General features: G+C 31.6%; 1 protein-coding gene across 1 annotated transcript; it reads right to left on the bottom strand.

Annotated features, from left to right (window-relative positions):
* Nucleotides 1-2567: 2567 nt before the first annotated feature.
* Nucleotides 2568-71091, bottom strand: LOC121125620 (homeobox protein Meis3). Its single transcript, XM_040720807.2, has 6 exons — nucleotides 70965-71091; nucleotides 22329-22506; nucleotides 11753-11924; nucleotides 10698-10970; nucleotides 8614-8788; nucleotides 2568-2729 (listed from the first exon to the last, which is right to left on the bottom strand). Exons 2-6 carry the CDS (start codon nucleotides 22496-22498, stop codon nucleotides 2713-2715), a joined length of 807 nt encoding a protein of 268 aa, XP_040576741.1. The 5' UTR covers nucleotides 22499-22506; nucleotides 70965-71091; the 3' UTR covers nucleotides 2568-2712.
* Between the last annotated feature and the right edge of the window lie 50805 nt (nucleotides 71092-121896).

The raw sequence follows: 121896 nt of genomic DNA, 5'->3' as shown, positions 1-121896 counted from the left end.
CTTATTAATTGGATTATATACAAATATATATTTCTATATTCTAAGAAGGGCTTTATTTTTTGAGACATACTCCAATTTCATTTGTTGTTGCAGACAAAATCAAAATCAAGTTGTTAACAGCCACTGAGTCAGCCATGTAACATGATCCAGAGGAGTCCGAAAAGGGTTGGGATGGAGGGGCTGTAGAAATTAAGAATTTGTTTCCTTTTTACTAGAAAATTTATATAAGAAATTTACTTTAATTTTCGAAATTATTTTTCCAAAAAAATTGGTTTTTTAATATTTTTTTTTTCAATAATTGACTATTTTGTGAACAACTGGGAATTTTCAATTTTCTTTTCCAATAAATTAATTTTTTGAAGAACTGCCATAGGTTTTTGAGATTTTTTCAAAAAATTAAATTTTTTCTTGATAGCTATCTATTTTTTTTGAAAAATCGAAAAAAATTTAATATTTGAAATATATTTTAATTTTTAAAATTTATTTCCCAAAAACCATATTTTTTCAAAAGTTTTTCCAAAAAAAAATTTTTTTTTGTTGTAAATAGCATGACTTTTTGAAATTTGTCATCAAAAAAATTAATCTTTTATTTGTATCTTTAAATTTATTTACAATAAATTTGATTTTTGGAGAACAACTATAGATCTTTTTTCGAAAAAATTATTTTTTTGTAGATAGCTATGGATCTAAAAAAATTAATTTTTCAAATTTTTTATCCAAAAGAAATATTTTTCCAAAAACAAATATTTTTTTGTAAATAGCATAGATTTTTGAAATTTGTCATTAAAAAAATTAATTTTTTAAAAATTTTTTGGATTGTTTTTCAAAAAAAATTCCAAATAATAAGCCACCTTCAAAATATAATTTTGCGGACGCCCTATGATCTTGTGTGACTTGTTAGATCTTCTTATTTGCTAGCCAAACAAGTTCCAATGTCTCCATAGGACTGGGGCACTTGTTATAGCAGCAACCACTTCTATAGTTTTTATTTATTTACAACTAGCGGTGGTACCCGGCATTGGCCAGAATTATAAGTCGTGGAAGAACATACACATTTTGCAAAATAATATAGAAGATAACTTCCAAATAAATCCATGGTTTTACCCTCCATTTTTATGAGTACACTCACCCGTAGATACATAAACACTAACAATAACTAGTGATATGCTGTGAGTTGATTTTTGGTGCTCGAATATTTTCGAGTTTCTTAAATACAACTCGAGGAATTACGAGCTATACTCATTACTCGTTTGAATACTCTTTACTCGAAATTTAAAAAGAAAATAATGTTGTTTTTTTTAATTCCGTCAAAATTAAATTTTTTTAATTATTTTAAAATGAAATTTTGGAATTTTTTGTTTAAAAAAAATTGAGAATTTTTGGAAATTCAAAGTAACTGTTAGACTATTCGTCCTGATATTTATCTTAAAATAATGAATTAATTTCTCCATCAATATATAACATATCTCAAATTAGATTAGTATTTTTTTCCAAAAAACACTTAGTTTTAGCACCTTTTTGATGAGGACCGACAGAACACAATCTCTGTTTTATAACATAAATACTGTGAAATTGTGTGGACAATTCCAGGTGTACCAAATACATTTTCAGGGATCCAGAAGATGTGTTAGATATATATGGGAAGGTCTATTAGCCATGATATTGAGAGTTATTGGAAGTGATGTAAAAGCCTTTCCTCTAGTCTGGGTAAATGACAAAATTGTTAACATTCTATACAAAAGTTTTTTTGTCCCCAATATTTTTTTTTCTGTTCTCAATAGCTCCTTTGGGGTTGGAAATTGGGAATTAATTCAAAATAGGCTTCATGCCCCACATCAAAGGTCACTCAACCCTATATAAAAAGAAAATTAAAGTTAGGGGAATTTCGGTCAAAGGAACTTTGGCTTATATATTTAAATACACTTCTTGGCTGTATGAGGCTGTAATGGATTTCTTGAAGTCTTAGGCAGTCCAGATGGAGATGCCAGCAGTCTTTTCAGCCTTCTCAGCGCTGAAACCGGCGTGGAGGAGATGGCAAACGCGTAATTTTTTTGATGGTGCTCCAACCTTTGTACAATTAGAGACATGGTTTAAACAAGAAACTTGTTTATTTTGTTTCCTCTGTCGTTTGGTTACGTAATGAAACCTTGCAATCAAAATAGAGGTGATAAAATCCTATTTATGACACGTTTTGGGTCCCACTCTGTGGTCAAGTTATTTTTATCGAGTTCAAGTAAAATAATTGAATCCAACACTATTAAAAATGTAAAATATAATTTTATAAAAAACAAGAACATTTTTTTCACTCATAAAAACACTTTTCAAAAATAGTATATAAATATTTTACCATTGTTTGTACTATTTTTTTCAAATTCATTCACCTAATATGTCGACACACGGAACACTCCATAAAATGTGTTTAATTACTATATTAATTTTTTGCATGTTGCATGTTATTTGTCGCTTTAATTCTACTCATTAAAAATTGTTTTTCCCCCGTTCATTACCTACTCCCCTATTTCATTGTTCATGGCCCAAAAACAATAACAAAAAAAAAATGCTAGGTGTAATGTTAATCACTGACGTAATTTATTTCATTGCTTCACAGATAATAATATTTAATATGTACATTGTACATATGAGTATATTATAGGTTCATATATTGTAAATGTGTGTTCTGCTTTGTATTTCTTTAGCATTGGATGATGAGCCTCATTCTGGAGATGAATCTATAAATTAATTAGAAAAAAATATATATAATGGTATACATTAAAAAAGTTTTTTAAAAGAAAAATAAATCGAAAAATAATATGTTAATTAGTTATGGGTCGATTAATCGGAATCAGGGGCTTTTTCCGGAATCGGGTTCGGGAAAATAATGTTGGTTTTGTGATTCCCATTCTTATTAATCTTTTATTACTTTTATAAGTGATGAAAAAAGATAGAAATAGAGACTATGAATATATACGAAATGAATATAGACACAATATATTAAAAATGCCATAAAAAAATAACCCTCATTCAATAAATATACAAAAAATTTATTAATGAAGGTCATTCGTAACAGAAATAGAAGAAAGAACCTGTATTTTTTTTCTAAAAATGTGAAACATTTAATTTCTTTTTGGGCCCTGTACAGTCATTTTTTGTAAAGAGCTACGTAACAGCTATTGCCAGCCCTACGGAGTCTCATGCAGTGTTAAGCTCTGTCATTCATGTGCACACAAATACTTTATTAATACTTGTATGTTCTCTCCTCAAGGATAACAAAGTTTAAAAAAAAAAACACTGTTCAGATCACCAATTGATTTTTTAACAGACGAGTAAAAGGTTGGATTGGTTACAAAAGTGAATTATACAAAAAAATAGGTATTATCAACTATGGATTGATATTATCATTTTATTACTTCGTTTTTATGTATTAAAAAAATATAAGCGTGGACATTTGAACTTTATAATGTGTCAGAGAATACTCAAAAATTAATTAGTCAAATGAATGATAAATGAAATATTGCTGGTTGTGTGCATGTATAATAAGAGCACTGTGTGTGTCTTTTTTTGGTATTGATGTCTTATGTATGTAGCATGTGTATCATAATTCATGTGCATTTTCAGTATATATACTGTTAAGATAGGAAAGAAAGATAAACTCTGATATGTTAAAATTAATTTTCTTTGTTTTTATTAGTAAGCACTCTTAAGACTAAAGTACTCATGAGTCATTATTCTTCTTTCATTCTTGAGGAGAGAACACATATGAAGTGATATAAGTATAGAGTAGTTACGTGTAAGTGTGCTTATGAAAAACAGAGAGTCAGACTGAGGATTTCTCTAAGGGTCATCTTCTACCTATATTATCAAAGGAAAATGGTCGTTAAGTTGGTCCTTCATTACTCCGGGCAATCCCCGGTACTACCGCTAGTTTTTTAGTAATTTCATGTACTCTAAATTACTCATCTTCTTTTTTATTGTAAATTCTACACAACATATATAACTTCAAGAAGTAGGAAGTCCCAGTGCTCCGGAAATTGACCAGGGAGGGGTCCATCGTATTCCAGCAGGACGGGTGCCCTGTGCAAAACGCCAAACCAGTCCGAAACTTCCTCGGCAAGAATCTCCCCAAGAACGTTGCTTACCGGCCTAAGGATTTTTGGCCCCCCAGGCTCCTGAACTCAACCCACTTGACTACAGCATAAAGGTGCATATTGAGGTCAAAGCCTGTACAGTTCGCCACCCAATGTGAAGCCCATCATGGCCGCAGTGGATAAGGCCTGGGCTCAATGACCGCCAAGTACCTACGGAAAAACCGCCTTCCGACCTCGTCTTGAGCTCTGCATCACCGCTGAGGGCGGCTATATTCATTGAAAATGGTAATCATAAGAGTATAAATGTATTCCATATAAATAATTTTTTTGAGGACCCGGTAGATGGATTTTGTATTTTCACTGACGTCATATATTCTATCATACACTGGAACAAGGGCATATTTTGGGGTCATAGAGTTAATATATCTATTGAATAAAATGGACAAATTTTCAAAAAAAAAAAAAAATCTTTGAAAAAACTTCATAAAATGTCTATAAAATAAAATAAAGGACTTAAGATCTGTATCGAATACTACTGAATGCTAATGATAAAGACTGATATTGGAATGAAATCAAATATCTTTATAAGGAAAATTCCTATGAAAGGGCTTGAATTGTACAACTAATTTTGTTTTGTATCAATTAGGAAAGTAATAAAGGTGGATAATTAGAGATAAGTTATCCTTTCAAATGGTATAGGTAATTTATTGTCTACACTACGTAAAAATATCATTTAATAATGGAATGACATATCTTTAAAAATTAGATTTTTGATATACAGATAACCTTAAAGTTCTCTTATTAGTCGGTCACAATATGACCTCTCAGTACAATGTAATAGTTTGACATTTTCCATAATATTAAGAAGAAAATCGGGGTTATTCTTATAAACCTAGAGATTAATGCCTAGAGTTGTAGAAAATATGAACGGCTGGTATGCTAAAAAAATCGAAAATGATGTGATAATTCGCAAAGTTTCAAAAATGTTTGGAACTAGAGCAGTATAGTTGGCCTGAAGTTTTATTGAATTAGCTCGTAGGTATAAGGAATAATAAAGAAACTTTGATTTAAAAAAAAAAATGTTTCAAAAGGTTACTATTTTAAATTTCTTTCCTACTAATGTAATTATTAGCAGTGGATTTTTGAATTTTTTTTTCGAAAAAATTTAATAATTGAAATTTAACTTTCTAAAAATTAAAAAAAGAGAGTAATTTCTATCGGTTAAGCCGAATTTGTCTGAGCATACGGGGATCCCTTTAAAAAAATCTAAACTTACAATTCATACTATTAAGTATGTTTCTATATCATAATTTAAAAAAAATGGTTTCTATTCATATACAGCTTGCTTGTTTATTGAGTCTCTATAAATGGCTGACGTACACTCCAATGCAGACGTCATCTGAAAACTCTTTATAGCTTGTTATGTATAAACTATACTACCCCTATTTTTTTTGCAAAGTCATCTAAGATTTTATTTTATTTCAGTGTGTGTGAATTTTGAAGCTATCAATTAAGTTTGAGTATAGAACGACCTATATTTTTTTTTGCACATGATATTTGTCTTTTGTGTAAATGTAATATGTATTCACTTATTAATGATGTTCTCTAGCCCGGTACAACTATATTGGTACCGGATACTGACGGGGTTGAAAGTGAAATATACTAAACAAGTATTGAAACTAGAGTTTATGGATATATATATTTTTTTTGACAGAAATAAAACATATTTTCCCTTCTCTCTTTCAATGTATATTTCTCTCTTTATCCCTTCTGTCTCTTTTCTTCTACCTTCATTCTTTGTTTCTATTCCACTTAATTCACCCTACAATGTCAGAAAGGTACCAAAATACTAAAACTAGGGATATTTGCAGGACTATATTTGGGAGGAGGGAAGGGTGGATTTTACTTTCAAAAGATGCCATTTTTTTGCCAAAATTTTTTAAAAATGGATTAATCTTTTTGGAAAAAATCAAATTTTCTAGTAAAAAGCAAAAATTCAATAATTGGGAGGGTGCTATAGCCCTCCAGCCAACCACCTGCGGCTCCATTGAACACAATTTTTTGGTACTCCTGTACTATAAAACTGTAGTTTCGTGACTACACTCATTTGAAACCGTTCGTGCAATACGATTAGGTCATATAATATTCATCTACCAATGACATAATCTTCTCTTTTTAAAAGTACTAAAAAATGGAGTGTGAATATTGTCTTAGATAAAAAATATTCATCAAACTTTTGAGCTGAGCTGTAGAAGCCCCCCGTGGCCGCCCTTTTAATTTAGTGCAAGATAATTACTATTAACAACATTTTTGTTGTATTTTTTTAGCCAAAGAAAGACAGAAAACAATGGAAACATCGATACTATTTTGACACTTAATCAAAATCATAATCAAAGGTGAAAATCCTCTATGGAATGGGCATGTTAAAAAAAGAAACTGAAAATCAACATGATAACCCTAACAATTTGAAGAATATATTGGAGGAGACAAAGAATAATGCCCATGACGTTTCATTAGATCAGCTGTGGCAAGAGAGGAAAGAGAATAGTATATAAAAATTATATTTGCTAGAATTACTCAAATGTCGATTCCCAATTCTCCTCTGAGTTCAACAAGGACTGTCAATTATAGATTGACAACAAATCTTCAGGCTCTTTTATCAGGACATACGAACGTTCAAGCAGGTTTTGAATATAATTGAATCTATTTAGGAAAGGATGTTCACTAACTCAGGAATGAAATAATAATGACAACTGCTAAGGAAAATACCCCCCCAAAAAAAAAAAAAAAAATATCATATATGTTTATAACATATGGGTTGAAAAGTCCTAGGCTTAAGAAAGAAAACAAGTTTTTTTTAGTTCAAAATTGTTTTTTTTAAATTATGAGTCTTTTTTTTTAAATTTTAATTTACTTTATGGAGCGGAGTCCCCATAACAATTTTCAAGTTTAAACCCTTAGCTTGATCGGTATTTTTCCCATCAAAAGCACGTAAAATTAAAACCAAAATTGTTTTTGATCATTTGTTTAGGAAATAACAAAAGTAACGTCAACCTTAGCACAACAACACAAAGGACATTGTTTTTATTTAAAAAAAAGCGTCATCCATGGGTAAAGCCTGGGACTTTTCAGACCAATCGTAAGATATAATAAACTTATTGACATATATAAGTAATTATATTAGAGTGTTGATAATTTTTGGGGCTAAGGCCCCATTCCCCTCCCCCGCCTCCAGAAGATGAAAGCTAACAATGCCCCAGCTAGAGAAAAATTGAAAAACTTAGTTTGATAAAGTTTAATGCCTCTCAAGCCACTTTTAGCGTAGTAAAGGACCTTTTGATCTTAAAAAATGGGATTTTCCCATCGAAATCGACCATTTTTAATCCTCTTGGACAACCGTTCTAAATATGATTCGATCCTCTGAGTCAAAAATTGTCCCTTCTATACATTATAGTATTTGGTTTGTTAGTAAAAAAATACTTTGTAGATCTTGTTTTTCATCATTTCAGGGACGTGTACGAGGTCCACAATGATTTATTGTTTCCCTGTTTTATCCAACATGACACAACAAAATTTAATCTTAGTTGAATAAGTGATAGCTGTTGATCAAGAAGGAGGAACCTTTATCTTGGATAAAACATACACTATGTTCCGTCAAAAAAAGTTAGATTAATTCAAAAACCGGACAATTTAATCATGTGCATGAAATCATTTTAGCTGATCATCGATTGATTTCATTTTTATTGATCTATGTTTGTTTGCACTTATGATTATATGGGTGTTGAATGATCCACTAATGAAAAATCTTCATATTCAATATAAAAAAAAAACTCATGAAAAAACAATTAGAACAATCTTTGGACTCTTTTGTGCCTCAGATTCATTTATGACGGAGTCTTCAAGGTACGTACTGGGATTTCTTGTGTCCCCCCGGGAAATTGTCCTTAAGAAAGATCCCAGGAAACAATTTATTTAATGTTCCTTTAATTGATGAGATGGAGTTGCGTCGAAACAAATTTTTAAACTTCGGGATCCCGTCAGTGAATAATGAATACTCTGAAATTAAGCATTTCTTCAAAAATAAAGTGTAGTTCTTTAAACGTCAGCTGCTCATTATACTCTATTACAACACCATCCAGTCAATTACACTCCCAGTCTCGTCTGGGATTACACTGATTACCTCCGAACAAGACCCTCATTGTTACTTTTCCTTTTCATGAGCACACGCACTGGGCATTACTTTATATTTTGATATTCCCTCGTCAAGAATAAAATAATAATCACAACAGCTATATAAAATAATAAACCTGTTCAGAGGGCCAATTAGAAAAAACCGCTCCCACTTTTTGGGATATATTTTATACAGCTTGACAAATATATAATTATTTTTCTACGTTTCCTTTCATATTCCCTTTGCGATATAGGCTATATCGGAAAAATAAAACTTTATCGAATTGGAGTATAGATATCCACTCGTAGATATATAGACATAAGAAGAGTAAATGTCATGACATAAATATCATCTTACCTTCTTGGAAGAAAGTATCATCAAATGAAGAAATGACATCTGCTTCGGAAGGCTGAACGAATTTGGGATAGTATTTGACTCTGTTCTGCATGAAATGAGTGCTGTCGTTATGTAGAGGCGAAATGAGTACGGGAAAGGGAAGGAGTCCATCCGAGCTTGGGGACATTTCTTCTATCTATGTAATGATTAATATTAAATATAAATAAATACAGCTGATTTTCATAGTAGTTTTTAAAGAAAGTCTAAGGAAAAAGACAACAAGTGTTGTGTCATTACTAGGGATGGTATTTTGAGTCTACACATTCTCGCAATCTACAAAAGTTCCATCCCCAGTTTGTTATTTATTCCTTTGATTGAGGTTGCGTGCATAGGTGAACTTATTTAAGTACATGGGTTTTTTTGTTCTGTTATAATTTCAACAATTTTATTTTCTCTTTCCTCTAAGGATCATGAGTACGCACGAGTTGGAATCAAAGTCAAAGTGAAATTCAATTTTTGCATAATTAAAACATTTATGGGTTTGTGATAAAAAACATTTTTCTGTAGTCCTTTTTTTATCCATTCCATGCTGCCAATGAATTTTTTTTTGTCCAAGAACATCAATGTCACGCTGTAGCATGCTTCCATATGTGAAAATTGTCGAAATCTTCTTGAGCATACGTTAAAAAGAAGTATAGGTTGCTAAACTGCAAGATATTAATGGTATCCATGATTTAAACATTCAACTTATCATAGAGCAAGGAGCAAAATTGGGATCTCTATCTGAGGATATGTCTCAATGTTACCATTTTTATGACACTTTTGAAGGCGTGGCTTGTAAATTCCATTCGATTTTGACAATTTTCAATCAGTAAGAATGTATTTTACTTTATTGGTCACTGCTGACTTTTCCTTGCTTCCCAAGGAAGCTCTAACAGGCCAGCTCATCGTCCGTCTGGACCAAAGCTATAAAACGAAGTATGTATGTTAGCTTGAAGTGATTTCCTCCAGTAAGAATCAGTATTTGAGAACTAACACAGCTCATGTTACTTTCTAATCTTCCCTCATGAATTAAAGCTTGTTTAATTCAATTAAAAGGGGGAATTTATAGAGCTCATGTTGATATTTATGAAGTAATATTCATGGGATCCTCAGTACCTCCTAGCGGACAAAAAACTATTCTCGTAGTCAACTTAATTGAGGCAAAAATTCACAACATGACCTTAGCTTAGCAACTTGGTTAATTTTTTTTTTAAGAACTTCCTATACTATCTTGGAACGGATTGTGGAAGACATCTTTCAGGGGCTTCCGCTAGATCATATATATATATTTTTTTAGGGGGGAGTAGATTTTGAAATAAATTTTGATAAGAAATCCAAAAATTAAATTTTCTAGAAAGAAAAAAAAACGAGGTAAAAGATATTAAGTTTTTTGGGAAAGAATTTCAAAAATTCTTAGCTATTCACAGAAAATTAATAATTTTCAAATTAAAAAATATTAAATTTAAAAAAAAAATAAGAGAAATTATATAATTTGGGAAAAAATTTGAAAAATTATATTATTTGGAAGAAACTTTTCAAGTTAAAAAATGTAATCTTTTTGGAAAAAAATTAAAAAAAACCCAGAGCTCACAAAAAATATATTTCAAATACAAAAAATTTTGAAAAAAATTTCAAATTTTTTTTTTTGTAGAAAAATTTCAAAATCAATTGTAATTAACAGTTTCTGCCTTTTTTTCTAATAATTTGAAAAATTATTTATTTTTTGAGTAAAATAAGAAAAAATTAAATTTCAATTATTTAGAATTTTTTTTTCAAATATTAAATTTTTCGGGTAAAAAGCGAAAATTCCTTTATTTGGGTTGAGGGAGCTACATCCCCATCAGCTCACACCTTGCAGACGGCCCTGTCTTCTCCAAGGCCTGACGTTAAAGTTATTTGTAATACATTTCATTTTGATTCTGTTTTCAACTCGTACATAAATCAGGGCCGTCGGAAGCTCTCATTTTTTTTTTGGGGGGGGAGGGGGATAAAAGACAAGTTAACTATTTGCAAATGTACCCCAACCCTTCCGACGGCACTGTACATATTATAAGCTGTCTTACTCCTCCACCAGGATGTTGCAGATTGGGATGATGAAACTGGAACTTATGTATGAGAGGATTGTTGTTATTGTTATTGGCTTGTACCCGGGATGGGTATGAGGAGGGATTGCTGTCATCCGACTCATATCCATTATAGTCACTTCGAAGAAGATTTTCACTCTGCATTTTTCCTTTGAGACATGTAATATAGCGATTGCAAAAGTCCTTACAGAGTTCTTGCACTTTTTCCAGCTCTAACAAATGGATGCGTAGTACTTGAATGGCCTTTATCATCTGAAAAAGAAGCGGGAAAATTAAGATTGATAGTAAATGAATTTATGCAGTTAGCTTTTTGTCAGTTCTTATGTATTAGGTTCAAACCAGTAGGAAGACTTCGGACTGTCTGTACTAGAACTGATTTAAAAAGGAAGAAGTACAGTTGAGTGACGTCATCAAGGACCGAAATTTGACTGATATGCAGGACTGAACTAGACTTGCCCAAGACTGAACTGGACATGAGTACATAATTTTGTAATTTTTGGGAATTATAATCCTTGATCAGTTCTAAAAATTATACAAAATTCTTCAATTTTAACAACAACAGTCAAAATCAAAGATTTTCGAGATTTTGCCTTGTAATTGAGGAAGTCATATTCATTCAAAATAACTAATTGACTGTTTTTGCTGAAGTGTATTGAAAAAGTAAGAATTATTTTCCCTCATTTAACAGCTGTAAAATTAGGTTTGTAATTAAAAAAAACACTTTATGGTGCTAGCAATTTTTCAATGAGGCAATACACTTGTAGCACTGAAAGGTCATGTAAGAAATAATGTTTTTGAGCCACAAAAATTGCTAAATTGATATTCGAGGATTCCAAAATTCATTTGTAGGTCAATTAGTTAGGGCGTTATAGGATTAAAATAATAATATGTAGGACAATTATCTCACAATTCTGCAGTTTTAGTCGAATAAAATTTGATTTATGTACAATTTTATTTGAGTGTGGAGAAGGGGCGGCCTCCTAGGCCTTTACTTTAGTTACGGGACTGCATGAGTAGGTAGTTTTATTTCTTACCAATTCATTTGTTTCTTCATTCTCAGTTAGAAAAGAAGTCTTATCCTGGTTGTGTTGGTGAATGAAGAGGCGAACATCTGAGTTAAAGCTATCAATGGACGGAGAGTCCATGGATCTGGTGGACAACTCACATTTTTCAAACAGAAGTACTAGTAATGGAAAGAGTGGATGTCTGAAATAGCAAATTATTATTTTATTATTTGTTAATGAGTAATTGATATACATATTATTTCGATCAGAAAATGTTTTTACAGTGTGGTCCTCTAAGAATCCCATTAACATTAACGTCACTAAATTAGGAATATTATGTCTACAAGTTTCTTTCAAAATATTGCAACAGGAAGATAGGGCCCCAGGCTACACTTCATATGAAGTGCAAGAATGATATAAAGATAACTTTAAGCACTTTTGGGGCATAACCATTTTGTCGCACTCTTCTCCTGATCTTAAAGCCCCTGACTTTAAAATGTAAGGTATGAGTCAAGTTGTTCCAAACAAGTGGAAGCACATAGAATTTGATATTGGTTAATTAAGTAGCACCAAATAAAACCAGTCAAAAAGTATTAATACATTTTTTAATACAAACCCTCATCGTTGGGTAATTTAACTTTTTTTATAAGACTCTAATATCGAACCACCCTGAAAGTTAGGATGGAAATATATATGCAGCTTGTTAACATTAAAACCAGCTGGTATGATTTTTCACAAAGTAAGTCTGGATCACATTTGTATTCCCAATCTAATTGACTCCCATTTATATAAATAAATTATTATGATACATCTTTCGGAAGGTCTACAAATTGTACACAAAGGTCGTAAAAGTTCCATGAACAGTTATAAGAAAAATAATATTGTATTTGAAAGGTGTAATATTAGACATATTCAAATTTTCACACATCAAATGAAAGTTGCAGGTTTTGTTAATCCATCTTAAAAAATAAATCTATTAAATTTGGATCCCTTTATATTTTAGATGTAGAAAAATAAAATGATAATTTGTGTTTAATATTGCGTTTGTCCTGACGTAACAAATATATGTTAAGTCAACACACAAAAAATCTTGAACAAAGATAGAAAAATGAGAACATGATCAATCATTTTTTTACATCATGATACTAATATTTCATAAACATATTTGAGTCAATTATAGGCTTATAATTCAAATTTGTGGGATGAGTTAAGAACTACTAATAATTTTATTAGTTTAGAAGCTTTATTTAAATTCAGGGACTCATATCGTCTCCGATATGGACCTTTCAAATAAAAGGGCTCAACTTTTTCATTATTTTAATGTTGACGTTCAATTTTCACTATAGTTTAGAGCCTTATTTGCATTATGAGACTTATGGATATGACCTCTTTCATATATAATCTATCATTTTAAAATTAATTCCTTCGGAAGACGCACATTGGCAACTTTAAAGCTGTATTTGAATTTGTAGCACTTCCAAAAAATTAATCAGAACGATTTGTTCATAGAAATTGACCATATTTATTCATCGAAGAATACTAAAGTACATAATCCAGACTTAATTTCGAGAGTAATCATTCTAGCTTGCATTTGTTTTCACAGGTCACATATATATTATTATAAATACACACCAGGGAGAAAGAAACACATAGAGATGACAAAGAGAATTAGATAGGCAGTTCGGCATAGTAAGGCGGAAGTTGATTAACTTTTTTCGTTTGTAGATATGAACATCATTTATGACCAGAGGTGTATAAAATATGTCTTAGAAAGTTTGAGTAACTTTTTTAGTTAGCAATCGGAAGAGGTGTGAATTTTCCAAAGCTGTTACATTTATTATTTAATTTTTGAAGACAAAACATGTGTGCTCATAAAGGAGGGAGAAAAATCGTAGGGGTTTGTTAGGGAGTTTTAAGCGTTATCCCTTGTAGAACTTGGAATAGAAATGAGGATCGACATCGAAGTCATTCCTGCCTATGGCCTTTCTAGATATGGAGTAAGATTACAGGTGCCTGTATCTAATTTTGCGCCAGTCCTTAATTATTCGGTCCAGTCCATTCTTAGGAGCAGCCTTATCAGCCCTTGGGATCAGTTTTTAAGACTGCCAGCCCTTCGGACTCTCAGTAACAGAACTGATGATTAAAAGAAGAAGACGTAAAGTTGAGTGACGTCACCAAAGGCTGAATTTATAAGTTTTAGGACTGATATGCAGGACTGAACTGGAACAGACCCAGACTGAACTGGACAGGAAGGAATGCAGTCTTCATACTACATAAGGATCGACACAACACTACTTGTATCTCTATTTGTAGAGGTGAGTCAAATATGCCCTAGAGAGTGCTGGAACTTTTTGGTCCTTGCAACGTTACATGAATTTATTATTTTCTAAAGCTGGTATCATTATTTTGGTAATTATTGGAAAAGGAATAGTAAGAGTTTGCTCAGGGGTTATAAGTAGGGTATTTTTAGACTCAGAGTAGAATGAAGGATCGATATATTTGTCTTTGATATATACGTAGAGGGATTTGTTTTATTTCCTTAATTCCCCAGCTGCTTGCAGCTGATCTAATGCAACATCATGACAGCAAAGCTTCTCTTTTCCCTAACATTCTTACAATGGTGATAATTGAAATGTGTTTTCCCATTTATTTTATTTTTACAGACTGGCAGGACATATTTTATGCCTCGGGGCTATGGCACAGGGTAATAATTTGAGATACAAGTGCCAGACCATACGAAATTTATTTGATATAGGAGCTACTCAGGAGCAGGGGACGACGGTTCGCGAGAGATATTTTAAACTTCTTAATTTTATTTCTTTTGGATCCATTTTTGACTTACTAAGTCGGGTCTAGGAATGAATTGTATAAGTTTGCCTCCACGCCCGACTTTCTCTTTCAATCCCGAAATTGGAGACAGCGGATAATATTAGTTCAAATTTGGCAACTTTTTAATAATAACCAAAGTACTTGGCAATGGGAAGAATATATTATTTGAGTAGAACGAACCGTATCTCGACTCAATCGACCACAATTGTTCGAATAAGTTTTTATGTAGCATTATACAATCATTGGAGTTTGTACTGAATAGATATATATTTTTTTTATAGTAATTTTTCTGTTTAAGGAGTTTTTGATGACATAAAAGTTCCTCTCCACGATACCTAGTACGTTCATCCTGTAATTATACTGTAATGTTTCATGGTCAATATAATAAAAAGTCTTAGTGCTTTAATTAATGAGATGTGATCTCCTTCGGCCTCATCTCTAAGACCCAGAATACTTCATACAAAACAAACCCACAACCTCCTCCACATAATGAGACCTTCTATTATCTTTGATAATCTTCCAAATTGCTAATTGTCGGAATATCTCGAAAAAGTCGAGCTTTCCTTCTTCTTCAATAATATAATTTCTTTATTATTAATAGGTTGCAATCATTGAATTTCAACCATTTGTATATCTCCAATTCCGAGATAGAAAGATAAAGTATGACAAATTTATATAATGTGTCCTATTATTTTATCTCTGGGTATAAAGCTGAATTATAATTTAAACGTTAACTATTGGAAATAAGAGGATTGTCCCACTTTTTATAACACCAAATAGAGTGTTGAGCAATGAAGTTAATGTAAGAAGGAAAAACAAATGTGACGTCACGTTGTATCAGCTGATATCCTTACTCAATCGTTCGTGCATTTATATATTTATTTCCCTACCTTAGATAGTTATAAAATAAATAAATATATATAGGTACAACCATAGATTATTAAATCAGATAATTTGAATTATTTGCACAAATAATATATACGTATGTAAAGATAAATTTGCCAAATTTCCTACAAAAATAAATATAGAATTAGAGCCAAAAAGAAAATAAAAAACAGGTATCATAAATTTGTACAAAAAATCGGTTCCCTCTAAGGTATTTTATGATTAAAAGAATAATAAAAAAATATCTATTATATATAAATATAAGATATCCGTTTTTGCAATTCCAATATATTTATTTGTACTCTTGAAATTAGTGATGTGAGGATTCAAAGTCGAGATAAACATATTTGTGCTCGGTTTGTTTGAGTTTGTTTATTAGAGTTGAATCTATTTTAGAGATTGTTTAGATCTTCTTTTTTTTGTCTTTCCGTTAACAGCATTGTAAGCAAATTAGCTAAAACGATTTTTATAAGGTGCCTGGTAGTTTTGTCTTAAAACTATTTTGCCTCAAGGATATTTCGCCTTAATATACAGATAAATGAAGCTTACCGGGTGGAAACTTGAGACTTACGCAGTTTGAAAGAAAAAAGAAAATAGCCTACCATTCTTTAATTATTCATTTAGCAAAAATCTTTATTCATCTTTTTCTAATACATAGGCAATTTCAATTTGATTTATTCTATTCGGCCACCATTAGCCTCACAGATGGCGTCAGGTTTCTTGCAAAAAGATTTGCAAGTATTGAAAATGAAGTTTGGGTCCGTGGGAGCCCACTCCTCATCGGCTGAGACCTTCATGTTTTCTTGATAGATGCTAAATGTACAAACAGTTCTAAATTAATTTCACAGAATCTTTTAAATCAATATAATACAAGGGTGTAAGTTTCAATTTTCCACCTGGTATTAAAAGTTTACAAATTGAATTTTAAAAAAATCAAATTATGCAAGGTTAATTACAGTAAAAAGCATAAAAAGTTTGTATTCTGTTGGAAAAAAAAAAATACATCATTAGTTTTTGGGGATTCAGAAAAGATATTAAAAATGTTGGGGTTTCCAAAATAAATCCGAGAATATGAGAATGCATTGAAAAAAGTGTTATTTTGTATAAATTATAAATTGAAGCTATTAAATGATTTTCATAAATTACACAAAAAATCATTTGAACAGTCTGAATTTCTCTGTTTTTAAGTATAATACTTTTAGGATGACTTTTACGCAATAACACGCATGTTTGTAATTTTTGAGTAATGGCAAAATGTCCTTCTACCCTCGAAATGTAATCCACACTCCATTTGTAGAAAAACCATTCTAGCTAGCTTTTGTTCTCAGTTGCCACACATTTACCTTTTATTTTATTTCGAAAAAGTAATGAAATACGGATATCAAACTTTGTTGCCCATATTGATATGGTCACAACACTATCAACAGAAATATGCTCATACTATTACATAAATCTAACACAGAGAGAGGAACTCATTTATAGCCAAGGTCAGTGAGATGTTTTTTTTCTAGAGAAGCCCTAAAATAATTGTTATTTTAGAGCTTGGGGAACATCTGGATGATGTACGTACGTGCTAATTTGTGTCACGAAAAAACACACACACAAAATAAAATAAAATGAAAACCTTCCACACAAAACAAAGTAATTAGTTTATGAGGATGGTCCGTAAACAACACTACTAATAAAAGGCAGCGGCTATGTTGCATTCGAAGCAACCTAGCTATATTATATGTATAGATAGGAACATAGATGGAAATAATATGAAAATGGAAGGTGTTTTATATTTTCAAAAGCTGTTGTTATTTCTCTTTGATTATGAAGAGAGAAAATATAAATATTTAGTGATCACTAGTGCACGAAAGACGTGGATTAAGGCTGTGGGGTTGTTGTGGAGTTATAAATTTAAGTTCCTGTTGCACTTGGAGTATAATTAAGGATTGACATCGGAGTAATTCCTACCTATGTAATTGCTATATACAGGGTGGGATTTCTGTTGTTTTCTTGCCTTTCACAGCTGGTCGCAGCTGATCTAATAAAACATCATAACAGTTATGCTGCTCTTCCCTCAAACAATATTCAAATTGTCAGGCAAATAGGCTCCGGAGAGTAACAGATCAACAACTTCATTAGTTAAAGCAGGGATGCCCAACCTTTTAATATAATGGGCTGCATTGCCACTTGAAACATTTTAATGGACCACATAACCTATTAAATTAAATTTCATCAAAAATAGCTGTATACAACAAAATTATTAAATATATATATATTTATTTCAGATTCAGCCCAAATCTAATTTTTCAAAGGCAAACAGCTTTAAAAAAACCTATCCGGTAACCCGGTTTAGAGGCTTATGTAGGTTTTTTTATAAAATTTTTCAAAAATTAAATAAATTCCTAGACTGAATGACCTGTTCATAGAAAAAAAAAAACTTAAAATTTGTTTAATTTCTATCTTTTCTCATATTTTTGTTCATGAGGATAATTTTTCATACAAAATACTACTTGAAGTGAGAATTAGTAGTGGATCCTACTTAAATATTTAGTGGGCTGCAATGTGTCCTGCAGGCCACGTTTTGGACATCCCTAATCTAAAGATTCTATAGCCTCCGACCGTAGATAAGGATTAAGGTAGGTTGGTTTATTTTCGGTTTCTTTTTCTACAATACTGGCTGATCATATTATTTTAAACCATGGCTATTACCCTCTTCCTCCTTACAGATTTTACACCATACAGTATATAAGTTGTCTAATATAGATTAGCACAGTAAAGTAAGAGATCGTCAACAAAGGATACTTATAATCTTACTACGTCTTATCTGGGAGAACCTGGTGTGTAAGATCAGATCCCCAGAGCCGAGTACATCTTACTCAAACAGCCAGAGGGCTGAAGAGAAATTGTTGCCCTTATTTCTCTCCCTTCTACTATAAAAATAAAAGTCATTATCGGAACAGCAATGCTACAAGGTTTCGAAAAAACCACCAAAGGTTTCTTCCATTAAGGGCACGTTGGTGGGATCCAAGTGAAAATGTTCTTCTTAAAGAAGGATTCCATCAAACTTCTTCTGGAAAAACTCTTCTCCTTGGGTCGTCATTGTGCAATACAAATTGTCTAGTCTTTTATCGAGAATCAGTTCTGCTTCCGAAAGGAGTAAATATATATCTTTCTACGGTGTTCTCAAGTATAATCGGTTCAGAACCCGTTTCAGGCTTAAAGAGGTATGTTAGACAAGGACCCGCTTTCCTTGCTGAAGTGTCTTTATACAATACCACTCCCACAAAAATTAAAACTTTACATTGAATTTTTAAATAATTAAGAAACTTTATGGGTTTGAAAAAGGCTATGATGACTAAATTAAAATAAATATAAGTATTCAAATAATCTAAGGAAAAGGGCAATCACGGGGGTGGGCGAGGGTACATTATCACCCTTAATTCCGATGAGTTTAAAAAGTCTACTTGCACTATGTTCATCCTATAAACTTTCCTAAAGAAGGTATTTTTGTAAAAAAAAAAAAAAAAGACAAAAAGAACCATGAAAGTTTCATTCTCTACCCGCTCTACAAAAGTCCCAACCTTAGTCTTCTTTAATGGAAGTTGTGTGAATGAGTGAACATAATTGTGGTAAATTTTTTTTGTTTTATTATTATATCAACCCTCGTGTATCCTTTTACCTGATGTAGGCCTCTTCAGTAACTAATAGTTCCAAGATAGACCAGCTCAATCATTAGTTACGTCACTGGTTCACATTAGATCCCTGTTTACCAAAAAGGATATCTGTAACAAATTAATGGTGTGGAACTTTCTCTATATTTTTTAGATTTTAAATTACATTTCAAATTTTGTGTTTTTAAACAAAATACATCAACTGTCCCCAATAAGCTACTTATATCTATAATGACGTAATTTAGCAAGGATGGTTCAATGGGATTTATTTTTGTCTGATCCATACGCATCCTTAAGATTTTGAATAGGACGTCAAAATTTTTGATCTAATGCAATACAAATATTTCTTTTAGGCCCTGCTTTTTTTTCAGACTGGAAATACACATAATTAATCATGATTAAGAGTCATTACAAAATAAATTTATATACATGAATCACAAGCCATCAATGTGATTATCATTACATATTTTCCCCCTTCAAATATTTATTTGCTTATTGAATGGCAACCACAAATAGATATTGTAAAATATTTATGTTCAATATCATTACATATTATGAACAAAGATCAACACATGCATACTAGTGTTGGCGTTGTTCCGGAAATCCTAAAGTAGTATCAGACCGGTATGACTCTTGTCAGAGAAAAAATAGAATTAAGAATAGTCAAAGCCCTATGCAACTCTCAAATTAACAGCAAATCCAAATTTCAAATATTTATAAATATATTTTAGTTTTATGGTTACAAATTTATATTGTAAAATATGGATAAATTCTAAATGTCCTCACGGGCGCCCGCAGGATTATATTTTTTTTGTTGGAAGGGGGGGGGCTCGTTTTTCATCTATTTCATAAATCCAAACCTACCTATAACAATAAATTTGATTGGACAAAAAATTCCTGAACACATAGCCATTCACAAAAAAAATTAAATTTTTTGAAAAAAATTCTAATATGAAATTTTAAAAATCCATGGCTATTCACAAATAATTCAAAAAATTCACATTGCTTAACAGAAAAGAAATAATTTTTCGGAAAAAAAATTCAAATATTAAATTTTTTGGAAAAAAAAATCAAAAGATATTCGAAAAAAATGAGTTTTTTTCATATTTAGGGTTGTTTACAACCCCTCCAGCCTACCCCCTCGAGGTAGCCCTGGTTATATGTACACACTACACAGTATTTGTTTTAGAATTATTATTATATTTTTAGATTTTCAAGGTTATCCAGATATTTATAATCTATGGAAAATCTTTGTATAACATAATGAAAACATCAAAAACGGTTGATCTAGAAATAAATTGGTCTCTCATTAGTAAAATAAGTATTTATTAAAATATCCCTTATTGTTCCAATGGATTTTTTTAATAATGTGTATCTCGCATAGTATAAGTGTGATCGGCTTACGCTGGATGGCGTTTGAAAGATAAGATTACATGCTATGTTAATGTTTGACAAAGTATTTTTTGAGCTGGTGTCAAAAATTGACATCAGCAAAGAGAAAAAACAGTACATTGGACTGTTTTTCTTCGAACAAGGCGAAAGCGCAAGCCAGGTGGCTGAAAATTTGAATAGTGCCTATAATACTTTAACAGCCAATCACAGTTTCATCAATTTCCCTCCGTTAATTTTGACACGCAAAATGCACCATGCTTGTGGAAGGGATTTTGGAGATTTTAAAGTTCAAAAAGGGATTGGGAAATCGATAGATTCGGAGATTACATGTCCTTGAATTGACGAAAACACAATAAAAGAGATCAATACACAAGAAACATGTATAGGGTAAAAACCCTTTCTTAGGGGAATTTTGAATACCATAAATAGTAAAAGACTAGACTTTGACATACATTTGATCTTTTACAGAACCATAACAAATGGAAACATTTATGAAATAACAGCGGGGGAAGGAATATTTTTTTTCTGTAAAATTGAAAAAGAGACCCACAATTTAAGCCTACTGAAGGGATTGTTGAAAATAAAATCGGGAGCCAAATATATTTTATAAGAGATACAGAATTACCTTAAAAACGAATAATTTTTGTTTTATCTATATTGGTGACCATAAACAGGAAATTAATTTTATCTCAATTAAATTAGAGTGCATGCTTTAGAAATTTAGATCTGGTACATAAAGATTTGGGATATGTATTAAATTTAAAATTCCTGGATTAATACAAATACAAAAATAATTTAGTGTCAGAAGCAAGGTTAATGGAAACACAAAATTATACCTGAACACTTTTCCGACTGATGATTGAATTGCACCACGCTTTTTAATAGTGACGTCATAGAATATATACTGTTACTATTAATCACAGAGTTTCTAGAATTATATAATATCAGTCTATATCAGTGGTTCTCAAATATCGCATAACGATATTACAGATACTACAACGATACCATAGGGGGTACATGAGATTTTGAAAGAATATTTCACAAGTTGTACATAACACAGGGAAGTCACCAGGGATTGGCTTGAAAGGACTGTAGTCTCCACCCCCCCTCCCAAATCAATTTTTTTTTTTTTTTTTCTAAAAAATTTAAAATTCGATTTTTTTTCCGAAAAATTATATATTTTTAATTTAGTTAATCTTCTGTGAATAGCTATGGAATTTTGAATTTTTCTCCCATTTTTTTTTTGTGAACACGTAAGGATTATGATTTTTTTTCCAAAAATAATTCATCTCTTGAGAGCAAATATGGATTATTGAATTTTTTAATTTTTTTTTTGTGAACAGCTGTGGATTTTTGAAATTTTTTCCAAAAATTTATTATATGAGAATAGCTATAATTTTTGAAATTTTTCTCAAAAAAATTTAATTTGTCAAATTTTTTTAAAACGAATTTAATATTTGAAATTTTTCTCAAACAAAATTAATTCTTTTGTGAACATGTGTTAATTTTGATTTTTTTTTACAAAGAAAAATTAATTTTTTGAGAATAGATATGATGGTTTGAAATATTTTTGAAAAGATTAAAATTTTTGATATTTTTTTCCAAAAAAATTCCAAAAACCAAGACCCCTTCCAAAATATAATTCTATTGAGGCCTCAGTCACTGAAGCTAAAAATTATTTGTGCTGGTTAGGGGTACTTGGGTTAAATACATGAGACTGCGGTCTCTACCAAAAAATCGGTCTAAGTCGCTTTTAAAAAATTACTCGAGATCGAAACGAAAAAGTAAAAAAATAAAGTAGGTGATGGACAAAGTCTCAAGATTTATTACATACATACTTATAAATCCGCTTCTTGTCCACTTCCAGGATTTGTTCCTCGGTTTCATGGAAGATACTAAGTGCGGAGGAGGGCTTTTGTTGCGCTAGGCTTCCTGGAGGTGACTCTCCAGAGGAATTGTGTGGAGATGAAGGTGATAGTGGGTAGTCTCGAAGCATGATTCTATGCATTTATATACCTGTTTGTGGTGAGGGAAAGAAAGAAAGAGAGAGAATGTAAAATAATAACAAAAGTCATAAGTGGTGTTTAATTTAGTAATTATTTTTATAGCGTTTTGGTTCTAATGATTTTTTAATTAACTCGTAGTTTTTATGGTGTTCTTTATAAAGTATATTTATTATATGTATATTAGGGAGGTTTGTGCCGGAACTTTTGTTTGCTTTTCCATTAGATCTAGTGTGGAAAAGTTATCAATTGATGGGAAAATAAGGTATTTTAGTTACATAAGTCAATGTTATTCATGTGTGTTTGTACGATAAAAACTCTTTAAAGCGTTGTTCAATTAACGGTCACTACTAGAGAAGGAAATTTATACTATATTTTAGAGGCATCTGCAAGGGCTGTACCCCCTCCCCCGCTCAAAAATAAAAAGTTAGTTGTGCTTTTTACTAGAAAATTTAATTGTTGAAATTTTTTCAACAAAAATTTAATTTTCTGTGAACTGCTGTAGATTTTTTAATTATTTTTCTGAAGAATCTAATATTTGTAATTTCATTTTTAAATTTTTTTCCAAGAAATAGGTTAAAATTTTTCTCCAACAGTTGAAAATTATAAATTTTTTTCAAAAAATTCAATAGTCAAAATTTGATTTTTAAAATTTTTATCCTAAAAATTTTTTTTTTGTTAACCGCTGTAGATTTTTTATTTTTTTCTCGCAAAACATTTCCCCCCAAAGAAAAAACAACAAGCAAACAAAAACTATATATATAATCCTAACAACACTCCTGTATATATGGACTTCAAAGGCAATTTCTTGGTCAGATAGAGTAATTGTATTAGTAATACGTTTACTTATACTTAATCAGTGCAACTCCATCTGACCAATTAAAGGAACATTTAAAAAAAAACAACAATCAATTCAACTTTTTAAAAAAAACTTGAGAAATAGCTCAAAAACTTTTCATGAGCTCTATTATCAAGGACTAAGATGATATTTCAACGAAAGTAAAACCCATTAACCTATAGCAACCCCAATCAGCAAAAGGCTCAGATCAAACTTGCATGATGCAGCTTGTCTAGAACATTATCTGTTTGTAAGTAAAATTTGTTCGAATTTCGATTATATCTAGTGCAGAAAAGGTATTTCATTGTCTATAGGTCACACCAAAGCTAGTAAGAAAGTGTTGAATGCGCCTTTTAATAGCCTGATAAGAGTTCTTGGGCTAGAGAAAATCTTTTTTCCACTCGAACGATGGAACTTTTTATTTTACCATTACAGATGACGTCAATTTATCCTTTTATGTCATTTCCCTAAATGACGTATAGGGCGCAATGTCTATTTAACACCCAACTAAATTTAAAAAAAAAAGATTTTCTCCTATAGTAATAATCCAATTTTAATATATACCAATGGCAGATGAGATTAATCAATATTATCACCTTTGGAGTCAATAATAGCCTCAGCTCTACTTGGAAAGCAGATCTAAATTGACAGTCTCTTTTGGTAGATTTGGGAATTCCTTCTAGATCCTGGACATCATCTTGTATTTTTGTTGCAGGAGGTTCTGTTGGTGTGTTAATCAACTGAACCCCACACACTGACTCTCCAGACAATGAACCTGTTCAGGTTTAAGCTGTTTGCAATCTCAACCTTGTCTCGTTTGAAACGGATTGCAAATAGGACTCTGCCTTTTACACGATTGGGGAATAAATATTTCGTTGATTGATGCCCTTAAAAAAAAAAAAAATGACGCCAAAACAATTCTGGCTGGCCATTAAAACACCAAATAACCCCATACCTGCTTATGCGCTCAAAATTTGTTGTTAAACAACAGCCTCACGTTGTATGCAACTCTTTTTTCATTTGCCGAGCTCGTCTCGTTGTTAACTCAATGAATGGGGAGAATTCATGGAAGCTGCATTGTTAATTATATATTAATATTCAATACCAGACGCTCATAGCGTAAAATATAGCTTTTGCGTAGCAAACTCTGATTGGACAAATATTGATCCCATGGTCTACGTTTCACCACTTGGTTTAATGCTTCAAGTTGCACACCCTGTTGTAATCTCGACGAAAAATGACCCAAATTCTTTATTTACTTCATAAATATTCTTCAAAATAAGGAAATTTCCCATACCTCCCCCTCCCACATGAGGTTATTTGAAAATACAGGAGGCTGCATTCAAGTGGGTCATGCCCAACACATCTTCAGCAAGGGCTCTTTCTTCCTCGCTATGTTCTTTTTGATAGAGATTGTTCTAATTTTTGTCAACTACGGAAATATTATACAATTATTGTTTAAAATTAACCACAGCTTAACAAGAGCTAATTCTGATTCAACCAATCAAAGTGATTAAGCTTAAAACATCAAATAAACGTACAGCTGACAACACAACACACTCTTAATGTGTAAAAAAATAATGAGAAATGCTTTGAAAAATAAATTGTAATATGTCACGTATCGGTTTACTTTTTTTAGAATAAAAATTCAATCATTGTTTTGAAGTGTTCATAGATTAACAAGAGCTCATTCTAATTCCACTATTGAACGTTTAGAACACTGATTACTGTAAAAGAAGCAGATATATCCACATTTGACCTAAAATACAATGTAAATTATGGTGGTTATTGAGGTAACGTCCTGCTGGACACTGATTTGAGTAAAAGAATCCGAAATATCGACTGCTCATAACAAAATACAGTGTATATTTTTGTGATGTAATCATGTGTATTTTTTAGCGGGTCTGCGTTTTTGGAATTGGTAATTGGAAGAATGAATTTTCTTTTCTTTATCAGTTGTCATAATTATTTAACCCCTGATTACTGAACTTCCTTTCCTGCTACATTCAATTATATTCAAAACCCGATTGAAATTTCGTTTGTGCTCATAAAAGATTAACACTGAGGATTATTTCCAGAGTTGTAATTACTTGTGAGTCTTGTTGGACGGTTCTAAAGAGTCGCCGCCAAACATAGGGAAAGACAAAAGAGCCCCCTCTAATCATACAAAATACAAAAATAAATCTCAATACTGTTTTAATTGAGTTGGTATCAATATTTAATTTTTTATTCGGTATATTCGGAGTCGGTTCTTTTGTTTTTCCCCTTCGTCACTGCCGTACGTAACTGGTATAATGAAACATCATGACAGCTAACCTACTCTCCTCTTAAATATTCTTCAAAGATTAAAAGGATTCCTATTTTTTTTTTTTTTACCTTCCTCCCCCCTGATACCTTGTCACAGCTGATTGTAACTGATCTAGTGAAGCGTACCGACAGTGAAGCGGCTCTCCTACAGAATATTATTCAAATTGTCAGGATTATCCAGGGTCGTCCACAGCGGGAGGGCTGGAGGGGCTATATCCCCCCAAATTAAGGAATTTCTTCGTTTTACTAGAAAGTTTAATATTTGAAATTAAATTAAGTTTTTCAAATTTTTTTTTACAAACAAAATTAATTTATCAAATTTTTTGCCAGAAAATTTAATTTATATGAGTAGCTATTAATTTTTAAATTTTGTCCCAAAAAATTTTATATTTAAAATTTGATTTTTAAAATTTTTCTCAAAAAAATATCATATTTCTAAATTAAATTTGTAAAATTTTTCTCCAAATAATTTAATATTTCAAATTTAATTTTTAAAACTTTTCTCGAGAAAATTCAATGTTTCATATTTTAATTAATTTTTTTTTTCATATTTATTTTTCGAAAAAATTCAAAATCCTAATAACAAAAAGTTTAACTTTTAAATTTTTTTTTCAAAAAATTTTAATTATTTGTGAAAAACTACATATTTTTGGATTTTTTTCCAAAAAATATAATTTTTGTGAATAGTTTTTATTTATTTTTGTGAAAAATAGATTAGAAAAACTAAGCCCCTTTAATTTTAATTCTGCAAACGCCCTCCTTTTTACCATGTTGATTTAATTTGGTTTTTTTAACATGTCGAAAATGCACACAATTTTCATCCCCATTGATTTTGTGGTTAGTAAGGCAACCCCGCTGTGCTAGATATATTCAGAAATCGACAAAACAAAAAATACAAACCGTCCTAATATAGGTATAAAATATATACTTTGTAGTAATCTGATCAGTAAGCAAGTTAAGAGTGTTAGTATTACAACATACTATTTATTTTAAAACAACTTTTTAAATACTATAAAAATTATATGTATTAAATTAAATATATATTATATATATAATTGTAGCATGTTGTTAACGTTTTGTGAATTTGATCCCTCGGTTTTTATGTTTTTTTTTTTTTTTTAGATGATGACGACAAGGACCATAAAAACAGGAAAAAGAATTAACTTTATAAATATATTATAATTTATATATATAGTACCGACCGAATATTATATTTATATAGAACAATACGTTGAACACAGGGGTAGTGTAAATTAGTGCCAGACATAACCTTAATTACTTACTCCAAATGTACCTTATGAACAAAAATAGCCAGGTGATAAAAGGAGGGATGAATGGATGATGATGATCCCTATTATTCATATATGTAGTGTTGTAAAAAGATATACAATAAATGTCTGCGTGAAATAACAAAAGGAACATTGCTAGACAAACTAATATACAACATAAAGATGACCAGAAAAGTTTCCGTGTTATTATTCATCATCAAGTTTGAATAAAATACGGGCAATTTTCCTCCATGGGAATTTTCTGCAGGGCAATCTTCCACAGGGTATTTTCCCCAGGTCAGTTTTTTGGTCCTGGTCTAGCCAAAAAATATATATATAACTATATTGTTTTTGGAGTCGATGTGGGGGAGGGGGGCTATATAAACACCCCTGGAGGATACTATGCGTGTCCTGTGACTAGCCTTAAGATTAACTTAATCTAAGTAAAGAACATCTTGCTTCAGAACTAAGAAATTTTGGCCCCCCTTCACTTTATTTTTCCATCTAGATATTTGTTGTAGCTTGGATGACCTCAATCCGCTTGTTCACAAGGTGTAGGCCTCCATGAGTCCTGAGTTCATTCAAAAGTTTGTAACAAAATATTATAATACTGAATTAAGAATTGAGACCGACACTTGCCTGGTAATTACATTATCAAATATTGACCAGCTATGACGCAACAAATGGTTTTCTTTATAAGAAAAAAATAATTATAAAAATTGTCATTTCTATTCCGAAAAATATATCATCAATTCAATTTTCTGAGCTAACCCTATACCAAAATCCTATTATTGCTTCTGTATGGGTACGCCATTTGCCCTTACATCCATTCTTATTTATAGTTTTAGTCTAAGAAATGTCCAAATACTTATATTAGTTTTAGTAATTGAACCAGTATGAAAATATTGATACCGTGACAACACAATTCCGGATGTATTTTTTGATAGTATGAAAATTGATATTAGATTAATATTTACATTCAAGCCTCATTCACAACAATACTTTGACCTTCACTCAGCCCGAATCAAAAGTAAGAAGGTAATTATGAATCGCCAGGTATACATCAGCACAAAAGTAGCTATCTTGTGCAAAAATCAAAAAAGAATAAGAAAAAAAAGGAATTCCCAATTTATTTTTATATTTAAAAAATACATGTAATAAATAGCCCAATATTCTTTAAATTCATTTTTTATAGATGGAAGTGGTTGATACTTGATAAAATTATAATTAGTTGAATACTACAAATGTATATAAACCGCCACTTTTTTAATGAGGACCAGCATCCTAGCTTGATTTTGTATTGATCGACCAAAAATATGTATGCATTGAGAAATGGATTGTGATCAAGTTTTTTCGGTTCACTTTAAGTGTATTTTGGCAATACAGATATTTCGTTCAAGACCCTGATCAAAGACGTTAGATGCTTACAATTTGGAAAAAATAATATGATGTTAACAAATTTTCATACTTAGAATGGGTCTGGATCATAGATAAAAATATATATTAGTTGAGGGGACCGTTATTGCATGATTTCAAACTGTTGCAAGCGGAACTATTTGATGTACCAGGTGGTCTATTAATATTTGAACACTAACTAATTCAATAATTTATTGAGTCATTGAAATTAATTCATACTTCGATAGATTAAAGCATACACAATTAGTTACAAAACAAAACAACCTTGAGCTCTCTATCTTACGTACAAGTCGAGAAAATAACGCTTGAGCGTAATCGACGAATTTCCCTTCGCGCATTTTAAGCAGTTGGGCTTCTGTTGACCACTATCTACGCCGTCAGCAAGTCTGAAACTTTGAAGAGGAAAAAGGCTCTCTCAAAAGGGCCAAAATGGACCCTAATTATTTAAAGAAAACAGCCCGCGCCAATCCTCTCAAGTCCATGAATGCCCATACAAGAATCTCGGGGTTTTACAACAGATTGTCCATAGAGCTATAAAAAAATGTATGGAAAGAGCCCTGTGAGGGTAGAGAGACCACTTTTGAGACCAGCACTGAAAGAAACCAACTCTTTTGAGTTCTTTTGAACTCTTTTTTTGACACTTTTAGCCCCCCTAAAGTCCTGATGCCAATCCCGTTGAGTGCACCTTTTGGTTGCATGTCATGGGGAAGTCCTACAATATCCGTCATCCAAGCACCAAGGTCCTCAAATACACTGTCAGTCAGCACTGAGACGCCATAACAGAAGACTACATCTGCAGCCACAACCTTGGAGCCATCATTGTCGCTAAGGGAGGCCACATTAATGATTTAGAGAGCTGAGACATGCATCTATTTATAGCATTAATTTTGTTGAAATTCTATTGTTCATTAATAAATTAGATCTTGTTGAAGTTTAAAATCTAAATCTGGTACTTCATATAGCCCAATTTTTTTCTACATACATATATGATGAAGAAATTGTGCAATGCTTTTTGGTGTTGAAATATACATACAAGTGTTTTGTCTTAGACTCCAAAAACAGCCATGGAGTCAACAAAAGAAGATTCCATGCCTACTACATTTGAGCGGCAGAATACAGGTGCACTATTTTGATAATTTTTGTGAACAAAGATTTGGATATTAGTAATACTGAGGTTCAAAGATGACAGAGATGGGCAAGAGAATAGTAACAGTGTCTAGGAAGGTATAGTGAAGATTAAGGACTCAAAGAACACTGTTACGATTGGGTGTACAAGGATATTTGGCCTCATGGCTCCACCGAACTGAATCTGATGGATTTTTATGTCTGGAGACACTTTGAGTCAGAGGTTCAAAATAGTCCTTACACCCCAAAGAAGTCCCGAATCGACTCCATCGTCCCGGAATGCAAGAATTTAGTTTATATCTAGTTTCCAGGGTCTGTGTGCTGTTCAGGATCCAAATCGAGGTCGTTATACAGACCAACAGAGACTAAATTGAGTGGGATATATTCTCAATGATTGTATCTATAAGACCAGTATTTGTTTTTATAATAAATCTATAAAAAAGGCCATTTTATGTCAATTTAAAGTAGATAGATCAAAAGCACCTGATTTTGTTGTTATACCCTACATGTAAGCTTGACAATCTTACAACATTACAAAAGATCAATACCCCAAGGAACAGCTGATATGAAATCATGTTTTAATAGCACTCTCCAGTAAAATTTGAGGTTTAAACGACTTAATTGGTTTGGTCCACAACAACTTTGATTGGTTATAGGATTTCCAGATCGAGTCCAACACAATACTAACTATATTTTGTACTACATAATTATCAATATCAGAGGAGCTAATGACTTTGAAATTCCATTTATCGCACCCCCCGGCTGTTGTACATATATAGTATATACACTCATCATGACAATGGAACTTTTGCCTAGGTGTATAAGGATGACTACTTCGACTCCTCACTCACTCACTATTTAATCCGTGAACATGGCAATGACGGACGTATTTTTGATTATTATCGATCACTATTTATAAATATATTTCCAATGATGAGTTGGCATTTTTAGGAACAAAGCAAGCAAGAGGACGACTGACTATGACTTGTATCTATCCATCTCTCTATCTAACAATCCATTCCTCCCTGTACTTTAATATTATATATGTGGTTATTAAACTATCTATAGAGACTAAACTGTTTCATAACCTTTATTGAAAGACGGTATTTTCACTGAATTTGGTTCAATTTAAGATAAGGAGATACAAATTTGAGCATTGGTAGACAAAAATATAAAATAAAATATAAGCTTTAATATACATCGAATAACTTTTATTATAAATTTAAATAAAACTGAATAGTCAAGTAGATACTTCTACAAATAACAGCCCATACATAATCAACATAAAACAATCAATAACATAAATCAAAATAAGTGAAAATTCAATTTTTTTTCTACTTTATACATACATAAGCAATTGATAATGAGTAAAGTTTGAATTCAACAAGACTCATAACAAGGGTATTTAAATCGAGTTAACAGCATATGTTTTAGGTTGAAAGTCTTAGAAACCATTCGGCTCCTACTTACCCGCAAAAATATCAACAACAACCATGGAAAAGCGACTATTGCTGATTATAGCCGAGCCGCAGATGGCACTATGTCTATGACTAATTCTACAAAGTACCCTAGGACAATCGTTAGGATCTTTTAAAATAGTTGAACGAGTCACACAATATCATCAGGAGGCTCCAAAGCCACAAAAAGAGAACTCGAGTATTCATGGCCACCCTGAAGAGATCCATTCAGGTGAATACAACCAAGGCCATATCGAAGTTTGTAAAGGACCGCTCTGTGAGCACGACGAGAGTGAATAGGGTAATCAAAGGACTTGACGAAGTCAAACTTTCTCTGGATTTATATGTTAGACCCAAGATTAATAGAAATACAAGGTAATACCATAACACGTGTATGACTGATGTTTGACTACTTCCACCACGTTTTTAATATTGACATCATAGTAGATAAGTGGTTCCCTGTTTTGTCAAAATCTGTCTATCTTGCCATCAGTCAGTACGATACATTAAATTGAAAATTCTAGCAATAGTGACGTCATATACTATTAGTGGTTGTGTGTTTTGTCAAAGTCTGCCTGTCTTGCCCAGGAGAGGGCACAATACATCAGATTGTAAATTCTAGAAAGCCCCACTTCATGATGGACTCACCTTGTAATTATATTAACCTTGGTTATACTTTGTTTATACATGGTGCCAACTCTATTAAACAACCAATACGATTTTTTTTTTTAAATTAATTTTCTTCTTTAATAATCATAGAATTTTAATAAAAACAAATGTCAAATGAAAGCTGAATAAAAAAATATATTATAATTTAATATAATTTACTTTGGCGTCAATAATGGCCAAGACTCAACCTAGAAAACAGTCTCCATTTGGAAATTCGGAAATTTCTTCCGGATCCTGGACAACAACTTGAATTTTTTGTTGCAGGAGGATCAGTTGCTGTGTCACTCTACTGCATTCTTTTAGCTTTAGTGAGCTAGAAGGAAAAACACTGTGTCCAACAAAGTAAAACAAAAATTGATAACCAAGTCATGATTTTCTTTGCAGTGTTGTATGGAGCAGATTCATAATCACCAGTTTCTTCCCAACTCTCCAGATAAGGGACCTGCCCAGGTTCAAGAAGCTTACAATTACAATAAAGTCTTGTCCGCTGTGGATCGCAAAAAGGGCACTCTGCCTGTTCCACGATTGTGGAATAAATACTTTGCTGATCAATGTTATTTTTTTAATTGACGCCAAAAAATTTCAAATAACCGCCAAAAACAAAAACAAAGTCCTACCTGCCCATGTGCAGCTGTTGCAGGCGCTCCCAATTCGTTGTTAAGCAACAGTTGCCTGTTTTAAAGCCCAATAATTCATAGGCATATTTAAGTCAAATATAGCCTTTGTATTCAAATTTGTGGGATAGTTTAAGATATACAGAATATTAACTATAGTTTAGAACTTATATTTGATTTAAGGGAACAATATTAATTGAATAATATCCATTTTGGCTACTCTAAGTGAAATTTACAGGAGCTCCAAAGGGTTAACAAGAATAGTTTATTGATAGAAATGATTGATAAGTCATAAAAGGATACAAATTTGAGCTTAATCTCATAAAAATTAAACTTTATATTATATTCATTTGTTTTATTGCTTTCATTGAGGAACGATTTGGCCCCCACAGACTGATGGAATATAAAAAAAAAAGTCTATCTACAATATAGAAACATATTTATTAAGATGAATTTATAAATTGCACAAAAATTGACTATATATAAAAAAGTAATAAAATATATTTAAAATTCGTGGAAATATTATAATCATAAATATTTTCACATAATAATTATAATCAACGTGCATGATTTTTTAGCTGTTATAATAATCATTATAATGCTTTAATAACAATAACAAAAGCAATATATGTTTAACCGCATATTAAAACCAAAACCACAAAATGATTGCAATTATTATTATTTTTATTCTTTATGATGGAAAACATTATGAATAGTAGACATATTATTAGAGTTATGACGACTATACTAAGCTCAACGGGGGATGGGCCCGGTGAGTAATACAGCTCGTATCCAGAACATTAATGTAGAAAGTAAACACATATTATTGGCTAAAACGGGTACTCTAGGGGCAAGGGTGTCAATAGATTATATTATTATTTTTTTTTTTTTTTTTGGGGGGGGGGGGAGGATTGGTTTAAATATTTTAGAAAAAAATGTCAAAAATCTACACTCTAAAAATTAAATTTTCCAGGAAAAAATTAAATTTTTCATATTTGTTATCAAAAAATTTTAAAATTTGCTCCTGTCTTTCCTCAAACTCTGTCTATGGATGGGTGTAACGCAATTTGTAATATTAAAGTTATTATCAGTGACGCTAATTGGTACCACTTGGACATGTTAGGTTAAAAGAAACCGAAAATGTACGTAGTACACAACTAAAAAAAGAAGATCGTTACTACTAGATGTCGTGGCTTTTGCATTGGAACCAAATCCGTGTTCATGACTAGGAGAATTTTCTGAGAGTGGTTTAGAAGAGAAATGTAATAACCTACGATCCATTCACATTAATCTCTCTCGGAAAATTAACCAACAAGACTCCAATCAGAATCTACTGTATTTACGGTATTCAAATTTATACATATATCTATGACTTCATCCGAGACGAAAAAGTATAAATATACAAAAACAACAACAAACAACCACAATTGTGATTTGCTCATATGGGTTGAAATGGGGGATGTTACGCCGGTTTTAACAACTACGTAAGAATCCATAGTCGCATAAAATCAAAGCCAAATGTACAACCTCTTGTACCGTACCAACTATTTTTACCATTTTAAACCTACATAATGTTCATTTATTTTTGGGTGCACTTCAGTAAAACCCCATAAATCAAATTTTTGGCAACATAGTCACTCAACTTTTTATTCATGCACTCTTTTAAAAAGTATTCACTTAAAAGTTTTCGAGCTTGGTCACGTTTCAGTTTTTGAGATCTACGTCGAGTGGATTTCGTATTAGGACAATACGTCAACTTCCAAGTTCGGGTTTTCGATAACTTCCACATATTTTGGTAGTGCATAATTTTGTACTAGAGGTGGATTTGATATAGGCCCGAGCTATACAGCCCGCCATAGTAACTTCATTTTACCAAGCCTGAAAACCCTCTGGCAAAGAAACCTCCTTTCCGAAATTTATTTTTAATGTAGAATAATTCTTTTACAATTAACTGCTGACGTCCTCCTAGATTTTACAACCTTATGAAAATTTAGTTGACTATATCGCTATTGATTATTTGTTTATGTTACACTTTTTACAAATATGAAATACTAGCTAAGTACTGGCCTTGCTCGGGCTAAGCAGGGAGAGGGGAATTACATTGAAAAAGGGTCAAATTAATTGAGAAAATATTGAGGAAAGTACTTCTATATATGTACTTATAATTATAATATGAATGTTTTGTTGCTGTCGAAAAAGATCCTGATAATTATAATTCTCTTGGATTCTTCACACTATATCAATTATCAATCCAGTTAAGTAAGATAATCTACAAAGTATCATTATTGCAACTCCCCCTCTGACAAAAACAATCTTATAACCTTAGTAGTATTATTATGAATATAAAAAAATAATATGTTATAAACTTGAAATAACATACCAACATACATGTATATGCATCTCAAAAATTGTCTAGATGGGAAACACATTTTTATTTATTTAAAAAAATTCCGAAATCGAAATTCACAAAAAACTTTTTTGCACTAATTTTGCAAAAAAAAATAGTTAATAGCATTTATTGGAATTGTAAAAGAAACACAAACCCACCAATATTTCTTTTCTACTTGCAAAAACACAAAAGTAATAAAGAATAATGTGTCAAAAAAATGGACACCCCTGTTTTAACCTGTCCAAGCTCAATGGAGGGACCCATGCAAAATTTCAGCCTTTTAGGTTCAAAGGTCTGGGAACGTATAAAGGACATCTGCACACAAACAAACAACCTCTCTGTTATATACATATATACAGATAACATTAATTACTATACTACAGACATGACAAATAATTAATAAAAGATATAAAATGGTACGCTTTAAAAAGGCCCTTTGCCCATCCCCAAGCTCAATCCATCACTATTATAGGACTATGACTATTGACTACTAATCTAATATATAATGAGTGTACACTGTACAATGTATAATACCTACATGTTTGTGATTAGTATCAAGGGCGCAGAGAGTATTTTTATTTACCTCTAATCATCATCACTGACCTTCAAAGTTTTTATTTTATTTTTACCTTTTCTGTATACAATGTTATGTAGGTATATATGAATGTACTCGTAATATGTGGGGAGAGTCCAACCCTGCATGAAAGAAGGAACGATGTTTGCAGACTACTGCTTTGCCTGTGAGTGGAAGAAGGTCGTTTTTTTATTTTGTTATTGTTTATTTTTGATGATGGTAGGTAAATATACATACTCAAGGTGGAGAGCCCCCATTTTTTTAGAGGAAGAATCAGACAAATGGTTCCTTTATAGGTATACAATATAATATATGTATATCTAGGTACAAAATGTATCTACAGAGTCCCGTTGTTAAAGTAATAATCATACATGCTGTTGTTTTGATCCATATTAAGTCCAACTCAGTTCAGTCTCGGTCCAATCCAGTTCAAAATCATTAACTATTGACAAAATTAAATTTGTTGGAAACTAATTTCAAAAGTCTACTGTTATTCACTAAAATTTGTTTTTTTTGGGTAAAACATTTCAAAAATCCACAGTTGTACACAAAAATTAATTTTTTTTGAAAAAAAAATTCAAATTGTTGTGGTATGATAGAATACACTTCCATTCATATTGTATTCAGAACAATCAAAATTCTTGAGTGTAGTGTACTGAAAGATGTATCGTTAGGAAAAAAAAATGAGGTCCAGTCTCATTCTAAATCTAAAAAAACATATTGGAATCCGACGCAAAACACGTTGTCCCATAAAACAATCTAACGCCAAAGCATTTCTCACGAATCATCAATCAAAACAGCTTAAAATATCATACTTACAACACCAATGTTTCAAATGTAAGCCACACATCTTCGATATAAAGGCCTAAAAACAAGTCACAAGTGTAGTTTTATTTTTTATACGACGTAAATATTTTTTTTTGTTTCTACTATTTCGTTTATTCTTCATTTATGAAAAATTATTAAAAACTTGAGAGCCTTGTCAACAGTTTTTACCTAGACAAAAGGAACATTTTATGAGTTTATAAAAAGTATCTGGAGAAAACGTAAAAAGATTACATTTTTGGAGATAGGAGACTATTAATTGGTCACCCTTTATAACATTATGAGGTATGGAGTATCCCAAAAATATGAATATTGTAAAGGGTTTGGCAAGATAACTTTTCCAAAAGAGAATAAAATAAGATTTATAAATAAAGAAAGATTTAATTTTATTTCAATGTGAGAGTTTACATTCAAAGTTTTTTCTTTTAAAAATAATATCCCATAGTTGACGTCCCCTCGGTGAAAAAAAAACAAGCTTCTGTATTTAATTTTTTTAATTTCCTAGTTTCTCTGCAAATAACTTTTCAGTTAGAAGTTTTAGAAGGGATACTTATTTTATTAAAAATATGCAAAATTAAATAGACAATATATTTTATTTAATATCATGGATATTTAGTTACCATAAATAATAAGTTTTTGATGATTCTGCAAAAGTCTTAAAATTGTTTGGTTTTCCTAAATTAATCCGGTTTAAAGTACTTTATGTAGACAAACTGCACAAATTTATCATTTTTGCATAACACAAATATAATGGCATTAGTTTTATCTCCTTATCATTATTATTTGTAGAGTAATTTGCGTTCAAATAATTTTGCAAATTTCAAATTATGAAAACAGAACTTTGGTATTTTAATAAGGGTGGATTTTTAATTTCTTTTAAAATAACTTTTCATGATTAAATGATTAGGTTATTAGTTTTTGGCGATTCTGAAAAGGTCTTAAAAATGTGTGGTTTTCCAAAATAAATCTAATTTTTTATGACTAAAATTTGAACAAAGGACATTAATTTTAAATCCTTGCATGACACCAAATCTGATGACACTAATTTTATCTCTCTAGCATCTTTATCAGAAGAGTTATTTGGTTCCATTTTTTTTAACAAATTTCAAATTATGAAAAGGAATATACAAAATTGTTTTTTGTCTATACAAAATCGAAGTAAGAAAGTTATTTACATTAAGTCGCACCAATAAAAACTGAAGAGTTTAATTGCAATTAGTTTAATTTTATTAAAAATTATTTTTATATTTATTTTTGAAGGGAAACACACGTTCCTTACTACTCAAACACATTATAGCGACTGACTATATTCCAAAGATAACTTTAGAATCTCCCCTTGAAACCTCGCCCACACAGCTACAACTTCTACAAGTTAATTACCACACATTACCTATATAGTTCACCTACACAATTTGTGGACTGGGGTGTATTTTAGATTATTAGAAGGGTTCCTTGGTGCCTAGAAACACGGTGCTGGTAGAGGTTTAACTGTATTTTGGCCAGCACTTCACCTGTGTAGCTTGAAGGTCTGGGTGTATTTTGTATATTAATGGGCTCTTTGATGCTCTGGAAAGTGGTGGTGGAATAATTTAACCTGCTTCAGGAACCAACAGCTCATATACACATTTTTGAAGGGGTTCTTACTGCTTAGAAATGCAGCGGCGATGCCGCTTAAACTGGCTTGAGGCCCCGTACTTCAACTGTACAACCCGAGATCCAAAGTGTATTTTGGGATATTAGAAGATTTCCATGATGCTCAGGGAAGCGGCTTCGAGACAGTGAGTCTGGTGTCTGACCAAGAATAAAGCTACGACTTCCTCATCGCGTAAAAGAAGAGTTCCTTTTTATTGTGTATATATTTTTAAACTTATAATCATAAAACCAACATGAAAATAATTCTTAAAATTATACGGTCTTTATTTTTGCTTTATATTAAGCAGAAGATTTCTAGATTAATTTTAATTTCGTAATGTCTCAGGGAACGCCGGGTAAACCTACTCGAGTCTATATATAAAATGTGAATGTCTGCGTGTGTTTGTCCAATGAATGGATTTAGCTGAAATTTTTCTACTAGGTTTTTAAGACTCTAAAAATAGTTCTGATAACTTTTTTTTTTTACCTTCAAGTCTATGGAAGCCTTTAAAAAAGTATTTTTTAAAAAAGACAAAATTTTTGGTTATAGAGAGAATAAGACAAAATATATTTGACAACAATATGAACCATGAGCGAACAATACATCAACCTGAATATTTTTTCTTCCCTAAACTTTAAACCTCCTCACAAAAAAGTGAAAGAGTTTAGAACGAGGGGTGTCCTCGGGATTATATATACATTTTTTTCGGGTGGGAAGGGTTGATTTCAATAATTGAATTTCAAATATTATATTTTTTGTAAAAAAGATTTCAAAAATCCAAAGGTGTTCACAGAAAATTTATTTAAAAAAAAAAAAATTTCGAACTGTTACATTTTTGGAAAATAAAGTTTAAAAATAAAATCAAAAACTCATAGCTATTTACAAAAAATAAAAAAATTTGGGGAAAAAATTGAAAAATTCAAAGCTATTCACATAAAATTAAATTTTTAGAAAAAAAAAAATTCAAAAATTAAATTTCAAATATTGAAATTTTTGTATAGAAAATTCAGAAATCCATAATTAATCATAGAAAGTTAAATTTTTTGGCCTAATTTGCCCGAGTTACCTTGTTTTATGAAAGCAATTCTTTCAATAAATTAAAAAAATACCCCTTTTTTTGGTACTATATTTTTTCATCTTGACCAAAATAAAATGTAGTAAAAAGCAAAAATGCTTTAATGGGGGTAGGTGGTACAGCCCCTACCCCCACCCCCTGTAGACGCCCCTGCCAACACTGGGCAATGAAAGTTATGCTATCACACCCTGTTTAATGAGTAGGTTCCACTCACATACCCTTTGTAAGTTCATAGTACAAAAGTCCAAGACTTATAGCGAACCCTCCATTCATGATTTTCTTAACCTCATTATACTTTTAGTTATTGTTATTAATACAAATTATTAATATTAATTTTCTTTCTCCCTCCACAATAAATTAAGGCGTTTAAATTATTATAAATCTAATTTATAGCTACTCATAAAAAACACAACTTAAGTACAAATAATGTTATTTTATATGCTTAATAAAAGTTGAAAACTTTTCGATCAAATTTCTTTTAGAAATGAGCTACAAAAAAGAATCATAGTTTTGTATGTACTTGTTAGAGGTTCTCATTTCCCGGGAAATTATATAATAGTGACGTTATCATGTATGTTTGTAGGGGATACATTTTTTGTTGATAATTTGGACTGATGAGAGATTACCAATTATATCTTCAATACACCCAAATTTGCAGCCTTCAGATCTAGAGACAATGACCACGACAGGTTAGAGCCATGCACAGTAATCTTAGTTGTAGGGTATAGTACCTTTTTCCCCAAGAAGTAACTTAAATGTACATCCAGCAGATCATTTGTATCGGTCTTGGTGTCTCTTCACATGACAATAGTATTTGGCTTATATCAAACTTTGTAAAGGAGTTAGATTGCCTGAGCAAGTTCATTGACATCATGAGAAGAGTAGGGCTGTCCCCTCCAACAGACATACTGCCCTTCAGCTTTATCTACGCTCAATCTCTGTTCCTTTTCATCACCAGCAAACAGGAAGAGAAGGACTACCCCCTCAACACATCAAGCCCAAGAGCTTATTTTGTCAATACTGTCTTTCAAGCTTATACCAAAGCACATGTACGACTGATATTTGACTACTTCCACCACGCCTTTAATATTAATGTCATAGTAGATAATTGGTTGTGTGTCTTGTCAAAAATCTGTTTTTCTTGCCCAACAGTCGGTACGTTACATTATTTTAAAAATTCTAGCAATAGTGACGTCATAGACTATGAGTAGTTGCGTGTTTTGTCAAAATATGTCTGTCTTGCCCAGTAAGTAGTCGGTACAATACATCAGATTGAAAATTCTAGGAAGCCCGAATACATGATGGTTTAACCTTGTACTTCTATTAATCTTGCATTATTTGTCCAATGCTCAGGCACTGCAATTCAAGTAATGTTTAACACAGATTGTAAACAGGTTCGCAAATGAGACAGCATTTTTGTCATTTTCAATGTGATGGGCAACAACTTGGTAAATTTATTGTTTGCGAAAATTATGATATTTAAATTTTTTTTGACCAAATGAATTTTATTATTGTGATAAACATAAAAACTCTGCAAAAGTGGGTGGGGGGGCTTGAGGAATTCCTTTTCTTGCTTATATATTTGGTCTCATGCAAAATGTTTGGAATATTTTTCAAAAAAAGTTAAAATTGAAAATTTTTTTACCCAAAAAATATCTTTTCAAATTTTTCGTGAATAACTTTGGATTTCAAAAAAATTTGATTTCTTGGAATAAAAAAAAAAAAAATAAGCCCCTGGAATATAGAATCCCGGATAGTATTATTTTCGGCTATGCTAAGAAGGACATCAAAAGAAGTTCCCTGGCAACACACTCCTTGTTTCCATAACAATGTTCCCTAACATGATGATGCCTCTTTCTCAAAAAAGTAAGTCAATTTCTTCCTTTATTTCTCCCTTTTCAAATACCTCTACAAAATAGTTTGTCTATATATATATAAGGGTGGTCTATTTTTCAACTTTTTTCGAATTTCGATTATGGCTATTGCAGAAAAGTTGTGATATGGTATGAAAATTAACTATGCAAAATTCCATTGTCCTACAAGGTCATCTTCAGGCGGCACATCTCGATCAAATTATGAAAAAAGACAAAGACTCTTTAATTAGTAAATATAGATACTAAGAAAAAATTTTAGTTAGCTTTTATAAAATAACTTTGATACAGCCTCTTATCCAATAAAAAGTGTTTATAAAGTTTTTTTTCTATAATTGTCATATGGAACAAATAAGGAGAAACAAGTTGATGATCCGCGTATAATGCGCATCATTTTTTAACATTTTCATTAAGGAAAGATCAAAATTTTAATGTTATTCGCTTTTTTTACTCCATAGGATAGCCTTAGAAAAACACCTTTGAAATATTTGTTATAGCTAAGAATAATGTCTATATTATTTAAAAATGGTAAAATAATGATTCATGCTGTATTTTAATATTTATCGACGAGATAACGAACCTGTACACCCTTTCAAACTTTGAACAAGATGTGCTACCTAAAGATGACATTATAGAGCAATGCAATTTTGCATAGGGTATTTTTTACCGCGTACCAAATTTTTTGAATAAACTGTAATCGAAATTTGAAAAATAAGTGGAAAAACAAACCAGCCTAATATATATACACTTTATACCTAAGCTATATACCATTGCACCACTATCACCTAAAAATGCCTTGTTAACGAGGTAAAAAAGACGAAACAAAAGATAGAAAAAGAAGATTGATGGTATAACGATAATAATAATAACAAAAAACAACAAGAATCAAATGTCTTGTTTAATTCTTCTTTGGATCGAATCGTCATCAATCATAATATTATACATTCATTTATAAATGTGCGTTTGTCTCTTATATATATATATGTACAAAAATAAAATAAATAAATACACAATGACGTCTCAATCATTATATTCATAGAGGTTGCGTGAGTGTAATGACTATAGACCTGCTTCTGATGGCGTGACGTCACTTTACTTACAACAAAATATACATTGTATTTTGTTGTTTCTACTTCTATTTCCCTTGTTATTCATATTCTCAACGTTGATTGGTTGATTTTGAATTAAGCTAAACTCTGAGTATGGAGAAAGATAAATATGAAAGCTATAGGGTTTATATAAGGCCACTTGGCTTAGTTTGGCAGATATGAATAAATATTCTGATCATGAGACGTTTAATACAGCTGTTGTGTTGTGTCTAATAGAAGATACAGGCTGTGCAAGCTATCTGTTACGCGAAAAGGATTTTTTTCAACCTAATCTTCTCTCCAACCTGTTTTCAAATTAAAAAAATATAATCTCATTCTGTAAGCTTGATGAATCAGATTATTTTATTGAATACAATCACATCCATCCTCAATTACAGTCTCTATACAAGGTGCAAAGTGCGAGCAGTCCTTCACCACTTAGTCTCTTGTTAAATCCTGGAATTCCTTATTGGTTCGACACATAAGTTCATCTTTGATGTTGCATGAGGTTTGATTGGTTTCTCGTTCGATCCTTCCCTACACAAAAAATTCATCGGATTCAGATCCAGTAAGTTTGGTGTCGAGATAAAGTAGTCAATAATGTCCTGGAGGCATTGAAGACTTTTTTTCGATTTGTTGTTTGTTTCAAAATCACCTGAAGAGGTCTCAAATTCCCTCTTAACCTTGCAAACAAACGCCTCATTGAGTCCCAGAGTTTGAGCAATTGTGATCTTGTCTCTCACTGGACGGATGCCAAGGAGGGTAACGTGCCTTTTTCAAATATTTGGGACAATGTATCTGTCAATTGATTCAATTTTTTTCTAACTGATGCTGGGTTATAACAAAAAAAAATCTCCTACCTATGTGTCAGCTTTTCCCCAAGAGAGCATGCCAAAGTGGCTGTATATATAGCTTGTGCACCCTGTATATGGTTAAATCCAGAGGAAAAGCTCAGGTTATTAAGTTTATGGCTGTTTGGCAATATACTATCCCTTAAGCGTACGAAAGTTAACAGCTGAAGGTAATGAAACAGTCTTTTGTATACTTTGTGACCTTCTCAAAATACATTACTTTTGGGAAAACCCATAACTCAAAGAAAACTCAATACTCATTAGTCCAATAGTATGGAAAAGTTATTATACTGCAAGACCAAATGAAGACTCAAGTCTTTGTTTAAAATTCCTTGAATATTTCCATTAGTAAACTTATATTCAGTTAATAAATTGAAATTACTTTCGAGTACTGGTCGATTTCCAAATCTTACCTATAGAGTCCTAAGTCAAGTTTTCAAAATATGGACTTATGTCCAAGTCGAGTCCATATCCCAAAATCTTTTTTGTTCGGTCTGTAGGTTTTTTTTGGCAAACATTTAATTAAGTTTAACATTTAATATAACATTTTGTGGATGTTTTTAAACATTTAATATCATTTATTATATTCTAATTATAACTATTACATCATTCGCCAACATTCGACGATAATAAAAAGTTCTATGAGTCACTCTATATAAAAAATATACACCATTTAATATCTTGTCATACGAGTGTCCCAACATACAAATTTTGTAAGATAGAAGCTGGATTATGAGTAAAGCTTTCCAAGGATATACTAAGTTTTTCGCAACACGAGCTTGTGGAGAGTTGAGGACTGGAAACGAGAGTCCCTTAAAGAAAGATTTTTTATATGAGTTTCTTATAAATACCCTTCCGTCATAAATGCAACGGTGCACCTTTGTCTTATCTGTTATATTTCGAAGTTGAATCTTAGAAACTCATTATAAATAATTCTTTATAGAAACGTTTAACAAAAAATAAACAAAGTCAACGTAGAAATAAGAGCTTTATAATCCAAAACATGGAACATCATAGAGCTGCAATTCTGGAAATAGCTATGAGAGAGCAGGAATATAACCGCTCTACTTTGTACCGCGTAGCCAGGACAGGCACAACAAAAGCTTCCACAAGGCCCATATTAAGGCCTGAGATGCCAAAAGTATTGGTTGAGGCAGTTAAAGTCACTTTTGAAGCCAGAAGAGGCAAGGTGATTGTCAATATCCTTGCTCGTTAACTTGACAGCAGTCAGACTACCATGCACAATTTGGTGAAGAAAGACCTAAACCCTAATGCCTACAAGGGACCTACTCGTTAAGGCTTGAAGCTTTTCGATCGAGTAAAGCATCATTGCTAATTAGTGCTGAATATAATGTCAACTAATTGGAATTGCCGATTATTAATAGACGAAAAACAAACAAATGTGACGTCATATTATACTGATATTTTAATTTATATTATTTATTAAGGAATAATACTAAGACCCTAATTCCCGAGTTCCGAGTAATGCTCACGAGCATTTTTGGTTACTTCATTTAACTCGAGTTTTTATAACTGAGCTTTGCTACTTATACATCCCTAATGACGTCTGACCAGTGGTGGGTTGTAATATGGTAGGTAACTAATTAGTTCCATTAAACTCACTCACTCTCCTAGTGTGTATGTGTTTTTCTCTTTATTTCTCTTTCCGAAAACGTTCCCAGCCTAAGGGCAATGCCTAAATGAGGTATATTTAATGAGATCATAAAATTTGTTATTTTTTTATTTTATGAGGAGGAGGAAATATGAGGTTGCGTGAGGTTTAGTACAAGTAACATCCATTAAGTGCATTTAATGAATAAATTTATACACGATATTATCTAACACATTTGGGTTGTTTGTACATTAAATAAATATAGAGGACTCGAAGATGAAATCCGCGCCCTCTTTGGGTCGTCCTGGAAACAAATTTTGTCGTCATACCAAATTTTTTAACACCCCGCGTTTTTAAACAAATGTCACAATGGAAGAACTATACATGTAGCTGCTGGAGATTCAGTTAAAAGAGGACGAATAGAGATGTGTCGTAGTTATGTGTCTATTTAATCTGCAAACTTGACATCCCCTGGATCACGAAGGTAGCCAGGGGCCTCCCCGGGGTGTGGCAGAAGGACTGCCTGTTATGAGGCCAACAAATACCTTGGCTGGCTTGAGGAAAACTGCTATAACCTTGTGACCAAGAACAAGTGGCCTCCCAGCAGCCCCAGTCTAAATCCAATGACTTATTTTGTTTGGGGCTATCTTAAGACACACACTACAGGGACTGCTATGACCATGTGAGCAAGAACCAGTGGCCCCCCAGCAGCCCCAATCTTAGTCTAATAGATTATTTTTTCTGAAGATATCTTAAGGGACACACTTCAGAGGCGTCCGTAGGATAAAATTTTGGGGTGGGCTTAGTTTTTGGAAGTTTTTGAAAAAAAACAAAAATTACATTTTTTGAATAAAATTAAAACTTTTTCTTAAAAATACCACAGCTATTTATTAAAAATATAATTAATGTTGGGAAAAAATTTCAAAAATTAAATTTCAAATATGAATTTTTCTGAAAAAAAAATCAAAAATCTATAGCTTTTCAAAAAAAATTCACAAATTAAATTTTAAATATAAAATTTTTGGAAAAAAAAAATCAAAAATTGAATTTTAAATATAACATTTTTTCGAAAAAAAAATATAAAATTAAATTTTCTAGTAAAAAGCAAAAATTACTGCATTTGGGGTGGGGGCCTTCAGCCCACCCAACGCCCTTGCACTTATAGACATCCTTACACAACTAATGCAAATCTGGTGTCTGCCATACTGGGACAACTTGTTATCCATGCCCAGGCATTTGTCATCGCAGTCTGTTCGGGCTTTAGAGGCTGTATCTAGGCTATCATTGATACTGAGTATATTGAGTCAGCCTCATGACCAACATTTCTGAGTTGCAGCTTCTCGAATTTGCATATCTGTACCAGTAGTAACTACATCCAAAAAATACCTGAAAGCATCTCAATCTGTATATACACTAAGAGGAAGTCAAATTTCTGTCAAAAGATTCAAATGACTCCATGGCATGCATCATTTTGTTGTGATATAAACTTGGATTTGATCTTGGATTTTTCACATGCAATAATTTTTTGAGTTATAGTAAGGACTGTTTGATACCAAAGAATGGCAAATAGGGCCCCCTATATCCAATCAAAACCTGACTGAATCTCGAATTGTAAACAATAAGAGTCAAAATACTCGGTGACATCTTTTTCTTATAGAAAATATAACAAGATAAGACCTAGAGTTTAACAGCAGCTCTAGAAAGGCCGCATGTTGATTAGTGGCCTCTGTCCAAGATGATGCCCTTTCTGATTTGGCCACAACGACTAAAGCAAAGTAAAAAATCGGACAAATTGGCAAACCTAAATCAGTGACCCTTGAATATAGGAACTACAATGAACACGGTTCATTAATAGAAGTTTTTCCTGTACAATTAAATCTTGTAATGAATTCCACCTCTAGGCCCCTCTCTTTCTCTGACTGTGTATAAGTATAATACAGTGTCTGCTGCAAAGAAGACGATGATGAAAAAAAAAAACCTCAAGATTTTCTTCTTCTTATGATTATTTTTCATTTTTTGCATTTGCTTATTTATTTATTTTTAATCTCAACTTTTTATTTTATTTTTTAAGAGCTATAAATTACAAGCGTGATTTAATTTTTTTTTTCTTTTTTCTTATTTTGTTAACTCAAAATCTTATTTTTTTTTTTTTTGGTAAATCTTCTTAAGACCTGCAAAATATGTATATGTATATATATACACTTTATAGAATTTCTTTATTCCTTCGTTTTGATATGATAGATAATTATGAGGAATGAAGAATCATTATGTAAGTACAGTAAGTCATATCATTTTCTGGATAATTGTCCTTCAACAAAATCTGGGAAACCTATTTTCATAGCTTAAAAATCACGGAAAGTTCTTGATCTTGATCTCATGTCTTTTTTATTTAGAAAATATTGTTGTGGTAAAAATCAAAGTTTTTGAAATTCTAATTTCCTTTCAGATGGAACTAGAAAAATCATCACCTCTGACCGAAGCAAAAAATGATCTGTTTCAGAACATGTCTCTTTTGGACAGAACCAAAACACTAGTTGCAACTACAAAAAGACTTCTCTATTAACATACTTTTGTATCTCTAGTGATGACATTGTTTCGCCATGCTTTATTTTTGCTTTCTTCCTCTCCTTAGAGTCACGGTGACCGCTCATCCATCAAAAATAAACGTAAGAATTCCATTAAATGCCGCCTTCGAGAAAGAGAGAGGAAGACAAAAAAAAAAAAAAAAAAAGAGTTGAAAAATGAGAAGGCGAAGAAGGAGATGATGAAAAAATATGTATATATTGAGTGACTCTTTGAAAAGGTTTTCGTCGTCAAAATGACACCTTTTATTCACTCAGAAGAGACAGACATACAACTCTTCTCCCTCCCTCCCTCCCCCACTAAGGGCCACCTCCCCCTTCTCTCGTCAAAAACAACAAAATATACACACACATCACTTTTACTTACTTCCTTCCTTTCTATCGTAAGAGGCGATAATTTATTAGGAAAAAGAAAGAAGACGAAAGCCCCCCCACACACATTCAATAATAAATACCATTTTTGACGAAAAGGGAGCCGCAGAAAGGAAAGGTAAAAAGACGAGAAAAGTAAAGTAGTAAAAAAACCTAGAGATTCTTGAAGGCGGGAATAATTGCAAGGAGAAGAAGGCTTTATTATTCAATATCATCATCGATTGCATCAACTCTTAAAAGAGAAAGAGAAACACATAAATAGCGCCTATGAGCTCTTTTTTTTTCTCTCAAAAATATATACATATGTAGAGGTATTGTACTAAGAAACCATTAAACAAAGGATTTTCTGCAAATTAGCCACCATTTTCTATTTTATAGCTGTAGCAAAGTAAATGGTTATTACTGTTATCAGTCGTCAATTACCTCATCTCACTTGATACGTCAATGCTCATCTAGAATTTTAATGAATACACCAAGTAATAATTGATAACTAAAGAGGGGATGTGTATTAATAAAAAAACAAAGTATAGCCATTAAAAAAGGAAAAAGGGTTGTTGCGTGTGCTCTTTCTTCTTTTTTGTTCATTATTTAATAAGTCGTGTGTGTGTTAACATCTCCCTCTCTAAAAGATGAATTCTCGAAATTACTATCCTTGCTGTAAATTCTTCTTCAAATGCATAATAAAATAGATAAATATGAGTTTTTAGATAATTGTAATATTTTCTCTGCACTAATGCTATTTTAAATGTAGAAAGTACTTCTCATTATAGCAGTGATTCATTTTCTCCCTCTAGAATCGTAAGACAGACAGCTGATATTAACAAGGGTCTTAATTCAGATATAGCATATATTTTATCCTTGTGCAACAAAACCCATCTCTTGCTTTGCTATAGTTATGCTCCGCTTTCAAAACCCCAGGAGGAACACAATTTTTTTGTGTGTCCCTCGAAGTATATATATATTATATTGGCCATTTTATTCTTTCTATTTAGAAATCTTGGCTACTTTATAGAAATACAATTATAAAGTTATGCTTTTAATAAAATATTACTAAGGAATATTATTATACAGTATCGTATAAAATAATATAAGATTATAATATTATCCAATATATTTTAAAAATTGTGGATAAATATAGATAGTCTCGGAGTGCTTAAGGAAATGAATAAAAATTCGTATGATTGACTTATTTGGCTAACTACCGAATGGTTTTGGACATTTTCTTAAAATCTTTTTGGATGAAAGATTGCGTGCTACAATAAAGGTAACGACGTCATAAAAGAACAACATAAATTTACTTTTTTTTTTTAAATTATCTGCGAGTTTCTCTCACGCAATAAAATTCCATTAATATATAGTATATTTCTTTTAAATATGGGTTTGTCTCATTAACACAAAAATGTATACACTCAATTATGTTCTCAGATGTAAGTACGTTTTTCTACAGCTTTGCTCCTAACATTGTGTTTGGTATGTTGATTGGTGAAATTCTAATTACTCCATATATAACTGTAATGGATTAAATTTTCTTAAATAGTAACTCTAAAGTTGAGAAGAATCAACTAATCACTATAAAAACTGATTTTTGGAGTTTGTTCCAAATATTAATGTGTACAAAGAAATAATTTTCTCAGAATTAACCACTATGACGTATACTAATTCCATATTATGTCTATTCCATGTTGAAAATTTCCAACATAAAAAAGATACAAAACCTTTTTTCTTATTTTGTATTTTTCATCATAGTCTCCTTGTATTCTACACACTTTCCATAGCAATGCTCCTATCTCTGTAAACCGTCCAAATAGTACGCGGCGTTTTTTTTTGCAAAATAATTGTTCACAACACACTTTTTTTTTTGGCTCACTTACTCCGAGTTGGATTGATTTAGAGTCATCAAATTTATACTTAATAAGCCTTTAGATGCCTGCTATTGTTTGAATCTATTACAAGTGTACACTTTCAAAAACTAATATGTAATGCAAGCTCTTTTTTTATGCATGAGGAAAAAGATATCATTTGTAACATACTAATATGAGAATAAAAAACCCGACTTAAAACATATAATTTTCTGTTAATTAGTGTCCATGATATACTTTTAATACCCAAAACAGTAATACCTTGAGATGTGAGCTGGATTAGTCAGAAGAATTCCAACTCGGATAAGAGTTTTTTATTTGTTTTAGATACGAGTGAAAAAAAGTCAAAGCCGTTGCAAGCTGAACTTTTTTATAGTTATTTTTTACGGTATCAATTCCTTTGACATACGAGTTCCGTCCAGGAACTCGTATGTCAAGGTAAACGAGTATGGCAATGAACAAAATGTATTCTATATATTAGTATTAAATAATAAGCAATAAAAAGAAACAAGCCAAAAGGAGCTTCCTCAAGGGAGGCTTTTTCCTACTATTACTAAATCTTTTTTTTTTAAGTAAACACTCCTATTCATCCTTCGATAGAGTCCCTGAGCATGGTATGAAAAGTCCCGGTCATCACAAATACATGTCTTTATTTTTTTTTAACTTTGACTCAAATTTAAGTTAGTACCAACCTTTAAGAGACATTTTTTCAAAAATTTTACGACAATTTGTTCCTTAGTTTGTCAGTTATGGTGCTATGTGTGACGACGCAACTTTTTTTTTTTTCGTAAACATGGATCAAAAAAAATTTTGTGTTGTAATTTTACTCTGCTTTTTATGGGGAAAAATAGCGTTCAAGTTAAACTTTTCGGCTTGAAAAGGTATATGGGGACTCCACTCCATAAAGCAAATTAAATAACAAATCAATTTGAAACGGGGAAAAACGTGTTTTCTTTGTTAAGCCCGGGAACTTTTGTAAAATAAGTTATATTTTCCAGATTTTAAATCCCTACCCTGTATGGTCACTCTTTAGAAATCCATACAGTCTAGATACTAGTATGAACAACTCTTTCGTTCATCTGAGAATGATATGTACATATAAGGGGCTACTAATCGTCATAGTTAAAAATGGAGTTGCTTCTAAATTAAATCATTTTCTGTGAGTTGGAGGATTCCTTATATAACATATATATATATGTAAGAAAAGAAAAAATAAAGAATAAAAATGCATTACTCTCCATAAAACCGTATGGGAAGTATGTTTGTATGCCCACATAAAAATAAATAAACTAAAAAATACTGCCCCCTTCATCGAGATCTTAGTACTGCTCTAAGATGTTTCAAGTATGTATATTAGAGCGCTTTGATTTTCAAATTTTTTTCGAATTTCGATTATGGCTAGTGAGGAAAAGTTGTCATATGTATACAAATTACTTATGCAAAATTGCATTGTCCTGCGTGGTGATCTTTAGGTTGTACATCTGTATCCAATTATTAAAGAAGGCATACATAGCCAATATATATCTAGTAAAAAGACAAATTGAAATTATTTTGTATAAAATCATTTTGATAGTCATTGTTTAAATTTATAAAAAGTATAAAAAAACTTTTTTTGCTAAAATTGTTCAATGGAACAAAAAAAGGAGATACAAGTTGATGATTCGCGTATCATTTTTTGTACATTTACAGAAAGGAAAGATCACTTTTTACTCCATAGGGTAGCTTTAGAAAAAATCTTGTTTATTATTTTTTATAGGTGAGAATAATGTTCATCATAATTAATAGATGTATAATAATGATTAATCCTATAATATAGTCTTTATTGACAAAATAATGAATACATATCCCCTTTCAAACTTTGAACAAGATGTGCTACCGATAGATGACATTAAAGGGCTATGAAATTGTGCATAGGGTGTTTTCTAAACCATAGTACAACTTTTCCGCACCCCATGAAATCGAAATTCGAAAAAAGTTGAAATTCAAACCGGTCTAACGTATCCATAATATTATGCACAGATCTACAACTATACTTCAAGTGAAAGTATGTGGAGAAATAAGATTATGCAGACAAAGTTATATATTTTTTATCCTTAATAAAGCCATCTTTTGTCATCTTTTTTTTTATATTGTTCTATCTCTTAATGTATTTAATCCAATTTTGTGGAGGGGATTTTTTATCTTCTTTTTGGCAAGAAACGTTTTATTTTGATTCTCCCCATTTCTTCAATTCCCGGATTATGTTTCAGGTTAATCAAAGGAAATTCCTATCTATTTATCTAGGTATGTACATATTAGTGTTGCTATTAAGTGCTAGACCGAACTTTTGTTCGGTTCGGTCTTGAGTGACTTTTTCTTGAGCAATTTGAACCGATATTTTACTCTGTATATCCTCAGCTAGTATTTATCTTCCTCTCTTTTTTAGAAATCTCAATGGTTATAATTCCCCCATGCAACAAAGTTGAAGTGAGATTATGTTTCGCTTCTGTTTGTTTGTTTGTTAGTCAACAGGATGACGGCAAAAGTTAAAGATGTATTTCGATAAAACATGGTACGAATATCATATAGGCTCATAGTAAGAGGCCTGGAGAAGTCAATGTGAATGTTACATTAAACGTACAAAATGCATAATCTAGAAGAACTTTAAAAAAAATGAGATACATTACTCAATTTGATATTAAGCGGAGATTTTGTGCTTTACCGAATGCCCAATCTAGTAAGTGTTGTGTCGATCCTTTGTGACGTCATTGAGGATGTTTTTCTTTTTTTTTAATTATTCTGTTATGTAATACATAATATTATATAGTTAAGTAAATTTTTTGCATTCCAGTATAATAAACATATAAATACTTCGATTATGCGATCAAACGACAGCTGAATCAAAAATAAATAACTTTTTTTTATCCCATGTCTCTCAATTGTTAAAATGTCAGAGTAGCAACAAAATGGCAGTCCCTTCTCCGCCAGTTTCAGTTCCTAGAAGGCTACAGAGACCTTTGGCATCTCCATCCGACTGTCTACAACATCAAGTGTCCATTACACCCCCCATATAACCAAGAATAATTTATGAAGAAACATTATGGCGTACTTCTTACCTGCCTCTATGTGACCCTGACCTCAAATCCCCGGAATTGGCGGTCTAGGGCATCTTAGAGAAGAAGGTCTCCTGTAACTCTAATTAAAATTTGGATTCGCTCCTAGCTTTCATTATGACAGCATGATACGATAAGGACCGGATCTTCATTGTCAAGATCTGTCAATCTGTTCGCCGGCATGTCGAGACTGTTATTGGTTGTGACGTAGGAGATAATGAATAAAAAATATAGCTGAAATATCATAAATTCTTTTTGAGTTGTCTTTTCTAGATTCCATATAAAACACGTTCTTCGTAATTTATTAATGTTACTGCAAGTTGTGGGTCCCGACTCAAAAAATATATCAAATCAGTGTTTCAAAGTTTATGAAATATCCTTTATGCAACACTTCATGGAAAGTTATGGTAGGTAGATGTTTGAACCACAACTGACATCATCATAGTATACTAACTTATAGAATGGGATAGAACAAATTTTAAATGAGACTGATTCACTGGGAAATTCTTTAGGGGAGCGAATTAGTTTGGTCTAAAAATCAGAATGGTATTAAACCGGTCTTGAATTTTCGGATATAAACCCAACACTTGTATTTACGTTGTATAATAATAATAGGGGAGTGGATAGGTAAATGAGATCCCTTTTGGCATTCTATATACATCATTTTTTCTTGGTATGTAGTACAACAATACCATAGGTATTAAATGATAAACCTGTGGATTAAATGGATTGACGAACTTTATATATATATATTTTTTTACTATTATGCTCTATGTTAATATTTAAGTAAGGTTTGTTTGTCTCTTTGGATGTTTGTCCAGGCATCCTTTTTGTTCGCTTAATATATATTTAATATTACCTGACAACTTGATCAAAGAAATAACAAAGCAGTAACGAGCCTGTGCAGTTGAAGCTCAGTGCGCCATATTAAATAGAAAAGAAAAAAGGAATATCAATAATACAAGGTGTGTCTGTATGCAAACGCTTCATTTTTAACTTGGAACTGCGTAACTACTTGATCAATCTTCTTAAAAAAGACCATAAAAAATAACATTGACTCAAATTAAGAGCTATCTAGCGAATAAAAAATTAATAATTGTGTAATCCTTGGAGTCACTTTTTTTTAAAGAAATAACATTGTTGTCATATTAATGAAATCATGCAGACGTTTTGCATGTAGCATCGAGCACGTGCGTCATATTAAAAAAGATATGAAAATAAGTACACTATACAAAATAAAAACTAATAAATGTGACTATATATGAACGTGTGTAGCTAAAGCTAAGCCAAGTAGCGATATAGAGACTAAAGTACTCCTAAGCTCGAAACTAGTGATGAAAATGGTGTGTATTTTGGGTATGTCAAAAAAGAAACCGAAAATCGAAATAGTACCCTTGACAATTTAATGAATGTTTCTGAAAGAGAGAAGCTTAGCTGCCGAGACGTTTTATTAGATCAACTACAATCAGCTGTGACGGGGGAGGAGAAGGAGAAGAAAATAAACTAGGACATAGTCAATAATTACTTCAACGTACATTCCCAATTCTACTCCGATTACAGCAAGAACTTATAACTATAGCTCTTCAATAAATCCTCAAGGCTACTCTCCGTCTTTTATGTGCACATAAAAAATAGTTGCCCCAAGATTGCTTACATCTTACATTATTAAAGCAAAGTTTGTCTGTTCATCGACGCCTAATTATTTAAAAACTTCCGAGTATTATCCCTAGTAATTTATAAAGTCACACACAAACGTTTGTACGACCATTTTGACTCGAGTAAAAACACTGGAGGAAACAGTGCTTATAACTACCAAAGCAGTCATAACACATGTTGAGATCGAAGCAGAAAAATAAAAATAGTAATAATTATTGTTATAACAACAATAAGTAATAATAATAATACATGATTTCTTCACATATTTTGTAAAAACATAGCATAAACCAAAAATAGGAATAGTGAAAAAAAAAAAAAACAATAACAAGAAGCTAATCTGTCATCATTATGAAGCAATAATAACGCACATAACATAACAAAAAAGAGTTGAAGGGTAGGGAAGGGGGGGGAGAAAGCCTTCTTATTTCATTGACTGACTCTTGAATTGATTCCGTTCAACAAAAGCAATAAAACAAAGTGTTGGAGTCCGCCTGTTAGCTTGTGTAGTTTTGTAATCTAATTAACTTATCCTTTTTCCTCACGCAAGGTGTCGCTTGTATGACATCAAAGATGACGTCATGCTATCATTTTTTAAGTTGTATAGAATATGAACTTCTGGTGCACGGTAAGATAAAAAAGGAAAACAATAAGTGACAATGTAACGATTTATTATGCAAAGCTGTTTATCATTATTCCTTAATTTGGTACTGAAGGAGATATCGGGTACGTAATTAGAAACTTGACATTTCTAATCTGTAATTTCTGTTGGTACATGTGTTGCCATTTCTAATCTTCAATGTATCCTCCATTGACATAAATAATGGCCTCGAGACGCTGCAGAAGCTCTGACAGGTGGTAATACAGAGGCATACCCAGAATTATATCAGGGGGGTATTTTTTTTGAAAAATGAAATTATAAATATTAAAATTTTTCCAAAAAAAATTGAAAAATCAACAACTATTCATAATTTTTTTTTCTTTCTTTGAACAAATAAATTAAAAATTCACAGGGCTTTATAAAAATTTCAAAAATCTACATCTATCCCAAAAAAAAAAATCAAATATTACATTTTTTTGAGAAAAATTTTAAAAATCCATAGTTATTTAAAGAAAATTAAATTTTTTGGACAATAAAGATTTTTTTGGAAAAAAAAAATTCCAAAATTAAATTAAACTTGAAACATTAAATTTTTGAATTTTTTATCTTCAAATATTACATTTTCTAGTAAAATACAAAAATTGGACTTTTTTTCGTGGGGGGGCTACTGACTCCTCCAGTACATCCTCTGCGAACCCCCTTGTAATAACGTAATTGGAGATCATTGAGTTTTAATGCTCCTCAACGAAATCATTGTGTGCTTTGAGATTTGGTGCCCTGGTACAACAGTCCATGAGTTCTACATGTGGACAAAAGGTGTGCAAGCAACCTTTGGGCTCTTCAGGTTATAGAAAACGCTAGAGCCTGTCCTAAGGAATATTTCGTGAAAATAACGAACGCTCCAGTATTGTCAAATTCTGTCACCCCTGCTTTGACGGCATTCCGGATGGTGTCTTTAGAAACTTTGAACTCTATACCATGACATGTATTTCTGTGGGTTGTTATGGGCAGCCTCCTTAATGGCATCTGGATTTATTCTCAGTTGGGTACAACTGTCAGGCTTCGTCTCGATGTAAATACCGTCATCAATATCCTTCTTGACGTTATAAATAGTCTGCCTATTTTGATTCTCTGTTCCTGCTTGTTCGCCCAAAGTAGAACAGCAATATGGATTTTTCTGGCTCTTAGTGAGGCTACTTTTCGATTAATTGTGGTAATTTTTTTTTTGGAGGGGGATGTCAATGAATACAGCTTGTCAGCTAATGGGAAGAAGGATCAATTCCTTTCATGTCTTTTTCTAAAATCCTCTCGTTTATAATTGTCCAAATTTCAACTACGCTCCCGGTAACATCCAAGTATATATTACGTGTGCTTGTGAAAGACGAAGTTTAAATCTGATGATTGGATGGCCATTATAAATGTAAATGCAGCTTACCACATCTATCATACCTGTGCATTCAATATATTTCGAAGAACATTGCGTATTATAATCTTCAAACTACAACAATTTTCGTGCTTCAAAAATTGAATTTATCATACCATTTCTTAACATAAAGTAAAGATTTGTATGTAGGACGTCATTTCTTCCTTTTTTATTTATTTTACATACCGGGAGTGCATATACTCACAAGCATAATAGGGAGTACTTTAGAGGGCTCCCGCTTTTGTCTTTAAATATATTTTTGTTCTCTTATTGATTGTTGTGAGTTAAGCAATAACGTGCAACGAACAGCCAATATTATACAATTGGCATGGAATTTTTGTAAAGGAAAAATACAGTTTACGCATTAAAAAGGAAAAATAATTGGTGCATGTGCTCTTTTTTGTTCATTCTCTAATAGATCATTGTGGTATTGACATCTCTTTCTAAAAGAAGAATTATCGACTTTCTTTGGTACAAATTGTTTTAAAAATGCATTTAAAAAAAAAATCATATATACATATTTAAACATAAATATGATATTTTCTAATGTTGTTTTAAGTGGTGAAACTTTTCCCCTTTCCAGTTGTAGTTCACGTACTCCTCACAAAATCTTACAATGGGCAGCTTGTATTTATAAGGGTCTTATATTTCTTATCGCATCCTGCCTTTTCCCCGCTCTCTAAAAAAATCCAATCCTTGGATACATCTTATTTTTAGGTATTTTGGTTGGTTATATAGTAATTATTAAGTATATTTGACGCCCCTAGCGTAAAAAAATGAAACTATGTATCCAACTTTGTGTATATTTGATCAAATAATGGTCAAACGGTGTTCTTTTCGAAACATTGCCTTTGCCTTCACCTCTTCTCTTACACTCTCCACGGAAGGAGAGGGGGGGGGGAGACCCCACATGACCAATCATTACTACTAAAAATATCTATTTTTTAAAGCAATAAGAGCTTGAAAAAGACATTAAAGCAACAATTAAAATAATTTCATTCATTCAAATACATTAAAAAACAAAACAAAAAAGAACACATGACAAAAATAATAACAATAAAAAAAAATACCTGACAGTAATGAATCGTTACAAAATCATGCAAAAATTAACGCAATTTTTTTTGCAAAGAAGAAGATTATAATTGTCATGTGTTCATTAAATAAATACATTTAAACATATTATTATGCAAACCTCGGGGTCATAAGTCTTTCTCTCTCTTATTTTCTACCTTGAGACTGCTTAGTGCCTAAAGAGAGTTATTCTGTTTCCTTCGTATTGTATATGTTGGCCATTTGGGGGCTTGTAAAATAAAACATTCCGGGGGAGGGGGCAGGCTTGGTTTTTAGATTTTTTGATAAATATTTTTAGGATCAGTATCAAATATTGATAGTTATTCATAACAAATTAAATTGTAAATAGTATTGTAATGAAAAATATAATTTTTTTACGAGATATGTGTAATAATCTAAATACATATTTCTTATATCTTATTTGCCCTAATAAACCTTTGATATTTTTATGAAAAACTCCAAGGACCGACAGTTTTAAGGACTGGTCCGTAGGACTTAGGGTCCTAAGGACTGATAGGACTGGTTCTAAGACATGTCTGGACGGAATAAACGAGAACCAACACAAAACTACTGGCCTATACCGTCAAAAAGAGAATGAAGAATAATTTCTATTGTCTATTGAGCTAGGTTTTTCCATACTTTTTTAAAGCATATTTTCTTCAACTCTCCTTATATGTACAAGATAGTGTGAATAAAAATAATAGGACATATCCTTAATGGATTTATAGCTAACTGCTAATTTACCCACAAAATCCTATTCTCTTATTTTTGGTATAAGAAAGAGATATAAAAACCATTTTATGTCTTAGGTACGCATAACGTACGTTACTGTATGTTAGGGTGGTTTGTTTGTCAAGTTTTTCGAATTTTGATTACGAATAGTTTGGAAAAATTGACAACTAGTAAGAAAATAACCTAATGAAAATGTCATTTTCCTAAAATGTCATCTTTAGGTATCACATCAAGTTCAAAATTGGAAAGGACAGATTAGTTATTTATTTCCCCCATAAGGATTAAAATACACCATTTATCATTGTTTGACATTAATTAACTTTGATAAACATTATCCTAGACTATAAAAAATGTTAATAAATGTTTGTTCTAAAGCTAACTTATCAGGCAAAAATAGAGAAAATCCCTAAAATAAAAAAAAATCTTTCCTTTCTGATAATGTAAAAAAATGGATACGTGCTAAACGCAAATAATCACTTTTTGTGTTCCATAGAACAATTTTAGAAATAAACTTTTTGCACACTTTTTATAAGATAAAAAAATTTCTATCAAAATTATTTTATACAAATTCCCCATAAATGTCTTTTTTGTAACTATATTCACTAAGTAAAGAGTTTTTGTCTTTTTTCATGATTTGACCGAGGTGTGCGACCTACAAATGACCTCATAGGATAATGCAATTTTGCATACGTGATTTTCATACCATATGACAACTTTTCTGTACCAGCCATAATCGAAATTTGACAAAAGTTGAAATTCAAACCTCTCTAGTCTGACTGGATTTAAATAAATGGATTTTTTATTAGTATTCAATAAACGATAATATATATATTATCTGTATATGGAGACTATGAGAATAACGACTTATTGTATATGTATATACAAAATACTAAAACAAAAGCCAATCCCTTATCTCCACACATAATAACCCCTATTTGTAGAGATCCTTTTCTAAAAAGTGTCTCATAGTAGCTTATGAGAATAGTTATTATGAGTGATGCTTATACGTAGCAGTTTGAGCATATTAAAAGAAAACAGGGGAAATCGACATATCAATCCTGACAATTTGAAGAATATTTTGAAGGAGAGCAGCTCAGCTGTCAAAAGGTTTTATTATTTTTGTTTTGAATGAGGCATTTGGGATATTGCATCGAACTTTGGTCCCTGGAATCTTCTCACTTTCACGGATTACCAAATGATTTAATTTTATTCCTGCATAACATGTTGAAATAGATTTTTTAATTAGTGTGAATATATGGGTTGATTCAGGAGATGAATTTTTTGCCCATTTTTTCAAAAAATATAATATTTAATTTTTCAAATTTTTTTCCAAAAAATTGATTTTTCTCATAGTAGTTATGGATTTTTTAATTTTTTTCATAAAAAAATTAATTTTCTCTGAGTAACTATGAATTTTTAAATTTTTTCCAAAAAATATCCTATTTGTAGTTTTTTTTTTAAAAAAAATATAATATTTCATTTTTGAAATTTTGTCCAAAAATTGATGTTTCTCATAGCAGCTAGGCGTGAAATATTTTCCGAAAATTTGAAACTTTTTTTCAAAAAAATTGCAATTTAATTTTTGAAATTTTTTCCAAAAATTTAATTTTCTGTGAATATCTATGGATCTTTGAAAATATTTTTCCAAAAATGTAATATTGGAAATTTAATTTTTGAAATTTTTTCCAAAAATTTAATTTTTAGTGCTTTATAAAAAAATTTAATTTTTGAAATTTTTTCCAAAATTTAATTTTTAGTGCTTTATAAAAAAAAATTTAATTTTTGAAATTTTTTCCAAAAATTTAATTTTTAGTGCTTTATAAAAAAAAATTTAATTTTCTTTGAATTGTTATGGGTTTTTGTATTTTTTTCAAAGAAAACCCTTCCTAAAACAAAGTCCATGTACACCCCCTCCCCCCTCAAGAAAGAAAAGAAATAGAAAAAAAAAACCGCCCCTATCTTTTAACATAAGACGCACCATTCTTCAGTTACAAAAGGAATGAATATAAGTAAACAAAGTTTTATTTCTAATAAACCAAAACGCAATCCGAGTGTAACTTAATATTTTTAGAGAATTATAACTCCAGAGTATTCTGTGCCTAACTTTTTTTACACTAGTTTTTTGGAGAGTTTCTTATTAAATATATGTAATATGTATACATATAACTTAACCGTATTTGTGCCAAATTTATGTAAATGCTTCACGTTCAATCTACATATTATGTTATACTAAATACAATGAACATGTGTAGGCTATCTCTGCATGTGTCATTAGACTCTCCTCCATGATGAAGGCGACGACTCTTTAATTTGGACCTCTATGCTCGTTCATACGTTGACAATTATTTATCTCTTTATTAGAGTCACGTAGAAAATGGATGTTAGTTACTAACAAGAGAGGTAGTCAGTACACTTAGTAGATAAGTCCAAACAAATATGCATTAGGGTGGTTGTGTATCCTAACTTTTTCGAATTTCGATTACTACTACTGTTGAAAATATACATTTGTGTGGTAATTACGCTGACGAGTTTCCTTAACTGCAAGTGCCGAAAGGTGTTTGTATTGTAGTAAAATATTACCAATCCAAATACGATTAGTGTTGGATCAGTCCTTACACTGATTTCCTAACCAGTATCCCCCCAGTCTTCAGTTTTTTTTCAAAATCTTTTTGCACAATTCAATGTACCTAAAGACCCGTTAGACCTCACCAAAATTTCAACCATTTTGGATTTGCAGTTGTTATGTAATAGTAATTTCAGTGATTTGATGTTTGTGTTTTTGTAAAAATGGACATAGTCGAGTATCGCTCTGTTGTCGTAGTTTAGGTGCACTAAATCCGAGTTTTGGAGCCGATTAATTACTGTAGATGGAAATTGGATATACCATTATAAGTGTAAAACCAAAATTCAGTCCAAAAAGTGGGCTTTTGTCAAATAAAGATGCAATTGCTTGGAGAAGTGTGTAGAGTTACAAGGTAAAAAATAAAAATTCAGAAAAAATATCTGGTATTTTTGTTAGGTCGGAAACTTTTAAAACCACTCTCGTGTATTTACATGTACACCGGTAGTTGCATAAATACGCTGACTAATTTTTAAACGCTTATATCTCGAGGTTCCGTGATTGGAAATAAACAATGTCAGCACAAGCAACTCGGTAAATTTTTTGGTTTTGTTTTTCTTATTCGCATCAAACAAAGTCGTTTACGATGAACAACGAGGCCAAACGTCATATGGTTGCCACTCTGCTCCGCGCCTGTAGGTATGTCAAGGAGATAATCAAGGACACTGAACTATTCAGGACTACTGTGTTCATGGAAGACGATTACGTCATCAATGTGTGCAAGGCCTTCTGCGGGCGCTTGGGTGGTGTCATAGCAGCTGATGGCGATTATATTCAGTAATTATATTTAATTTTATACCAAAATAAATTATCTATCATATAATTCTCAAAAAAAATAGGTCATACGAATTTTATTATATATATAATTATTTGCCACAAATAGTCCGCGTATTGATGCAACTACCGGTAAATATTTAAATTAAAAAAATAAGCATCACAACTGGCTAGAACCATTATAATACTCAAGTATTATTTGTTGTAAATAGTGTTGAATCGGTCCTTATTTAGATCTCCAGTCCAATCCCACTTTTCGGTCCTTAAAAGAAGGCAAAATTGATCCCTTTTGACGTCATGGAGTGTGTTTTTCCTTATCATTCCGTTATATGATAGAATAAGTTATATAATTCAGTCAAAATTCATATGGGATATATTATATTATAATTAAAACATGAATACTTTTTATAATATATACAATGCTCATAGTTTATACCTCGTAATGTTTTATGGCTTAATAAACCATCTGCAGTTCGAGGAAAAATTCCAAGGAATGACAGTCTCAAGAACTAATTGTCGATGGATGGGACCGGTCTTAAGGCTGAAATTGACCGAAACGACACTATTCCTACCCACATACCTTCTACTAATTTAATTTTCAGGTCTTTTGTCTGTTTGAACGAGGATTAGAAGGACAATTGACTTTTGTTCCGTCTATTCTGATAGCCCTGAATCCAAATCCTGACTTCCAGATCAACGAAATGAGCGATTTGTTATATAAAATCAAACAAAATATTTTATCATTCAAAGGGGCCATATGGGAACTAAAAAAGTAGCTTATGTACCAAAAGAAGGCTTCAGAATATACTTAGGTATATCAACGGATCTCAAAAATAAAAGTATGAAGTCAATAATTGAACAAAAAAAGTCAAATACATAATTTATATTGAGAAAGTAAAACAACAGATAAGAAATTTATATTTTTCTTAATTTTTGTTCAAGACTGGTTTTTTGTTGACACAACACATACACATTAGCTTGCAAATCTGGCTTAAAATTTGAAAAGTGCAAAATTATTTAGTTGTTCAATAAATATTACAGTAAGGCTGGTTTTGCTATATAATTTCTATAGAACTTGTTTTTAATCTATAAAAAATATTATACTAAGTAAATATGGTCCATGTTTTTTCTGTCCCTGTAATTTTATTCCCTGCAAAATTCATCCCCAGATATTTAATTCAATTCTGAAATGGTGTATTACGCAGTCCATAGTTATTAAAAAAAAGATTCAAATGTTACATTTTTCGAAAAAAAAATTCCAAAATCAGATTTCAAATATTGATTTTTTTGGGAAAATTTTCCAAAATTAAATTACAAGTATTAAAATTGTTGTAAAAAAATCACAAAAAACCATAGATATTAAGAGAAAATTTCATTTTTCCAAAAAAAAAAATTTCAAATATTAATTTTTTCCAAAAAATTTCCAAGATAAAATTGCAAATATTAAGTTTTTTGGAAAAAAAAGATAATCCATAGGTATTATTAGAAAATTTCATTTTTTGAAATAAATTTCAATATTAAATTTCCAATTTGTTGGAAAAATAAATCAAAAATCGAAAGCTATTCACAAAAAATTATTTATGTGTGGAATTTGGAGGGAAGGGGCTAAAACCCTCCACCCCACCCCTTATAGACGCCCCTGTTACGTGATTCAGTTTATATTTCTAAACTAGTTGTTTGTTTATGCGTAACGCTGTAAGAACATGCATAGTGTTTATCTTGATTTGAATTGTGAGTAGAGGACTCAAAGAGAAAAAGGGGTTATGATTGTTGATTGGTGTAAAAGTGTAGGACGAATGACAATAGCCAATAGCAATGAAGTGATCTCCCAATGTAGCAATAATAATAATAACGGATTCTCTTCCTATCCACCATAAATGATTTATGAATACGTCATATCTAATCCATATATCATATCAGTCTCCCATCCTTCACTTGTTATCTCCAGTGACAACTGCCCATCCCTTGCTGTTCAGTATTATAAAAAAACTACTAACTTGTTCAAAACATAAAGCCCATGACTTCACAAAATTATCGTGCTACAAAATGGGAAATAATTTTGCATGGAATAAATTTACTTGTAAATGCACTTACTAGAAAAAAAGACAAGGAATTAAATTAAATACTATGAATGTAATTACCAGTTATGAAAAAAAATATATGAAGTTAGTTTCTAAAGTGAACTACCATCATATGGAGTATTTTTTTTTATCTTTCCTTTCTTAAAGTGTACAAATAAGATGTATACTATCAGGGGCGCCAGCAGTGTGTGGGCTGGAGAGTTTCAAAGGGCCTCCCCCGAATTAAAGATTTTTTTTTTTACAAGAATTTTTTTTCATGATTCAGGCAAATTATGCAACAGAGTAAAAAATATTACTATTTCAATTTTTTTTGTCAAAAAAATTATTTTCAGAAAATAGCTCTAAATTTTGGAACATTTTTCAAAAGAATAATTTAAGTATAATAAATCAATATTTGAAATTTTTTTTCAGAATATTTCATATTCAGTGAATGCTGATGGTTCTTTTATTTTCAAAAAATTAAATTTTTTGTGAATAGCTGAGGATATATGAAATTTTTAAACAAAAAAATTCCCCCTATACCAAAGATGTCACCGTAAAAGAATTACATTTTGCATCAGCTATTCTTTTACAAATTTACTACTTTCCCGTCTAATTGTATTCGAAATTCGAAGAATGTTGAGAAACAACCCACCCTAATATACATTTATAAAAGGCACTAATACGAGTCTACTACTTCCCTGATGATGATATTATTAAACATACTCCTAGTAGATGATTATCTCACTCTGTGGAGAACTGAGGAGGGAAGAATGAGATGGAAGTCACTAGAAAATGCATAAATAACATCTATGTTGTTGGTACCTTTATCTACGTATTTCTTAGGCCTAACATGTACCTACTCGGGTTTTTCATTTTCGGGCAAATTGTCTTGCATCGAGATCCCAGGAAACAAATTTTTAAGTTATATGATTTATGGGTAAAAAATCATCCTATAAATAAATCTTTATTTTCTAATTCAATTTTCACACTTCTCATTCAATTTTCACATTTCTAATTTAATTCATGTTTGATTATCAAATTTCGAATATAATTCTCATATTTCGAATTCAATACTAAAATTTGGAATTCGCTTCATATTTTATCCTGAAATTACGAATTCAATTCACATTCGATACTCCAATTTAGAACTCAAAAATCCTTCTATTATCGTATTTTAAATTCATTACTCATTCGAATGTCATATTTAGAATACAGTTCATATTCGATTCTTATATTTGAAGTTCAAATATCAAATTTGGAATTAAGTTCATATTTCATTCTCATATTTTAAATTCAATTATAAAATTTTGAATTCATTTCTCAAATTTTGAATTCAGTTCATATTCGATCCTCAAATTACAAATTCAATTTACATTAAGTTCTCAAATTTCGATTTTCATATTTCGAAATCTATTTATATTTCATTATAATATTTCGAATTCAATTCATATTCGAAACCTCAAATTACGATTTAAATTCACATTTGATTCTCAAATTTTGAATTCCATTCACATTCGATTCACAAATTTCTAATTCTATTTATACTGAATTCCCAAATTTGAAGATCAACTCATATTTGATTCTCAAATTGCAAAATCCATTCACATTTGATTATCATATTTCTAGTTATATTCATATTCAATTCTCAAATTTTTAGTTCAATTCACATTTTATTATCAAATTTCAAATGCAATTTACATCCAATACTCAAATTAATTTTTTATTATGTTGGTAAATATAATTTCTGGAAATTGTCTTTCATTAAAATCTGGGGGATTTTTTAAAAAATTACGATTTCCCGTTGGTGTGTTATATGATAGAATATTATATTGCATTATAACACATGAGCTTTAAAGTCCCAGGGTTAACAAAGAAAACAAGTTTTTTGTTCAATTTTTTTTTTTTAAATTAAATAATTATAATGATAATTTATATTTATTTGCTTTATGGAGCAGAGTCCCCATAACACAATTAAGCCATTGCTTAGTTGAACGGTATTCGTTCCTATCAATAAGCAGTTTAAAAATGAAACATACCATTATACATGAGTGAAGCCCTTGGCTTTTCAGCCCTTGGGTTAATAGTTATTTCATTTTTAAATATGGAACTGAATTAAATGTATACAAAAGAGAAAAAAAGGCTTTAAAGGTCAAACCAGCGATTGCAAATTTTAATGGCTCAGTTTAAAAAAATGGAATCAATTTACCAATTCGTAGTCCCATATATTTGTGAAAGGCACGGATCCCTCCCGGGAATCTACACCAAGAACGACAACATAACAATTGCACGAACTTATTTACACATATGCATGACAGAAGGACTCTGCTTCCTGCCACCCCTAAGAAAAAAGTCTCAAATGGCTCGTAGATAATTTCGACGATTTCATCTTGCTGGATCTTAATCCGATGGATAGTTTTGTGTCAGGCGTAATCGAAGGACAAACCAATCGAACACCTTGTAACATCAAGGACAAACTTATCTGCTCGCACCTTCGGACTAATAGAGACTATAAATGAGTGAATTTATTGAATAAAATAAATCAAAATCTATCAAGCTTTCAGAATCTGGTTTTAATTTTTTAATTCAATGACTGGTTGAAGAGAAAATCGCATATAAAAAAATCCTTTTGGCGGTACAGATATCTTGCACACCCTGTATAGGCAGAACAAATTGGAACGTTAGGAATGTACATTCTTGATTTTCAAGGGAAGTGGGAGAATGATTGGACTAGATATTCTATAAATACATACATTACAAATATGACACATAGTCTCTCTGAACATTTCTAAGTACTTACTATTTTTACTGATTCGTAACAACATATATATAAATGACGCATCGCTGCCTTATTATAAAAATGTCTCACCTGGACATTTCAAAATTGTTCTACAGAGAGAAAATATAATCGTTTGCTTTTATAGTTTATATTATAGCCAGAGTAGGTTTGCCCGGCGTTGCCCGGAACATTAAGAAATTAAAATTTATATAGAACTCTTCTGCTTAATATACACCACAAAAAATAAAGACTGTCAAATTTTAAGAATTATTCTCATGTTGGTTTTATCAGTATGAGTATACTAATATATAGGTACTCTTCTTTTACGCAATGAGGAAGTGGTTCTTTATTCTGGGTAAGATGCCAAACTCGTAGTCTCATAGCTGCTTCCATAAGCATCAAGGAACCCTCCAAATATCCCAAGATCTCTCAAGTTGTAAAAGTAATGGGCCAAAATACAGTTTAAACTTTACCACAACCGCCTTTCTAGTCATCAAAGAACTCTTCTAATATGCCATAATGCAGCCCAGCACACGGGTTGTGCAGGTGAACGACTGGATCCCAGTCAAGTTATATTTCCACACCATTGCTTTTCTGACCATCAAAAAAACCCCTCCTAATATCCCAAAATACACCCCAGTTCTCGGGTTATAAATTTGAAGTGCTGGGCCTCAAGGAAGTTGAAACCGCCACCGTATTTATAACCCCTTCTTATATGCTAGAATACACCTCCGCTCACAGATTGTGTATATGAGCTGCTGCTACCTAAACATGGTCAAATTCTTCCACCGCCGCTTCCCTGGGCGAATCGAAGAGCCTTTCTGATATCCCGAAATACATTGCAGCTTTCAAGTTGTACAGGTGAAGTAATTGACTTCAATGAAGGTTAAGCTACACTGCCACCACATTTCCAAGCACATAGAACCTCTTCTAATATTCTGAAATACCCTCCCCCCCTCCCCACAGCTTGTTTATATGAGCTGCTGGTCACTGAAACATGTTAAATTCTTCTATCGCTGCTACTCGGAGCATCAAAGAACCCATTTATTATCCAAAATACACCCTACTCTCAGGATGTACAGGTCAAGTGCTAAAGAAAAAAGCTGTTTATGGGGTACCATGGGCTTAAAAGCAAAAAAAATTATTATCAGAACCGTTTCTGGAGCCTTAAGAACCTACATAAAAAATTTCAGCAAAATCCATTCATTAGTTTGGCCCTGACTTCCAGACAAACACACACACATACATACATTCACATTTAATTTATAGACTAGTAAAGGCACAGTTTAAGGGATTAAAATATTATTACAATTAGAATAGCTGCATTGATAAGAGTATTCATAAAGTCATTTCTACTAAAACTAGAGCAATTTGAAACCAGTCAACACAAAATCTAGCAGGAGAGATTTTTCTCACAATTAAAAATTAAAAAAGAATGGTATATTAACAAATTGTATTAGAAAGTTACCGTATTGGGCCCAATATACGTCTCTTTAATCAAATAAAGAATTTAAAGTATAAATAAAATTCTTAAGCATCATAACTTGTTCCAGGAATTTGAGTAATAAGCCTATAATGGACTCAAATATGACGATAATATATTGGACTATATGTATAAATAATTAACAGATTGCCACACCATATATATATATATATCAATAACTTCTTCATGTATGGATAAATGGATATACCAGCACGAACACTCTATCACTCTATAGGATGAAAAAACAATCAAACCTGCACCGCCTTTTGACCCTCTTAAAAATACAATATATAATTGATCCCGTCAAAATACTGATTTTGGTAAATATAAAGCAATTTTTTCAAATGTTTGACCCTGTTATTTATTTATTATCATTACCATTGCCAACTTGCATGTTCCTTCTTCAAACATAATGAAGATTGAAGAGGCATACTAAGACTAACTCGCTCATCTTCTTTTTAGCAATTCCCTTTTTAATTCGTATTTAATATACGTTCTCCCTTTTACTGTTAGTACAATAATTTGTTTTTGTGGATTTTTGATTTTTTTGTGCATTTTCCAATCGACAACCCATACCATAAAAAAAATTGAGACACGCTAATCGATTTTGTTTTTATTGCGATGTCTTTATAATCTACAACTTGTAAAAACCCATTGTACAAGTTACAATTTTTTCTTCTTCAAATGCACTATTTAATTACAACATCGGTCATTATAATTACCAACTATTAATTCAATCTATCATTGCATTTTGATGTATTTAAGTTTTTGAATGTGGCAAAAAATACTTCAATTTTAGTAGTTTGTATTGAAATAGTCAAAAGTTATACCATTAATTTATTTAGCATATATAGAAGAATATTCCATTATTTAATAATGCTCATCTCAGATACCTCAAATCCTTCATTTCATTTCATTTTCTGGATGCAACTTGTACTGTTTGCTTATAGAAGTTGCAGCTTACACAGATTGGATATTGTAAAAAAAAATCCATCAAAAAATAATCGATAAAATACGAGTATATATTGTAATTTTCAGATAAATTGATCTCATCTTAAGTCACCATTTAACATCTTAGTCATGAATCAAACACGAAACTAACAAAGGTTTAGTGACACTTTGCTTACATTCTTTATCCCTGTGGTTTTTTTTAAACAATTGATAAATTGATAAACTCTCTTCAACGTGGTCCATGACGAAAAGGACATTGCAAAGCTCCTAAATTTCCACCATTGAACAGTCCATCATATAATACACATATTTAAACAATCTGACAATTCTACTAGAAAGAAACATAAGCCTCAGAATGATAAGAATCGCATCCCACGATTCTTGGCTGGGCTCAAATGGTCGGTAGCAGCATCCCCAGGTTTTCTAATGAGTAAGTAGGTAAAAGATCTACGGAGCTATTTTTGATGATCTTGACCTTACATCTTATCCTCCTAAAGCATTGTCATCTAATCGCTGATCCAATGAAGGCCAAAAGGGTGAGCCATGGGAAGTGACTTATTTCCTCTCTAAAATCCACTGGTGGTTACACTAATTTATTGTCTGATGAAAAATTCTTCACTGTAGATCGATCTATTACCATCGAAAATGTTTACAATGTACCTTCAGAAGTAAAAACCTGTCTGCTATTAGGACGTTAGGTGTCATAAAGGAACAGTTTTTGTACCATGGATGAATACTGTGGTCTCTGGCAGCCATTTCAACAAGACATTGTACCAGCACACAAAACCCGGAGAATAATTGAATGGTTGAAGACCAAATTACATCACTTTTTGGCCAACTGAGGTATGGCTTCCAAAATCTCCAGATATAAATCCATAAGATTACTATATTTGAAAAGGTTGGAAGGCAATGCTTCCGGGACTCACCCTAACAATATCACCTCCTTCAAGCGATCCATCACCCGAGTAGCCAGGAATCTTGATCCCGCAAAGGTATCTAGTGCATGAATATCACCTCCTTCAGGCGATCCATCACCCGAGTAGCCAGGAATCTTGATCCTGCAAAGGTATCTAGTGCATGATTCTCTTTCTGGGGTCGTGTGGAAAAAGTTATGGGCAAAAATGAAGGACACATTGAATAAAAGTGTTTTTTCTACTTCTCTATACTAAATTTTATAAGTAACTTAAAAAAAAAAAACATTTATAAGTGTCTATGAGGGCAATTTATCTGAAATAGTCTGTATTGATTAAATCCCTAATTATTATAGTAATTAATTTACAAATATGTGTTTAATAGAGATGTACAAGTATTTTTTTTTCGTTCCAACAATATATACATGTAGATATTTATATTAAATAAATGCTGATTTGATCTCTAGGCTCTGCACAACTGTTTTTGACCCTTTAACAAGGAGGAGGAGTAATTAAGGTCATAAATGATAAATGACGTGGAGTTAGATCTTTCTACATATACATACCCTATGTATTTAGGTCGTTAGAGAATAAAAATTACGATGGAAATACGTTTAATAATGTCATATTATATTGAAAAGGGGTCTATGACGTAGTATGAATGGTTTGGTTTTAGCTTGCGTGGGTTTGTGGCAGAGACAGACCGTTTCTATCTTTCTCTCCTTTTTTTAAAGTTTGATTTTCTTAGAAAAGTAATATTTAATTAATTATAAATAAATGCAGAAAAGTTCAATATTTTTTATTTTCATGGTCTTTTTTGAATAAGTTTAGTTCATATTTTATTTTTAACAGTTTTTTAGGAAACACTTTCTACTAACTTTCTTTCAAATGACCTTTCTTTTTATAGAAAAAGTCAATTTTATTTTATTTATGGTCTTTTTTTATAAATTTTAAAACTTTGACTTGATCTAGATCCCGTATAAGTGTATCACAGCCGAGTTTTTCGTGCTCATACAAGAGACTAATAAATATAAGTGACTCATAAAATATGTTTACGTTTGTTTTGATTTTTAGTCTGTTGTCGATCATTCATCAAGTAGTGTTTTACTAATTAACAATTTTCAAAATGATTTAAACGCAAATAATTCCAGAATCAAGTATATTAAAGAGCTTTAATTTCTGTTATCTGATCTTTTGTTATTAAAGAATTACAAATTTGTGCAGTTGATACAGATTGAGTGATAAAAACTAACTCTGGGAATGTTTATGGAACATCGAAAATGTTCCTTATGAAGTCAAATGGTTAAGATCATATTTACTTCATAAACCAATATAAATGGAAATATTGACATGTACAAATTGAAATAGAATAAAATACGAATAATACCAAGGGTTTCAAATGGTACCACACGGCCTAATACAGTTTTGAAATTATGAATTTTTTTCACAAAGCGTCTATTCAAAAAAAAAAAAAAGAAAGAAAGAAGAACAACACATGTTTTTATTCAAAATATCTTCTAAGCCTAAAACCCTAATTAGGCAGTAAAATTAATATTAACTACTCTAGGACCATTTATACAAGATTAATATTTTACTTTATGAAGTAGAATGGTTCCTTCATGAGAGAATTGAGCCAGTGATTGAGGCCCATAGAGGTCATATTGAAAGTTATGCTATTAAATAAGACAGATCAAAATTGTCAAAAATGAATTTCTTCAGAAAATGGAGGAGTTCAATGTTTCTTCCAATTTTAGTGCATGACCATGTATACAAATTTTTGGAGAAAAATCTACCTAATTCAGGGCCCTCCATAAAGAAAAGGACTTGAAGCACTTTCCCCGATACTCCCCTTCCTAAAACCAGGCCTTGATGTATAAATAAGGAGATCTGTCTTACCTGATTGAGTCTTTCTTGATGTCTTTCTTTAAGAAGGGACGGAATGAATTTTTATTAACCTTAATTTGACGACGTAGGTACTTGAAAACAAAGTGAGAAATTCAAAACCTGACGCAAAAAATATCACGCTATTTTTTTTCATTATTTTTTTTATATATATATTTTTCTTCGTTACCTGTAATTAATTAATAATGAATTATGTCCTCAAGTGTCGCATATCAGATTTTTTATAATTTTTTGATTTCTCCACTATGTGCATTACTTCTTCAAAAAGTTATAAATTATCCAAAGAAAATAAAAGAATAAAAATTTTAAAAATACATCCGAAAAAAAAGAAAAAAATAGTGTCGTGTACCCTGTGTTGCCCTCAAACAAAGTCCCAATTTGCCAAAAATAAGAAGGTCACATATCATCCAAAAGTAGATATAGAAGCGACTTATTGCAAACTAGCGTGAGTATTCGGTGCTGCTCGTAGTCATTAGCCATCGACAAACATACACTTAGTGAAACAAACTCTGATTAAAAAATATATATACACTGGGGTGGTCTGAAAAGTTTCTGACCTCAACGTGAAGATGGTAGCACTCGTAAATAAATCATGTAACCTGAACAATTATTTGCAGAGAAAAACACCGAGTACTATTTGGATAGGTTACAGAGATGGGAGCATCACTGGGAGAAATGTATAGAGTTACAAGGAGACTATGTTAAAAAATAAAATTCAGAAAAAAAGTAATGTACTTTCTTAAGTTGGAAACTTTTCAGACCCCCTTCCTATACTCCACTTTTCTTATTTAATATTGAGGTCTCAGCTTTAGCTACACACGCTTGTTGCTACATTGTTATTTCTTAGATCACGTACTAAAGTTCACATAGTTCTAAGATATTAAGCACACATTCAGAAATAAGGTGTTGACAAACATACAAACAAGCATTACTTTTTTAACACCTGAAAGGATTGATTTATTTTCAAATGTAGTAAATTTCTTGGGGATACACATTCTTTTAAAATAACCAAAGTCGGAATAATGTAAAAGAAATATGGTATCCTGTTTTCTGAGAGACAGGATATCAGCTATCGATATTTGATTTTTAGAAGAGGAGTTGGAGTCATCAATCATCTTCAAGTTTGCTGCGAAAGAAAAATCATACCGAAACTGAAGACTCATAAGATCTTGGATCAGTGAATGTATCGATCTTCCGGGAAGACTAAATCCATGAATAATTTTCGTTCATCCCTGTTGATGCCATCATGATCATGGACTCACATCGATCAAAGAGTCCCTGAAGTTTAGGGTCTACCTTCCCTTTCATAGTACAGGCCTGTTCTAATTTATGAACAAGACATATTAAGAACTCATTATTTTCAATTCAATCCCTCCAAATCTTTTTTGAGTACTCTAATCCCAGCCTAAGCTAAAACTATCCATCTTTTATGTTACCTCATCACTTTAAAACGTAATAAAGCGTCTGCCACAAAAAATGAATAATTGTGAGAGCCCATAATTGGTCGGACTTAATAGGCGTCGACAAACAGCCAAACAGACAGAAAAACTTTTATTTAATATTACAGATATATATTATTCATTTAATTCCTTTATGAAATATAACACAGAGCTTTAGATTAACCAACTTGCTGCTGAATTGTTATTTCTTAGATCATGTAGATACGTTGATGTAGTTTAAAGATATGGAACACAAGCTAAAAAATGAGGCATAGGCAAACAGACATACACGCGTTGCTTAATTAATACTATTATATGTACTACCCTATCTTTATCTAATTTTAAAATTACACGGCTCAAATTTAGCTCCCGCGTTTGTTGCTGTATTGCTATTTTTTAGATCACGTAGTCACATTGACATGGCCCAAAGATATTAAGCAAAAAGTCAAAAATAAAACGTCGACAAACCGACATGCACTTCTTGCTTTATTGATATAGATATTGATAAAAAGTTGCAAAAGATCAATGTAACCCTTAAAGCAGTGGCTTAAACAGCTTTACTGATCAGTAGAGGTAATTGCATTTAATTTCCGCCAATATTTTGCAATCTATAAGTTCATTTAGATTAATCTACCGTACACCAAATACGCACAAAGATGTTACAGTTCGCAATCTACTACTTTAAGATATTGTGGCACAAGTAGATTGATTTGTCTTTTAGCAGAAACTGCATAAAATAAAAGAACACTCTAAGCTATTAGTCAAAGTCTCTCAATACGAGGACTTAATCGAGATGTAGTGATACTAAAGTTTTGACGTTCGGTCTTAAAGACGACTCCGAACCCGAGACAAAAGTAGTCTTATGGAACGATCTTTACTAAATGATGTCATAATATATTTCAGCTACTGACATCATCATCAATCAATCTTTACTAATTTTTATGAGAAGATTAAATGATTTAATAAGACCTAAATTAAGATTAATGTCAAACTATTCCTATGCATAAAAGATAATTAATGTTTTACTAAACTTATTCAAATGGCAAGTGTGGTACATTACCATAATATTTATGAAATTAATGCTGTTTTGAGGGTCTTCTAAAAATTGGGCATTTTCAATTATGAATAAGAAGCACGGATCTATATGGGAACGACATTAAAGTTCTATATTAAGGAGCGTTACCATCCTACTAAATGGACAATTATCTAATAATCAAGCATGCATATTGAGCGGAAAATTATCTTTGTTCATACTTTCCGTTCATTGTTGAACAGAAAAAATTGAAAATTAGGAGAATGAGGGTTTTTTTTTCGAGTCCTTTTTATTACTTTCCAAAGTCATCTTTAGACCCCAGGACCAAATCTGAATTATGTGGCCATACGAAGTAAGCAGTTATGAGAGTAGTTGAATAAGCAGATACAAATAACCCATCCCCTCTCCATCAGAATATTGGTAGAAATGACTCATATGTCGATCCTCAATTAAAGTCCAATATGGGACTCTCATTACTCCCAAAGAAATCTTTAGTATTACACTCTGTCTCTCATGATCACACTCACGTGATAACACTTTATAACTAGATGTCCTCTCTCCAAGAATGTAAGAATAATGATACAAATTGTGGAAAATAAATTCTTACCAGATAACTTCAAGGTTTTTGGTTTTTTAGGGAGTACCGGGAGGTCATATCTTTTACAACTATAACCATGATTTTAGCTGTGTGTTCTTCCTTGTAATTATTATTTTTTAAATTATTCTATTTGTGCATTTTTGTAATCAGGGGAGTGTTGCTGGCTTTCATCATTTAACGGGGCCTAGCCCAAAAAATTATCGACATGGTTATATAAATAAGTTTATTTTATGTATAAACTAGCTAGAGGGTGTCTGCAATGCAGGGGTTAATCGAGGGGAATAGAAACAAAGAATGAAGCTGGAAGAAAAAAGGCAGGGAGAGGATGTAGAAATACACAGAGGGAGAAGAGGGAATGGACATAGGGAAGGTTGAGAAATGTAGAAAGAGAGAAATCGATAAGAAGATTTTATTTCTGTCAAAAACAGCCTCTTAATGACCTCGGAGGTAAAAAAAGCACAAAAGGAACATGCCTGTTTATTTGATACGTCTACTTTCTAAATTTTAGACTGATCAGTTGCCATTTTGAATTCCATATTTGATAAAATAAAAACAGACTTATAAATGTATATATAAGCCATGATACATTTTTCTGGGAACTTCAAAAACAATTAATGGGACCCCAAAATCCCATGACGCCACTGGCCTTAATTAATACTCATCTAAATTTAAAAAATGGAATTTTCTGTTTGCGTTCCTTTACAATGCACAAATCAGGGATGTCCACAGGAATATTTTTAAGGGGGCTTGGTTTATTGACTTTTTTGAAAAAAGTCAATAAATTATAATTATCGTTAAAAATTTCAAAAATACACAGTTGTTCACAATAAATTCAAATATAAAATTAAAAAAAAAAATCGAATATTATTTTTTTTGAAAAATCCATATTTATTTATAGAAAATTAAATTTTTTGGAAGGAAATCCGGAAAAATCAAATTAAATTGCAAATATTAATTTTTTTTTTCAATTATTAATTTTCCAGTAAAGAGAAAACACTCCTTGATTGAAAAGGTGAGCTACATCCCCTCCAGCCAACCCCTGCAGACGCCCCTGACAATTTCCATAATGGGATCCCTTTTTCACTCGGAAAAAGTGTGTTCCTAGTCCTTGTATTCCGGATACTCCTCAACATGTTGTAATTTCTACCTTAAAGTAACGTACTTTGATATAATATTTATATCAAAGTATGGCATAACATGAACGTATGTATCGTTATTATTATAGATAATATGTTCAATTGACTAGAAAATTGCCTTGGACCAAGCCTTGTTATTGATTCCAATTGGTCATGATTTACGTGAATTGTACGGCTACAGACATACCTACAGAAAGAGTGAGTAAATAATAATAAGGGACTGAGTGACACTTTCACAATATTTGATTATGTTACATACATATGAGTGATTGATTTCTATAAATGATATATTTGTCTATTTTCTCCATAATATATATTTTTTGTTACTATATTAGGGTGTGGCGGATCCCCGTCTTGGTCCAACACAGTTTTAAATTTTTTGAGTACTCTGCAATGGCCTCACTAGCCCTCTTTAATAGGGGATTGCGCCCCCTAAAAGCATTTCATCATATTTTTTTTAATGTTCCTTTAATAGGTTAGATGGAGTTGCACTGATTAAGTATAAGTAAACATTATAGAAAGTACTAAAATTACTCCAACTAACCTAGGATCGTGTGTGAAGTCCATTTACTTAAAGTCTATCTCTAGGAATCACCTGTGCACAAGCTTACCCACATTGAGTTCAAGATAATTATTTCTCACGAGCGTGTTGATCGTGAGCTACGTTGATTCCACGATGATTTTTAGGAAATTCAGGTAAAACAAATTAAAAAAATCAACCATTTTCATGTTTTCGTTATATGAAGAGTAAGGACCTAAAACTTGCAGTGGTGATGATTTAATTACGAAAACGTTATTTTTATGGAATCAAGATGGGGAAATTTAAAACTAATTTGTGAATTGTTTTCCTGCTATATTTTATATTAATTATCTCCGCCTTCAAAAGCAATAACAGCCTGTACACACGGGTGAATAGATTGGAAGCTCTTGATGATGATGGTGTGCTGCGCTGTCATGATAGTAGCTCGGAGCGAATCCAAATTTGGATGAGAGGTCATCTAAAGAATTTGTATTTTTTAATACAATTTTGTCTTCTAAATCTGATCAGTACAATTTAATAAACATAGATTACAGGATTGCCAAAATATTTAGGTCTAAACTTGTTCTGGAATTAAAATTCAAATCCACTTATTTATGATTTATTTCATGCAAACGGTTTAACATGTGTTCATACGTTAGTACTGGTATACAAAACAACTGTAAACAATAGAGTGGTTTGATTTTCAACTATTTTCGAACTTCGATAACATGTATTAAAATTACCAATGCAAAATTGGTCATCTTAAAATAGGCAAAAAAACTTGACTTAGTAAATATATATATAAAACGAAACATTATTTTTGAAAAGTGTTTGAAAATTTTGTTCTAAAATTTTCTAATGGAAGAAAAAATGTGAAAAAAAAAAGTAAGGAATATTTGATGATCCGTATATAGCGCGCATTCTTATATATATATATTTATTTTCATAAAGGAAATATGAAAACTTTCTTATTTTATTTGACCTTTTTGCTTCATGATGTATTTTTAGAAAAAAAAAAACTTTTATAATATTTCGTAGAGGTTAGAATAATTTCAATTACATTTAATAATTGCAAAAAAATGATTAATTCTGTGGTTTAATCTCTATTTACGAAATAAAGAAGTTGTGTCTCCTTTCAAACTTTGAAGATGGCTTCGTATTTTGCATTGGTTATTTTTTACTACAACTTTTTCGAACTAACCCTAATCAAAATTAAAAAAAACAATGTCCCTACTACACAGTACTCACAATTAGTTAAGCGTCATCAGTCAAAATTTAAGAATTTCCTCTACACCCGACTCACCCTAATGTTCATACATATATATCAAATGAAAAAGAGAGAGAGAGAGAGAAATCCAACACACAGTATTAATAATAATAAGTCCCTTTTGATTTGATGATTGTGAGTAGTCCTCCAATGTACAAATATATTCCCAATCGGGTTATACATACATACACATAAATCAATTAAGGGTTCAGGGGTAACTCTGTAATTTTTGCCTCCCCTAGTATTAGTAGTAGCCCTATCACTATAATCAGTAATATTGTGAATAATTGTAGTTGTACTTATACATAATATCAAGAAACGCCTTCTTCATACGTAGAGTCATACGTATGAACATAGAAACATATATACTTATAACCCTCAGAATGAAATTATTTAACAAGAAAGAAAAACAAATTAAATCTTGTTAATGTATAAATAGATAAATGCAAAGGTGGTTTTGAAGGGTGGCTAAAATATGTCCTGCCGCTGTGTTGAAATAAAAGAAACCGAAAATGGCCGTGGTAATTCACACAATTTGCAGAATGTTTGGCAGACTTACTTGTCATAAGGTTTTATTAAATTAGATGGATGTTTCTGTGAGAAGAAGAAAATAAACGCAGATCATCAAATATGTTTAATATTTTTTTATGCAAGTGTCCGTTCGGCAAAATGGTTATTCTGCAGAGTGTTCATGTGGCAAGTTTTGTTTTTATCCCATATATTATAGTGTAAAAATCCTCTGCGACAATATCAGTGCCTGGAAAGCTGCAGAGAGCCTTGGCATCTCCATCCTGATTGTCTCAAGATCAAGAAGTCCATAACAGGCCCATGCAGGCGAGAAGAACCAAAACTTCTGATGCAACAATATGGCTGATTTCTAGTCTGTCTCCATGTGGCATACATACCTGACCTTACCCGCCGGACTCTGCAGTTGGGGGAGTCTTACAGAAGAATGTATGCCACACCTCTAATCCAAATTTGGATTCGCTCCGAGCTACCATCATGAAACCTCTTCTCCGAAAAGAAACAGAAAAAATGCCAATATCAGTTGGTGTTGGGCCAATTCTTCCATCTATGGAACTATTATTGAATAATATTTAATAACTGTTCACAGCTGAATAAGAACTAATTTTTATTCAACCAAAAAGTATTGTGAACACTTATTAGTGGAAAACTTTAGCTAAAATGAATGTTTTAATATTTCACGTCATTACTTTTATTGTAAAGAGTGGCCCACCAAACTTTTTCCTTTTGATATTGCTATAAAAAAAAGACCGATGGATATTTTACAATAACATTTTTTTATGTGAAAGCCTCAACATTCTGGTTAATGATGAAAGACCATTTCATTCATATGGCCGCCGTGGTTAGCCTTAAAGTAGCCCATTCTGTCAACCCAATTTTTCAATACATTTTCGATTGTGTGAGCTTCAATAGCTGCAATGACGACTCCAATTTCGTGTTTCAAATCGTAAATCGTCTCTGGATAGTTGGTGTAACATTTATCCTGGACGGTTCCCCACAAAAAATAGTCCAACGGAGTCAAATCGCAGCTATGAGGTGGCAGTTGACTATGCCGTTTCGGCTTATGATGCGATTGTCGAAGACAGTGCGCAAAAGGTCCACTGTAACGTTGGCTATGTGGCACGTAGCACCATCTTGTTGGAATCAAAGTTCGTCGATGTCTTCCTTTTCCATTTGGGGAAACAAAAAATCTTCCAACATGGCCCGATAGCTCTCACCATTGAACGTAACGGCAGCTCCTTCCTCGTTTTCTCGTTTTTCGCTTTCGGCAACAGCAGCAATGTTTTCGATTGAGGGCACTGGACGAACAGGGGAACGCGTTGTTTTATCCATTAACGAACCAGTTTCGCGCACACGCTTCACAAATTTATCCACAAACTGCCTGGAAGGCGCTTTATTTCGACCGACGTAATTTTCTTGCAGTTTCGTTTGAAGACTCTCCATTTTGGAAGTAAGTCTTCAGTATTTACCCATTTTCTTCGAGTATAAACTTAACCATTTCGTACACCGGAGACCTTTTACAAAATATTAGACACAATGAGAATGTTACTACAGCTGTCAGACGTCAAAAAAGGGGTAGTTTAACATGCAACCGCTAGATGGGCCACCCTGTATCATATAACCTTTCCTCCAAAAAGAAACCGAAAAAGGTCCGAAATCATCCGGTAGTTAGCCAAATAAGTCAATCATACCAACCGCTATTTACATATTATATACTCACAGACTATCATTGTCATTTTATTTCTTCACCATTTTTAAAATAAAACACATAGTAAAAGTATTCGATACTGTGTTATAGTTATGTATATTTTTTGAAAAGAGAAGTTATGATTAGTTATTATATTATTTCTATGAAGAAATAGCTAAAATTTCTTCATAGAAATAATAAAATGGCCAATATATTTATTGTATAAACGACGAGGCATCAACAAGAAATGTTATTCCTGATCTTTTGAAAATGGAGCTTAGCTATGGAATAATTTATTACTTTGTGTATTTATGAAAATAATAAATTATGTAATGGCTATGACGTATGAAGAGAGAAGAAGGAATCACCAGCTGACGATAGAAAATTTTGTTTTAGCAAGGTAACGCCGTGATTTATGCTCATCTGTGGATATTTTTGCTGATTTTCTCCATATTAGTGTTCTGAACGTTGATTGGTTAAATTATAATTAGGTCCTTTTAAACAGTGAATAATTATAAACCATCATTGAACAATGCCATAGTTCTATAGTTTTGACCCTTTCTTCGGCATCTTTCGGGAGAAAAGTTGTATTATACAATAGAAGTAACAACGTGTGAGATAACCCCTGTGCCCATGCAATACAACTGTTTATGTAGATGCCGCTCAAATCACGAATTAAGATGAAAAGAGTTTATGTTCAATAAAACCTTTTATTTTTTAAATAGGATTAAGCATTAAGTAGTACTTATAAGCTTTTTAAGATCCGGAAAAACCCTCGGATCTTTTTGGATAATAAAAGTTTACTTATACCGTGCACGAGTACTTCGCATCCGGAGTCCAAGGACTGTACTATCTCTTGGTATAGATACGTCTCTATATATGTAATAAAAAACCTCTCTTTGTATTACCCAAATTTTAATTCCTATTTATTTGCAGCTACGTGATTGGTGCAATGAATTATCAACCTTTCAGTATATACCAATAAACGTATTTTAGTATTTATTTAATCATTTTTCCCATGAAAACGAAATACAAGAAAATGCTCTTCAGAAACTTCTTCCTTGTTTCATGTCAAAGACTCCTTTCTTCCTTTTCCCTTGCTCCTTGGAACTTGGTGTGAAGAAAACAAATTAATAGTAAATAAATATTTTCACGCTTAATATGGGTAAATAAATATATATATACCGATATGAAAAATTCTTTGCATTTTGATATTAAAAAAATAAAAAGAATAATAAAAAAAAACTTTGCTTAAAAGTAAAGGGGAAAAGTTATGTGGATTAATATCGAACTACCTCAAGTATATATATATAAAAGTGAGATATTTATAATTTACGAATAGCATGTACTTCTTTGATAAGAGGATCTAATAAAATTAGAAAATAAAAATAAAACGTTCTTATTCATAACAAATTATTAAAAATTATATTCTTTGCTATAAAAATAAAGTTACTTTACGCACTTTATTTCCTGTATTCATCTATATCAATGAAACAAAGTGTGTTGTCTGTGTGCTGACACCTTATTTTTGGTGTGTGCACTTCATCTTTAAGAACTGCATGACTACTTGATATAAGAAATAATAATGTAGGAACGAAGGTATAGCTAAAGCTCAATTTTTTAAAAAAAGGAAATGGCTAAGGTGAAAAAAAAGGGTTCCTCATTGTACAAAAAATATTTAAGAAAAGTTTGGACCAGTTTTAAAAATATTTAGAGATAGTTTAACGGCCCTAAAATTTTGAAAATTTACATATTTAGGGAAAAAACTGAATTTTTACTGTCGTCCATATATCTCAAATAAAAGAGGCTTTATTTTTTGTAAAAACAATAAATTGAGCTTACTAAATTTACACTAAAATATATTTTATAATTATTTCAAAATAGTTACTTATATATATGTTTAAAATAACGTCTATTTAAGTTGATTGAAATCTAGTTCATGACCCCTTTTTTTCCTTTTTATAACATATTGCAACCAAATTATTGGACTGATGAATATGAAAATTTGCAATGCCGTTGAATTCACATTAAATTCAACAAAAAGTTAAACATTAAGTTACTATGACTTTAATGACAGTTTCACAGAAAGTGACCTTATTAATTCAATTTTAACGCAAAAAACCAGCAATACAAATCTAGGTCATCCATGTCGAAGATGGTACCTACAAAAAATATATCATTTGGTGTTGCAGGGGGTTGTCTGATTTGTTGTTGTATCGTACCCTACAAAAAAAAATCCATTGGATTCAGATCTGGTGAGTTTGGAAGCCAACAGTCTGGCGGGATGAAGTCGTCAAAAAGGTTTTGGAGCCATTTCAGACTTTTCTTCAGGTGTGCCAGGTAGCCGAGTACTGCTTTCACATGTAAGGCCTCTTATTAAAGAACCATACCGAGCCAGGGCTTCCCCTTGGCCTCTAGCATGTCCAGGTAGGCCTCAGTGTTGACAATGAGGCTTTGGGGGAACACATGAGGATGCATGACATGACCATCGGAGTTAACCACCCAAAACCCCATGACGTTGGCTGGAAATTTTGTCTGCATGACGACGGGTACATCCTTGGGACAGAAGGTTAACCACGTGCTGTTCTGGTTGCTGACCACCTTCTCGTCGTGCAAAAGTTGGGACAACTAATTCGTCTATTGATTCCATTTTGTTCCTACTGGTGCAAGTTTAAAGCTTGTGCATCCTGTATGTACGTGTACAAGTTCTGCCAAGAAGGACTGTACCTTGCGTATGTTTGTTTTTATATAAAATATATACACAAAAGTATTATTGAATTAGGAAATTCGTTAAGCAAGAAATAAAGTTATTAAATTATATCATAATAATTTTATCAAGAAACAAATAAAAAATAGAAATTAAAATGTGGAAATTTGCATCTTACTAAAAACAAAAACAAAAGAAGAGGAAATTTAATTAAGAATCTCTTTTTCCTCTCTGAGTTTTAATGCACATCGTTTAAATTACTTGCCTTTGCGCATGCAAAGTCTGTTTGTATGTTTTTGCATATTTTTTTGCTTGTTTTTTTGTTTTGTTTTTTGAGTCAGTTTGAATGTCGTTTGACAAAAAAAGAAAGATATGATCTTGTCACGTTCATTACTATAATATCTCTGTGCGTTTGTCGTCTCTACAAAAAAAAAAAAAAAACACATGTATATTTCCATGTTAAGTTATGATCTATTCTTTCAGATTGTATAGGTATAATTTGATGATGACCTTTCTTCTTCTTTTTCTCGTTTTTTGATCAAATTTGCCAATAGGGTTTGTGACCTTTTTGTCTTCCATATTTGTTTTTTATTTGTTATGACAGATTTATACAAAAACAATTCCCCAAACGTCTGTTTATATCCATAAGAATAATATGATCTTCTGGTCAGTCAAGACAAAACGGTCTTTTGTTTATATATAGGTATATCTATGTAAATGGTATACTTAAGTCAAACAAAGCCAATTGACTTTAAATATATAAAAGAAAGAAAATAAAAAACTCCATTTTTAACCTCAAAATGACTTCTTAATTAATTTTTAATGATTCTTTTTGTATATTCAATTGATATTTAATTACAATTATTATTCTCAGCCTACTTACATTTTTTTGGTATATTGAGGGTTCTTCGCATGTAGTACGTTGATTATGTATGGTGTAGAAACCGTCTCCTTCCCTGATTCTTTTATTAGTAAAACAAAGACAGTTATTATTAGTTTATATGACTTATGTAGAGGAGAGATCCGATACTTAGTCTATCAGGCACCACTTTCTGGAACATCCAAAAGATACTAAATTAGCATTGACAGAGGAGTAGAAAATCAATTATTTATCCAATAGATGGCCTTAGTAATGTGTATCTTCCGTTGTATAAGTGCTATTGGTTTACGTATGATGCTGTTAGAAAGATAAAATTTCATACTAAAATAACTTTACTAAACAGTCTTTTGATGGTTTGACTCAGTCATGTTTGAGTGTTGGTCAAAGTTGGACAACAGCAAGAGAAAATACTTCATATTATCACATTTTTCTTCCAATAATGTGAAAACCCAGGCCAGGCGCTGAAAATAAGAGTAGTGTTTATGGTACTGATATTGTACATCAAGTGGTATTTTGCTTTCGTCGATTTTTTTCTGGCTATTTTGATTTCAAAGATGCAACACGCTCTAGAATGCATCATCCCCTATTTGAAATGATGTATGAACTTATATCACTAATTCATTCCAGTTCATACTGGCCTTGAGGGGTGGACATGACTCATCATGTATGGTATGGTTATCTGATAGTAATATTTAGTAATTAAATTTTGGACATGTTTAAGAAAAAAAAAAAAAATAACCAAAACACATATAGTAACCCCGACAATATGAAAAATGTGTGAGAGGAGTGTAGCTTAGCTGTCATGCCGTTTCAATGCATGAGCTACAATCACCTGTGACAAAGATTTGGAAGGCCGATTTCCGAAAATATGGATAAAATAATGGCAATCTTAAAATATGACTCTGATTAAGCACTATTTTGATTGCCAAGGAGATGATAATTAGTTTCATTATTATTATGCGTGGCAATCAGTTTGTAGAAGTAGTACTGGAGTGGACGTGCTTTCATTCTAGAGGTAAGATTCTGTAGTTTTCTTGAAATGTTAGTCAGCTGTCATCATGCGTTGGAGTTGTGAGGAACGTGTGTTTCTAGATAAAAATTACCAAAAAAGGGTTTGACATAATACATATTTCATAAAATTAAACTAATTACAATTAAGCTCCTGAGTTTTTATTAATGTGATATATGAAAATCAATTAATTGATACAATTTATGTTTACCCGTATTTTGAGGCTGTTATTGCTTGAGATGGAGGACATATTGAATACAAAATATAGCTTAATATAAAATGTAAACAGTTCAGAAATTGGTTTTGAGTTTTGTTTTTGTAATTCTGTCATGCTACTGGAGATTTTTGGGGCCCTGCTCTATACATATCCCATGTGTGTGCGGCCTTCCAGCCCCAATTGGAGACTTTTATTGCTGCTTATGGTCACCAAGAAGTAATTCTTGTATATACGATTGTGATCCAAAACGTTTCCGACCTAACAAAGATACGATACATTTTTCCTGAATGTTTATTTTTCAACATATGTTAGTCTCTTTGTAACTCTAATGCCTTCTTGCAGGGGTGCTCCCATCTCTGTAACACGTCTAAATAGTACTCGGTATTTTTCTCTGAAAAATAATTGACCACGAAGGTGATTGCCTCTTCATTTGACAAAAATCTGCCATCAACTTGTCAAGTATGTTCTTGCAATGTATTTTTTAAAAGATAATTGATTAAAATAAATCCCGTATTTCTTAAAAAAAACAGTCGCCATCCCTTTCCCAACCGAAAGAACAGTTTTGTCTTTTTTTTGACACATTTTTACAGTTGATTCAACTCACTCAAACGACTGTTACGTAACAACTCCACATCCAAAGTGGCATAAACTTGAGGACAGAAGCTTTTTAGACTACCCTGGACTATTAAATAAATCGTTCTTTGATGTCTACCATGTCCGAGTTCAATTGAGGGATTATAATGAAATACAGGCTGTAATAAGGTGGGCCCAAACTCTTATTCACTGCTCCGTAGAGATTCTAAATATTAATTCAATGATTACGAACTATAAATACATTTATACAGCTGAGATTTTAGAGTGAGTTTGTGACTACATATTAAGTATTATTCTAAAGATCTTAATTAAAGTCTTTTTCTTGTTTTTGTTGCTATTCTTAAGAAAAGGAAAAAAATATACATATATTTTTTTTTTTCAAAACGATGTAGATACAATGATAATGTTATCACGTGCATCGTGATTCTGATCTATTTATGTACAAATGTCTATGTACATTTTGAATGCTTTATATATGTAATATTATGTACAAAGATGTACTATTATTGTCTGTTCTCAGTTACTTCCCTTCAATTCCTAATGTGAGGAATCTCTTGGGATATTTTGCTACCCACAACTTAAAATGGGTATTTTAGCAATAATAACATCGCAATTGCTCCAGTTTATTTATATACTTACATATGTATAATATTTAAACAAATAAAGACTGATAAAAAAATAAACAAAATTTTATAATAGCAACATATTTAATATGTGATAATATATGTACGTACCATAGCAAAGGTAAAAACGTAGCAAACCGCGGTACAAGGCAGTACTGTACCAGCCCAACTGCTTATATAGTAATGAAATTGGCGGCAGGAATAACAACGATGTCGATCCTCAATTCCAAACTGAGTACAACAAGGATTTACAAATCTTCAGAGTTACACATTCACACAACACATTTCTAACATGGTAACTCTGACTATTGAATATTGTTACGGAGGAGAGTGGCTAAGCTGTCATGACGTTTCATTCGATCAGCTACAATCAGATGTGACGAGGGGAAGAATGAAATAAACAAGGACATTGGCAAGAATTACTCCAATGTCGATTCCCAATCCTACTCTGAGTCCAACAAAAACTCACAATGATAACAAATTCTCAAGTTTATTCTTTGTAGTCTATAAGCCAATGCTCAGTCTGGTTTCGTTTATAACAACGACAGCATATATATAGTTAAACAGGATGTTCACTCCCCAGGGATTAAATAATAATTATTACAGTTTAGAAAAGAAAAATGACTATTGAGAATGATAACTCACGCCTTACAACTCCACAGTTCTTCATCTTTCACGCACCAGTGATGACTTTATACATAGATTTTCCGTCTTCTAGAATAAAATAATCATGATAATAGCTTCAGATAAATTAAATAAAAAATGGTCAAGTTTCTAACAACATGCTAAGGATTTACAACTGTATCTATGTAAAGGGATATAGATTTGTTTCCTTTTCAGCGTCTAGAATAACACAACCCCGCCAATGGGTGTGATAATTCTTTGTAGAAGTAAATGGTTGATGTAAGTTATAAGGCAATAAAAGTTTCATATAAAATTTAAACACGAAAAATATTTTTTTTGGCTTGATGTTGTTCATAAATATGAAAACAGAATTCCATGTTATTATCAATTACGTTGTTTTTACGTTATTAATATCACCTAAGAAATTATCATGTCTCATTTTTGGTAATTATATGTGGAACTTATATAGGAGTAAATATGATTATTTTACTGAAAATTTTGATAAGTAAATTATTTTGTATTAGTTGAAATGATAAAGAAACATTCATTTAAAAATAACACCCATTTATTTCAACCAGAGGTGAAAATCAAATGGCTATAACAATCCACTTATAATTCGTATTTATAGAATATAAAGATTATTAGTGTGTCTAAAAATAATACATTTCAGATAAGAATAATCAAATTTTAAAAATTAAGTATAAGTGCAAAAATAAAATAAAAATTATCCCAAAATGTAAATAATATATATATATATATATAAATATTAGTGTTGGGCTTTGGCCTGGAAATCCTAGACCGGTCTGAGACCCTTATATTTTTTGTTGGGCCAAAATAGTGCGGTCCAACAACGGTCTAGATCGGTCAAAAGGAAAAATTCAGTCTAGATCGGTGCAATGGAACAATTCGGTATAGTTCGATTAAATTAAAATAAAATTAAGTTAACATAACTTTAATGACTTTTTCACAGAAAGTTACCTTATTAATTCAATTTTAACGCAAAAAACCAGAATATAAATCTAGGTCATCCATGTCGAAGATGGTACCTACAAAAATATATCATTTGGTGTTGCAGGGGGGTTGGCTGATTTGTTGTTGTATCGTACCCTACATAAAAAATTCCATTAGATTCAGGTCCGGCGAATCTGGAGGCAAAAAATCTGGCGAGATGAAGTTGTCAAAATTGTTTTGGAGCCATTTCAGACTTTTCTTCAGGTGTGCCAGGTAGCCGAGTACTGCTTTCACATGTAAGGCCTCATATTAAAGAACCATACCGAGCCAGGGCTTCCCCTTGGTCTCTAGCATGTCCAGATATGCCTCAGTGTTGACAATGAGGCCTAGGGGAGCACATGAGGATGCATGACATGGCCTTCGGTGCTAACCACCCAAAGCCTCATGATGTTGGCAAGGGAACTTTGTCTGAATAGTTCTAGACCGATTTTACAGATAAATTGCTTAAAACATGACATCATATGGTTTTTCAGGTACAATGACGTTATACAAAGTTTAAACAGCGATAGTTCGGATTAATTTTGATCTCACAATCTGTTATATGTATATAGTATTTATTCTAGAACTTATCATGTACTTTTGAAATTTTTTTGGAAAAAAATTAATGACAGTTGATTTAGGGGGAAAAAAATGATCTCAAATAATATATGAGACTGAAAAAAAATCAGTCCACGGTCTTAGACGATGGTCCGAACCAAAAAATCGGTCAAGAAAAAATCACTTAAGACTGAAACAAAAAAATAAAAAAATCGGTGTTGGTCCGAGCCTCAACACTAATTAATATGTCACACACTAAAAATAATTAATCAAAAATCGTTTGAGATCAGCCTCACTTTCTTGACGTAACCATAGAGGTATAGAATTCCAAAGACAAGCCGATCTTTAATAAAAACTATGCATGTAAATGTATATATTTAGGTTTGGGAGATAGTAAGTCTTGTGATCAGAGAGTCTTGTTTCGAGAACGAGGTAGCCTTTGTTTAGAATCCAGTGTGGCAGAGCGTAATAATATCTTAAGTAGCACAAATTTAGGTAGGTACTTGAATGCCGAACAGTTCTTCATTTTGAACTCTACTTCAAAATTGATTACGTCTAGTATTTAATAGTGTGGTTTTCGGTACCTTAATGCTATTTGTTGGACCAAAATAATTTGGTCCTTTAAAAAAGTTTGATCTAGACCAGTCTCATAGAAAATTCTGTCAAGATGGGTCCATAGGAAAGATTCGGTCCAAAAAAATTGGTCTTTTATAAAATTCACTCTAGACCGATTTGATATATAAATTATGTTAATGATTTATTTATTGACAAATTGGGAATTGAAAACAATGACGTCATACGAAGATGAAACTGAGATAGATTAGATGAATTTTCATCTGTTCGTTTTCCTAGAATATGGAACTCTGAATTTGGGTATCTCTTGATATGAATTATCAAATTAAAAGTATATTCCTTTGATTTCCTTAGTCTTTTTTTTTTTAACTCTCGAAGAACATAAAAGTCCACTGAATTTATTCTTAATGCAACAAAAATGATCATTGTCAAATTGAAAGCAAATCTAAATTTCAAATGGTTATATATTTATATTTTCTAAGTATAAAGTGTAATCAAGAAAGACAAGGAATAGTATTAATGATTGGTTGTGCATTTATAAGCCTTTGTTTGTTTGGAAGTAGAATTGAGGATGGACATCCCTGTAATTTCAGGCATCATTTCTTTAATAGATACAGAGTAAGATCTTTGTATATTTATCATTCATTTCACAGCTGCATACAGCTGATCTAATAAAACGTCATGACAGCTAAGCTACTCTCTTCTAAACATTCTTCAAATTGTCAGGGTGACCATGTTTATTTTCGGTGTATTCTACCGTGTGTGTCCCTGTGAAAGAAAGAGGATTTGCTGTAGAGTAAATGCAAGTATAAGGCCTTGATGGACTCGGAGTAGAATTGAGTATTGACATCGTAGTAATTCTTGCCAATATACAAAGTGGGATTTGTGTACATTTCCTTTATTTACCGCCTCTTTACAGCTGATGTAATATAACGTCATCACAGCTAAGCTACCTTCATACAAAAACATTCTTCAAATTGTGAGGACTACAACGTTAACTTTTCGATTTCCTTTGTTTTAACCGGCCGGGAGATCATATTTTTTATATCCCTCCTTATAAGAGTTCTTATGAATGTCTCCATTCCTATGAAATGAGATCTTTTATTCTTTTATCCCACCCCTCTCCCATCATTAGTGTACAACAGAATTAAGGCAGGGGGGGGTTAATAAGTGTACTCAAATAATATTTATAGTGCGTCAACATATAAACAATGTTGAACAAAAATCGAAGAAATCCTAATTATTTTAATTCAAATATACATACAACCCAATATTTAATCAACATATTCTCTGTCAGTTATTTACTTATTATTCAAATATCTGGAGCAAGTTATGTTGGGGATGATCATTAACTAGAGTTGAAAACTTTTATTTGATTTAAAAGACTTATATTGGACCCAATATGGCCTTTCAAATGAAGATGATCGATTTCTCCTTTTTTTATAGTTCCTATTTTGTCTACTTAAGGGGGTGTAATTTGCGACACACTCAAAGTGGAGATAAATTGTAATCCAGGATCAATTATTATGAAAAAAATAATTCTAGCATGCTTTTGTGTTGACGGATCAATTTTGTACTATCTACAACTTGTTATTAATATTATTATGTATTGCCATAACTATGTAAAGCAAATAAGTACCTACTATTTGGGATCTTTTTACGATAATTGAGATACTTATTTTTTCTTCTTTTATGAGCTATAAAAGAAATGAATGAACATGGCTTTATATACATATATACCTAAGTATGAGGGAGTTAGTCTATGTACCTATGTACTTTAAAAAAGCGGGCCAGGTAACAAGAAGGGTGGCCGTTCATTCAAAATAATATCTACTAATTTTTTATTATAATAATTATTTAATTTTTTTATAGTGTGTAGTTAACTATTGACAAATTAAAGCTATATATTATTAGGTGCGTATTCAGAACATCGACCGTCAAAACATCAACCGACAAAATGTTGAATAGACAAAACGTCGACCGAGAAAAGGTCGACTGTATAATATAAAATGAAGGGCTACTGCAAATGGTGTTGTGATATCTCCCATTCAGATATTTCCCGCCTGAAACATAACCCAGCAGCACCATTTCTATATAAACTACTAGTAAGGGTCCTCCCAATCCTCCTTATTTGGGGGCGTTTACAGTCACTGCCGTGTCCCAAAATAGGATAAAACCCACCTCCACTATTTAAGCAACCACTAAGAGCCCCTCACAACCCATATGTACCCCCCCCCAAATATTTGAACTGTTTTCGGGTACGGCCTGGCTCCAAAATAGGATGAACCCCACCGCCACTGTTTAATATTACCCCACCTCCATTTACACCCCGAAAGTCCCCCAAAATTTGGGACTATTTCAGGTTTCATCTCGTTTTGAGACCCGGCGGTACACGAAATACCCCCTAATTTCGATGTATAAATGAAGGTTTGTGAGGGTACTTTACTGTTGGTTAATGTAGTAGTGAATATTTTGGGCTGGAAATGTCATAGAATATTATATTAAATATAGTCAATAGTCATGATCCTAAATGTAACGGGACAGGACATCTAGTATCATAGATACCCCTTGTTCCATTAACCCCTAGCATTTTACTCCCTGAGCCATATACCCCCCAAACCCTTTACTCCCATCCTTTTTATAATTGTTATTGAGAAGTACAGTCAGTAAATGACAAAGAGCAAGGTCATAAATGAATTTTATAGTGGTTTAGAGCGGTTGTTGGGCAATGTAACTTTCAAGTTTGAATGGGTAAGTTGAGTTATATAATCAGCAAAATTTTAATTCTAAAAATAAAATAAATTATTCGCCAAGTAAGCATCAATAAATATTTTTTCTAAATCCTATAATAAAAAATATAACAAAACATTGAGTTTTAATAGGTTACTTTATAAGATGTATTTTGGAATCGATTTTTGAAGGAGTATGTACATGATGTTATATTGAATGTTTAAGAAGGGATTTTCGGATGACTCCTTAAATATGACGGAACAGAGTCATGGATATCTAAAATAAATAATTCAATAGGTTAATTATGTCTAATTTTGAATATATGTATTATTTCAACATTACAAAAGTCAAATATAATCCTCCCAAATCTTCTGAGGTAATATGAACGGCATATTCGTAATGGAAAGTTTCAAAATACCTTACAATGTTGCATATTATTCATATCTCATGTTTGATATTAAAACTTCATATAAAAAGTATTAAAAGAGACGGATAAGATAGAAAATCTAACTTTGTACCCCCCATGATCAGAACTTTTGAAAGACTCACAACTCGACTTTGACTATAAAGTAAATTTATACTGAACTTATGAAATTCATTTACATTATACAGTCCAATTATATTACCAATTCTGGATAGGAGTTCGGATCTAAAAACAAAGCAATCTGTATTTAAAAACAAACTATCTCGTATTTCAATGAGAATGTTTGCTCAGAATCAGAGCCGTGCTAATACAGGTGAGATCGAAAAAGACAGGGTTTTTGTCAAATATTAAGCGCTCAGTCAATGGAAACTGAAACAACATCCGGATAGTGCATAATACCTTTTAAACCGGTTTTCCTATTTTGTAATAATTGTAAACTGGATATGACCATTTAATGTCGTAAGACTCCTAAAAGGAGGGTAGTTTTGACCATGTTTGACTGTGTATGTATGCCAAGAAGAACATGAGGCCCTCCTCCAGCCCTGATCTCAACCACTTGGACTTTTTCAGTAGATGTATTTTGGAAAAATAATTTCGGCCACACCTCTCATCCAAATTTGGAGTCGCTATGAGCTTCCATCATGACAGAGTGGTACGTAATGGATACAGTTTCATGGTCAATGGCTGTCAATATGTTCGCTGGCGTGTACATGCTTGTTATTGCTTGTTAAGGGTGGACATGTTGAATTAAAATATAGTATATAAACATATGACAAATTGTTGTCATTTCTTGATTCCATAAAAATCCCGTTTCTCAAAATTTAGTCATGCGTCTGCAAGGTTTGGGTTCCCCACTCTGCATATCTAAATTGATATACTCTAAAAAAGTGAATAAATGTTTCATTAATCAGCGACTTTACTTTGTACATTCATATGGACATATCAAGCTAGTAGTAAATAGTACCTATAAGTATATATGTATAAAAATTGGGATGGGCAAAGAAGGTTGAATAGACTGTAATTTAGAAGAAGAATCAACCTCAATTATCTATTGTAAAACTTTATTTTCTCTTTATGCTCCATCTATAGCTAGTCTACAATTTACAATTCTTTATAATACAGTACATTATACGAACATACTGGGGGCCCTCACTTCCCGGGAAACCACCCCTTCTTCAAACAATGAAATACCGGGAAATATGGAGGATCCCATTTGTAAATGATAAACACTCTCAAATGAAAGTAGTTCTTGGTATATTTTAAAAAGAAACCATACGTTATAAATTTGTTTCACTTGCGCTGCTACCGGACAACGGGATGCCTGAGATAAACTCTACTGTATACATATATATTAAAAGTTAGACTTTTATAGTACAAGTACAACTATGAGGCTTTATATAAATATATATTTCAAATAGAATAGAGCTTTGATATAATATATAAATATATAGATAATATAACAAGAAACGTGCTTAGAATGTCTCATTAATATTTGGTTGTTGTCTACTGTCCTTTCATATCCTATCTTTTTCGCTTTCTTTCTTTATTTTTATCAGAAGGGCATTAGATAATGAAAAAAATAAACAAAAAAGATTGATTTTTTACTCTTCATTTAATATGTATGTACAGAGATGTATAAAATATGCCCTAAAAAGCGGGAGCGGTCATCTGAACAAGGTTTTTAATTTTCAAAAGCTGTTAGCCCAAGTAATTCATTCTTGAGAAGGAAAAATTTAAGTATAGGGTAATAACTAGTGCGTGGGCTCATAAAAGACGGAGAGTAACAATGAGGGTTTGTTCGGGGACAATCAGTGTAAGTCCAGACGGGAATCGTAGTAGAATTGAACGTCAAATTTGGATTCATTCCTGCCTATGCTCTTGCTTGGTGTAGATTTGACTTTTGAAAAATTTAAGGATAATATGTATTACAATTATTTTCAGAAAATTAATTCTGCAATTCACAAATCATTTGCCCTTAGATTAGAGGGTCTAAAGTGAAGTCAATCACTCAAATACAGCTTCAACCACAGCCTCCAACTTGGCCCTTAACCTAGTACAGGTATCGATGATGAACTTCTTTTCCACAAGGGTCCCTGCTTCGAGAATGAAGCCAGTTAGTCACGAGTGTTATGTGCACATTATTGGAATCTCTCTCCATGATACCCCATACAAAGTATTTCAAGGGCTTCAAATCCTACCATCTGCAACATTTTTCAGAGAGATTATGAGGTTCGAGCTTGATCAGCTGACTTGACCTTTATAGCCTTTAATAGCATCTGCCTGATCTTCTGGACATAGCTCCTGTACCTCAAGTCACATTGAACGACGGTCCTGATCGTATGTAGGTCCACATTCATCTTGAAGATGCTATGGTCGTCGTTGACTATGTCCTACAAGGCCTTCAGGAAGTCTGGAGTGCGTTTTTTATTCTCAGAAGGATCCTGAGTCTTCCTTGTAAATGTTTTCTACCCATTTCAAAGCCTTGCCAACATTGTAAAAGTTGGTTTAGACGACTCTGTAAATAATATAATAGTTATAATAGTCGCACAGGATTCTTATTTGGAGAGCATCTCAAGGACTTTGTATTTTTCTTAAACAGTTTTGTGGGGGGGTTGAATCTGTTGAGGACACTTTCATAAACATATATGTCAGAGTTGCTAAGATATTGAGTTATAAGCTTGTCCTGATTATAAATCCCCACACACATGTATATCCTATAATCCCGAATGGTGGGGATGTGGCACCCATGACTCATGTATGTTATAAGGCAAAGTCTGTACATATGTAAGTAATATTCACATGTCTGATAGTAGACAAAACAAAAACACAAATTAAGCAATATTTATTATTGTTATTATTAAGACAATTTATTTAAAATAAAATAAAAGTCTGGGAATGTGAAATGCAAAAAAGTAAAATAGGTAAGGGAAAAAAATTAGTAGGTGTAGTTGAAGCTCCCGTGTACTTATTAAAACAAGCTCATAACTTAGTGCTATATGTAATAATAATATGTAAGTTCGTTAGGGTGAAGCGAGTGCTCAGCTAACAATAGGGTTCTAATAAACACAATTCGATGAAAAATAATGGGTCTTATTGGATCAAACTTTAAAACGTCATAAAGGTGCGAGCGAGCAAACACTTTTCTGACAGTATTGTGTTTGGCCGGTTCAGTCCTGAATTATCGTGTGTCGAGTGTGGAGGTCTCAAAGGAATATCCGCCATATCTTATCATTTTTACTTGATGGTCCCTTAAAATCTGAACACTTTGAATTTTATACAATATAAAATTGTATTAATTAACAATAGAATTTCAAAGAAATTAATAGTTTTATATTGATGTGTGTCTGAGCTTTTTTAATCATTAATGTAGCCGCCCTTAGTGACAATGATGGCTTCCAGAAAGCGGTGGAAAGCAAGGTACCCAGTGCAAATATAGTCTTCTGACATGTTACCCCAGTGGCTTTGAGGGCCATGGTGTTTGTATGACAGACACTACAAGTCTTCCCCCTCATGATGCACCCAAATAAGTGTGAGGAGAGGGGTTGGCATCAAGGCTTTAAGGGGCTTTCAGTGTAATAAAATAGTTCAAAAGAACTCAAAAGAGTCTTGCAATGGAGGAGATGGGTTTCTTTGATTGCTGGTGTCTGAAGTGATCTCACCACTCTTACAAGGTCATTTCCACCCGCTTTTTTGATAGCTCTCTGAACAGTCTTGTGGGAAATCATGATATCTCTTGTGAGGGCCCTCATAGACTTGAGGAGATTGGCCATGGCTGTTTCTTTAACTTCTACGGGTCCAATTTGACCTTTTTGACATAGCTCTTATTACTTTCAAACGTTTTAGAATTGTCTGACAGTGCCAAAAACTGCTTGGAGTGCACGAATTAAAACTCATCGGTCACATTCAAGTGTCATTTTCTCAATTTGTACGAAAACTAGAGAGTTCAGGTTTATTTTGTTTTGTAACTAATTATTTATTCTTTAACATCTTTAAATAAGAATTAATTTCAATAACTCATACTTCAAAAAAAGTCAAACGATATTTAATATGATGAAATAATATAGTTGAACGATTTTTTTTAGATTTGTTGTTTATGCAAATGCAGACTAAAAAAAAAAGTAAAGCCTTTTTGAACAAAGTTGGGGTATCAGCTTCAACCTAATATAAATTTTTTGTATCATATATGTACGAATATATAATGTTCTTATGGAGGAATCATATCATCATTAAACACTTTGGTAATTCAATCATAAATTTGTTAAATCCATATAACTTGCAAAACAGGCTATAAAATGCAGAGAAAACGCATTAAATTCCGCCATACATGTTTATTTCTCTTTAAAAGGAGCATGTATTAACATGTTGTATATGTAGGGAAGACTGAGGACAGTTGCAAACGTCGGGGGCGGCCGCATGGGGTAGGGTGGAGGAGCTGTATCTTTCTCCCAAATTAAGGAATTTTTGTTTTTTACTAGAAAATTTTATTTTGAAATTTATTTCAAAAAACATTAATATTTAAATTTTTATGAAAAAAAATTAACTATTGAATTTTTATGGAATTTTTTTAGATCTGTAAATAGCTATGATTTAAAAAAAAATCCAAAAAAATAAGTACTTGAATTCTTTTTCTAAAAATTTTCTATTTGAAATTTTTTCCAAAAATTTTATATTTGAAATTTTTTCCAAAAAATTTAATTTTCTCTAAATAATTGTGGATTTTGAAATAGTTTTCTCAAAATTTACTATTTGAATTTTTTTGAAAAAAAAAAATTTTTTTCGTGAATAGCTGTAGATTTTTGATTTTTTGTTCTAAATAGTTGTATTTAAAAAAAAATTAAAAACTAACCCCTCCTCAAAATAAAATCCTGCGGACGCTCCTGAACGGTCACCCAACTCGGGTGTCAAAGAAGTTATGTTTACAAAATGTACATAATAATAGTATAAAATGAATTAATTTTTCTTCAGAGTGGAGACCCAAAACTTTGAGTAGTATTTAAATACAATTTTTCCCCCTTCATTTTTAATAATGAGTTTTCATTATGCAACCAAACGACAGCTAAAAACAGCCTGTTTTTATCCCTTTTTTTTGTACCAAAAATGTCAAAGCAACATACAAAAATGGTTCTCGTCGGTGTTAGTACAGAGAAGGCTGCAGAGACCGCCGGCTTCTCCATCTGGGCTGCCTTCAATATCAAGAAGTCACAGAACCATACTACAAAAAGTATATATATACATATGCAGCAGATAAGTCGTACGGTTGACTTCTGATCTGCATATATATAGCCCTCCTCCAGTCCTGACCCTCGGGAGTTTTTAATTTCAAGAATCTAAAAAGATAATGTCTGCCGCACATTTCATTCAAATTTGGATTCACTTCGAGTAGCCATAATGATTGCATGGTATGCAATGGATACATCCTTCATTGTCTATAGCTGTCAATATGTTGGCTTGCTGTTATTACTTGTGTGGAGGACATATTGAATACAAAATTTATATAAATATAGTATTTAAACAATTCAGAAATTGGTTTTTAGTTGTCTTTTCTTGATAATTAAGTCATGCTACTTAAAGTTTTGGGCCCCAACTCTGTATAGTCATTAGTTTGCATTACAATAGTATAATATAATCTTACATATTTCGTCAAAAAATTCATGATTGTTATCAACATTTCTTCTACAAAATGGATAGAAATGTTTTTACGAAATAAAACTTTTTTTTTGGAGAAAGAATATTTTCACAATTTGGAGTCAGTTGTTCACTGTTTTATTATAATTCATTTGACGAAAATATTCTCTTGAAATCAAAGTACATCTATTCCATTCAAGGTATCTCCTAAAAAAGGAAAAATAACAAAAGGTTCAATGATTGTTAATCAACACTTTGAAAAGTTCCCTTTTTCGTACCTCAATAACTCATATGCGGTCTGGAAAATAATTTCTATAAAACTGAAATAGATAATGCTAAATTCTGTATGGACCAAATCTTGAAAATATAAGAATATCTTTTTGGTGCAGTTGTTGGCTCTAATTTGGGTTATCACTTTGAAGTCAATATGCAACATGCGTTAATGAAGTATGAATTTTGCACGTAAGATCCAGTGTGTATACAAAGAGCAATATTTGTGTTAGTTTGTTTATATGAGATTTAACAATGAGCGTGTGTAGATAAACCACCGTCAATGAGTGCTCTATAGACTAAAGTACTCCCTGGCCCATCACATCATATTAATTTTGGATGATGTCAAACACTTATAATTATTACTTTTTTATTGACAAGAGAACATATAGATGATATGTTCAAAAGTAAGGGTACTTTTCACGATTTTTGTATTTTTTTATGCTAATACACTCGCCACAAACATAAATTTACTGTTTCAGGCATAATATATGTTAAGTTTGTTTGTGAGAGGGTGGCCCATCTAGTGGTTGCATTTTGAACTACCACTTTTTTGACGTTTGACAGCTGTAGTAACATTCTAATTGTGTATCATATTTTGTAAAAGGTCTCCGGCTTACGAAATGGTAAAGTTTACGCTCGAAGAAAATTGGGAAATACTGAAGACTTACTTCCAAAATGGAGAGTCTTTAAACGAAACTGCAAGAAAATTACCAACAAATTCGGTCGAAATAAAGCGCCTTCCAGGCAGTTTGTGGATAAATTTGTGAAGTGTGTGCCGAAACTGGTTCGTTAATGGATAAAACAACGCGTTCCCTCGTTCGTCCAGTGCCCGTCATTCGAAAACATTGCTGCTGTTGCCGAAAGTGTAAGTGAAAACCCATCGACATCAACTCGACACTGTTCGCAGGAATTGGATATTTCTCGCACATCTGTGCAACGAATTTTGACGAAAGAACTCGGCCTGAAGCCATACAAAATCCAATTAGTCCAGGAACTGAAGCCACACCACCCTCCGATGCGTTTTCGATTCGCCCAATGGGCCGAAGACCGCTTGATCAAAGATGAACATTTTTACCGAAAAATCATCTTTTCGGAGGAGGTACATTTCCACCTCGGTGGATATGTCAATAAACAAAACTGCCGAATTTGGGGATCAGAAAATCAGTACGCAACTTTGGAAAAGCCAATGCATCCTCAGCGAGCGACTGTTTGGTGTGGAATGTGGACCAGCGGCATCATCGGCCCGTTTTTCTTCGAAAACGAGCAAGGAGTTGCCATTACGGTCAATGGTGAACGCTATCGGACCAACTTGGAAGATTTCTTGTTTTCCCAAATAGAAAAAGAAGACATCGACGACATTTTGTTCGAATAAGATGGTGCTACAAACCACACAGCCAACGTTGCAGTTGATCTTTTGCGCACTATTTTCGACAATCGCATCATAAGCCGAAATGGCAACGTCTACTGGCCACCTCGTAGCTGCGATTTGACTCTGTCGGACTATTTTTTATGGGGAACCGTCAAGGATAAATGTTACACCAACCATCCAGAGACGATTTACGATTTGAAACACGAAATTGGAGTCGCCATTGCACCTATTGAAGCTCACACAATCGAAAATGTATTGAAAAATTGGGTTGACAGAATGGGTTACTGTAAGGCCAGCCACGGCGGCCAGTTGAATGAAATGGTCTTTCATCATTAACCGGAATGTTGAGGCTTTCAAATAAAAGAAAAATTATTGAAAATTGTACATCTGTCTTTTTTTATAGCAATATCAAAAGAAAAAAGTTTCGTGTACCACTCTTTACTTGATTGGCGATTATTTGCTATTGAAAAAAATGAATCGAATAATTTGCATCAAATTTTGGGGAAGAAATGAAATTAAGTGCTCCAAAACACTTGAAATGTTGACAATGTCCTACGATGAAACTGGTTTGAGTAAAAAAAAAATGTTTACAACTGGTATCAACTCTTCAAAAATGGCCGGGAAGATGCCAATGATGAGCCTCGCTCTGGACACTCAAGCACAACATCAACAGAGGAAGCAGTGAAGAAAATTGTTTTTGAAAGACGTCGAATCACTATCAAATAATTTACTGTTTATATTCATTTATTGGTTGACCCGTGGCATAATTTTTTTCCTCGAACGTTTTAGGCATGAGACGAGTGCAGCAACAAAGTTTGATCCGATACTGTTTAATTTGAAGATTTTTGCTAGAGAAAAATTTACAGTGTTACTTTTCTTGTTCCCAAAACTGAAAAGACCGATGAAAGGAAGCAGATTTGCAACGATTGAGGAGATAAAGATAGGGATGCTGGAAAAGCTCGAGGCTATACCGAAAAGTGATTTGATGATTGGAAAAAGCATTGGCACAAGTGTATTGTACTTGAGGGGGATTACTTTGAAGAACACAACATAAATATGGAGGAATAAATAAATATTACTTACTAAAAATACAAAGTCACTTTCATTTTTGAACACACCTCGTATGAAATCGTATAAGCATTGAGTATCTACATGTGATTGTAGAGAAACGGAGAGTAAAACTTAGGATTTGACGAGAAATTAATCAAGACAATACCAGGTACTACCTTTAGTAATTGATGATTAAAAGACAATTCATAGGTCGGATGGAGTAATTGTACTCGAAATACTATAAAAGTTATTTATATTTACTCAGTGCAACTCCATCTGAAAGAAAATTTTACAAAAAAAAAAAAAATAATTTGTCAATTGAAGCTACTTTTAGATAAATAAATGTGGGACCAAGGCCACCTAGGCCTCCCTCAATGATTACGGCCCTGTATACATATTATTTATAACACACTATGTCAAAATCCCTCTGGATATTTGAGGCATAAGCAAAAAGTGTTCTTATAGAGCTAAATATATCATTATAAAGTGTGGTAATTACAATATTGAGGTCCAAGGGTCGGCCTAATTACTCCTTCCTTCCAAGTTACCAAATGATCTGTTATTTTCATAGTCGCTATAATAATAATCATGCGATAATTAATTCTCTAAATTATAATTATTAAGGAAAAAAAGAAGAGAAAAAAAAACTTATTCCCGAATTTTGCATATAATTAAAAAATTATATATATATATATACCTTTTTTGCGCATATATAATTTGCACGAGATTAAGCTCAAGAACAGGGTGCTTCTTCTCTAACATTTTGCTGTCTTGCCTTTCTCTCTCATAACTATGCAAAAAAGAAAAAAAAAACTTGATTGGATTATTAGGGTTCTATGGTTGTTCTTAAGTATGTTCAAAGTGTCTGGCTTTTGACCTCTTGTGCAACACCTGCATCGAATATAAATAGAATCGATATGTACAAGTGTCGTCCTCCTTATTTATTTGTTCTCCAATTATGTGCCTACTATATATGATGGGAAGTGAATACAAAAACAATCTTAAGCAAAATCAAGAATAATATAAATTTGGATCATGAACAATGAAGCAAGATAGTTTTGATTTGTCTCAAAATTGAGTGGGGATTACATTTGAATACTTAAACTGACAAATATTATTTATTTCTACCAACAAATCAATTTCGCTGTGTCACAAATTGTAATAAAAATAACCAAAATGGATCTCCACAAAAAAAGAATGAGAAATTGATTGATTTTATGCATTTTCATTTTGCAATAAAAGCTCACAATTACAGCTAAAATTCTTGTATATCTTAACTCATCCTAATAATTTGAAAATATAACTTTTAATTGACTCGAATGGGTCTATCAAATATTAGCTTTATGAAGTAACACATGAAATTGGGATTTTCTCTTTTACATAATTTTTGTTGAAGATTGATTAAATGTTGACACACCGCAAATGTGATTTGTATATGTCGACTAAATCCTTTTCCTTGCAGCAGTTATTTTTTCACATAGATATTTAATTAGTACATTAATGACGGTGGATAAAATATGTCATCTCAAATTGAGACCTTCATAACAACCCTTATAATCAGGGTTCGACGTTCGTTAAAATTAGCCACTAGCCAACTTGCCTAATAAAATTTATTTTATTAGACATGGAAACCCCCAAAAATAGTATAGGAACATACTTGCGTATTTAATACGTCTACTTGCTAATTTTCAGACTGATCTGTTCTACCATTTTGAATTCCATGTGTGATAGCAACAAAAACAGACTTATAGCATCATCACTGCACACCACAAATGTTCGTATTAACATACATCCTAATATTTTATAAACATATTAATGTCAATTATAGGATTCGGAGTCAAAGTTCTGGGTTGAGTAGAGGCAATAGTACACACAAGGAATGTTGATTATAGTTTGGAACCCTTCAATGATTTATAAGACTGTATTTGACCCAGATATGGTCTTTCATATTTAATCGGTCAATTTCTGATTCTTGTTTTTTTCTTTTCTTTTTTAATCAATTTCTAATTCTTTAGTTATAAAGCTACAGCAAACTTTAGCTACTTGGCCTTCAAATAATGTAATCATAATAATTTGTTGTTAGAAATTGTACTATATGTGTTATTAGTTGAACAATTCAATGTAAGTAATTCATAACGAAATTTTGAAGAAAAAAAAATGTAATTCTTTTGTGTTGTTTGGCCACATATCTATTGTCCTAGTTACCTGAGTCTTTATATAATTAACAAAAAAATGATCTGAACAAATATTAGTTCTCTAAGTCTCGGTTTCTCCGGTTCTCAGTTGTCATTATTTTTGGTTTAAATATGAACTACACAATAAAAAGTCAGTTTCCTTCCCAAGCATCACAAATACCCAAACTCTCGTTCATGCAATATGAACGAGATAGCCAAAACATTGATGCCCACCATATAACACAATGGTTGGTCTTGGTTTTTAGATAATAGAAACAGAAACTTTGCATTAAATCTGGCTATTCTATCATTTCAAACAAACTTTTCCCCTTTGTTTAGCCATACTTGGTGAAATAACTCTATTAGAGAATTAAAAATTCATTATATATGCTTTAAGATACCTTTTTCATCTTTAAAAAAGTAAAAACTTGTGAAATATTTTAATAATATATTAAAAAAAACATGTCTTAATGGCATGGATTTTTATGAAAATGTAATCCATTTAACAGCTTATTTAAAAACACTATCAAAAATATATAAAATTGAATTTTTTGTAGAATTAAATTATTTTCTAAGAAATTTTATCCACTTACTATTTGCGAGTATTATTAATTTTGACATGAAATGGGTCAAACTAAATGTACTATTATGCAACTATTACAGCCAGGGAAATCTCCTCAAGCAAATTGGCGCGTTTGGGTACTTTATTTATCGCTTTTTGGAACTACTTTAGTTATAGATAGTCCGTCAATAGTAATACATAAAGCAAAACATCGTACGCGCCTCAAAAGATACAGATTTGGTGTTGCTATTTAAGGATATCAAGCCTGTCTGTTCTACACAGATATTCCTCATGGATAATCCAAGGTATGATTTTTTTTTTCTTTTTTGAAGGTATTTTATTATTTTCTGAGTTATCAAGAAATAACATGTATAAAATATCATCAAGGCTTTAAAAAATGTTTTGAAGGGTTCATGTTATTTATTTATAAAAAAGACGGAGGGGAATTGGGATGATTTAAAACTAATAATCTATCCTCTATAGTCTACTAAATATTACAGTATTTTCTTCAACTACATAGTTAAAAGCAAAACGTGGACTCACGAAGTAGCTACGAACAATTATATTTTATTCAAGAATAATGATTTTTTTAAATTTCAAAACTTTTTAACAAAGTCTTTGCAAACTAAATCACTCAATATTGGCGCCATCAGCAGTAATCACAGCCTCCACATTGCGCCGGAAAGCCTCATATGAGTTGATCTTTAACCACGGTAACATGGTTTACCCGAGCACCTTATAGTTGAGATCAGCTGCCTTTTTGCTTTTTGCTCACGCATGATGAAGAAATAGTGAGGTGTTTATTATTGTTTTTTTGCATTAAAGATAACGACATAATGTTAAAAAATCATTGCAAAACCTCCCAATGATAATGAGAACACGATAATTAATTACCAGCTTTACTTAGTAACCCTGTACTATTTTAGATTGTGAACTCACAGATGAACAAAATTCAATACTACATCAGTATTCAAAAAGATTTACTAATGTGTCTAGAGCTTAACATTGCAGAAATATCCACTTTAATGGAAATACTTTTTTTCGGATTAAGAGTGAAGTAATTGAGTTTTAGTTGCTCACTCTGCAATTAAAATATTTGGCTGTAGTTCGGCCCACAAGCCGCTACTAGTTAAAGCATAAAACAATGCTGTGCAACCTGGAACTCTTCTTCCTAAAACTAAATTAACTAAAGCAGGGCTATCCGTCGGGCAGCCATAATCGTAGTTTTCAACAATGTATTTGGACCACAAGTCCCAAGAGAAGAAAATATAGTGAAATTATTTGAAGGTTCTGGTGGCAGATTTGAATATTAATAGAGTTTTCGTGTTGTTAAGGATTAGAAGCATTTTTTTCCACGTGGATATTGCTGCACGTAATCCAGGGGTATTGCTGTCTATGTATGTATATATTAGATAGGTATAGAATGGCTTTAAAGCAGAGAAAAATAATCTGTCGCATTAAAGATGTATGTATACATATATATTAAATGAGATTGAAACTAGTGATGCAATGGATCCTTGAATTGCGATTTCGGGGGTATATGTTGTCCTTTGCTCTAACAGTTCAGTTCCAGGATCTATAAGGTGCTTTGCTTTAAAGATTATTGGTTCTTAACAGATCATCATATAGTTTGTAACAGTTCTGACCAGGTTCCGAATATTGGCGAATTTTTTGAAACGGCCAGGGAAGGGGGATGGACTCATGTCAATTCAAATTTATTATATTATTTTGTATGTTATATAAAAATGATGATGCATAAAAGTTGCGATTTGTACAAATTATAACTTGCACTTCAATGAAAGATTTACAGTGTATGGGATAAGAATATTCAAGTTTCTATGCAGACATTTTTATAAACCATAAATATATAATAACCATGCAATTAGATCATAATGAAATGATAGTATACCTTAATAGTTGGTAATAAGAACGATCAATGTTGTAATTAAATAATGTATTTTACGACGAAGAAGTTGCAACTTGTACAATGTGCTTGTACAAGTTGCAACTTGTACAAGCACATAGCAACTTGATATAACATATAAACTTAGTATGAAAATATAAAAACGAGCTAACCTCCCCTAGAGTAAGTTGCAAAAACCTTTCTCCCTCCCCCCTATTATAAATATGGTTCCGAACCAATTATTCAATTAGGTTGCAGATTAGGAAGCAGGCCCATCCCTATAATTATTGGCGATTGCCCAGGTTGACATACTCAGAGGGGAGTTCCGATTCTTTCTAATATAATATTCTATAAAAAGGGTAGGGGCTTTTGTAGTACATGGTGCGAGCAAGAAGGGGTGATGCAAGCCAGTCCCCTATTGTGATGGGCGATCGTCTAGGGTAGTGAATACCAAACGGGGACAGGGGCGTCTGCAGGGGGTGGCTATATCCCCCCTCCAAAAATCAGGATCTATTGATTTTAACTAGAAAATGTAATATTTAAAAAAAAAATAATATTTGAAGTTTTTTTTCCAAAAATTTTGGGTACTAGCTATGAATTTTGAAATTTTTCTTCTAAAAATTGGAATATACGAATTTTTGAAAAAAAAATCGTGTATCAGAAATTTAATTTTTAAATTTTTTGTGAATAACTGTTGATTTGTGAAATTTTTGGAAAAAAATTGTGAACAGCTGTGTATTTTTGATATTTAAAAAATAGTAATAATTTTTTGAGAATAGCTATGGTTATTTGAATGTTTTTTGAATAGTTCCGGATTTTTGGAAAAGAAAAATGAAAAAATTTAATATCTGAAAAATAAAAATATAAATTTAATTTAATCCTGCAGACGTCCCTGGAGGATGAGCGGAGTACAATGACTGCAGTAGGTTAGTTTGGTCTCATAATGAACTGATTTTTCTAAATGTAATCAAAAATACGAATGAAATTGTCATTTCTAAAAAATAAGACCATACAAAATCGTAGACCCAAATTAAAAAGTGTAAGTGACATCCTCAGAGGTGTGTTAAAATTCTTCATCAATCAAGTAACGTGTTATATTTCTCTAATTGTTATAAGCTCTACATTATTTTTACTATAGTGCAGAGAGAAAAAAGCACGGGCTGCCCCTGGATAAAGGGAGTTATGACTTGCTGGTTCACTCCTATCTGTCTGAAAAAGAATACATAGTACAAAATAAATGATGACAACCCTGGGCCCTTCTCTTTGGGCGTTGGTCAGTAGACATTCGCCGTGTTTCAGAACTGCTCGAATCTATTTTGCAGTAGTCGGTTCTTCAGCGTATTTTGAAAAACGTCAACCTGCTTTTCTCATTTAAGCGGTTCGATAACCAGTTTGGACCCATGGCATCACTAGTTCAAACCATGGTTTTTATACTTATATATGTATATGATATGATTATCATACAGCATTTTTATATAAAAAATGAAAAAGAAAGCGAGATATCTTAAGAAGAAGAAGAAAAAAAAAAAGAATTATAAATATGTCAAATACGGGCATTTTTTATTATATTATTTTTCTTCATTCAAGTTAAGAAAAGAAGGAATATAATAAGTGCACTAATTTATTATGCTGTATGCATATTAATGAAATGTGAAAGAAAGAGAGAGATAGAAATAAATTTTTTAGACTGCATGAACGCAAAAAACAACAACTTCGATTCTTTACAAAGAAAAATTCTAACATGGCGCCCAAAGAAACAACCAAGAACTTTATTCCACAAAAATATAGTTTTTTCTGTCAGATAAACGTTGTTTACCATGAGGTCAGATATTATGCACAGAGGAGTCTACCCAAAACTTGTACAGAAATTTTTACCCCTTAATTTAACCGAAGATGTTTCATTGCGCAACCAAACGTCAGTGAAACTAAAATATTTTTAAAGAAATTAAATGTAAAGCCAACTTGTCAGTGCAGAGATGCCTGTAAATATTCTGAGTATCTCCTTCCGGAATATCTACACCATCAATAAATCCATTACATCCCCCTCCAGCTAAGAAGATCCAAAACTTATGCAGCAACAATAGTTTAGCGGTCATAAACTTTCATTAGATCATGCAGGCTGCCGTGAGAGGAAGGGAATCGATACAAATCATCAAACTGTTTAATATTTTTTATGCAAGTTTCTGTTCGGCAAAGTGGGTATTCTGCAAATGGTACGCTCAGCAAGTTTTGTTTTTATCTCATATCTCTAAGTGTACAAAATGCCAGAGCAACACAAAAAAGGCAACTCGTGTGCAATTTCTTCCGTGGCGTTATCAGTGCCGTAAATCCAGTAGACACCGTTGGAATCTCCCTCCGAACTGCCTAAAAGATCAACGAGTCAATTACAGCCCCCATACAGCCAACAAGAACCAAAACTTACTCAACAACAATATGGTTGACTTTTGGCCTGCTTCCATTAAGCCCTCCTTCAGCCATGACCTCAACCCCTCGACTTTGCAGTTTGGAGTGTTTATGAGAATAATATCTGCCGCACCTCTCATCCAAATTTGTATTCGCTCCGAGCTGTCATCATGACAGCGTGGTACGCCATGGCCACTGCATTCATCGTCAAGAGCTGCCAATCTGTTTGTCGGCGTGCCGAGACTGTTATAGCTTGTGAAGGAGGATATATTTAATAAAAAAATCGGAGGAGATCGCAATCTTTCTGCCGTTTTGCTTGTTAATCGGACGTTTTTGATTGCACAAAGAAAAAATAACGACATCAAATTGTAGCTTTTTGTCAGCTTTTTCGAATGGCACCAAGTACAAAATTGTCAGATTTTTATAACTGAGGGTAGAAAGCCTCGAAGATGATTATAATTTTTGTGTAATAGTTCTTTGTTTTCTTTCATATTAATAAACAAAGGATTTTTTTATAAAACATGTTGTGTAGGCCCCCAAAATACATGACATCAACAATGCTGACACAACAATTAAACGCACTATGTCTACATAAATTAATCAAAGACACTCTTTCATTCCTTAGAAAGAACCCTTCAATATTGGAAATTTTACTAGGTTTCACCTGTACTCGAACCCTGGAACATCAATATAAAAACACTTGCATATTACCCTTAAAACCTTGCAGTATTTACTCATAATCGTATTCGGATTCTTATATATTGACGATTAATCTTTATTTTTACCCTGACATTTGTCATACAGATATATATCACTATTGACGGTTAATTATATACTTATTATATAGAAGTGATGACTGAGCAAATAATGCAGTTCATAGGTTTTTGTGACGTGATCATCTGTCTCGAAATCTTAGCAAGAAATGCTTTCATATAATTTTAAATTATTTCAAAATTAGGTCATACCATATTGCTAAGAATATAATCCGGCAGCTTTCCATTGTAGTGTAAGCATGTTGTGGCGCCTATCAGTCACCAATCATCAGTAATTTAGTTCTACTACCAGTGATGCATAAAACAATTCCTTCCAGCATGTAAAAATAATATGATCTGAAAATAAAGGCGGGAACCCTGACAATTGGAATAATCTTTGGGAAGAGAGAAGCTTAGTTGTCATGTCGTTTGATTATATCAGCTGCTAGTAGCCTTGAGACAAAGGAAATAATCACAAATCCCTCTTGGTATATAGAGCAAGGGCATAAATTCAGAAATGACAAGACTAGGGCTTCTAAAATTCTCCTCAGAGTCCAGCAAGAACTTACACTTGCTATATAACTCCACTCATTGTGACTCTGTTCAAATTGTCAATTAAAAGAAACCGCTCCACTTTTATAGGACATATTTTATACATCTCAGTGTGTTAGTAAGTACACTGATGTCATTAAGGCCGTGTTAACCCGGTTCGAAAAAAAATCATAGCCACTTCATTCTAACTAACAACTATTCAACATATACAGGGTAGGGCAGAAAAAAGTGGACTCTCGAGATATGGATTTGGAAATACATTAATAATTTTATATTTCTAATAATTGGCAAACAAAATAATGTTAACAAAACATGTAGACAAGTTTTTGGCAAAACTTTTTTTTACTCAATATGGAGAGATACAAACTCCACTTTATATTTTGGTAACGATAATATATACATTTTTCTGCCAGATAAATGTTGTTTACCATGACGTCAGATATTAGTTATGATGTAATAACATTACGTCATCTAAACATTGACGAAAAAGAAATGGTTATAAAATCAAATCCTATTTATTATGATAATTCCATTGTCTGTTGTTTTTTTATATATATTTTTTTCCTTTTATAATCTTATATACTGTTATAACTAATATATAAGACAAAGAACATAGGCATAAGATGCCTACCTATGTGCTTATATTAAGTATTACTACTCATTGTGTTTGAATCCAGTTAGAGGGGGAGAGACGGAAAATTTCTAATAAGTTAACACCTTGTTATGTTGGTATCTAATATATAGAAATATACAAAGTTATAAGTAAGTACCTTGCGTGCGTGAATAACATTTTTTTGCTTCTTTTAAATGAGTTTTTCTACCCAATTACAAGAAGTACATAATGGCAGACCCCTAATTTCTTATAGTCATAGTTTGAGGAAACCATGAGTAGTAGGAAATATCATGGTAACCAAACAAAAAATGAGATTTCTAGAGCACAATGCTTTACCAAGCTAGCCAAATTTTTAGATGTATGGACTATTGTTGGAAGTATTTATTGGAATCGGCATTGCCATCTGGGAAAATAAGGTTCAATTTCCGATTTTTATGTATTTTTATTTACTAGTGGTAGTAGCGGGTCTAGCCAGAGTAATTAGACGTCGGTTAAAACACAAAATTTGCTTCAATAATAAAGAAGATGAACCCAAGATAAATCCTCGGTATGACACTTTGTTTTTTCATGAGCACACCTACACAATGGTGTACCGTGTTCTCTCCTCAAAAATTAAAAAAGAGTAATAAGAGTTGAGGGTAAAAAATAATATGAGGATGATTTGACTGATGAGTAGAGTTTATTTTTGATTCCATGATATCCTCCATTGCCGTAACTACGAGGGCATTAGGGGGTCCAAAACGATGATTTGAACTAAAATCTTATTATTAAAGTAAAGTTTCTTTGTATGAATGAATTAAGTTCCGTGCGGAATGTATATAGTGCTCCCTGATGTATATTATAAAAATATTTTGATCTAAGAAATAATATAAAAGTTGTAATAATAAAATATTGCAGGGGGTTTGCACGTAGTATCAAGTGTATATATAGTGTTTCCTAATGCATTTCATATACATATTTCAGATCCAAGATACAATAATGTAGTTGTATTAATGAAATTTTGAAGGCGTGTCCATTTATACATATATAAAATATGAATTAATGGTATATGTTAATGTTTGAATAAGATATAAACGCTCATATGTAAAAATTAATCAACTTTTGTAGTCGTTTTATATTTGGCATAAATGGGATTACTATTTGTTTGGTTTTGTTAGTGAGCTCTGAGGAGACTAAAGTACTCACCAGTCATCAAATCATTTTTCAATCTACTCTTATTATTACTATTTCATTCTTGAGGAGAGAACACATATGAATTGATAAAAGTATATAAGTAGGTATGTGAGAGTGTGCTACTGAAAAACGGAAGGTAACAGTGATACTTTCTTGGGGAGTTATCTTCTATACTATTAAAGCAAAATTTGTCTATTAGGTGACTCATATTTACTACGGGCAATGCAGGGTACTACAGTTATATAAATATAAAGTCCAAATGCCCACCTTATCCTTGCTCTCGAGGATCTTATGGAAACCTGTTCAACATTGCCCTACGCAAAATAGTTTTCAGGGTTCAATATAGGGGAGTTAGGAGGCCAATAACTCGGCGGGACACTCTTCAAATTCTCAGAATCAACAAAACTGAGTGTTCTTTTTCTGGTGCGACAGGGTGCCCCATCCTGGAGCCAGATCCAAGGTCAGTATTTCTTGATGTTGTAGATCCAGGGGACAATTTTGTTGAAGAGAATACTGGTGTAGACCTAGGGATTGAACTATGCTCTGTCCAATATAATAACTTAAACATTATAAGTGTTTGGAAATTGGGATTGTTTGGACTGTAGAGCAGGTTGGAAATTCGTGAAGTAAACTTATAAATTAGTTAACTTAATAAGTGGCATAAATTAATAGTTTTAATACCTATAATTTATAATTACATAGAAAATAACTATGAATCAAGCTATTTCATAGTGATGTTTAGTTATTATTATTTGTTATAAACTATTTTACTTGGAGCATTAAACTGTCATCAATGCAATTGGCAATTAAGTTTTAACCATTTTTAAAGTCAATTGATGAAGTTTCATGACGGTTTTAAGTGATAAAAGTATCAAGTATGAGCCTTTGTCAAAAATTTTGCTTATTTAAATTATGGGGCTTTAGACTAATGCATATGCATGTCTGGTCTTTGTTTGATTTGTTTATATTTCAAAGTCTACTGTTTCTTAAAGTACATTGCTAATTTTCTGGATCTATGTTCACAGATATTGTCATATTTAGACTACGAGAAAATATCCATAAACATTTTGTAAGGTTTTTATTTGTATCTTAAATTTTTATTAGATAAAAAATCATATATAATAACTGGATTAACATGATCTGTAATATAATTTTTGTAAAAAAAAAACACCATTTTGAGCATAAGTTTAATCATATAAATTAATATTTCTTTAACATCCATAATGTGATGGTCTATTAAGGATAAGTAAAGAAATTTCAAGTCTGAAAAATATTAAGAAGAGGTATTTTTTATAGCTGAAAACTGAATACGGGTCAACTTGATCGATAAAACGACCAAACGGTTATGTCTTTGCCATTTTAAAGTCAATTGATCAAGTTTCATGACAATTTATTCGAAACATGGTAATTTTATGTGATAAAAATATCAAATAAGAGTCTTTATAGGAATTGGTTCAGTGGAAAGGAAAAAAATCAAAATAAAATTATATACGAAAAATAGAAAGAATAAAAATCAGCAGCACCAAGTATGTTGATAGATGTTTTCTCTGCAAAGAAGCAGTAGAATCTACGTTCCACGTACTATAATTATGTCAGTAAGGGATGCCTCTATTGTTGATGGTGGAGAGTTTGATTACCAATAGGTTTGACATAAGTCTCAAGATGTCAGACTGGCTCATTGATCTTACAATGAGGGGAGAGAATGATTTTCAAATGGAGGCTACATTAGCAAAGACTACAAAAGTATTTACACTTGCAGATCCAAAAGTATTTACACTTGCAGATCCAAAAGCACTCTTCTTCTTGCAGGTCTAAACAAAAGAATCGCGAGATATATAAATTCAATGAACTTTTAAACTGTTACGAATTTTACATTTTTATTTTGTAAAGAGGACTTTTACCACATCTTTTAATAACTTTTAAATCTTTAATGCTTTATTAAATAACTTGATGAAACTCTGTTTTTTATTAATTTGCTTTTTTGTAATTTAAATTATTAATATTAAGTGGGATATTTTGTACTTCTGGAAAAAAAAGTATACCTCTTCAAGAAGACGTCGTTTTCAATTATGATACAATGTTTAATTTAAGTGAAAATACTATACCTTGTGAGTAGGAATGCGAGAAGAGTCTTGGCTCAATGTCTGGGTTCGAGTTGTCCGAATGAAAATCAATAGTTCACAAAAAACACTCATTTGAGCAGAAAATTGGATTTAAAAAGAAAATTAGTAAAAAAGAGTTGGGGGTAAAGAAAGGAATGATCCCGAGAGCTTTCTATTTTGTGTTCATCTTAATATCTTTTAATAAAACAAAAATGGGAATGGATGGAGACTTTGAGCCATTACACGCTTCTAATGACCAAGTTTTATGGACCTTATAGAACTATGTGACAAGTTCAACTTTTATATATTACATATATAATATGTGCACTCATAAAGAATAAAAAAAACTTGAAAAACAAAGCTAAAAAAGAAGCATTGTACATTAGACTGGTGCCTAAATTTAGTTTGTTACCTAATTGTTGGGGATATATTCATAAAGTTCAAAATGCCCATTTTGATGCATAAATTAATATTATATTGATGTTTGCTTAGAGCTTTTGAACCTGATTTAATAATTTTAAATTTCATAATTCATAATAGACATACATATATAATTGGTATTTGTAATACATTGTTGCATTTGTTCAAAGAAATTTTTAGCACATATAATTATAGCATACTTCTACTTCAATAGCTGCATTTATGAAGTATATAACAACATTTTTAGCAAACTCTATCATCTTTTAGTTTAATAAAATAGTTATATATCCTTTAAATGTAAACTATATTATACCATTCCAACCAGATAGCAGAGTTTAGTGCTGAATTTAAGATAGTTTACCTGCAAAAATGTACTATCTGTTAAATGAATTTTATAAATTTAGTATTTATAATATACATGCATCTTTAATCAACTTACAATCTAGTTAATAGATGATAGCAAGATTTTCGATCTCCTATATTCCATATTAGCGAAGATATACTCATCCAAATTTCAAAAGTTAAATATCTTAGTTCAAGTTTTTGTCAAGATGGCATGTTTTCGCGTTAGGTCAACGCAAAGTCAACACAAAGCAAGTTATAATAAATCAGTATTTTAAATAGATAAACAATCTCTAAAGTCTTTGTAGATAGTTTACCCCTGAAATGATAATTTCACATTTTAAAAATGATAAATAAAAGTGTGCGCTATACACGATACAACAATACTTTATTAATCATTTTGTAAACCAAATAACTATTTCTGCACAAAGCTATTTTCAAATGTTGAAAGATCATTTATTTATCTAAAAAATTATGTAATTTAGAAACTACAAGACAATACAGCACCTCCAAAAATTAATCAAATTCTATATTGCTTTATTTTTTAACAAAAGGAAACTAACTTTGTTAATATTTGAATAGAGATGGATCGGGCTTAAAAAGACTATTGTCCTATAATTCACGTCCTAATAAAATTTGTACGTCCTAGGACCGGTTTCTATCGGTCCTCTATGGTAACCACAACAGACGTAACTACAATATATATATAATAATTTATGGTAACTATAAAATAAAAAAATATATATAGTACAGTTTTTGTCTCCTACTATCATTTTTGACACGCTTAGACAAGATAAAAATGAGTAATTTCTATTCAAAAATTCTCTTTTCTAACCTTTCGAATTGAAACAGGTTGTATCAGGCATAAAATGACTTGAAAGACTTGGTATGTATCAAAAGTCTGTTTTTTGGTTGTCTTCAACGAACACAATGTTTGGGAAAAGGAGTAAATTATTCTTTTAAAAACGGGACAGTCTAAAAATGTACAACATAGCTACTGATATAAAATATTTTTTCTTGTCTTCAATCTCTCTTTCTTTCTATTTCTCTGCAAGAGGCAGTTAAACACATTAAGATTTCTTGTACATAGAATGTATAAATTTATGTACATTCATGTAAATGTATAAATCTTTATTTCATAGATAGTTGCACTTCGCAGTTGAGACATACGACGACAACTACAGACAATCATACAAAGACAACAAAAAATAAAGAAGCAAAATTACTTATATCAAATTTTATTCTTTATATTTTTTGTTTTTCAGCAAATATGAATATCATACATCAATGTACACACATCAAAAATGATATAAAACAATAGATAAGCGAGTTTGTTGCTCTGACAAAGGTTGTCTTGTTAGATAAAGGGGTTCAAATTAATTATATGCAATATATGCACTTTGAAAGGGATCAAAGAATAAAAGAACGATTTAAAAGAAAACTGATTCACACTACAGGGGCGTCCACAGGATTATATTGAGGGGGGGCCAGATCTGAAATCAAAATCCAGCTATTCTAAAACCATTTAAATTATTGGAAAAAAAATTATAAAATCAAAAGCTGGTCATAACCAATAATTTTTTTTTGTTGAAAAAACTAATTCCAAAAATTAAATTTTATATATTAATGTTTTTGTAAAAAAAAGTACAAAAATCCACACTTTTTAAAAAATAATTCAATAATCCATAGCTATACATAAAAAATTTAATGTTTTCGCAAAAAAATTTCAAAAATCTTGAGCTATTCGCGAAAAATAAAATTTTTTAGACAAAAAGTTCAAATATTAAATCTGTGGGAGATGAATATGAAAAATAAAAATTCTTAGTGAATTAAATTTGATAAATAAAAAAAAAATATTTTCAAATATTTAATTTTCTAGTGATAAGCTAACATTTCTTAATTTGGGGAGGCAGTCTACAGCTCCTCCAGCCCAACCCCTGTGAACGCCTTTGCCCTAAATACATTGGTTCCTATTCCTCATTTATGGTTATACGCAAATAATCTATTTATATGCTTCGACAAAAGATATCTTATTTTTGGGGATTCAAATTATGTGCAAAAATGTACTTTTTTCCTAAAACCAGATGCACTCTGTATCTTGTATACATGGCACTCATTTATGGTTAAAGACAAACAAAGCTTTCTCAATCCTTCTATCAAATCGTGTCTTATTTTGGTGTGATTCTAATTAAATGCTACAAAGAACGTTTAAAAACCAAAATTCATTTTAAATAAGTTCTTATTAATCATTTATAGTTGTGGACAATGAAAACCCCTCTATGCTCTAACAAACGTTCTCGTATTTTTGGGGTGATTTTAACTAAATGCAAAAAAAGAACGACAAAAAAACAACAACAAATATTTACCTTTTATACATAAGTTTATATTCCTCATATCTGGTTATACTTAAAGAGGGTATCTCCTTGCTGTGACAAACTATGTATAAAAATGAACAATTAAAAAACCTGATGCACCCTGTATAAATGGCTTTCCATACCTCATTTATGGTTATACACAGTAATTGACACATCTTGTACAACACAGATATATGTGTTTCATATGGGTCCCCATTTTTCCTCTAGTATTATCAGCAATTCAAAAGGGCTTTTTAAACAACACTCTGTACATGTACATAAGTCATAGACAGTCTGACAAAAGAGGCCCAAAGACATCTTTAATCCTTGGTTATTGATACAACTTTTGCTAAAGAAATATTTGCATACATTGAAGAAAAAAAGAGGAATAAATGAAACTTTTGTTAAAAAGAGGAGCAAAATTCTTCCATTAAAAAATAATTATTATAAAAAAAAAATGTGAAGGAACAGCAAATTTAACCCCACACCGTATGCACCAATAATATATGTAGACATCAAATCCTCAGAGTTACTCTCCATCTTTCATGAGCACACTTTCTTAAAACGTGGAGGTTCTCTCCTCAAGAGGTAAATTTCTCAACAGTCCCAACAAAAATATGTTTTTGTTTCTATTTTTACAGCTCTAGTAATAAGCTATCACACTCAATAATATTTTCAAAAGAACTTTTTTATGCATTATTACCTGATGCACCCTGTACCCGTCAATCTCTCTATATTCCATGTAGATTCGGCTTGCTAAAAGGTTAAAGTAGTCAATTTCACTCATCTTCTAATCTTTTTATATTATATATTTTATCCAATTATACCCGACGCACTCTGTACATGTTTCCATGAGCCAAATAATGCCTGTCTCTTGAAAGATGATGCTCCTTTATTATGAATGTATGTGTATATGAATGTAGAATAATATATCTCTATGTAAATAAAAAAATAAGTCATTGTATTTCTGTTTTTTTTTTTTTTTTTTTTTGAGGATTTCCCTCAATGTTTTCTTAACCCCTTTCCACTAGAATAACTTTATATACATATATGTGCCCTAAGAAAGCAAGGAACGAAAGAAAAATGAATTGAAGTGGTTTTATGTTGTATATACAATGTAGATGTGCTATGTAAATATATTTAAATATGTATAACGAAAAGTGTAAATCAGTTTAATATTTGTGTAAAAAAATACTACTTTTGACCAAAAAAAAAGAAAGGTAGTAGAAACGAAAATATACAGAGCCCGAATACAAAACTTACAGTAGCATAACTAAAATACAAAAAAAAAAAAAAAAAAGGATTTTCACTTAATTAAGAAAAAACAAATCAAAGCAAAATTGTAAACTTTTAAAATACTATATTTTGATATATACTTTATTCAATATCCTTCTCTACTAACAACCTTCACGAATAGATTATCAGCTTTTGACGGTGAAGACCGTGTCCATGGTGTACCCCACTATCATCATGGCAGCTCGGAACGAATCCAATAAAAGACAGAGGGACGTGTGCATGGGGGCTTTTCGAAAAAAAAATCAAAAATGTACTTTTAATTACGAAAAACTAAATTTTTAGAAAAAAAATTCAAAAATCTACAGTTATTTACAAAAAAGTAAATGTTTTGCAAACAGATTTAAAAAATCCAGAGCTGGTGTCAAAAACAAAGAAAAAATTTACAAACAAATTTAAAAAAAAAAAAAAAAAAAAAAAATATGCAGCTGTTTATGAAAATTAAATTTTGAAAAAAAATTCCAAAATAACATTTCTTATATAAAAGTTTATAGAGGGGTAGGTGCAGTCCTTCTATTAAGAAATACCCCTGAATTCCCTCTTTGAAAGGACCTGACTCCAAGATAGATTGTGATTGATGTTAATTTCATTTGTTTTTATATACAATATGCATGTCATTTAGCAAATATAGTTCCTTTTGCGTATCCTTCCCACTCAGGAATTGGGACAGAACATCAAAATACTGGGAGTTTTATATCCCTTTTTTTTATTGCAACATTGCTGTCGTGTTTTTGAGGACAATAAAAATGAATGGCTGTTGTAGATAGGTACTGGAAACGTAAGCTCATCTTGTTCATCGCATATTTGAAAGCATTTAACCAAACTAATGGCTTGAAAAATTATCAGGAAAGGAATGTACAAGACTAAATTTCATTATTTCCATTTCTTATTTATTTTTATAACTGAGCATTCCAAAGCATTATGCAGTAATTAATTTCAGGAAATCATACCCGAAAAATATAGGTATGTTGGACATCTGTATCCCCAACGTATTAATGAATAGTGAGAGTCTGTGGTTTGATTCCAGGGGCGTCACCAGGGGGAGGACTGGAGAGCTGTACCCCCCCTCTCCCTACTAAGTAATCTTTCCTTTTTACTAGAAATTTAAATATTTGAATTTTTTAAATGTTTAATATTTGAAATTTAATTTAGTTTTTCAAATTTTTTTCTAAAAATATTAACTTTTAAATTTTCTTTCAAAAAATTTAATATTTCAAACGAAATTTTTGAAATTTTTTTTGCCAAAAAATTAATTTTTCAAATTTTTAATTTTTTGGGAATGACTTTAAATTTCTTTTTTTACACATTTAATATTTGAAATTCAATTTTTGTAATTTCTTTCCAAAAAAAAATATTTTCTGTGAATAACCATAGATTTTGTATACTTTTTTTCCAAAAATTTAGTTTTTTGTGAATATCCGTTGATATTTGTCAGCCAAAAAGTTTAATTTACTGTGAATAACCATAGATTTTGGATATTTTCTTCCAAAAATTAATTTTTTTGTCAATATCCGTGAATTGATGATATTTGTCAGCAAGGAATTTAATTTTTGTCAATTTCTGTCGATTTTTGAGTTTTTCCTTTAGAAAAATTATTTTTTTGTGAATAAATTTGGATTTTGGATTTTTTTTTTCAGTAAATTACTTGCAATTTTTTCCAAAAAAGTTAATATCTTAAATAATTATTTTTGAAATTTTTTATTAATAAATTAAAAAATTTTAAATTATTATTTTTTTTTTTTTCACAAAAATATATTTTCGAAATATAACCTTCCAGACGCACATGATTTTTTGTTTCTTTTCTTTGAGCATACCTGTGAATAGTATTATTTCCATCAAAAGGGAAAACTGCATAACATATTTAAATTGAGCAGACTGACAACCAAACAAACCATTTTTCGAGTTGACATCATCCCTAATCCTTCTACATATATAATATTATATTATATTATGTATATACATATATTTGTATATAAAACAATTTTTTTTTTTTTACATTTAGAACATGCTTTATGAGGCAGTTAATGAATGTTTTTTTTTTAACATTTCATATACATACATACGCATTCACAAATAATGCCGTTTATATGTACAAACATTTATGTATGTATGCGTGTAGGATGTATCCTCTAAGAATTGCGCCCATTCTACCCTCTTCAAAAAAATATTAGACATACTTTTACATAGTATATATATATATGCTTTTGCTGGAATTACATATTAATACACATATGTGGTACGCCACCATAAAAATAATATTGAATCAAAATCAAAAAAAAGAAGAAAAGTCCAATTATTTGTTATTTGACTTCAATATTTCATTGACATTTTTGAGTCCATTAGAGGCGGACTATTCAAATTTCCTGAACAAGTATAACATACCCAAGAATATTAGCTATAGCTTAAATCCTTTATTTGATTTGTGAAACTGATATTAACCCGGATATGGTACCTTTCCGTGAAAATGGCTAGTCATTTCTCATTATTTTTACCATCAAAATTGGTAATTAAAGTACACACCTACAAAGGAATATGTCGTGTGTTAATATTAAAACAATCTTGAACACAACTCATGAAGAAAAGAAATTTTTAATTAATTATTTTAATTCATAGACATATTTAAGTCAATTATAGATTTTTTATTTAAATTTATGGAACGTGTTAATATACCCAAGAATATCAACTCTACTTTCCAAACCTTTATTTGATTTACGATAAATTTATTGGCTCTGATAGAGCCCTTTTTAAATGTATTGTAATCTATGAATTTATCATTATTTTTTTATTATCGTAATAATCAATTTTGGCTACTCTAAGAGTAATTTGCGACACACTGAAAAGGGTTTGTAAGAATGGTCAACACCCCTTGTTATAAATTGAGGATAATTCGTTGCTGAAGAATATAAATGTAATCAAGGCTCAATTTTCTATCATTCTAGCTTGCTTTTGTGTTGAATATATTAATATATTATGCTGTGTAATTATATATATTTTGTAGAACCATTATTTATTAATATTTATTTTTGAAAGCAAATACACAATCCTCACTGATCCAACGCATGATAGCGTCTAATTATAGTTCCAAGTAACTTTAGAATCTCATATCAAAATGTATTGGAAAGAGGTCATATTGGTCTAATATAAGTATCTCCAAACAAATATATGTTATATACTACAGCAAAATTCTTAGATATCTCAAATTGTTACACAGATTTGAATATAAGTCTTTAAGTGACTTAAATAGAACTATGATATATTTGGTAGTATATATTTAATATGGACCTTTTTTTCTTAAATTTTGATCAAGATTTGTATTATGTATGTTAATTCACTACAAATGTAAATGTATTGCTTTTTTTTAAAAGATATTTAATTAAATCACTTATAAAAGGAGCGGGGAATAATTAAAGTCAACTGAATTGATAAATTCATAAAAGCCATTTGGTCATAAATATATGACCAAACGAGAATGTTAAAAAAAAAAAAAAAAAAGAAACTGAAAATCAATTAATAACAAATTAGGATTTGCTCATTTTCTTGTGACAAGTACAGTCTGTTTATACAAGTTACAACTTGTACACATATTTATATATATATAAATATGTGACCCATCAACACAAAAGTAAGCTAGAATGAGTTTTCTCTAAATTAGTTGTGGAGTACAATTGTATTCTTCTTCGAGTTATCCACAATTTATATTAACAAATTATTCATATCCATCCTTTTGTGTGTTTGCAAATTGCACTCCCAGTAATCAATATGGATCATTACAATTCCAGAATGAATAATGAGGGGATTTTATTCAATTGGCTATATCGGGGCCAATATCAGTCTCTTCAATCAATCAAGGTTTTTAATCTATAACTAACATTCATGAGTATCTTAATTCACCATACAAATTTGAATAATCAGCCATTCATTGACACAAATATGTCTATAAAGTAAAAAATAAGTTGGAGGTGCTCCTGTTACTTGGAGTCCCTTAAGTTAAATAAAAGTTCTATGGGTAATCTTCCTGGGGTATCTTAGCAAATTCTAAATGTTTGAATAATAAGCTCAAGTTATCTATTGAACAGAATAATAAATTAGGATTTTCTTGAATTTTCTGAAAGATTGTTTTTATGCTGACTTAGGACAAATATAGTAATTTAAGAGATATATATTTTTGTACTTTGTTTGTTTCTTGCTTCCATGGACGTCATATTTCATATTTCTTATTATTAGTAGGATATAAAAAGGCTAGAAAACACACACACACACACTCATCTATTTGTATTTGTTATTATCCATATGCAAGTGTATTTATGAGGTGCTACTACTCTTCGTGGTAGCCTCTGCTTGTATCCTCATCATCCTCTCTAAGTAGAATTCTATGCTTTTGTTATTATTATTTATAAGAACAGAGAGGAAAAAAAAAAAAAAACCTTTTGAAAGGAGAAGAAAACTCATAATTTCTTTTTTCTTCCGTTTTTTGTTTCGTATTTTTTTTTTTCACCCTCATAAATTTTCCCAGAATATTACATCTTTTTTTTTTTTTTTTTTGTATTTGTTTATTCCCCCCACACACTCACAAAAACACATACATCGAAAACAAATAATAATTCAGCATGGAGTATGTGTTGGTTCGGTTCGAACAATGATCGACTCGACTCGAATGCTGCTTCCTATTTTTTTTGAGAAAAACAAAACAAGAACTCGTGTTTACGTCCAACAAAGTGATTATAAAAGACGGCAACAACCCTTGAGCAGAGGTATCTGCAGGAATATATTTTGGGTGGAATTGGTTTTTTGGAATTTAAAAAAAAAAATCCAGGAATAAAAATGATAAACAAAAAAATTTCAAAGATTCAGTTATTTTACAAAAAATAGTTTGTTTCAAATAATTAATCGTAAGCCTTTGTTGAACATGGAGTGGAATTGGGGATCGACATTGGAGTAATTCTAGTAAATGTCCATGTTTATTTGCTTATTCCCCTCGTCACAGCTGATAAATGAAACGTTATGACAGCTAAGCTACTCTACTCTAAAACATTCTTCAAATATACAATGTCAATTAGTACAATTAGTGTCAAACAGTTTTTTTTTTTTTGGAACATCCCAAGGGCATTTGCACTGAAGGGGTCTAACCATTGTCAATCTGTTTTCTTCCTCCGTGCCCCGAGAAATCCCGGTTAACCCATTTCTAGTTTTATATAACTTTAAGTCCTTGTTGGACACAGAGTTGAATTGCTGATCGTAATTCCTACATACCTATAGCATAAGCAGGTACGTAGTAGGACTTTTGTTCATTTACTCAATCTCCTAGCTGTTGGTAACTAACTTTTTCTTTTTTTTGTCCAACATACGCATTTATTATAATTGTCTATAAATGTTTAAATGAATTGAATACAAAAAATGGAAGAAGGTCTGATCACAACTCCGTTATCTATTAATTATGATTCGACACGATGGATTATTTTTATTGAAAAATACGAATGAATAGATGAGGAAGAATAATATTAGGCAAAATCAGTGATTTCCACTTCGTTATGGTCCTTAATGTGTCAGAAGAAGAGGCTGTTGACTGTAGTGTAGTGCCTTTCATTTTGGGGAAGTGTATGCTCGGCAAATCGTCCTATGGCGAAAAGTCAGTTGGTAAATTATCATTCCGTAGCATTCCATGTCAAGTGTACGCACTTTTTGGAATTTTTTGACATGGTCATCATCGATTTTGAAGGGTATCTATCACAACAAAGAAACAAAATGTGTGAAATTTTAGACCTGTGGAGGCGTGAGGACCCGTTTGGGAGTACCTCAAAGTTTGGCACTCTTCGAAAGACTTTCCAACTTGAG

The sequence above is a fragment of the Lepeophtheirus salmonis genome, chromosome 10 (genome assembly GCF_016086655.4).
Source record: "Lepeophtheirus salmonis chromosome 10, UVic_Lsal_1.4, whole genome shotgun sequence".
Taxonomy (NCBI): domain Eukaryota; kingdom Metazoa; phylum Arthropoda; class Copepoda; order Siphonostomatoida; family Caligidae; genus Lepeophtheirus; species Lepeophtheirus salmonis.
Note: the sequence above shows the minus strand (reverse complement) of the source record. Positions and strands in the feature narration are given on the sequence as shown.

What these genes read in the sequence shown, in the direction of transcription:
- LOC121125620 (XM_040720807.2), bottom strand. Translation starts at nt 22,498, where the DNA reads ATGCATAGAATCATGCTTCGAGACTACCCACTATCACCTTCATCTCCA. An exon ending in GACAAGAAGCGGATTTATAA is followed by an intron (nt 11,925 to 22,328) that starts GTATGTATGTAA and finishes TTGCTATTTCAG; the next exon opens with ACATCCACTCTTTCCATTAC. An exon ending in ATGAAGAAACAAATGAATTG is followed by an intron (nt 10,971 to 11,752) that starts GTAAGAAATAAA and finishes CTTCTTTTTCAG; the next exon opens with ATGATAAAGGCCATTCAAGT.